Consider the following 144,179-nt stretch of genomic DNA (forward strand, 5'->3'; position numbering starts at 1 on the left):
AACCATTCAGACCGGGAGTGCTTGCCCCCTCAGAATTAGTATACTGATTATTAGACATAAAGTGTGCCATCTCAGTCGGAGTAACCTCCTTCACCTCGTCACCTGTCTTCGTAGACTGATTAGTCTCCACATGCAGCCTAGTTTCTTTATCAACATCTCCAAGCTCCTCTCCATATCCTTCCACGCTCGCGAAAACTTCAAATGGATTCACTGTTTTAATATGACTAGACCCCGAGCTGTTATCTTGCTTCGTTCCTGAAGTGCTCGCACCCGATTTGTTCGGTTTTGGCTTGTAAACAAACTTTTGTTTCTGTTTTTTCTGTCCAACCCCAAACCTAGCAACCTTTCTTTTATCCGTGACAAAACCTTCCTCATCCACCGTTACTTGCTTTTGGCTAACATTAACATTCTTAGGACAGTTTTGGTCATTATGACCAAAAATGCAACAATTAGCACAATGATGCAGTTTCCATTCATACTCAAGTTTAACTTTTTCCATGATAAAACCATCCTCTTCCAGCTTCGGTATAGCAACAACTATTTGGTCCTTAAGAACATTATCTACACTAACTTCAATCAAAGCTCTGGCAAAGCTGCTCCTACCCCAGCTATCCGCACACATGTCCGCTGATAGCTATCCAACCTTTTCGGTGTTCCAATTTTCGACGCCAACAAACTCAACCCATCATCCGTATAGATAGAAATAGGAACATTATGAAACTTAACCCAAATCGGGACCGACTTAATTCCTTCTTTTTTCAAGCTAACCGAAGGAGACCAGATGTTAAGAAAGATAGGGACTTTACGAATCAGCCAAGGCCCACCCTCAAGAGCTTTATTCATACCTTCCCTTGTATCAAATTTAAAGAAGAAAAATCCTTCAGCGTTCATCATGACTTTAGCCAACCCAAACTTTGCCCAAACATTTTTAACATAATACTCCACAACAGGAAATGGCAACCTGTTCCCCAGAAAATAGCCAAATAGCACGTTCTCAAACCTGTCTTTAACCGTTTTAACTACCTCCTTCGGAATAACAATGTCAGCTTCCTGATGAGTCTCTGTTGTATCCAGCTTCCTAAAGTTAACTTCACGATTAGACTTAGAGTTCATCATCACCTTCTTAGCATAAGATACCTGGTTCTCCTGGTTCTCTTGTTGTTTATCAGCATAAATGTTCTCAACCGGAACCGTTATTTTCTCCAATTCATCCAGAACATTAATAACCCGAGGCTCAGTCCGATCATTCACAACCACTCCACGTCTCGGTGCCATCGTTTTGCCATCAATATTCAGAATTTTACTCCCCGAACCCTTCAGAACGGTTGACGGCTTCCCATACACATCACGGTAATCAGCATTCAAAGATGGTGGTTTCCCAAAAATTTCATTAATATCAGGCGGTTCAGAATTCATCTTCGTATGAACTAATCACATGCAGACGTAAAAAAGTAGCTAAACAGGATACGGAACAAACCCTAATCAGCCGTCAAAGGAAAATCCCACGCGAATCAAGAAACAAACCCTAATCCGCCAATAACCAAGAACTTGACAAAAACAGAATAGTAGCTAGACAGAAACCCTAATCCGCCACCAAAACAGAATCTAGCAACGTACCAGAATTATCAAATCAAGAATAACCCAAGCGACTTGGCAGCAAACCCTAGCAACAAAAACGAAAAAAAACAAACCCTAAACCTGATTTCAAAAGATTAGGAACCACGGTAGAAGTCTAGAAACCTTACTCAGAAGGATCGACAACACCACAATTGCTAACCCAGATCAATCAAGAATAAGATCAGAATGAACAAGAAGCTTGGGTTTCTCAGTAATCGGCAGAATCGCCCAGAGCCATCGTTACTAACTGTTTACAAGCAAACTCTTACTTACATAATAGACAGGACGGATTTTTGGCAAAACCCTAATGCTCTCTCCCTATAGGCGATTTCTTTGCTCTCCATGAATCCTATGTTTTTCTTCGTAATCTTGTGTATAACAGTCTGTGATTAGAGGATTGATCTTACAATTCTCTATAACGAACTCGTTAGAACGAAGGAGCGATCCAGAACTAGGGTTTTTTTCGTTTTTCTCTTGTAATCGCCGCTCTAGCTTTGTTTCATGAACCCTAATTTATTAAATTTTTAGTCACTGATTGCGGTTAACTGAGATTAACTTAGCTAGATTGGTGCTAAGGTTTAATCGATCAAGGATTCAGGTCTCAATCTAGGGTTCATAGGTTTAGGGTTTTCTGTTTGTTTGTTGCCGTCGGGTGTTACTAGGGTTTACGTGCATGGTTGTTTTTTGTCTTGATATTTGAGAGAGGTGTTTCGTAGAAGCATGGATGATCGTAAGAAATCGGAAGGGAATGTGCATGATGGTCGTTTCAAGCCGCCATTTACTTCATCACTTCGTCAGGGATTAGCATCACCGGTTGTTGACATTGAAGGCAAGACGTTAATGCCACGTAGGGGTTCTGTTTCCTCTACTACTCAGGAGCCGGGAAAATTTAACGTGATAGATGAGCTTACAAAGATTACTGTTCCTGTTTCTTTGGATGGAGTTCAACCTGATCGGAATAGTGATGATTCGTCGTTCAAAGCTGATGAGTTTCAGGAAGAGGAGAATAAGGGTAACAGGCCACTATCGTATGCGCATTCAGTGATGAATGGGTCAGGTAAAAAGCTGAATTTTAGGTCTTTTGCTTCTTTGGATCGCCGTGATGATTGTGATGTGGTTTTGCCCAAGGAGTCCATTCGAGTAGTCAAAGACAAGCTAGCTAATACGCTTTATGGATATTTCTTGGGAGATCGGATTGCATTTCCGGTGGTAGATTACTTTGTAAAGAATAACTGGAAAAAGTTTGGGTTGGAAAAAACTATGATGAATGCCAATGGTTTCTATTTCTTCAAATTTGCGGATAATGCAGGCATGTTGGCTGTTTTAAATGGAGGGCCTTGGATAATCCGATCCCAACCTTTCTTTTTAAGTGAGTGGAGCCCTACTACAAAACTCGTTAAAAAGGAGGTTAAGAATATGCAGATTTGGGTCAAAATACACGAGGTTCCTCTAGCGGCTTATACAGAGGATGGGTTAAGTCTGATTGCCACAGCGATAGGTGAGCCAAGGCTTCTTGATTCCTATACAACTTCGATGTGTCTAGATTCATGGGGCCGTAGCAGTTATGCGAGGGCTTTGATTGAGGTTTCGGCTGAAAAAAATCTGAAAGAGGAAATTACCATGGCTGTCCCGGAACTGGAAGGGGATGGATACGTCAAAGAAACCATGTATGTTGAATATGAATGGAACCCGCATAGATGCTCGCATTGTTGTGTGTTTGGCCATACGGATGATAACTGTCCTAAACAACCGAGGAAGATGGGGAAAAACTTTAATGGAGGTAAGCAAGATCAACCTTCTCAGCAAGATCGTAGTCAGGGAAAGAAGCCGGTTGTTGATGATGAGGGGTATATGGGAGTACATGCAAAGAAGGTTGCACGTAAGGGGGGATTTCCCGTGAACAAGCAAAAACCGAAATTCGAATACAGGCCTATTGGGTCTAAGCCGAAGGAGTCTGCCAATAGTTCGGGTCAGGTTAGTTCAGTTAAGACCTCAAATCCTTTTGAAGTTTTAAATCTTGATGATAATGTGGAGACGGGGCAAAGTAGTAAACAAGGAGGAGGTGATCAAGTTCTCTCGGATGAGGAAGAGGAAGAGGTTTTGGAGGGATTCAATGAAACGAACGAATTTATGATGGAAGGTACTCTTAATCCAAATGCAAAAAAAGGGGCAAGCACTCCTTATTCCGGGGTTACAAATTGTTAGTCTTGCCTTCTGGAACATTAGGGGGTTGAACCGCCCTCTGAAACAAAAGGAGGTTCGAGCTATAGTAAAAGATAAAAAACTTAGCCTTTGTGCTGTTCTTGAGTCGCATGTTGAAGTCCATAATCTTAGTAAAGTTTGTAATTCGGTCTTTCGCCACTGGGATTGGACTTCGAATGGGGGTGTGTGTGATAGAGGTACTCGTATAATTATAGGTTGGGATCCGGAGGCCTTGGATGTAATGGTTTTATCTCAAACTGCGCAAGTTATGCATATTCAATTATTTCTCAAAGAGGACAAGAAGTGGATTTATTGTTCGGTGGTGTATGCGGCGAATTACTATGTTACTCGTCGTGATCTTTGGTCCCATCTTTTGTATCACAAGCAGTTGGTAGGTGATAAACCGTGGCTTATTATGGGGGATTTTAATTCCGCTCTTCACCTAGATGATAAATCTATGGGTGTGTCTTCTATTACCACGGGTATGAAGGACTTTCAAACGTGTGTTGCTAATATTCAGGTGATGGACATCAATCAGTCAGGTCTCCATTTTACATGGAATCAAAAGCCAAAAAAGGGTGTAGGGTTGCTCAAGAAGATTGATCGTATCATGGGTAATCTTCCGTTTCTAGCTGAATTTCCCAACTCAGTGGCTATCTTTCATCCGTATGGGATGTCGGACCATTCACCGTGTGTTCTTACTATGAACCGATCAAATGCTACTAAGCGTAAGCCGTTCAAGTTTGCTAATTTCCTGATCCACAAACCGAATTTTCTTAAAATTGTGAAGGATACTTGGGACGAGGATGTCAGGGGAGTTCACCAGTTTCGGGTGGTGAAGAAACTTAGGTTGTTAAAAGGCCCGCTGCGTGCTTTACTCTTTCAGCAGGGTAATCTTCATAAGAAAGTGGCTGACCTTCGAGAGAGTCTTAATGACATTCAATCTAAAATCGATCAAGACCCTTTGAATGCTGATTTTAGAGCGATAGAAACAAAGTTGAATTCTGATTTTCTTATTGCTTCCCTTGATGAAGAAAGATTCTTAAAGCAAAAAGCTAAGATGGAGTGGCTTAGAGCTGGAGACGCAAATACTGCTTTCTTTCATGCTACGGTCAAAAGCAGGAACCATCGGTGCAGAATTCAAGTGATTCGGGATGTGAATGGGGTTGATCATGAGGGAGAGGCGGTTCAAGCGGCCCTTGTTAAACATTATGAAAACTTCTTGGGTTGTAAAGATAACTTGTCTTTATGTCCTACTCCTGATCTATTTACGAGGCGGTTGAATCCGGATGATGCTTCTCATATGACCCGACCGGTCACGGTCGAGGAGGTCAAAAAGGCCGTCTTTTCTATTGGTAGCGACAAAGCCCCAGGTCCGGACGGCTTCTCTGCGGCATTCTTTAAAGCGGCTTGGCATATTGTTGGAGGTGATATCTCGCTGGCTATTATTGATTTTTTCAATACGGGTAGATTGCTTGGTCAAATTAATCATACTCTCCTTGCCCTCATTCCTAAAAACTCATCTCCGGTATTGGTCACTGACTATCGGCCAATCGCCTGTTGTAATGTCCTTTTCAAATGCGTGAGTAAGATTATTGTGAACCGTATAAAGGATGTTCTGAACCAAGTGGTCAGTATAAATCAGTCTGCCTTTGTTCCTGGCAGAAAGATATCGGACAACATTCTCCTCACCCAAGAGCTTTTGCATAACTATCATAGGCAGATGGGTCCCCCTCGGTGTGCATTTAAGATTGATATCCAAAAAGCATATGATACAGTTGATTGGTGTTTCTTGAAGAATGTTCTCATTGGGTTCGGTTTCAATACTAAGATGGTCGAGTGGATTATGATGTGTGTCACTACAACATCTTATTCCTTATGCATTAATGGTAATATTCACGGCTACTTCAAGGGCAAACGTGGTCTTCGACAGGGTGATCCCCTTTCGCCTTATCTCTTTACATTGGTGATGGAAATTTTGACTTGTATTCTTCAGCAGGCTGCTCGGATTGATAAGTCTTTTAAGTTTCATAATAAATGTGAGAAGCAGCGGATTATCAATTTATGCTTTGCGGATGATTTATTCTTGTTTGCTAGAGGTGATACCAGATCCGTTCAATGTTTATTGACGTCTTTGTCCAACTTTACTAATATGTCGGGTTTAGTCCCGAGTATTCCAAAGAGCACGGGGTTCTTTTGCAATGTGCCTTCTCATGTCAAAAACCATATTTTGAGCATTATGCCCTTTGTTGAAGGGTCTCTGCCGGTGAAATACCTGGGAGTTCCTCTTATTTCTTCAGGTCTTCTTTATAAAGATTGCAAGATTCTTGTTGATAGACTGGATCAAAGGATTTCCAACTGGAAGAACAAGCTTTTATCCTTTGCAGGTAGACTTCAGCTTGTTAATTCGGTCCTCTCGTCCATGCATGTCTTCTGGTCTTCCGTTTTTATGCTTCCCAATCGGATTATTCTTGACTTGGAAGCTAAGATGCGTAATTTCTTATGGTCGGCGGATGGTTTGTTTCACAAGGGGAAGGCTAAAGCCTCTTGGAAGTCTATTTGTGTTCCGAAATATGAAGGCGGGTTAGGCATTCGCAGGATTGGTGATGTTAATAAAGCGCTTATGATTTCTCATATTTGGAGCTTTTTGGTTAAACGCGAATCCCTTTGGGTGGAGTGGGTTCACTCGTATAGGCTGAAAGGGCATAGTTTTTGGACGTGTAAGGCTGTAGCGAACACATGTTGTAGTTGGAGGAAGTTATTACAGCTTAGGCCGTTAATCAGGAGCTATATTTGGTCTAACTTGGGCAATGGAAGCAAGACCTCGGCTTGGTTTGATTGGTGGAGCCATCTAGGTCCGCTTGGTAATTTCTTGACTCCAAGAATCATATCAAATGCAGGGTTTTCTATTAAATCCACAGTTCAAGATATTCGTGATAATGGTTCTTGGAGGTGGCCTGAGGCGTGGAGGGCTACGTATCCTGTCTTGATCCAGCTCGATAATATTCAGCTTCATCCTAGCCGGTCCGATAAGCTCTTGTGGAGCGATGGTAATGACTTAGATGACTACTCTTCATCTCGGGCATGGCATTCTATTAGAGAGTGTGCTGAGGAAGTAGATTGGACAAAGCTAGTTTGGTTTAATCAATGTATTCCCAAGCATGCTTTTTTCATGTGGTTAGTCTTTCGTCGTAAGTTACTAACTCAAGATATAATTCTGCGGTGGGATTGGTCGAGAAGGAAAAATATGAATATGATGTGCTGTCTTATGTGTTATGAGAATAATGACTCTCATAATCATCTGTTCTTTGATTGCAATTACTCCACTCAAGTTTGGATAAAGGTGCGAGGTAAGGGGGGTATGAACACGGTCTCGCTAGAATGGGATCATATTGTTAGCTGGTTAGCGGCTCGTGCGTCTTCGAAGTCGGCTATTAACTTCATTAGTCGGCTCATAGTTGCAGCTTCGATCTACTTTGTATGGCAGGAACGGAATGCTAGAATATTCAAGAACCAGACGAGACCCCCAGATGTCCTGAGTGACTTAATCGTGCAGACTGTTCGATATAAGCTTATGGGTGTTAAGTTTAAAGAGAGTTCTAATGTTCGAAGATTGCTGGAAGCTTGGGGGATTCACTCAACACGAATGGACGATGACGGAGGCTGATTAAGTTTTATGTTTTTCCCTAGATTGTAGTCTAGTTGTCTTTTTGTTTTGTTGGTTTAGTTTTTGTGGTTTTCTGGACTTTACTCTCGTGGGGGCTGTCCCATGAGAGAACTAGTGTGGGCATTTCCACACTACTTGTGCTTGTTTGTTTGTTGATATATAGAATCACCGGGGTAAAATCCCTTTACCCAAAAAAATAATAGACAGGACGTTGTGTACCTTCATGATCCTTAACAAGGACGGCACTTACTGCTTTTAAGGATACTGCTAGGTATAAGGATAGTATGTCCCCATTTTCTGGTTTCATCAAAGCGGGGGCTGAGGATAGGTAATCCTTAAGAGCTTTAAGGGCACTTTCATGCTTCTCAGTCCATTCGAATTTCTTGTTTTTCCTAAGGATGTCATAGAATTCCTTGCACTTTCTGAGGATTTGGATATGAATCTGTTTAAGGTTGTGATCCTGCCTGTTAATCTTTCCACATCCTTAGCATTGGCAGGTGATTTAATGTTCACAATAGCCTTAATTTGCTCTGGACTTGCTTCAATGCCCCTCTTAGTCACCATATAGCCTAGGAATTTACCTGCTTTAACACCAAAATGACACTTGGAAGGATTTAGTTTCATATTAAATTTATCAAGGATATTGAATGCTTCCTCCAAGTCTTTAAGGTGATCCTCAACTTTCTTAGATTTAACCACCATGTCATCTATATAGACTTCCATAGTGTGTCCAATTTGATCCTTGAACATCATATTGACTAGCCTTTGATAAGTAGCACCTGCATTTCTTAGTCCAAATGGCATAGCAATATAACAATAAATACCAGCTGGGGTCATAAAGGCTGTATCCTCTTGATCAGATGGTTCCATTTGAATTTGTTGAAATCCAGATGAAGCATCCATAAAAGTTAACAGTTCATGACCCGCGGTAGCATCCACCATGGAGTCAATGTGGGATAATGGGAAAGGATCCTTGGGACATGCCTTATTTAAATAAGTAAAGTCGACACATACCCTCCACTTTCCATTTTTCTTTTGAACAACAACCACATTGGCCAGCCATCTTGGATACTTAACCTCTCTTATCATACCTGCTCGGAGTAATTTTTCTACCTCCTCCTGGATAATGGCATTTCTTTCTGGTGCAAACTTCCTCCTCTTCAGATGGATTGGTTTGAATGACCTTTTTTTTTTCTTTTGGGTAAAGGGTTACCCCGGTGATTCTATTAAAATGCAACCGCAAATAAGTACAAGTAGTGAGGATGTGTTCCACACTAGTTCATATATAGGACATGCCCCATATATGTATGACCCAGCAAAACAAAACAACTATGACACCCCGTTGCCTAGCCTACTATACATCATGATCTAGTAGACAAAACAATGGAAAAAACAAATAACAAAATCCTCAACCGCCATCATCAAAAATAAAGTTGCCACAAACCGGCAACCCCTTCAAACGAACCAAAAGCCTATCCATTTGAGAATTTTGTGGAAGAGGTGCTTGCCCCTGCTTTCGAAGAGAACGGATGAGTACCCGCTGTCATAAAAGCACTAGTTTCATTGTAGACTTCTTCGACCTCCTCTTCTTCTGAGTCCTGCCTGTCACTCGACTTTTTCTCCTTCTTCTCTATACGACCCACAGTACTACCTCCCTGTCCACCATCATCATCCTTAAGTGCATCAAAGGGGTTTGACGTTGATACCTGATTGTTCACCGGCTTCTTCAAGGACGAGATTGGTTTAGGGTTTACAACTGGTCTGTACACTACCTTAGGCTTCTGATTTTTCATGTGAAGCCCTTGGTTAGTAGATTTCTTCTTCTTTGCACCCACAACCTGAAAATCATCAATTTTCTTACTAGACTCCCCACTCGAAACGACCTGAGGCCTCTTCGGACACGAGTTGTCCTCATGACCAAACACGCAACAAGAAGAGCACCTCAAAGGCTCCCAATCATATTCGATTTTCACCTCCACCATTGAGTGACCATTACCCTGTAAAGATGGGATTGCAACTGTAACACTCCTCTTTAATTCAGCCCCGGCTTGAATTTCAATGAGAGCTCTAGCATAACTGCTTCTTCCCCATGACTCAGCACACATTGTAGCAGTGTATGAATCTAGCATCTTAGGCACCCCTATCTTAGAAGCAAGCAAACTAAGACCGTCCTCAGTATATGCTGCTAACGGCACTTCATGCATCTTAACCCAAACAGGGATAGCCTTTATGTCTTCTTTTTCCAACTTGACAGAGGCCGACCACTCCTTCAAGATTATCGGAACATTTCTAATCAACCAAGGCCCATCCTCCACCAATTTATCCATCCCTTCCTTTGTTTTGAATTTAAAGAAAAAGAACCCGTTTGCATTCATCATTAGTCTAGAGAGACCATATTTAACCCAGTTGTTCTTTGCAAAATAATCCACCACAGGAAAAGCCAGCCGTTTGCCCAGAAAATATCCATACAACGTGTTAGCATACCTGTCTGAGACTTGTTTGACCGAAGACAATGGAATAACCACATCAGCACCATCAACCGACTCGCTAGATTCCATCATCCGAAAATTAACCTTTACTTTCTCCTTTTCGGTGTTCACAACGCTAGCGAATGAGACCGGGTTTGCAGCCCCCGAATTCTGTGGTGAACCTTGTGCAGCCAATGGATTCACTCCCCCCAGACCTGTCAATGCAGCAACATTGGATTCTAATTTTTGCGCATATCTCTTGGTAGCTAGCTTAATCCCTTCCCAATCAGAAACCCTAGTTGCTGATCGCAAGTTTTCAGCTTCAATAGGAACTGAATTCTTTATCAATTCATCAATTATGTTAACGTTACGGGGTTCAGTTTGAGCCGAGAGATCGTCAATGATGTTAAACCTTGCTGCAATTTCTTCAAACGTTGCCCTCGGTGTCGCACGAAGACCCTGTTGCTTTCCACCAGAACTACTAACATATCCACCAGAGCCGTTTAAATCATCCATCCCAGATTCGACAAACCCTAGCAGCCGTCAAAGAAAAATAGACAAACCTGAATTACTGTTGAACAATGAGCAATGGATTGGCGAATCGAAAACCCTAGTTGCCGTCAACAAGTATTCAGCAAACAAGGAAATCCGGCTGAAACAAATCAGCGTTGATAAACCCTAGCCGGAACCAACAAGCAATCGATCAAAACCCTAGCCGCCGTCAAGGTTAGAATCGATCAAAAACCAACCAGAATCCAATCGTAACAAATGAATTAGATTGCCTTAGCCGCCGCAAACCCTAATCCAAAGTCAGATTAGAATGATACCGCCGGCAAACCCTAATCCAATTCACACAGAACCGAAAGAGAGGAAAACAGAACCCTAATGCACGAACTTAATCTGATTTCAAACGATTAGAGCCTAAAGAAACAAGTATTGAATCCGTAGACAATAACCAGGATCAATCGAGACCAAGGGATGATTGAAAACGATTAGGGTTGCAAGAAATCTCCAAGGTCGCCCAAGATCGCCAAGGTCGCCCAAGATCACCCAACGAAAGAAATCTCCGTAAATTGATGGTTTGAATGACCTGTCAATGCCAAGTTTATGAGTGATTATATCCTTAGATATACCTGTCATATCTTCGTGTTTCCATGCAAAGGTAGATTTTCTTCTCTTGAGGAAGGATACCAAACCCTCTTCTATTTTGCCAAGGATCCCTGATCCTATGTAAATCTTGGATTCAGGATCATGAGGATCCATAAGGATTTCTTTCACATCCTGCTCTCTTGCCTCCAAGACATCCCTTGGAGGATACTTTAATTGCTATTGCTCCCTGGGCCTTGAGGCTGGTTTCATTGATGATGTGTAGCAATTCTTAGCCTTTTGCTGGTCACTTTCAATTTTCACCACCCCCATGGACTAGGAAGCTTCACACATTGATGATAAGTGGATGGGACTGCCTTCATGTCATGTATCCAAGGCCTGCCAAGGATAACATTACAACATGATAAACAATCTATAACACAAAATTTTTGATAAGAATGTAATCCTTCTATATAGATTGGGAGTTTGATGTCCCCCAGAGTATTCTTGGTCTCCCCACTGAATCCCACAAGCACTGAGGATCTTGGTATAATATCAGATTCAGGAATATTCATCTTCTTAAGGACATCAAGCTGGATGATGTTCACAGAGCTTCCTCCGTCTATAAGGATCCTGCGAACAAAATGGTTAGAAATAAAAAGAGTAATAACAAGACCGTCATGATGAGGATCCTGAATGTCAACACGATCATCCTCATCAAAAGTTATGACTTTATCCTTGGTAATACTGAATGTTCGAATGGGTCTGTCTCCATTATCCATCTTGGTTTCTTTGGCATGTCTTTTGGCTGCTGAAAAGGAAGTACCGCAAATGTCTGATCCTCCAGATATGAAGTTTATAACTTGTGCATCTGCTGGAGGAGCTGGAGCTTTTTCTGGGATCCTTTCAGGATCCTGGGTTCTCGACTTCTTTCGTCCCAAAAGTTCCTTTAAATGCCCCTTGCTTAACAAGTAACCAATTTCTTTTCTTAATGCGATACATTCTTCAGTGAGATGCCCAAAATCCTCGTGATAAGCACACCATTTTGATTTGTCTTTTGTAGCAGCTGGTTTATCACTTTTTCTTGGCCACCTAGCTTTCTCACCTAAATTCTGCATTGCAAGAATCAGTTCATTGTTATCAACAGAAAAACAGTATTCAGAGATTGGAGGAGAATCCTCATCATCCTCTTCCAGTTCCACTACATGCACATTCTGGTTATCAAACTTGTTGTAGGATTTGAACTTGTTGTTCTTGAAAGAGGATCCCTGCTTTTCCTGTTTTGAGGATCCTGCTAGTCTTTCCTGGATCCTTTTGTCATCCTCTAACCGGATGAACCTAAAGGCCCTGGTTCTTACTTCATCTAGATTCCTGCATGGGGTCATAACAAGATCATCATAGAATAATGAATCCCTAAGCAAACCCATTTTAAAGGCTTCTACAGCCGTAGCTATATCCAAGTTAGGGATATCTAAGGATTCCTTACTGAACTTAGTGATATAATCTCTAAGTGATTCATTTTGACCTTGAGTTATCCTATACAAATCACTAGTTAATCGTTCAAACTTTCTACTACAAGAAAATTTGTTATTAAACAAGTTAACTAGATTAGCAAATGAAGTAATAGAGTAGGGGGGAAGACTTAGCAGCCATTTAAGAGCTGATCCTGTAAGTATGGATCCAAAACCCTTGCATAGACATGCTTCTTTCAACCTCTCTGGGATGGGGTTAATCTCCATCCTTTTTTTGTATTGAGCTATGTGTTCTTTAGGATCTGTGGAGCCATCATATAATTTCATGGTTGGCATCTGGAACCTCTTGGGTATCTCAGCATCACAAATAGGTGGTGCAAAACGAGATATCTTATGGCTCCCATCTGCAATTTCAGGAATAGGCTTAACCACCCCTGGAACACTGGATATCATATCCTTAAGCTTTTGTAACTCTCTAGCCATAGCTTGATTGATACCTGTATCCTGCATAAGGCCATGGTTAGTGGTATAAGAATTATTGAAAGTGTTACCTCCTGGTGGATTCAAGCTTGGAATCCCGGATGTGAATCCATATTGTCAAGGCTCTGGTATGATTGAAGGACCAGAAGAAGCAATGGTTTGCATTGGAATGAAGTCTCCTTGATGGACATCAGAACTTCCATGTTGCAAACTTCTTAAGGATCCTTGATCGTGCGAAACATTGGATCCTTGATGCACTGTGAATGGGGGTCTTGGAGGATAATCCATGGATCCGAAAACCTGGGAGGATCCTTGAGGATGAAAGGAGGATCCTTGAATCTGAGAGGATCCTTGAACTTGAGAGGATCCTTGAACCTGAGAGGATCCTTGAACCTGAGAGGATCCTTGAATCTGAGAGGATCCTTCAACCTGAGAGGATCCTTGAACCTGCTGCGTCCCCATGTATCCTCCTGAGCTGGTGAAGGATCCTGGATGCTGGAAGAAGGATCCCTGATGCTGAACAGAGGACCCCGATGGTTGAAAGTAGGATCCTAAAGCTTGAGTCATTGCCGATGATCCATAACGCATCCCTGCTAATCCACCTAAGTATTGGACATCCGGAACTGAAGAATGCTGGGAAGTTATGACTGGAGTGTCGAAGTTCAGTGATCTAGGCATCAATAGAGAATGATCCTCCACTGATCTCTTCTACTTCTTGATATCACCAATCTTCTTAAGTATCTTTTCGTTGGTTTTTTCCTGCTCTTGTATGTGATCCCTCATCTGCAAAATCAAAGTAAAAAGGTCACCAGTAGTAGGATTAGAAGAAACAGAAGAAGTTGGTGGTTTTGAGAAAATAGGAGTCGGTCTCTTTTCAGCATTTTTCTGGGATCCAGAAGGTGGTGGAGGCAAAGGTGGAACGCCCTATGAAGAACTGATTGCCGACATTGAACTTGAAGTGTTCTTCGCTGAAGAAGCCATCTGCTTGGTTCTAACGAACCGAAATGATCACAAAAACAAGAATTCCTTAGGAATGAAGCACCAATTGCCCCACGGTGGGCGCCAAACTGTTTTGGTCAAAAATCAAGCAAAGATAATGCAACCAAATCTTTATGTGTGAGGTATGATGCTTGAATCAATGAACAATATTAAGGATCACTCTGAAATGTAATGAACAAGTGACACAGAGATTTTTACGCAAGTGTTCTAATTTAGCTCGCTATCCCCTTTTAAATTTAGTAAAATATCTAAATAACTAACTATCCGCAATTCATGCCCTCTTCCCACGATCTCCATAACGTTCACCATGGTCAAGCACGTGCGGAATAAAAGAGAATATACTCCAGGAATATCACCATGATTAAGTCCAAGCACGTACTCCTGCAAAACAATCCCATATTCAAAGTAGACAATCGTTAGTGTAAGGATCACTATAATGATCCTGGATCCAGATCCTACAATACTCTCTGAGGATCACCAATTCAGACAGAATTAAGGATCCCTGAACCCGATAGCAATTAAGGATCACTGATCACAGGAAAATCTTCCCCTAACAGGTAATATGTCCCCATGTGGCGATTTTAGTAGTATGCCTAGACCTACACCTCTTACATTAGATGCACCATCAGTATATAATATCCAGGATTCTAAGTTTTCTCCTAGCTGTTGTACCTCTAAGTCTACTTCCTTTTGGATGTCACTACTGAAATCAGCCACAAAATCAGCTAAAGCCTGAGACTTTATGGCATTTCTAGGTTTATACACTAAGTCATAAGCACTTAATTTCACCGACCACTTAGCCATCCCACCGGATATCTCTGGTTTCCTAAGCACATTTTTAACAGGATAATTAGTTTTAACATGAATCCTATGTGTCTCAAAGTAATGTCTAAGCTTTGTTGATGCCATAACTAGGGCTAATATTAACTTTTCTAGATGAGAATACCTAGTTTCAGCATCTAATAAACTTTTGCTAACATAATAGACATGATACTGCTGGCCTTCATGGTCCTTTGTAAGAACGGCCCTTACAGTATTCCCTGATACAGCGAGGTATAGGGATAGTGGTTCACCATTTTCAGGCTTCATCAATAGAGGTGCAGTTGAGAGATATCTCTTCAAATCCTGCAAGGCTGCTTCATGCTTTGCTCCCCATTCGAACCTCTTATTCTTTTTGAGGATATCATAAAATTCCTTGCATTTTTCCGAGGATCTTGAAATAAATCTGTTTAATGCTGCTACTCGGCCTGTCAACCGTTGAACATCCTTCATATTTGAAGGTAATTTGATATCCAAGATGGCTTTGATCTATTCCGGGCTTGCCTCTATTCCTCTTTTGGTCACCATATATCCTAGAAACTTTCCTGCCCCCACTCCGAAATGGCACTTAGCAGGATTCAGCTTCATGTTATACTAATCCATGATATCAAATGCTCCCTTAATATCCTGGAGGTGATCCTCAGCTTTTTTAGATTTCACCACCATATCATCGATGTATACCTCCATTGTGTCCCCCAGCTTATCTTTGAACATCATGTTCACCAATCTCTGGTATGTTGCACCTGCATTTTTCAAACCAAAAGGCATAGCAGTATAGCAATAAATACCTGTTGGTATCATGAAGGCAGTATCCTCCTGGTCCGAAGGCTCCATTTGAATCTGCTGAAATCCTGAGGATGCGTCCATGAAAGTTAACATCTCATGTCCAGCAGTAGCATCCACCATTGCATTAATATGAGGAAGAGGAAATGGGTCTTTAGGACAACCCTTGTTCAAGTCCGTGTAATCTACACAGACTCTCCATTTCCCATTTTTCTTCAGTACCACGACTACATTTGCCAGCCATCTTGGGAATTTGACTTCTTTGATCATTTTGGACTTCAACAATCTTTCAACTTCCTCTTGTATGATTGTATTTCGTTCAGGAGCAAACTTCCTCCTTTTTTGCTGAACAGGCTTGAACGACCTGTCAATTCCAAGCTTGTGAGTAATAATGTCTTTGGATATGCCTGTCACATCCTCATGCTTCCATGCAAATGTTGACATCCTGCACTTCAAAAAGTTAGTTAATTGTTCTTCAATATCCTGAGGGATATTGGTTCCTACGAGCACCGAGATATCAGGATTATCCTGATCTAGGATAATTTTCTTCATATCCTGCTCTGAAGCCTCCACGATATCCTAGGCCCGCATCTTTAATTGCTATGCTGGATTAGGCTTGGTTGAGGATTTCATTGAGGATGTATAGCATTCCTTCGCCTCCTGCTGATCACTATCAACTTTGACGACCCCCAAGGGGTAGGGATCTTGATGCACTGGTGATAAGTCGATGGCACAGCCTTCATGTCATGGATCCATGGCCTGCCTAGTATGATGTTATAGCAGGATAGGGAGTCCATCACACAGAAGCGTTGTATCGAGTTGACCCCTTCAACATATACTGGCAACTTTATCTCTCCTACGGTACTCTTGGCTTCTCCACTGAAACCAACGAGCACAGTGGACTTTGAAGTAATATCCATCGGAGATACATTCATCCTTTTCAATGTTTCCAGCTGAATTATGTTGACGGAGCTACCATTGTCCACCAATATCCTGCGTACAAAATGGTTAGCAACATATAATGTTATTACCAGAGCATCATGGTGAGGATCCTGGACAGTATCCCTATCATCGCTGTCAAAAGTGATCACTTTTTCAGCTGTGAGGGTTGTCATCCTGGTGGGTCTTTCCCCTCTTTCGGCTTTAGCCTCCTTTGCATGCCTCTTGGCCGCTGAATATGAAGTTCCACAAATGTCGGATCCTCCTGATATAAAGTTGATTATCTTGGCATCCGCAGGAGGTGGTGCCACCCATTCAGGATCCTTCTCAGTATCCTGACCCTTGTTTTTCTTTCTTCCCAGGAGATCTTTCTGATAACCTTTGCTCAGGAGATAGCTTATTTCCTTCCTTAAAGCAATGCAATCCTCTATAATATGTCCAAAATCTTCATGGAAGGCACACCATTTGGACTTATCCTTCCAATCAGCCTTTTGTTGATTCTTCCGAGGCCACCTGCCTTTGTCTCCTAAACCCTGCATTGCATACATTAGTTCAGGTATATTAACAGAAAAACAATATTCAGATAACTTAGGATACTCCTCAGGATCCTCGTCTTCAACAGCATTCACTCTCTTGTTATCATTTCTACCATACGGCTTAGAACGGTATGGTTTGTATGAGGATTCTGACTTCCTGTTAGTTGATTCATATGTTGAGGATGCATTCATCCTCTCCTGCATTTTCTAATCATCCTTCAGCCTGATATATCTCAATGCCCTGTTACAAGCTTCATCCAGATTTCTGCAGGGATTCATCACAAGATCCAGGTAAAATTGGGAATCTTTCTGCAATCCCATCTTGAAAGCCTGCACAGCTGTTGCGACATCAAGGTGCGGGATATCCAAGGATTCCCGGCAACTTATTCACATAGTCCCTCAAGGATTCCTGAGATCCTTGAGTTATCTTGTAAAGATCACTGGTTAATTTCTCAAAACTCCGGCTGCAAGAAAATTGACTATTAAATAAGTTAACCAAATCAGCAAAAGAAGTAATTGAGTGAGGGGAACGTTTAACAACCATTTTAAGGCTAATCCTGTTAAGGTAGAGCCGAAACCCTTGCACAAGCATGCTTCCTTAAGTTCCGGAGGGATAGGGTTGATTTCCATCTGTTCCCTATACTGGGCGATATGCTCCTCAGGATCCGTGGTTCCATCATAAAGCTTCATGTTGGGAGTTTGGAATCTTTTCGGGATTTCAGCATCACAAATGGGATGCACAAACCGAGATATCATGTGGCTATCCTGGGATACTTCAGGGATCGGCTGAACCACCCCAGGTACACTGGATATCATATCCTTTAGCTTCTGAAGCTCCCTAGATAATGCCGATGTCACACCTGTATCCTGCAAAGATCCAACACTGTTAGTGGCAAGAGTATTATTATTATTATTAGACAGGTTACCAATTTGAGGATTTTGGCCATATCCTGAAGCATATCCTGAGCTCCTCATAGTTGACACTCTAACCGAAGAGGGCATCTCAGGAGTAGGATTCTGGGGATGGCTAGGCACAATATTTCCCCGGTTATCCTCAGTGTAAACTGTAGAACTGAAGTTCAAAGCCCTGGGCTGTAGAGGAGTGATGATATCTTCAGTGGATCTGCTCAAACCAGATTTTAAGAGTTGTATTTCCCTTAACAGCATTTTGTTTGTTTCATGTTGCTGCCTCATTTGTTCCTCCACACTTTCGAATAAGGTTAGAATTTCATCATTAGAAGCTAAAACGGGAGCAGATCCTTGGATACTCCGAGTAGGGATAACATCCTGAGGTTGTGAAGGAGCGGGCATCCTCGGAGGAGGTGGTGGAAGCACCGAACCAGTAGTAGCAGAAGCCGTAGCAGGCACAGTGGAGGAGCTCATGCTTGATCTCGAGGCCATTGAAAATAGTGTAGCAAAAAGTTTTGAAAATAGAAAACCAAGTAATGATTTTGCAAAAGTTTTTAATAGAAATAGCACCACTTGCCCCACGGTGGGCGCCAATTGTTTTGGTCAAAAATTACCGAAGTAATTAAGTGATCAAATTAGTTAAGTGAGGTAGTGTGCTAGAGACCTTAATTGTCCAAAGTGTTGTTGTGGTGGCTCTGGGCGATTTTGGCGACAACTGAGGAACCCTAGGTTCTTGTTCATCTGATCTTATTCTTGATTGATCTGGGTTAGCAATTGTGGTGTTGTCGATCCTTCTGAGTAAGGTTTCTAGACTTCTACCGTGGTTTCTAATCCTTTGAAATCAGGTCTAGGGTTTTTTTCGTTTCGTTTTCTTGCTAGGGTTTGTTGCCAATTTGCTTGGGTTGAATCTTGTGTCAGCTTATTTGGAGTCGTTGTATGTTTTGGATTTGGTGGCGGATTAGGGTTTCTGATTTGCGACTAGTTTTCACCAAGGTATTGATTCGGTGCATGTGCTCTTTACGTATTTGGTTTCTTGTCGGCTGTTAGGGTTTTGCTGGTTCCTACGTTGCATGCGTTTAGTTTTCTAGTGCATGGTCTGCTGCTGTTTCTAGTATGAACCCGAAAGATAATGTCCCGAAAGATGATAGGGGTAAGCCGCCATTACCTGTTAAGAGTAGTGATGCGGAAAACCCTAGCAAAGATAATGGTTTGGAGGATTTAGGGTTTATGTCTTTTTCTGAAAAAATGTATGGGGATGTGTTCATTAGCTCAAAGCCGGTGGGTGTTCAGGAGTTGAGAGATAAAGCTTCCATGTTTGCTAAACCTCTGAATATTGATGGGAACCCGATGTTGCCTAGACGTGGTATGGTATGTAATGAGCAAAGGGTAATCAACATTATTGATGAGTTGGAGAAGGTGACTGTACCGGTGCAGACACCTACTGAAAAAGCTAATTGCCAAGCAGATCCTAGTGTGAATGTGACAAAACCTGTCTCGTATGCTGATAAACTTCAGTCTTCTGGTGGAGTTAAAAGGGTGGTGAACTTTAGGCTGGTAGAGGCCCAGGAGGTAATGGAGAATGCTGATATTGTGATCCCGAAAGAAGCGGTGCAGAAAGTTCAGGATAGGTTTACTAATGTCTTGTATGGTTATTTTTTGGGTAGTAGACTTCCGTTTCCAGTAGTAGAGTATTATGCAAAAAATGTCTGGAATAAGTATGGATTCTCTAAGGCTATGATGAACTCCAATGGGTTTTTCTTTTTTAAGTTTGATTCGTCTGAAGGTATGAATAAGGTCCTTGAAGGTGGTCCTTGGCTTATCAGGAAAGTCCCGTTATTTCTCAATGTGTGGACCCCGGCAGTAACACTTAGAAAGGATGGGATCAAATCGGTCCCTGTGTGGGTAAAGTTTCATAATGTGCCTATTGCTGTCTACACGGATGATGGCCTGAGTCTTCTGGCATCGAAAATTGGGATCCTGAAGAGGTTAGACAATTACACTGCTGATATGTGTATTGATAATTGGGGTAGGTCAAGTTTTGCTCGTGCTATGGTTGAAATTTCAGCTGATAAGGAATTGAAAGATCATATCGTTGCTGCCTTTTTGGCCATGATGTCTGAGTTGGTAGAAGAGGGGTATGTTCTGGAGGAAGTCAAGGTTGAATATGAATGGAGACCGAAAAGATGTCCTACTTGCTGCCTTTTTGGCCATGATGTCTCATCGTGTCCGAAGAGTCAACCGGAGCTGCAGAAAAAAGTTTCTATTGATCAGGATGGTTTTGTGACTGATAAAAGGAAAACGGCTAAACATGTCTTTCCTCAGAAGAAGCAAAAGGCTAAATTTGTGTATAAACAAAAAACCAACCCGTCTGGGGCTGGTATGAATAAGGGTTTTAATGGAGGAAACGGTACCCCTGGAGCTAGTACGTCTGGAACAAAAAAAGATGATGAGATTATTAATAAGGGAGGCACGAGTACGGGGGTAAATGGAGGTAATGGTAAAAACAACAGCAATATAAAGGTCCAGAACTCGTTTGAGGCGCTTTCTAGTGCTGATAAGGTGGAAGGGGTTCCTGTTGTGGACCTGAGCTATGTGAATGAGCCGATCGAAGTCTGTATGATGAGGAAGGGGTTATAGATGATCTTCACACTGAAATGTCTGAATTTATGGCTGCGGATACGCAGTCAAAACCAGCTGAGGGGGCAAGCACTCACGGTCTAAAGGGTGTTAATGGATAGCTTTATGGTTTGGAATGTTAGGGGCTTGAACCAGCCCCTGAAACAAAAGGAGGTTCGCCAATTAATTACTGAAAATCATATTAATATTTGTGCAGTGTTGGAGTCGCATGTTAATATTTCGAATTTGGATAGAGTGTGCAAAGGGGTTTTCCGCAGCTGGGATTGGTGCTCTAATAGTAGTAGCTGCTCAAGGGGTACAAGGATTATAGTTGGCTGGAATAAGGAGTTGGTGGATCTTATGGTCATTCACTATACGGACCAGGTTATTCATGTGCAAACTCGCCGGAAATCGGATAACAAAGTGTTGTTTTGTTCGTTTATTTATGCTGAAAATAAGTACCAGGAAAGAAGAGTCTTATGGGAAAATCTGTGTAAACACAAAAACTTTGTTCGTGATAGGCCATGGGTGGTAATGGGTGACTTTAACTCGGCTTTGTCTATGGAGGATTGTCTTGTTGGATCGTCGACCCTATCTATTGGAATGAGAGAGTTTTATGATTGCATCCAACATAACGAGCTGATTGATGTCAAGAGCCATGGGATGCACTTCACTTGGAATCAAAAGCCGAAACAAGGAGTGGGTGTGTTAAAAAAAGATTGATAGGATCATGGGTAATGTTCACTTCTTGGACTCTTATCCTGATGCTTATGCTATATATCATCCTTACCGTGTCTCGGATCACACCCCATGCATTCTCAAGTTACACAATTTGAAACATGGTCGGCCTAAACCCTTTAAGTTCGCTAATTTCCTAGTGTCCAAGGAGGGTTTCAAACAGTGTGTTTCTAATGAATGGGTTAAGGAGATTCAAGGGGTCACTATGTTCTCGGTTGTTAAGAAACTCACCTGCTTGAAGTCTCCCCTGAGACGTCTTTTATTCAAGCAAGGAAATCTTCATGAACGGGTCAAGTCTTTGAGGTTGAAGCTGGATGACCTTCAAAAGGCTATAGATGCTAACCCCCTTGATCTTGTGCTTAGAGAGGCCGAGGCTAGTTGTCTCAAGGAGTTCCAATCGGCCTCCTATGATGAAGAGTGCTTTTTAAAGCAAAAAGCTAAAGCGGAATGGTTGGCGGCGGGGGATTCTAATACGAAGTACTTTCATAATTGTGTGAAAACTAGAAACGCGTACAATAAGATACATAACATCCAAGATGCTAACGGTAACCAGTTCAATGGTGATGACGTCTATGCAGCGTTTGTAAACCATTATGCTGATTTTTTGGGTACAGCGCGTAATGTGGAAAAGCTGGATATCAATGATTTATTCACTAATGTCCTTGATACAAATATTGCAACCTCTATGATTCATCCAGTCACGAGTGAGGAGGTAAAGAGTGCCATGTTTTCCATAGGTGAGAACAAGGCTCCGGGTCCGGATGGGTTCACATCGGCGTTTTTTAAAAATTCATGGGAGATTGTTGGGAATGAGATTACGAAAGCTATTCTGGATTTTTTCGATAATGGGAAGCTGCTACAACAAGTTAATCACACCATCATTGCTTTGGTTCCTAAAGTTACTACCCCCAACTCGGTAGGTGATTATCGGCCAATTTCTTGTTGTAATGTGTTGTATAAGTGCATTAGCAAAATAATAACTGACAGGATTAAAGGTAGTCTGGATGTATTGGTGAACATAAGCCAATCTGCCTTTGTTCCTGGCAGAAAGATCTCGGATAATATCCTTCTGACACAAGAGCTTATGCATAATTATCACCTGAATATTGGCCCTCCTAGATGCGCTTTTAAGATTGATTTACAGAAGGCCTACGATACGGTGAGCTGGTCCTTCCTTGAGGATATTCTGATCGCGTTTGGGTTCCATCAGAAAATGGTTAGTTGGATAATGACTTGTGTAAGCACTGTTTCATACTCATTGAGCATAAATGGTAATCTACACGGGTACTTCAAGGGCAAGCGGGGGTTAAGACAAGGTGACCCGATGTCACCTTACCTTTTTACTTTGGTTATGGAGACTCTTTCGCTACTACTAAAGAATGCTGCTTCTTCTAGTAATGCGTTTCGATACCATCTCCACTGTAAAAAACAAAAGATTATAAATGTCTCATTTGCTGATGACTTATTCATATTTGTGAATGGTGATGCTACTTCGGTTAAGGTTGTGAGGGATTCTCTTCATCAGTTTTCTATGGCCTCGGGTTTGGTTCCTAATATGTCGAGGAGCACAGTCTTTTTTGGCAATGTTCCGCATTCAACCAAGCAGGAAATTCAAAGCATTTTGCCATTTCAAGTGGGTTTGCTTCCTGTTCGATATTTTGGAGTTCCTTTAATTTCTTCTAAGCTTTCGTATAAGGAATGTAAGGTGTTGGTTGAAAAAGTGGAAAAGAAGATTGATAACTGGACGACCAAATCTCTTTCCTTTGCGGGTAGACTACAGCTAGTTAAATCAGTTCTCTCGGCTATGCATATCTATTGGGCTACGGTGTTCATGTTACCAGCTCGTATTATATCTGACTTGGAAAAACGCATGCGAGATTTTTTATGGTCTGGCAATTACCATCGGTCTGCTAAACCGAAGGTAGCTTGGAAGGTTGTTTGCCTTCCGAAGGATGAGGGTGGGTTGGGAGTTCGTAGCTTATCGGACGTTAATAAGGCCCTCTTGTCTTCTCATGTCTGGAGCATCCTTACTTGTAGGAAATCGTTGTGGGTTCAATGGATTCATAGTTACAAGCTCAAAGGTAGAAACTTCTGGGAGGTTCCATGTCGAGGTCGCATGACATGGGGATGGAGGAAACTCCTTGCTATTCGTAGCCTGATTCGGCCGTTCGTGTGGAAATCCATTGGTAGTGGTACAGATACTAATGCGTGGAGCGATATTTGGTGTGATCCAGGTCCTCTTCGTAAGCTCATTAGCCCAAGGATTATCGCTAATGCAGGTTTCAACCTACAATCCTCGTTAGCGGATATTGTGTCTCCGAATGGTGATTGGAGGTGGCCGATTGCTTGGTATAATCTTTTTCCAGTCTTAATTAATCTTGTGTCTCCTGCTTTACGAGAGAATGTTTGTGATCGGCTGGTTTGGAAAGACTTGGAAGGAAATGCACGTTCATTTACTTCTTGGGAGGTTTGGAATACTATTCGACACCATGAAAGCAAAGTGAATTGGGTGAATATGGTGTGGTTTAAACAATGCATCCCTAGACACTCGTTTCACATCTGGCTAGTTATTCGAAACAAACTGAAAACACAGGATCGTTTATCTGTATGGGAAGCGGGTAGTGCAACAAATCTAAATCTCATGTGTTGCCCTTTATGTTGTTTTAACAGGGACTCGAGAGATCATTTGTTTTTTGAATGCTCTTTTGCGGCTCAGGTATGGAACAATATAAGGACGATGGCTAATATGGAGCATGTGAATGGTGATTGGTCCGATATAATGTCTTGGATGGAGCAAAACGTGAGTCTGAAGAAGCCCGACAATGTCATTAGTCGATTGGTGGTTGCGGCTGCAACTTACTTTGTATGGCAAGAACGAAACAACAGATTGTTTACACGGAGCCAGCGTACGGCTTTGGTGGTTGCTCAGGAGGTTATTGCGGCTGTCCGTATGCAAATCATGACCCTTAAGTTTAAACGGAGATTCGAAAACGGAAGCTTGATGGAAAAGTGGAAGATTCCTAGAAGCAACTTAGAGATGGAACCGGACTAGTGTAGAGTTTTTATATTGTTTCCTGTTTGTGACTTGGCCGTGTTTGGCTTGGGTGTGTTTGTGGCCTTTGTTGCCTAGTAGTGTTTTTCTTTTGGTCGTTTGGTTCTAGTCTTGGTATGCCAAGGCTAGCAATAGTGTGGTAACTCAGCCACACTCTTGTGTTTTTTTGGTTTGATTTATAAAATTCACCGGGGTAACCCTTTACCCAAAAAAAAAAAAAAGGTAGTGTGCTAGAAATATGTGTGAAAAATATGTTAGCCAAGTTAATTACAAAAATAGTTTCAAGATACGGCTCAGGATATAGAGCTGTATCTATGATCAAGCAATGAGCAAAAAAGTAAAGGTTGACACGTGATGTACGAGGAAAGCCCTTGATCAATCTAGATCGCCGGCACAAAACCTCGGGAGCTGACAATCGCAGCTGCCTTGTTCTTCTATTGCTTCAAATATCAGGATACAATGCAGGATGTGGTGCGGATCAACTAAGTGTTTACAATGTAATTCGATTACAAGTGTTTGTGTGTAGTGACTGCTGAAAGCTAGAGAGCAAAAGTGTTCGAGAGTGTGTGTGAAAGATTGCGTGCCTTAATCTGATCCACCCCATCTATTTATAGTAAAAGAAATGCAACAAACTATCCTAAATAACCAGGATCCGGTGAATATTCCCCATTCGAACGTTGTAGACCTGGTATTTCGGGTTCAACGTCTCTCACATAACAGATACGCCCGAGTCTTGAGGAGAAGAAGTCCATCTGACCGTTAGTAACCCACAGCATCTAACCTGCACGTGGTTAATTTAGTTAACCCCAGAATATCGCCCAGGATGTTAGCAATATCCTAATCCAGTATCCTGATCACAAGCAAAAAACCAAAAGCAGGATATTAGTCAGGATATGTACGCTCAGAAAATGACCCATAACAACCATCCCAACTCGAAACGACTTGATATTTTAACACAATATATTTTAATTTACTGATTAAAATAGTGATTATAATCAGATTAGTGCAGTTTTTGTGTAAGTCACATAAATCATGCGATTTCACGTATTTTACAACTTTTAATGCACCAAGTACAACATGCAAAGCTAGCAAACATTATGACAAAGTTTTATATCATTATACACTTCAAAAATAACTTTACTTTAAGGTTTATAATCTGATCAAAATTAAGTTTCATCAAATCATGCTCAAATGATCATTTCATGCTTTCATATTAACATGCATGTCCACATATGTGCATCTAATGCACTCATACCACATCATCAACATTATTTATGATCTAATCATACATCAAGAACACATTAACATCATGTTCTTACAAAACACAACACACACATCATCATGATCATCCAATCATTCATACGTAAATGCTAATATCCTTCATATTTAAGAACATGGGACAAACTTTTATATGCATACATACATACATACATACATACATATATATACGAAATATATATACACACATAAACCACCAAAAATTCACTTTTCATCATGTCACTTTCAAATCTTAAATCATTTTATAAAAATATCAACTAACTAGAAAACAGTTTCTCTCTCTAGGAATGGAGAAAAAACGGCGCCCCCTTCCTTTCTTGACCTAATTTCGTGATTTCTTGGTGGTTGTGGTGATTGTTTGTGTGATTAGGGTATCTTGATTCTCTATTCATGCTCGCAAATCAGTAATATCATCAATTGATCCGTTTTTACACATTAGGGCTACGATTTTCTTCATCCTTTTTGCGTTTTTCTTTGGCTGCCTTCTTTAAGTGGGATTTTTGTTCGTTCTTGGTTTGGGTTTTCTAGAGAGAGTGATTCTGTTTGTTGTTTTCTGATTGAATTAAGGTTTCTTGGTAGCATTAGGGTTTCAAGATTGACGGCTGAATAACCTAGGTTCAAGTTAGGTGCTTGACGGCTGATTAGGGTTTCAATTAAAGTTTGAAGGCTGGTTAACCTGTTTTCACGAATTAGGGTTTCAAAATCAGGTTTCAATCAAGAGAGTTTGCAATCAGGTTATTCTACTTCTTTCCGTTGGCTGGTAATGGATGATCAAAGTGCAGATGTTTCAGACAATTCAGGCGTATTTGCAAAGAAGATCAAGAGTATTGATGGTAAACCATGTGAGCCAAGGCAATCGCTACGTATGGCGGCTAGGGGAGTGCACAAGAAGGTAACCTTTATGCTACCATTAAATGATGTAGAACACGAATCTGGTCGGTCTGATTCTCCTAACCAGCAGTTCGCTAAGGTTGTTGACAAACGAAAAGTTGGTTTTGTTCTACCGGTTAATGACATTAGCCCTATTCCCCATGTTCATACTCAACACCAATCGTATGCTAATGTGGTTTCAAATGAACAAGCTGAACAGGGAGGTGCTAAAATGGATTTTGGTGTGTCAAAAGTTGATAATTCAGCTATGAATGCTACTGAATCGGCTGATCAAACTCCCAAGATTAATTTTCGGACACTTAAGTCTGATGTCTCATTGGAGGGAGTGGATGTTGTCTTACCAATCGCCTCTGTGCATCAGGTTAACAACAAGTTAGCTAACACTCTTTATGGGTATTTCCTGGGGGATAGAATTGCATATCCGGTTGTTGAATACTTTGTGAGAACAAATTGGAAGAAATATGGTCTGCAGAAGACTATGATGAATTCGAATGGGTTTTTCTTTTTCAAGTTTGAAGATAGGACGGGTATGAATAATGTTCTTGAAGGGGGGCCATGGCTGACTCGTAATAAACCATTGTTTCTCAACACTTGGTCCCCTACAAACACCCTGAAAAAAGAAGATATTAAAAAGGTTGCAGTTTGGGTTAAATTGCATGAGGTTCCGTTAGTGGCGTATACAGATGATGGGTTAAGCATGCTGGCTTCTAAAATTTTTTTTTTGGGTAAAGGGTTACCCCGGTGAATCTATTAAAATGCAACCGCAAATAAGTACAAGTAGTGAGGATGTGTTCCACACTAGTTCATATACAGGACATGCCCCATATATGTAAAACAAACAAAAACCAAATACCTATAATACCCCATAACCTAGTCTACTATACATCATGACAAGACATCTAGTAGACAAAACAATGCAACACACAAAACATAATCCTCAACCACCATCATCAAAGATAAAGTAGCCACAAAATAGCAGCCCCTTCAGACAAAAAGCAGACAGCCTATCCATTAGAGACCTTGGTAGAAGAGGTGCTTGCCCCTGCTTTCGAAGAGAAAGGATGAGTACCCGATGTCATAAATTTACTAGTTTCAGTGTAGACTTCTTCAACCACCTCCTCATCCGATTCCTGTCTGTCACCCGACGGTTTCTTCTCCACTCGACCCACAGTGGTACCTCCCTGATTACCATTATCATCCTTCAGAATATCAAACGGGTTAGACGTTGAAACCTGATTCTGCATCGGACTCCTTGAGGACGATTTTGGTTTAGGGTTGACAACTGGCCTGTAAACTACCTTTGGCTTCTGGTTTTTCATATGAAGCCCTTGATTATTGTGACAACCCTCTCAAAACCAGGTATCCGTACGACTTAATTAATTATTAATTATTGCCTAATCACTGTGCTTTACTGAGTTTGCTGATAAACTGCTACTTGATTGTTGATACTTGTACATATCTGCATCATACTTTGATATTCCTGTCACTACACTACTTATTTGCTGAACCTTAGTGACAAACGTGATGCACAAAAGCACAGTAGCATTGAACGGATAACCTATTAAACATGCTGGTATAGCCAGCATCAGGCAAACACTGCCTCTAAAGGCCTGAATGAGCCAGAATTATGTTACTACACCCATAGTGTGTGTAGGGATACAAGGGTTGTATGATTACGTCTCTAGGAATAAGATATAGAGATTTGGATGTGCCTAAAACATACTTTAAGCACGAAACACAGCACTTTTATCAACACACTAGCTTCAAGCTAATTAATAAAGTGCCAAAATATGAGGAATTATTCCCGACACTTTGCAGAATAAATTGTGTCGCTAAAAATATTATTTATGACGCTTAACGGATATCTTAAGCACTTTAACGGATTACTATCCAACCGAACAACCGGACAATACCCGGAACATAAAAATATTGCCAAAATTAATATTAGTACTTTTCTGAGCCAGTTAGGGTCCCTGATTACCCTAACACCCGCTTTTAATGCACTAAAACAACTAACGGGGTTAGACCTTAGAGTTAACACACTTAACCAAACTGAACCGTAACTGAACGATTGGAAACAAACCGAGCACCATTACAACCCAATGGGATCGGCCAACTAGTGGGCCCCGGGAGAGTACACCTTTATTATTTTATATTAGATTACGCGAAGATCGAGACGACTTTTTCTATAAATATCCACATCTCTCACACACTTGAACACACACACTTCACCTCACCACCTCTCCCTCTCCCTTGCCCCCTCTCTCGGCCGAACATCACCCCACCCCCACATCCGTTTTTCGGTTCAAGTCTTGACATTCCAAGCATACTCAAGTGTCGGTGGTTACGTACAACGGAGCTCGGAACAAACGGAACGCGAAGGACCTCTACGGTTTGCTATTATCCACGCAGTTTTCGACTAGTTTCTTCCCTAGCCCCGAGCTAGAGGTATAACGTTTAAAACTCATTTTTGGTCATGTCTAAAGTGGTTAAAAGGATATTTGTCGGTTGAATGTCGGTAACCCGCTTAATGGAACTTTAAAGTCTACTAAAACGTGTATATTGTTGGATAAAAGCTCAAAACGCGTGTAAATGTCGTAGTATTTGAACAGGTTGATTAAAATGGCCCGATCTATGATGTGGTGGCTCTCATCATCGTTTAACCCGACTTTGTTAGGATCACGTATCTTGACATACACTTGTTTCTTTGGTACAAGGGTTAAAAGGTGAAACTCCACCACACGGGAAACATGAACTTGTGTAAAAGTGTTTTAACGTGAAAAATAGTATTTAAAACAAGCCGATCTACGCATGTACAAGTGGTATATTCGTAGGACCGGGTGTCGAGAAAATCATGTTTTTATAAAAGTGGATAAAGTGTTAACAAATATGATTTTTATAAACTACAAGTATAGAAACACTTGTAGAATAAAAGATCCGACAAAATAACAATGTTTACAAAATTGTCGGGAAGTTGTAAGAAGTGATTTGTTCCAAAAACGAGGTTTTTGCAAGACTAAGTTATGTTATGTATAGATCCACTAAAAATAACGAGATCTACACCGTAGTTTTTGTAAAAACTACAAGTTCATGAAACAACGCGGTTTTACATACTAGTCTTCTATTTGAAGTGTTGAAAATTGATTCGGTTGATTTGATAAATTGTTGAGATGATTTTGTAAAAGAAAATGATACGCTTGAATGCGTGGCCACCTCCAGTTACAGGGGAAACTCTGGCGAAATTTTCTAAAAAATCTAACACTTAGAATTATTTACAAGTGTTAGACTACTTTGACATGTTTTCAAAATATATTTCGCCACAACTTTATTTACAAATAATCGGAGATGGGATTTTCACAAAAATAAAAGTGATAAATATTTATTCGGTAAATATATTTTGTCACCTCACTGTTTATGATTATTTTGTGAAGATATATAAATATTATTTTTAGAGTAAAAATAATATTTACTAACCTCGTCAAGCCCGAAATAATACAAACGCTTATACGTCGAGAAAATAAGATACAACGGTAATTATCATTACCACTTAATCACCAAAACGTAACTTACGCTTTATTCGGAAGTATTCATAAGCGCGTGTGTTGTCAATATATTATTTTGGGAAAATATTATGAGAAAAAGGAAATATTTTATTTTTGAGAAAAATAAATATATCTTGAAATTAGAAATAAAATATATTAAGTGGGACTTAATAAAATGATACAAGTGTACATGTATTTAAATCCCCCATCCTTGGGAAGGAGAATGCGTATCAAAAATATACACGGAACGGTTGTCTAACTGTTTCCAAAAATGTAAACTATGAAGCTAAAGCACGGCCATCCGTCTAATAGAATTAGCACATGTAGGTCGTTGCACAGCACCTGGATATTGGATTGCTTGATTTTGTGACGCGTTCACTGTGAGTTCATGTCCCCCTTTTCTTCTCTTAACTGTTTTCAGTTTTATAAACTGCGGGGGTGAAATACATGTTACAATGATTATGGATATGTTATACATGGTATGGTTAGCATAAGGAGGGTTATTACTTAGATCATGTGAGTGGGTAGGCAGAAACTTGAGGCCATTAATCCTCGTTGAGGACCGAGGGACAGGAGCGGTAGATCTATCTGGGTGTAGCGAGCCCAGCCCCAGGTCCAGCTGAACGGACCTCGGGGTGACTTAGTGCCCGACGCATAAATCCGCTAGGTTTGAGTCATCCCTACTTGCACTTCACACATATCAGTGGACTTGCAACCCATTGGTGATCTCTTTTATTTCCTTATTTGCTACATACCAGGGTTTTTGATAAAGATAAAGGTTTATTTACTCATTTTCGCATGAACTCGCTCAACATTATTGTTGATTTTTCAACTTACATGTATTTCAGGGAATTAAGGATCTGGCACGGTTTAGCAGGATTTCCCGCTGCATTTAGACTCAGAGTCATCCGGGTTCAAGGCTTATGGCTCTTTCCTGGACAAGCCATAGCCCCTGAACCATGTTTATTTATGTTGCATTATGGTAGTGGTTGTACTGTTTAAGACAAGTAATGGTTGTTGGGTGTTTACCCATTTAGACAATGTTTGACAATTTTATTTTCAATGGATGACTTTGCATGATTTTAAATTCATATAGCTTGTTATGATTAAGCTATGGTATTAAGAAGTCACACCAAATTAACCACGCTTCCGCAAAGCCAGGGTGTGACAGCTTGGTATCAGAGCTCTGATCATAGCGAACTAGGGTTCATTTTGAGTCTAGACTATGATCACTAGGGCTCTCACGAAAATGTTTTTCTGCATACCACTTAAGTCCAGATCCAAAACTTTTTATAAACAAATGTTGAGCACATTTTATTATTTTAGGCTCGGTCTGGGAGGCCGAGGCTCGATCTAACGGATCGAGGTAGTTGTCTAGTGGGACTAGGGAGTCAGTCTGGGAGGCTGGGAGATGTTTGCTAGTGGGACTAGGGAGTCAGTCTGGGAGGCTGAGAAGAGTTGGCTAGTGGGACTAGGAAGAACAGTCTGGGAGGCTGGGAGGCTAGTGGGACTAGGAGGAATATGTGATTATTATGTGGTAACTTGTGTGATTACCTGATTTGCTGATATTTGTGCATACTTGTGATTGTATTACAGACTCATGGACACCTCAGATACTGGGGACTCGGACACTACTGGACCCCGACCCATGGAGTCAGACGAGATGATGTCATCAGAGCACGAGGTGCACACCTCGGATTATACCAGTACAGACGACGACGACTTTCAGCCGTTCGCACTACCTGACGGCGTCGATGAGCCCATCGTTGGTGGTCCTGCTGCGGATCTTCCTCTCGCTGTGATTCCCGCCCCGATTCCTCTTGCATCCTACCCAGCTTATGAGCTTATGCTTGATGCCGAGGCTGGTGGCGATATTGATCTTTTCGATGATGAGCTATACGAGGACGAGGTTCCTGACCCAGCTCTTTTGCCCGCTGGCGGTCTTTTGATGATCGCCGGTGCTCCTGTCGGAGACTCGCCTGTTCATTCTCCAGCCCCAGACTCCTTTGAGTCTGTGGCATCTGCTCCATCACATGTGGCGAGCACGCAGCTTTTTGTTCATGACTCAGATCCTGACCAGGCGTCATCTGCCGCCCCTATGCCGAGCTTTGTTTTTGAGCATGACGATATCGAGGATTCTGACCCTGTATTTCCCCCTGGATTCGATCCAGACCGTGATATTGAGTTCGTTCACATGGACCAGCCTGTAGAGGACCCCGTTGACCCTGCCGACCCTTTCGATCCTATCGATCCGGACTTTGACTTCGATATGGCGTTTGTCGATCCCGAGCCTGCAGTAGCTCCAGAGCAGGCCGCTGCTTTCGATCCCGCACATGAGCATGGTTTGGCGCATGCTGATGTTCCTGTTGATCCTATTTTGGCGGGTCAGCCACTTGGCGACGTTCCTGTTGATGATATACCTTTGTTAGATGCTGACCATGTTGTTGATCCTCTTGTTGACCCTCCGATCGCTGACGTTCCAGTTGACCCTCATGTCGATCATATTGATCCAGTTGTTGCTCACGTTGATCCTGTTTTAGCTCCTGTTGATCCCTTACCTATTGAGCCCGAGCATGCTCTGTTTGCAGAGCACATGGATCCCCCTGACGAGGAGGCTCAGCACGGTTGGATACCGGCTGACGAGGATGTTCCGCCGCTTCCTCCTCACCACACTGATGCTCACCATCCTGAGTTCTCGTTTCAGATTCCTTCAGTCATACCTCCAGCAGGGCCTGGAGAGGGCTCTTCCGCCCATCCATTTGGCCATGTACCGATGCCATTACCTGTCATGCCTCAGATATCTCCTGTTTCAGCATCCACTTCGTCTTTTCCTGTTATGCCTTTTGGCACGGTCAGCGAGCCTTCTCTCTGGTCTTCGCTACCCGTTATGCCACCCGTTGATCCACCTCATATGGGGCATACCCTAGAGGACCTGTTGATGTCATTTGTTTTTCAGCATGATTCCCATTCTCAGCGTTTGCAGGAGCTCGAGAGAACTCAGATGCCTCCTTGTTCATATCATGGTCCGTCATCCTCATCTGCTCAGCCATTTCGGTCATTTCCTCCTGACATTGCCGCTCGACTTTCGATCCTAGAGCAGCAGATTGCATCCGTGATCCGCACCCAGCAGGCCTTGGAGGAGGATTGGCTTCTCTTTCGCCGCTTACATTATCCTCCACCACCACCACCCGTCTAGAGCACATCGACGTTACCAGGGTAGACACGGGTGAGACAGCCGCGATTGTTATGCACAACTTTTGAAGACCATTTGACTACACAGATTTTTGTTGATACATGTGATGTATTGATTGTATGTAACACTGATATGATGTATTTTGTACAGGGGTGATGTAACCCCTATGTGATTGATGGATGTACTAACACACTTACTATGCTTATGGTCTTGATATATATGCAATCGCCGCATTCTCATCATATCTGATTTACTTGATTGATTATTTTTGTATTTGGACATGGGATGTTGGACATGGGATGTTGTGTGTGATATATTGATAACATGAGATGTTATATGCTATTACTATTACTATATACGTATGATTTCTATGGCCTAATCGACGTACGCATCTTTAGAAAATGGCACCAAGACGTCAACCGCAGCCGATGCCCACGACTCAAGAAGAACTGCAAGGAATCATTGCTGCCGCGATTGCTCAGTATGCTGCATCGCAGGGAGGACCCAGCTGGAGTAGCTCCAACGGCAATGGCAACCAGAATCCCACTCATGGTAACCCTAAGTCTTTACGACGTACCATGGTCTAATTGGATTCCTGTAGCAATTGCTAATACAGTTCCTATATTAAAACGAATGTGCAGGGTGCACCTTCAAGCAGTTTCTGGACTGTAAGCCCACAAACTTCGACGGCACGGGCGGTGCTGTTGCCTTCGTTCGTTGGGCAGAGAAGACTGATTCCACCATCCGTATGAGCAAATGTGCGATCGACCAGCAGGTCACTTACATTTCAGGGCTGTTTCTAGATGGAGCCCTATCTTGGTGGAACCTTCAAGTGCAAACTCTAGGCGAAGCTGCCGCCTACGCCCTGTCTTGGGCCGAATTGAAAGAGCTTATGCGGAAGAAGTACTGCTCTCGCGCGGAGATTCAAAAGCTTGAAACTGAGTTTTGGCACTTAAAGATGGAAGGGTCGAAGATAGCGGAATATGTTCAGAGATTCCACGATCTGTCTCACGTGGTACCTTATATGGTAACACCCGAGTTTAAGAGGGTTGAGCGCTTCATCTGGGGACTGGCTCCTCAGATAATCAGTATGGTGACTTCTTCCAAACCCGCAACCATCACAGAAGCCATTGATCTGAGTGTGGCTTTAACTGAAGAAGCGATTCGGTTAAACAAGTTCAATGAGATTGAACCCAAGAAAAAGGAGACTCATGTGGAGTCATCTAGTGGTAATAAGCGGAAGTTTTCAAGTTTCAAGCAAAGCACCGGGACGGTGGTCAAGAAGGGAGAATCGAATGCACCAGCTCAAGATTCAGTTGGTGATAGAAAGAAGAGCAGGGGATACATGGGTGCACAGCCCAAGTGCAACTCATGTCAAAAACATCACTCTGGTCGCTGCAGTCTAAGGGTTTGTGAGTCTTGTGGGAAGACTGGTCATACGAAAGATTTCTGTTGGGCTAATGCTGGCCGGGGAGGCCAAGGAGGAAATGGGAATAGAAACAACCGTGGTGGTGCTGGGAACCGCCCACAAGGAAATCAAGGAGGAGATGGAAACCGTGCTAACCAAGCAGGCACCGTGAACCGAAACCAGGGAAACCACCAAGCTGGGAACAATGGTGGAAACGGGCAGAGGCCCGGATGTTTTAATTGTGGAGATCAAGGGCACTTCAAGAGGAACTGCCCGGAATTAAACCAAGCTCGTGGAAGAGTTTTCAACATGGAGGCCAGGGAAGCGCGCCAGGATCCCAATGTTGTTACTGGTACGTTCCCTGTAAACCAACGCTATGCGTCTGTTTTGTTTGATACTGGTGCCGATTATAGCTTCGTATCGCTAGAATTTAAGAACATGCTTGGTTTAGCCACTAGTAAGTTAGATATTCCTTATTCGATCGAGCTAGCAAATGGGAAGTTAGTAGAAGCTAATGAAGTGATTAGAGATTGCGTAATCGAGTTAGGAGAGCGTGAGTTTGCTCTCGATCTACTACCAGTCCAGTTGGGGAGCTTTGACGTGGTAGTAGGGATGGATTGGTTAGCAAGTAACAAAGCAGAGATTGTTTGTCGCGAGAAGATTATCCGTATTCCGACCGACGATGGTGAGACCATTGTTGTTCATGGAGAGAAGCGTGAGACGCCGTTGCGGATTATCAGCTGTCTGAAAGCAAGGAAGTGTCTGAAGAAAGGGTGTGTTGCTTTTCTAGCACACATTGTGGATAAAAAGGCCGCTGAGCCGAAGATCGAAGACATCCCTGTCGTAAGGGAGTATCCGGAAGTCTTTCCAGAAGACTTGCCTGGCTTGCCGCCTCAGAGGCAAGTGGAATTTCGCATCGACTTAGTTCCAGGCGCCGCGCCTGTGGCTAAGGCACCTTATAGACTTGCCCCGTCTGAGATGCAAGAGCTATCAACGCAACTTCAAGAATTGTTGGATAAGGGATTTATTCGACCAAGCTTCTCGCCTTGGGGAGCTCCAGTTTTGTTTGTCAAGAAGAAGGATGGTAGTTTCCGTATGTGCATTGACTACAGAGAATTGAACAAGCTGACGATCAAGAATAGGTATCCTTTGCCAAGGATTGACGATCTGTTTGACCAACTTCAAGGTTCAAGTTTCTACTCCAAGATCGATCTTCGATCTGGATATCATCAGCTTCGGATACAGGAGGAAAGTATCCCGAAGACAGCCTTCAGAACTCGTTATGGGCACTACGAGTTCCTTGTCATGCCGTTTGGTTTAACAAACGCACCTGCAGTGTTCATGGATTTGATGAACCGAGTTTGTAAGCCGTATCTGGATAAGTTCGTGATTGTGTTCATTGACGACATCTTGATCTACTCAAAGACGAAGGCAGAACACGAGCAACACCTCAGAGCTATTTTAGAGTTACTGAAAAAGGAGCAGTTGTACGCCAAGTTCTCTAAGTGTGAGTTTTGGCTGAGAGACGTGCAATTCCTTGGGCACGTGGTAAATGAAGGTGGAATTCATGTGGATCCAACCAAGATCGAGGCGATCAAGAATTGGGAAGCGCCAAAGACGCCAACCGAGATCCGGCAATTCCTGGGTTTGGCTGGCTATTATCGAAGATTTATTGAGGATTTTTCAAAGATCGCTCAGCCATTGACGCTCCTCACGCAAAAGGATAAAAAGTTTGATTGGGGAATCAAACAGGATGAAGCATTTCAGTTGTTGAAGGATAAGCTTTGCAACGCGCCAATCTTAGCTCTACCGGAAGGTACCGACGATTTTGTGGTATACTGCGACGCTTCGCGTCAAGGATTGGGTTGTGTGTTGATGCAACGTCAAAAGGTTATCGCTTACGCATCACGCCAACTGAAAGTGCATGAAAAGAACTATACCACGCATGATTTGGAGCTAGGCGCAGTGGTTTTTGCTTTGAAGATTTGGAGACACTACCTTTACGGGACAAAGTGTACGATCTTTACAGATCACAAAAGCCTCCAGCATATATTCAACCAGAAGGAGTTGAATATGAGGCAAAGGCGATGGGTTGAGTTGCTAAACGATTACGACTGCGAGATCAAGTATCATCCGGGGAAGGCGAATGTGGTCGCCGATGCCCTAAGTCGCAAGGAGAGAATCAAGCCCATAAGGGTTAGGGCTATGGAAATGATTATCCAAACCGATCTTTCCTCACGCATTCGAGCAGCGCAAAAAGAAGCTCTCAAGGAAGAGAACCTTGAGAAAGAATATCTCCGTGGGATGGAGAAGATATTGGTTCCAAACAAGGAAGGAACGTTATGTTTTGAGAAAAGGATTTGGGTTCCTTTGTTTGGTGATTTAAGAGAGGTTATTTTTGATGAAGCTCACAAGTCACGGTACTCTATCCACCCGGGAGCGGATAAGATGTACCAAGATCTTAAGGATTATTATTGGTGGCCTAGGATGAAAGGCGATGTTGCTATCTACGTGAGCCAATGTTTGACTTGCGCTAAGGTTAAGGCAGAATACCAGAAGCCTTCGGGACTTCTGCAGCAACCAAAAATTCCCCAATGGAAGTGGGAAGAAATATCCATGGATTTCATTACGAAGTTGCCAAGAACGCCTAAGGGCCATGACACTATCTGGGTGATAGTGGATCGCTTGACGAAGTCAGCACACTTCTTGCCTATCCGCGAAAAGGATCATACAAGCAAATTGGCTGAAATTTACATGAGAGAAATTGTCACTCGCCATGGAGTACCTCTCTCGATTATATCCGATAGAGATGGAAGGTTCGTATCGAGGATATGGCAATCCTTCCAGGAAGCTTTTGGCTCGAAGCTGAATATGAGCACCGCGTTTCACCCGCAGACCGACGACCAAAGTGAGCGGACGATTCAGACATTGGAAGACATGCTGAGAGCATGCGTGATGGATTTAGGCGGTAGCTGGGATAAGCATTTACCCTGGTTGAGTTTTCATACAACAACAGCTACCACACCAGTATTGGTGCCCCGAAGGTTAAGCCAAATACAGAAGCCTTCGGGGAACCAAAAATTCCCAATGGAAGTGGGAAGAAATATCCATGGATTCATTACGAAGTTGCCAAGAAACGCCTAAGGGCCATGGACACTATCTGGGTGATAGTGGATCGCTTGACGAAGTCAGCCCACTTCTTGCCTATCCGCGAAAAGGATCATACAAGCAAATTGGCTGAAATTTACATGAGAGAAATTGTCACTCGCCATGGAGTACCTCTCTCGATTATATCCGATAGAGATGGAAGGTTCGTATCGAGGATATGGCAATCCTTCCAGGAAGCTTTTGGCTCGAAGCTGAATATGAGCACCGCGTTTCACCCGCAGACCGACGACCAAAGTGAGCGGACGATTCAGACATTGGAAGACATGCTGAGAGCATGCGTGATGGATTTAGGCGGTAGCTGGGATAAGCATTTACCCCTGGTTGAGTTTTCATACAACAACAGCTACCACACCAGTATTGGTGCCGCGCCATTCGAAGCTTTATATGGGCGCAAGTGCAGGTCGCCGCTCTGTTGGTCTGACGCAGGTGATAGACAATTGGTAGGTCCCGATGTAGTTCAGGAAACTACAGATAAGATCGCGCAAATCCGAGATCGCATTAGCGCGACTCGTGATCGCCAGAAGACCTATGCAGATCTGAAAAGGAAACCTCAAGAGTTCGAGGTTGGGGATATGGTTTTGTTGAAGGTATCACCCTGGAAGGGTGTAGCACGCTTTGGGAAGCGTGGGAAGTTGAATCCACGCTACATTGGTCCTTTTAAGGTTTTGGAGAAAATTGGAACAGTAGCATACAAGTTGGATCTACCTGCCGAGCTGAATAACGTTCACGATACATTTCATGTATCCAATCTTAAGAGGAGTCCAACTCAAGTTAACGTTGCCATTCCTACCGACGAAATTCATATTGATGACACGCTCCACTTCGTTGAAGAACCTGTTGAGGTCACGGATTGGAAAGTTAACAAGACCCGCCGGAGCAGTGTCAAGCTCGTCAAAGTTCGCTGGAATGCTAGACATGGTCCTGAATTCACCTGGGAGCGTGAAGACCGGATGAAAGAGAAATACCCCCACCTGTTTCCTAAGAACCCTGCTTCTTCAAGCAGAACCTAAATTTCGGGACGAAATTTATTTAACGGGGGGAGAATGTGACAACCCTCTCAAAACCAGGTATCCGTACGACTTAATTAATTATTAATTATTGCCTAATCACTGTGCTTTACTGAGTTTGCTGATAAACTGCTACTTGATTGTTGATACTTGTACATATCTGCATCATACTTTGATATTCCTGTCACTACACTACTTATTTGCTGAACCTTAGTGACAAACGTGATGCACAAAAGCACAGTAGCATTGAACGGATAACCTATTAAACATGCTGGTATAGCCAGCATCAGGCAAACACTGCCTCTAAAGGCCTGAATGAGCCAGAATTATGTTACTACACCCATAGTGTGTGTAGGGATACAAGGGTTGTATGATTACGTCTCTAGGAATAAGATATAGAGATTTGGATGTGCCTAAAACATACTTTAAGCACGAAACACAGCACTTTTATCAACACACTAGCTTCAAGCTAATTAATAAAGTGCCAAAATATGAGGAATTATTCCCGACACTTTGCAGAATAAATTGTGTCGCTAAAAATATTATTTATGACGCTTAACGGATATCTTAAGCACTTTAACGGATTACTATCCAACCGAACAACCGGACAATACCCGGAACATAAAAATATTGCCAAAATTAATATTAGTACTTTTCTGAGCCAGTTAGGGTCCCTGATTACCCTAACACCCGCTTTTAATGCACTAAAACAACTAACGGGGTTAGACCTTAGAGTTAACACACTTAACCAAACTGAACCGTAACTGAACGATTGGAAACAAACCGAGCACCATTACAACCCAATGGGATCGGCCAACTAGTGGGCCCCGGGAGAGTACACCTTTATTATTTTATATTAGATTACGCGAAGATCGAGACGACTTTTTCTATAAATATCCACATCTCTCACACACTTGAACACACACACTTCACCTCACCACCTCTCCCTCTCCCTTGCCCCCTCTCTCGGCCGAACATCACCCCACCCCCACATCCGTTTTTCGGTTCAAGTCTTGACATTCCAAGCATACTCAAGTGTCGGTGGTTACGTACAACGGAGCTCGGAACAAACGGAACGCGAAGGACCTCTACGGTTTGCTATTATCCACGCAGTTTTCGACTAGTTTCTTCCCTAGCCCCGAGCTAGAGGTATAACGTTTAAAACTCATTTTTGGTCATGTCTAAAGTGGTTAAAAGGATATTTGTCGGTTGAATGTCGGTAACCCTCTTAATGGAACTTTAAAGTCTACTAAAACGTGTATATTGTTGGATAAAAGCTCAAAACGCGTGTAAATGTCGTAGTATTTGAACAGGTTGATTAAAATGGCCCGATCTATGATGTGGTGGCTCTCATCATCGTTTAACCCGACTTTGTTAGGATCACGTATCTTGACATACACTTGTTTCTTTGGTACAAGGGTTAAAAGGTGAAACTCCACCACACGGGAAACATGAACTTGTGTAAAAGTGTTTTAACGTGAAAAATAGTATTTAAAACAAGCCGATCTACGCATGTACAAGTGGTATATTCGTAGGACCGGGTGTCGAGAAAATCATGTTTTTATAAAAGTGGATAAAGTGTTAACAAATATGATTTTTATAAACTACAAGTATAGAAACACTTGTAGAATAAAAGATCCGACAAAATAACAATGTTTACAAAATTGTCGGGAAGTTGTAAGAAGTGATTTGTTCCAAAAACGAGGTTTTTGCAAGACTAAGTTATGTTATGTATAGATCCACTAAAAATAACGAGATCTACACCGTAGTTTTTGTAAAAACTACAAGTTCATGAAACAACGCGGTTTTACATACTAGTCTTCTATTTGAAGTGTTGAAAATTGATTCGGTTGATTTGATAAATTGTTGAGATGATTTTGTAAAAGAAAATGATACGCTTGAATGCGTGGCCACCTCCAGTTACAGGGGAAACTCTGGCGAAATTTTCTAAAAAATCTAACACTTAGAATTATTTACAAGTGTTAGACTACTTTGACATGTTTTCAAAATATATTTCGCCACAACTTTATTTACAAATAATCGGAGATGGGATTTTCACAAAAATAAAAGTGATAAATATTTATTCGGTAAATATATTTTGTCACCTCACTGTTTATGATTATTTTGTGAAGATATATAAATATTATTTTTAGAGTAAAAATAATATTTACTAACCTCGTCAAGCCCGAAATAATACAAACGCTTATACGTCGAGAAAATAAGATACAACGGTAATTATCATTACCACTTAATCACCAAAACGTAACTTACGCTTTATTCGGAAGTATTCATAAGCGCGTGTGTTGTCAATATATTATTTTGGGAAAATATTATGAGAAAAAGGAAATATTTTATTTTTGAGAAAAATAAATATATCTTGAAATTAGAAATAAAATATATTAAGTGGGACTTAATAAAATGATACAAGTGTACATGTATTTAAATCCCCCATCCTTGGGAAGGAGAATGCGTATCAAAAATATACACGGAACGGTTGTCTAACTGTTTCCAAAAATGTAAACTATGAAGCTAAAGCACGGCCATCCGTCTAATAGAATTAGCACATGTAGGTCGTTGCACAGCACCTGGATATTGGATTGCTTGATTTTGTGACGCGTTCACTGTGAGTTCATGTCCCCCTTTTCTTCTCTTAACTGTTTTCAGTTTTATAAACTGCGGGGGTGAAATACATGTTACAATGATTATGGATATGTTATACATGGTATGGTTAGCATAAGGAGGGTTATTACTTAGATCATGTGAGTGGGTAGGCAGAAACTTGAGGCCATTAATCCTCGTTGAGGACCGAGGGACAGGAGCGGTAGATCTATCTGGGTGTAGCGAGCCCAGCCCCAGGTCCAGCTGAACGGACCTCGGGGTGACTTAGTGCCCGACGCATAAATCCGCTAGGTTTGAGTCATCCCTACTTGCACTTCACACATATCAGTGGACTTGCAACCCATTGGTGATCTCTTTTATTTCCTTATTTGCTACATACCAGGGTTTTTGATAAAGATAAAGGTTTATTTACTCATTTTCGCATGAACTCGCTCAACATTATTGTTGATTTTTCAACTTACATGTATTTCAGGGAATTAAGGATCTGGCACGGTTTAGCAGGATTTCCCGCTGCATTTAGACTCAGAGTCATCCGGGTTCAAGGCTTATGGCTCTTTCCTGGACAAGCCATAGCCCCTGAACCATGTTTATTTATGTTGCATTATGGTAGTGGTTGTACTGTTTAAGACAAGTAATGGTTGTTGGGTGTTTACCCATTTAGACAATGTTTGACAATTTTATTTTCAATGGATGACTTTGCATGATTTTAAATTCATATAGCTTGTTATGATTAAGCTATGGTATTAAGAAGTCACACCAAATTAACCACGCTTCCGCAAAGCCAGGGTGTGACAATTATTAGGTTTTTTCTTTTTGGCTCCTACGACCTGAAAGTCATCATTTTTCTTCTTCTCAGTATCCCCACCCATGTTTACCTGAGGGTTCTTAGGACACGAACTATCATCATGACCAAAAACACAGCAAGAAGAACACCTTAAAGGCTCCCAATCATATTCAATTTTGACTTCCACCTTAGAATAGCCATTACCATCTAAAGATGGAACTGCAACAGTAACACTTCTTTTTAAGTCATCCCCCGCCTGCACTTCAATTAGAGCTCTAGCATAACTACTTCTTCCCAAGATTCAGCACACATCGTGGCAGTATACGAATCCAACATCTTAGGCACCCCTATCTTAGAAGCAACCAAACTAAGTCCATCCTCAGTATATGCCACTAACAGCACATCATGCAACTTTACCCAAACTGGAATAGCTTTGATATCCTCTTTCTCAAGTTTGATAGAAGCCGACCACTCTTTCAAAATTATCGGAACGTTTCTTATCATCCATGGCCCATCCTCTATCATTTTATCCATCCCTTCCTTTGTTTTGAACTTAAAGAAAAAGAATCCATTCGCATTCATCATTAGTCTAGACAAACCGTACTTAGCCCAGTTGTTCTTAGCAAAATAATCCACCACAGGAAAAGCTAGACGTTTACCCAAGAAGTACCCATAAAGAGTGTTCGCATACCTATCCGTGACTTGTTGAACCGAAGACAACGGAATAACAACATCAGCTCCATCTACAGTCTCGGTAGATTCCATCTCCCTAAAATTCACCTTTGCCTTCTCCGTAGTGTTGTTTACAACTTTAGCAAACGATAACGGTACCTGCGTTCCCGAAGATTTTATGCTCCCTTGACCAGCTGATTCAGCATAATCAAAATCAGAATTTAGCGCATATCTCATGTTTGACTGATCAATCCCATTCTTATCAGAAACCCTAGTAACCGGGCTTGGGTTTTCAGCCATGGTTGGAACAGAAATCTTTGACAGTTCATCAATTATGTTAATCTTACGGGATTCAGTTGAAGGTGTCTGAACTGTGCCCCGTCTAGGTAACCATGTATTACCGTCTACATCCATGATTCGGCTGGCCAAACCCTCAAACGAATAAGAAGGTCTGCCACCGCCATCAATCTGTTTGTTATGCTCTTCCATTCAGAAAGAAAAACCAACTCTCTTAATACAAATGCAGAATCAAACTCGAAAAAACACAGCACCAAAACAAAACTCGTCGACAACCAAACCGGAGAGACAAAACAGAAACCCTAACTAGCAAGAAACCCTAACCCATGATTCGAACAATTTCAGATAACTTACTAGGGAGAATCAGGCTGAAGCCAATGAAATCAACTTCGAAGAAAGGATTTAGGCGGCGATTGAAGGAAACCCTAGATGAAACTCGAACAAATCTGCAGGCCAACTTCGTTTTAGATGTTAGAAACTTCTATAAACTAATCAGCAGCAGAAAGATCGAAGCAAAATTAGGGTTACGAATGAAGGTTCAGGATCGCCATATGCTAGAGAGAGAATTAGGGTTTTGCTGGCTTCTAAAATTGGTTCTCCTATGCGGTTGGATTCGTATACAAGTGATATGTGTAATGAGGCTTGGGGAAGGAGTAGCTATGCTAGGGCGCTCATTGAAATATCGGCTGATCATGACTTTAAAGAGGCTCTAACCATGGCTATTCCCGAGTTGGATGAAGATAAGTATGTTACTGAGACTATTCGAGTGGAATATGAATGCATACCCCCAAGATGTGCCCACTGTCATGTGTTTGGACATGACTCTGAGGGATGTCCTAAGTGCATTGGTTCGACGTCGAAACCTCATACAAACAAGCCGAAAGTAGATGAGGATGGTTACACTGAAGTTAGGTCGAAAAAGAGTGCAAAGAAGAGTGGTTTTCAAGTTAATAACCTAAAACCCAAGTTTGAATATCGTCCTGTGGATAGAAAGAAAAAGTCAGGGAGTTCTCCCTATGTAAATGAACAGGGTACTAATTCGTCTAAGGTTCAGACTCACAACCCGTTTAGTGCTCTTGAAGTTGGTGAGGGGAATCGGGGTTCCTTACAGGGAAACAGAAAAGGGGGTCGTGGTTCAACTGAGGAGTCTGATGAGGATGAGGTAGAGATGGTTTATGATGAAAGTAATGATTTTCTGACATCGGGCACGCATCCCAGGACTGATCGGGTAGGGGCAAGCACCTCTCATACAAGGTTCTCCAATGGATAGAGTTCTGTTGGAACGGGCTAGGGGGTTGCTTCTTGGGGGCAACTTCATTTTTGATGATGGTGGATGAAGATTTATCTTCTTAGTTTTTTGTCTTGTCTACTAGTTTGTCATTTTCATGATTGTAGTAGACTAGGTTGATAGGGTATATTGGTTGTTTTTGACATTTTGATTACATATATGGGGCCTGTCCTGTATATGAACTAGTGAGGAACTTATCCTCACTACTTGTACTTATTTGGCGGTTGTCTATAATAGAATCACCGGGGTAACCCTTTACCCAAAAAAAATCTTAAATCATTTTTAGAACATTCTTATATGACACACTTAGATTCTTGCATGCATCCTACTTTTCAAGAAATCATGTAACTCAAGAATTTTTAAAGAAAAATAAAAAAATACAAACACTTACATACACACACACACTCACGGCCATACATATATATATATATATATATATATATACACATCCATTTTATTTCATTCAAAATAAAACCCATTTGTTTTATGTTTCAAGTTTGTGATTAAAATCAAGATCAAGAGAAACTTTCATCACTATCAAGAATCATCAAGAATCAAAACAAAGTATATAAAATGAATTTTTATACCTTCAAGATTTTAGATGGGTTTTTGAGAATAGATGAGAATATGGAGGTTGTTCTTGCCTGAAATCACTTCCAAACCCCCTTTTCTAGCTTGAAATCACCATGGAAGTCCTTTGAATCTTCATGAAAGGTTTGAATTTTTTTGAATATGTGTGTAGATGGGGGTGTTCGGCCGAGATTTTGAGAGAGAGAGAGAGTTGTGATATGTACGCTCAGAAGATGACCCATAACAATTGTCAGGACATGTACGCTCAGAAAATGACCCATAACAATTGTCCCCAAATATATTTGTTGGTATACCAATCCAACGGATATATTTTAAAAATTCTATCTCGTAAATCAAGACAATTAAAACGAAACGATGGTTGAGGTGACATTGTGCCCTTTTCAATGCAATATTTACTCTTTACCCCCCTATACTCAGCCTATAATTAGCTAAGATATTTCTTCTTGTTATCAGTACTCTCCAAGTGATTCTCAAGTAACCATCTTTCCCTTCATTCTTTGTTCTTTTTCCAGAATTTCTTTTAGTTTGCTTAATACACTTCATGGCATCTCGGAGAAGATCTCGTTCGGATGAACCAGTCCCAACCCTCGTGAGTCAAAACCTCATACGAGAACCGGAAAAAGAAATCTGCTGCTTCAACAATGCCGATATCGCTGCCCTCAAGAATTCCGGCGCCTTTCCCGCTGGAACAGTCATTCGCCCCTTTGATCGGGAAATCCGATCAGACGTGTCATCAGACGAATGGGTTTGTTTTTTCGCCTACCCCTTTTCTTTGGGGCTCCGGTACCCATTTCCACCCTTTATCTCTCGTTTCTTTAACCTCGCCGGCCTTAGCTATGCTCAAATTATGCCAATGGTCTGGCGAGTTTTGATGGTGCTAGATCAAATCAGATCGCCACTGCCCTGACCTGTGTATTGAAGACCTCCCTATAGCATACCGGTTAAGGTCCCATGGCGATAGCCGTTTTCTTTTGTTTTCCACCTCCAAGAGCCCTTTAGTTCTTAAGGCCACCAAGAACGAAGAACGATGGCGGCGAAAGTTCTTTTTCGTGGAAAGAGACTCTATTGACAAGGGTTTCGATCTGCCGGTTAGATGGTTAACCAAGGGTAGGATCTTGGGTTTTAGGAATATTCCCAAGTGTATCCTTAAACCATATCCCAAACTTATATCCTGATGTTTTTATGCAGCAAATTTCAGAGATTTAGCTCCCCCAAGTGCGGAATCCAAGTCCAGGATCAAAGGAATCTACCAACTTCCTGCCAGTGAAAGAACTTTCTCCTTGTCTCTCACAGATTCAAGCCAAAAATCAAGTTCAGAGATGTCTAGTAAGCATATTCTCAATAATTATCTTTATTTATCAAACCGATTGTTTTTCAGAAGTATTATGAGTTTTAAAAATATCTTCCCTTGTGCAGTACCAGTTGTCAACCTTGAAGGCTTCCAACTTGACGAGTTGGATAGTTATTCCAGCCTTGCACCAGTCAAACAAGAATCTAAGCCGAAGTCATCTGCCACACCGAAACCTACTACTTCAAAGACTACTATCGCTCCTAAAGCTCCTCCGGCATCCAGGACCCGGGCCTCTAGCTCCCGGAAGAGGAAAGAAACGGATTCTCCAGCCGCCTCTGCTTTCATGACACCAACAATTATTTATTGTTATACTACTACGCCTTTTGGTTTGAAAAATGCAGGTGCGGCATACCAGAGATTGGTGAATATAATGTTTAAAGACAAACTGGGGGACACCATGGAGGTATACATTGATGATATGGTGGTAAAATCTAAGAAGGTTGAGGATCATCTCCATGATATTGAAGGAGCATTCGATATCCTAGATCAGTACAACATGAAACTAAATCCTGCCAAATGCCATTTTGGAGAGGGGGCAGGAAAGTTTCTACGATACATGGTGACTAAAAGGGGGATCGAAGCAAGCCCATAACAGATTAAAGCTATCCTGGATATCAAGTCACCTTCAAACATGAAAGATGTACAAAGATTAACAGGGCGAGTAGCAGCATTAAACAGGTTTATATCAAGATCCTCGGAAAAATGCAAGGAATTCTACGATATCCTGAAGAAGAATAAGAAATTCGAATAGGGAGAGAAGCATGAAGCAGCCTTGCAGGAATTGAAGCAGTATCTTTCAACGGCACCCCTGTTGATGAAGCCCGAGGATGGTGAACCATTATCCCTGTATCTTGCAGTATCAGGGAATGCAGTAAATGTTGTCCTGGTAAAGGACCACGAAGGTCAGCAGTATCCTGTCTTTTATGTTAGCATTAGATGCTGAAACTAGATATTCTCATTTAGAAAAATTGATATTGGCCCTAATTATGGCATCGGCAAGGCTTAGACATTATTTTGAGACACATAGGATTCATGTTAAAACTAATTATCAGGTAGGATGGCTAAGTGGTCAGTAAAATTAAGTGCCTATGATATAGTATATGAACCTAGAAATGCCATAATGTCTCAGGCTCTAGCTGACTTTGTGGCTGATTTCAGTAGTGATATTCAAAATGAAGTAGACCTAGAAGTACAGCAACTAGGAGAAAACTTAGAATCCTGGACATTATATACTGATGGTGCATCTAATGTGAGAGGTGTAGGATTGGGTATACTACTAAAATCGCCACAGGGGGACATATTACCCCAGGCTATTAGGTGTGAATTTCCTGCCACTAATAATGAAGCAGAATATGAAGCTTTGATTGCAGGATTAGAGTTAGCCAGGAATATGAATGTTAAAAGTTTACAAGTATTTGTTGATTCCATGTTAATTACTAATCATTTTAATGGATCCTATGCAGTTAAAGGTGAGAAGTTAATCGAGTATCTCGAAATTCTCAAAAAAAATAGCAGGATATTTCGATGTTTTTACACTTAAACAGGTACCAAGAGAGGATAATGCTGAAGCAGATGCCTTGGCAAATCTAGGATTATCAGTCAGGATACCAGAGGGAACCCAAATACCAATACAACATATCCTATATCCTGCAGTGGATCTTCTCAAATCTCAGGATAAGGAAGTAGGAAGTATCAAGGATCCTGATGATGAATATCCTGAGGAGGATCCTAAGTCCTGGACGGCTCCAATCATTAGATATCTCAAGGAAGGACACATCCCAAAGGATGAGAATCCTAAGGCCTTTAGAATGAAGGTATTGTGACACATGTGTCACGACAACCATCAAACAAATACCAAACCAATGAAATATTGTATTTCATACTTGGGATTTGTATAAATATGTGTATCGTTTGCACATATTGATTCTTGTTCGATTCGGGCCTTAAATCGCTTTGTGGAAGGTTATACGCGATCTGATGCGTAAATATAACCAATTTAATGCAACAAACATTCCGGAATAGTGACATAGGCTTAACATACCTTAAATAACCTTTACATAACTTAGAAATAAGTTTTGGATGGTTTGGTATGCCGAAATCAAGTCTATTCGCTTACAGGGACTAAATTCGACAAACTGCGAAAGTATGTCAATTGGTACTGTAACGGACATTCCGGAACATGATCATAAGTTAAACACACTCTAAATATCCTTTACATAGCTTAGAAATAGGCTCTGAGGTGTTCGGTGTGCTAAAATAAACTTTATGCTCATTCAGGGACTAAAAGCGTCAAAAAGTGCATAAGTTTGCATTTTCGCGCATATTTTACGTTCTGAATACTTCCGAACTTCCAAAAATTTATGTAAGCATTAAAATATTATGTTTTAGTGTTTGGCATGAGAAAAATCCATTCGTCGCGCAATTTGGATCGTCTTTCGCGCTTATGCGCGTTCCGTCGTAATTAAGCGAACATCACGATCGTACGACCAAACGAACCGACATCCGAGATATTTTTGAGCATGTTTTAGGTCCACAATGTTTAGGCATCATTTTAGGGCCTTAAAGTTGGCTTTACGGGCCTTAGAAGTGTTGGAAATGGCTTAAATATGCAACAGGGACTAAAACTGCCATTTCTGAAAGTTGTGCAGATCAGACAAGGCCAGGCGGCCCGCCTGAGTTTTGTCTGTATGCTGACGTGGGCCGCGTGAGAAGCCCAGTAACAGAAAACCAATTTCTAAAACAGCAGCTGGTATTCGTTGAACTTGGACATGTTTTTGATCAATCTAGGGGCTGATTTTGATGGTTTTTAGTTACCCCTTGTATTGTAAAACAATGGGCACAAGTGGAGGGCCAAGATTTAAGCTCGATTATCGAGAAACGATCCTAACGGTTGTGCCTTTCCTATAAATACCCAACCCTTTTGCCCATCTCTCCCACATTTGATCTGAGTTTTTCTCTAAGTGGTTGTGTTTGTGCACTTCCTACCTGAGATTACTTGGAATCAAACCTTGCAGGGACCTTCTGTAAGTATTCTTTCGCGTTTTTCGTTCGTTTTAGCATTTAAGTCAAACTGCGTTTGACTTTCTGCATTGACCAGTTTATGGTCAACGCGAAGTTCGTTTGAACTTCATAACGTGAGCGTAATCACGATGGTTATAGTCCCTAGTGACTATACCTACTGATTTCCACTTTATCTAGGCTCAGTGACGAGTCGTAGTTTCGGCCAAAATGCGTTTTCTCGTGTATTTTGTAACCAAACTACTCTAAGGTATTAAAACCGTTTGTTTTAATACCAAACCTGTTTTCTAACCTTACTAAACATGTTCTAGCATGTTTAGCTCATCGCTTTTAGATTTGTGCTTGTTTAGGGTCGTAAAGGTAAGCGATCTAATCAATCGCTTATGCTTACAAACCCGACCCATTTGGTCGATCTTTAGGATCCGACCAAACACTTTAGGTGACCATAGTTGTATAGGGAATAACCTTCCAAGGTTATACCTTATGGTCACATCGTTTAAGTAGTTGTGTGATAGGTAGTTTATATGCCTTAGGTAAATTACCAAAATGCCCTTTTTACGCATAAATTCATTTTAAGCATATGTAACTTAACTTTTGACATCTAAACTGATTTAGCAACAATATTAGACATGTTAAGGCATATAATACTTGTCATAGGACTAGTTAGGCTTTCCGAACGCGTTTTACGCGAACGACGCGTTAAAGTAGCGTAAGCTACCTAAACGGGTCGTAATGGGTCGTAAGCACTTAGGATAGGTTTCGTTTTAGTACGTAAGCTTTGTTAAACCATATTATATAAGTTCCCATACTTATTTGGTTTACGAACCCTCGTACTACCCGATCCTCCGATAGGTCCGTTTATTAATGTAGATACCTATATAGGTGCCGTTTGATTCCGTGATCTTCTTGCTTTGCTTGGTGGTTATCCTAGGACTTCTAAGCAATCTCAAGTGAGTACATAGACCCCTCTTTTACTGTTTTTCAAACGTTTTGGGGTGAAACACATGTGCCTACTTGTTACTTTCATGATTTCATGCTTTTATATCATTTTTTTTTTGGGTAAAGGGTTACCCCGGTGATTCTATTAAAATGCAACCGCAAATAAGTACAAGTAGTGAGGATGTGTTCCACACTAGTTCATATATAGGACATGCCCCATATATGTATGACCCAGCAAAACAAAACAACTATGACACCCCGTTGCCTAGCCTACTATACATCATGATCTAGTAGACAAAACAATGGAAAAAACAAATAACAAAATCCTCAACCGCCATCATCAAAAATAAAGTTGCCACAAACCGGCAACCCCTTCAAACGAACCAAAAGCCTATCCATTTGAGAATTTTGTGGAAGAGGTGCTTGCCCCTGCTTTCGAAGAGAACGGATGAGTACCCGCTGTCATAAAAGCACTAGTTTCATTGTAGACTTCTTCGACCTCCTCTTCTTCTGAGTCCTGCCTGTCACTCGACTTTTTCTCCTTCTTCTCTATACGACCCACAGTACTACCTCCCTGTCCACCATCATCATCCTTAAGTGCATCAAAGGGGTTTGACGTTGATACCTGATTGTTCACCGGCTTCTTCAAGGACGAGATTGGTTTAGGGTTTACAACTGGTCTGTACACTACCTTAGGCTTCTGATTTTTCATGTGAAGCCCTTGGTTAGTAGATTTCTTCTTCTTAGCACCCACAACCTGAAAATCATCAATTTTCTTACTAGACTCCCCACTCGAAACGACCTGAGGCCTCTTCGGACACGAGTTGTCCTCATGACCAAACACGCAACAAGAAGAGCACCTCAAAGGCTCCCAATCATATTCGATTTTCACCTCCACCATTGAGTGACCATTACCCTGTAAAGATGGGATTGCAACTGTAACACTCCTCTTTAATTCAGCCCCGGCTTGAATTTCAATGAGAGCTCTAGCATAACTGTTTCTTCCCCATGACTCAGCACACATTGTAGCAGTGTATGAATCTAGCATCTTAGGCACCCCTATCTTAGAAGCAAGCAAACTAAGACCGTCCTCAGTATATGCTGCTAACGGCACTTCATGCATCTTAACCCAAACAGGGATAGCCTTTATGTCTTCTTTTTCCAACTTGACAGAGGCCGACCACTCCTTCAAGATTATCGGAACATTTCTAATCAACCAAGGCCCATCCTCCACCAATTTATCCAACCCTTCCTTTGTTTTGAATTTAAAGAAAAAGAACCCGTTTGCATTCATCATTAGTCTAGAGAGACCATATTTAACCCAGTTGTTCTTTGCAAAATAATCCACCACAGGAAAAGCCAGCCGTTTGCCCAGAAAATATCCATACAACGTGTTAGCATACCTGTCTAAGACTTGTTTGACCGAAGACAATGGAATAACCACATCAGCACCATCAACCGACTCGCTAGATTCCATCATCCGAAAATTAACCTTTACTTTCTCCTTTTCGGTGTTCACAACGCTAGCGAATGAGACCGGGTTTGCAGCCCCTGAATTCTGTGGTGAACCTTGTGCAGCCAATGGATTCACTCCCCCCAGACCTGTCAATGCAGCAACATTGGATTCTAATTTTTGCGCATATCTCTTGGTAGCTAGCTTAATCCCTTCCCAATCAGAAACCCTAGTTGCTGACCGCAAGTTTTCAGCTTCAATAGGAACTGAATTCTTTATCAATTCATCAATTATGTTAACGTTACGGGGTTCAGTTTGAGCCGAGAGATCGTCAATGATGTTAAACCTTGCTGCAATTTCTTCAAACGTTGCCCTCGGTGTCGCACGAAGATCCTGTTGCTTTCCACCAGAACTACTAACATATCCACCAGAGCCGTTTAAATCATCCATCCCAGATTCGACAAACCCTAGCAGCCGTCAAAGAAAAATAGACAAACCTGAATTACTGTTGAACAATGAACAATGGATTGGCGAATCGAAAACCCTAGTTGCCGTCAACAAGTATTCAGCAAACAAGGAAATCCAGCTGAAACAAATCAGCGTTGATAAACCCTAGCCGGAACCAACAAGCAATCGATCAAAACCCTAGCCGCCGTCAAGGTTAGAATCGATCAAAACCAACCAGAATCCAATCGTAACAAATCAATTAGATTGCCTTAGCCGCCGCAAACCCTAATCCAAAGTCAGATTAGAATGATACCGCCGGCAAACCCTAATCCAATTCACACAGAACCGAAAGAGCTTTTATATCATATACTTGCTATATTCACTAGTAAACTATTAGTACATGATTCTATTATGTTTTTGCTATGTATGCCCATTGTGTGCATACTTAGTACATCATTTTACATAACATTTCATGCTATGTATGTTCATCATACTTAGTACATTTTACATCACATGCTATGTATGCCCATTGTGTGCATACTTAGTACATCGTTTTACATAACATTTCATGCTATGTATGTTCATCATACTTAGTACATTTTACATCACATGCTATGTATGCCCATTGTGTGCATACTTAGTACATCGTTTTACAAGACATTTTATACTTTGTATCATGCTATGTATGTCCACCCGTTGCATACTTAGTACATTGTTTGTGCATTCTTACCTATGGTTTGGTTGTTACATATTTCACTTGCCATACATGACATTTTGTTTACACATTACTTGATTGACATTAGACAACGGTTTAGACGTGGGCAATTTACATTGGTGGTTTATGTGGGTAAGTGATTTGAGTAACGAGACATGTGTAATGTAATACAAGCATGGTGGATACACCGCTGGTACTTCCTATATATAAGTGCTTGTATTATATTACATGGCGTAGCGTTATTTAAATAATTCATTTGGACTTATACATTTTTACACAAATAACATATTTTTCACAAGACATTGTTTTACAAAACAGTATGTGTGACAACTCGAGTTTCCAAGATTCCATTTTCGCATTTATTACACGTTCCATTTTCGCATTTATTACACGTTCACTGCTTGTTTAGTGTTTACTTGCACAATAGGTTTGCTTTGTAACTGGATACGTTTTGGATTTGATAAGGTTTATGAATGAATTGTCAAATACTTGAATGTGGTGATGAAACTGTAAATTTGCATATCTTGTGCATGTAATATGTGATAAATAATTCTTTAGGGTGCTTAGTGCTAATAGTGAAATTCTAATCATTCTTAACCCTAATCCCTTTCACTAATCATCACACAAGAATCAAAACACGTACTTTCACATTCTCTAATCCTCTCTGGCAATCATCATCTTCATCATTGGCACAAGCTCTTCATCACTCTTGATTTCCTCTCTTTGTCTAGAATCAATCCAAGGTAATTGTTTAGTCATTGTTTGTTGTTAATCGTTGATTGATTGATTCATGTTAAAACCCTAGTTCTTCATATGATATTCTGCATTCACTGATTAAATTCTGATTACTGTGAAATGATGTTGATTAGTGTGTTATCATTTGCCTGATGATTAGGATGTTTGATATGTTGGAATTATTGATGGTTAATTTGATTTCTGCACTGTGAAAGTATGAAATTAGGATTTTGGATCGTAGTATGTGAAAACGTAACTGTTCTATTGATTCTGTGACATGATCTTTAGAATTCACGCATGATTAAAAACTCCGAGTTTTAAATGATAAATGGTCCGAACTCTTGTAAAGTTGTAAACGTCCGAACTTTGGTGATATCAAGTAATGTCCGAACTTTATTAAGGAAGTAAGAAGTCTGACTTTTGTTTGTAATACATCTAGTCCTACTTTTGTTTGTAGTTCATGCAATCCGACTTTCATGTTGTCTGACTTTTAATTGATAAAGGAGTCCGAATTTTTGAATGCACAAACAAGGAGTCCGACTTTTGTTCAAATGCAAGGGTCCGACCTTTAATGATTTAATGGATGTCCGACTTTTAAAGGGATCTTGTCCGAGTTTTGTAACAATAGATCCTGTCCGAATTTTTGGTATCAAAGAAATCCTGTCCGAGTTTTAGGAGAAGATCTCCTGTCCGACTTTTGTTGATATTAGAAGGGTCCGACTTTTGTAAAGGGACAAGGGATCCGAACTTCTTTGCTTATAACTCATGGTCCGACTTTACTATTAAACAAGGGGTCCGAGTTTTTAAAGAGGGAAGCCCCCTTGTCCGAGTTTTGTAAGGGTGCCATGTCCGAGTTTTTAGGTGGGATGCCCCTTGTCTGATTTTCTTTGATGTGCCTTGTCCGAATAGGTAACTTTGTTAAACAAATGAACTTTAGTTAAGTTGGTAAGCTGATAACCTAATTGTTTGTGAACTCTATTAGATAATTAACACTGTTAGTTTATATTCCTGTATGTATGTTGCTTCCGTTAAGTTGTAAACTTTGTTAAACCTGTTAGCTCTGTTGAGCATGTTAATTGATTAACCGTATTAGATATTACTAAGAACTCAATTATATGGAGTATGACTGTGTGAACATGAACCAACTGTGATGTGCTACTTGATGAGAAATGCATAAACACACTATGTGACGTTAGATTTGTGTGCAAGATTGTTACGAACGAAAACTGATTGTATACACGTGCGTACTATAGGTCGTGATTGATTAATTGTGGACGTGTAACCCTTTTAGCATACCGAGCAAACCAAGGTGAGTTCACACAGCCAAGGCATGGGATTCCCGGGTTGGGAATTGGGTTGGAAGATTTGAATTGGATATTTACTCGTACTTACGCTATTGCTAGACTATATACCATCGTCCTCAGGTTAGTCAGGACACTTACGTAAAACCTACGTAAACTAGTATCTACCACTGTCTCTCGGGTCGGGAGGACACTTACGTAAAACCTACGTAAACTCATACCTACTACTGTCTTCCGGGTCGAAAGGACACTTACGTAAAACCTACGTAAACCCCACGCGTACCACTGTCCTCGGGGAAGGGCACTCACGTAAAACCTACGTGACCTTGTACGTATTCCTGTTCTCGGATTAAGAAGAACACTCATGGTTGCAAATAGTCTAGTAAGGATAAACATGGGAAGCCCCCATTAGTAATAAATATAATCATGGGAAACCCCCACTAGTAGTACATACATACATGGGAAGCCCCATTAATGAACATACGAATTACCATTACGTACTTACTTTCTGTGAACTCGCTCAACTATTTGTTGACTCTCTGCTGCATGCCTTGCAGGACCTTAGGTACATATGGAGCTTGCACAGGGAGGAGCAGGTCGTTGTGGAGCATGGATCGTGGATGCCATGTTAAACTTTATAACACTTGAACTTATTACATACATTGGGTTTTCATATTATGCTTCCGCTACTTAAACTACGTTTGGTTTGAAACACCAGTTGTATTGAGTTGGATTTTTATGAACTACTTTAATTATTATATGCTATGTTCAATATGATTGGTGGCTTGATCCTGGTCAGTCACGCTCCCAAGCGGTGATACTCCGCGGGTGGATTTTGGGGGTGTGACAGATTGGTATCAGAGCCATTGGTTATAGAGAACTTGGCTTCAATAGGGAAAACATTTTTATTAAAACCAGACTATAACCAGAACAGTGCTCTCAACGATCCACAACGACGCTTCGCTCCACGTGCAAGACTCAACATCCTAGGTAATAAGGTTTATGTTTATTGCCTACATGCTAGAATTACATAGAACTTTGCTCGCAGTATGCTTAGATTACATTTCCTACTATGCGTCATTACATGAGAACACCTATGTGCTTACACTTTTCTGTCATCGCACTATTCGCGAACCTTTCTCACTTATGTTGCCTTTGATGTGAAGATCAATGGCCGGACGTATTAACATGACTCAAGCCCAGTTGACGGCTCTTATCAACGAACAAGTTGCTGCGGCACTTGCAGCTGCAAACGCAGGAGATATACCCTGCAGTCGTAACTCATACTAGGATCTTTAGATCCTACATTAACTCTTGTATTAAACGTTGTCCTATTGGTACACAATAGGTCAACACGCCCCACAACCTGTCTGCACATTCAAGAACTTCATGGACTGTCGTCCAAGCACATTCAGTGGCACAGAAGGAGCAGTGGGACTCCTCCATTGGTTCGAAAAGCTCGAGTCGGTATTCAAGATGCGTGAATGCCCTGAGGCTCGCAGGGTAAAGTACGCCACTGGCACATTGGAAGGGATTGCGCTAACCTGGTGGAATGCGCAAGTACAGATTCTAGGGCTGGCGGCTGCTAACGCCACCCCTTGGAACGATTTCAAGGAATTGATAAAAAGGGAATACTACACACGTGATGACATCCACAAGTTGGAAGTGGAGCTTTATCATTTGAAAATGACGGGGTCGGAAATCGAAGCTTACACGAAACGGTCGAACGAACTGGCCATCTTGTGTCCAACCATGGTGGACCCTCCAATCAAGCGCATTGAGTTGTACCTCAAGGGTCTAGCCTCAGAGATTCAGAGCCATGTGACATCGGCTAACCTCGACAACATCCAAGACATCCAGCGTCTTGCTCATCGCCTCACGGATCAAGCGGTGGAACAGAACAAGTTGCCTAAACGCATCACTGCTACCACTTCAGCGACTACTCCTGCTACTACCAGCGACAACAAAAGAAAGTGGGAGGGGGATTCTAGCAAAGATTCAGCAACAGTTCAGTCTCAGGCTCAGCAGCAGAAGACTGATCACTACCAGAGTCCTAGTCAGCAATCTTCTGGTGGTCATAGGCAGAAAAGGTATCAAGGATTTCACCCCAAGTGTCACAACTGTAACAGGCATCACAGCGGCTAGTGCAACAAGGGTCGTTGTCAGAGGTGCCTCAAGATGGGTCACGAGGCCAAAGACTGTAGGAGTCCACGGCCTGCAAATCAGAACCAGCAACTGCAATTACCAGCTCCACAAAACCCGCAGCAGCAGCAACAACGGGGCAACAGGGGATGTTTTCAGTGTGGGGCCGAAGGTCATTTCAAACGTGATTGCCCCCAGTTAAACCAGAACCAGAACCACAACAACAACAACAACAACCAAGGCAATGGTAACAACAACGGTGGGAACAATAACGGCAATGAAGCTAGGGGTCGTGCTTTTGTGCTGGGTCGAGGTGACGCAAGGAACGATCCTAACGTGGTCATGGGTAAGTTTCTTCTCGACGACTTTTACGTTACTGTTTTGTTTGATTCGGGTGCGGATACCAGTTATGTGTCTTTAAAAGTTAGTCAAATGTTAAAACGTGCACCCACACCCCTAAACACCAAACATGTCGTAGAGTTAGCAAATGGTAAAAGTGTAGAAGCCGCACATGTAGTCAAGGGTTGTAACATTGTCTTAGCTGGTCAGACCTTCTCGATCGATCTCATACCCATAGTTCTGGGTAGTTTGGACATCGTCGTTGGTATGGATTGGTTATCCAAGCAGCAAGCAGAGATCATATGTAAAGAGAAGATCATTCGTATTCCTCGTTCTGGTAAAGAACCTCTCGAAGTTCAAGGCGACAAGAGTGGTGCCGTGGTTGGCATCATCTCCTTCCTGAAGGCCCAAAAGTGTTTGCGAAAGGGTCACACTGCCATGTTGGCACTAGTTACTGATACATCGACGAAAGAGAAAAGAATAGAGGATATCCCAGTGGTACGTGATTTTCCTCGAGTGTTTCCTGAAGATTTACCTGGTCTACCGCCTCATCGCCAGGTCGAGTTTCAAGTCGAGCTAGCTCCAGGAGCAGCACCTATAGCTCGCGCACCGTATCGTTTGGCTCCAACCGAACTGGAAGAACTGTCAAAGCAACTGCAAGAGCTCTTGGATAAGGGCTTTATTCGTCCAAGCTCTTCGCCTTGGGGAGCTCCAGTACTATTCGTGAAAAAGAAGGATGGCACTTTCAGGATGTGCATAGACTACCGCGAACTGAACAAGGTCACAGTGAAGAACCGTTATCCTCTTCCTCGTATCGACGACTTATTCGACTAGTTACAAGGGTCGAGCTACTACTCCAAGATTGATCTGAGGTCAGGGTATCATCAGCTGAGAGTCCGCGAGGAGGACGTCTCCAAGACAGCATTCAGAACTCGCTACGGTCACTACGAGTTTCTAGTCATGCCATTCGGGCTTACGAACGCGCCTGCAGACTTCATGGATCTTATGAACAGGGTGTGCAAACCCTACCTAGACAAGTTCGTCATCGTTTTCATCGACGACATCCTGATCTACTCCAAGAGTCAGGAGGAACACGAGCAGCACTTACGTCTTATCTTGGAACTCCTTCGAAAGGAACAACTGTACGCTAAATTTTCAAAATGCGACTTCTAGCTTCGTGAAGTCCACTTTCTAGGCCATGTGGTGAACAAGGATGGGATTCATGTCGATCCATCCAAGGTAGATTCGATCAGGATGTGACAGCTCGCATTTCGAACACACTTTTGTGTAACGTTACGTGATTATGTGAACTCTATTTGAATAACATGTTATACGTGCCTTGTGTGAAATTGTGAATGTTTGTTTATATGTGCACGATCCGATCGTACATGACCCACTCGACTACACAAGCCCTTTCGGTTCACACACTTGGACTCGGGAACAAGGACAACCCAATGATGGGTTCGGCCCACTTCATGTACATGCATAACACATAGGGTGTTAGTAACATTCTCTCATTTGTTACAAAACACAAGTTACACCAAACCCTAGAACTCCTTTTCTCTCTCTCTCGTTTCCTCTTGAAGCCGGCGACAACACCACCTGGACTCGAGACCTCACGGGTTTCATCCCTAAGCCGGTTAGTGTTTTAAGTGTTTGTTGTTATATGATTTCATGTGTGATGATGTTCTTGCATGATAATCTAGGGCTAATGTTACATGATTGATTGTGTTCTTGCTAATCGGCTCATGTACTTATTGATTATGAATACATATGAAATCGGTTGCATGTATGATAAACAATACGGAATTTCATGATCATGTTCCTGTGAATCGGATAGTGTTTATAGAACTCGATCGGATTGAAAACCTATTAACATATTTAATTTACACATAAGCTAGGGGCATGCTAGTTAGAATCGGCTGGTTTGATAATCCGATTTCATGTTTGTTTGATTGATGGATTATTGTTCTTAATGATAATATGAACATGTTTGAAGATGATATGAAACTGTGAATATTGTTGATTGATCTGATTCGAAACTGCCTAACTTGTTAGCTGAAATTACGGAATGATTCTTACTAATAATTAAGGAAATCTATTACACCTTGTCTCGACCAGGGTTGCGACTCGAGAACCCTTAGTCTCGACTCGAGACCACAACACTCGCACACAAACAGCACAACTCGAGACCAGCGTTTACGAGTCCGGTTGCGACTCGAGACCGTGTAGTCTCGACCAGACCATGACAACTCGAGACCACCTTTGTTGCGACTCGAGACCCCGAAACCAGTACACCTCGAGACCGACTAGTCTCGACTCGAGATCTCTAGTCCCGACTCGAGACCGCGAACACTCGAACACTATTGGACTTTCACTGTTACGAGCCCAATTGATTGGGCCGGATACTTGGACTCGTTACATGATTGCTATTGAACTGCTATGAATACTTGTGCATGCCATGTTTATACTTGTGTACAATACGTGTAGGACATACGTGTTATACTTGAATACGAACCTGACTTGTATAATAACCATGTTAGGACGTGGTTGATCACTATATAGCTTAACCGAACTTTGTGTATCTGCCGAGCAAACCAAGGTGAGTTCACACAGCCAAGGCATGGGGTTCCCAGGGTGGGAATGGGATTTGGATGATTTATTCGTACATACTTAAATTAATAGAACCTTATGATATGGTCCTCGGGTGAGGAAGAGTAATGATAAGATACGGCTAGACTAGTATACCCATTTGAACTGATTTTCGCATACACGCCAGGGGTTGGCCGCGATATTATGACTAATCATTCGCACACATGCCTAGGAAGGCCGCGAACTATACATACTAAAACTTCGCACACATGCCAGGGTGGCCGCGATACAAATATACATAGTCTAGAATACTTGGGAATATTTCCCCTAACCTTCGCATACATGCCGAGAGGGCCGCGATGGAAACTAATACGAGACATGACTTAACGATCGAACATAATGTTACTCATACTGCTACAATTCCTGAACTGTATTTTGTGAACTCGCTCAACTAGTTGTTGACTCTCTGCTGCATGCCTTGCAGGACCTTAGGTACTTATGGAGCTTGCACAGGGAGGAGCAGGTTGTTGTGGACATGGATCGTGAATGCTTATTAAACGTTTATGACATTACACACTTAATACTTATGTTTGGGTTTTTACATTTATGCTTCCGCTACACTTTTTTTTTTTTTTGGGTAAAGGGTTACCCCGGTGATTCTATTAAAATGCAACCGCAAATAAGTACAAGTAGTGAGGATGTGTTCCACACTAGTTCATATATAGGACATGCCCCATATATGTATGACCCAGCAAAAACAAAACAACTATGACACCCCGTAACCTAGCCTACTATACATCATGATCTAGTAGACAAAACAATGGAAAAAAACAAAAACAAAATCCTCAACCGCCATCATCAAAAATAAAGTTGCCACAAACCGGCAACCCCTTCAAACGAACCAAAAGTAGCCTATCCATTTGAGAATTTTGTGGAAGAGGTGCTTGCCCCTGCTTTCGAAGAGAACGGATGAGTACCCGATGTCATAAATGCACTAGTTTCATTGTAGACTTCTTCGACCTCCTCTTCATCTGAATCCTGCCTGTCACTCGACTTTTTCTCCTTCTTCTCTATACGACCCACAGTACTACCTCCCTGTCCACCATCATCATCCTTAAGTGCATCAAAGGGGTTTGACGTTGATACCTGATTGTTCACTGGCTTCTTCAAGGACGAGATTGGTTTAGGGTTTACAACTGGTCTGTACACTACCTTAGGCTTCTGATTTTTCATGTGAAGCCCTTGGTTAGTATATTTCTTCTTCTTTGCATCCACAACCTAAAAGTCATCAATTTTCTTTCCAGAATCCCCACTCGAAATGACCTGAGGGCTCTTTGGACACGAGTTATCCTCATGCCCAAACACACAACAAGATGAGCACCTTAAAGGCTCCCAATCATATTCGATTTTAACCTCCACCATTGAGTGACCATTACCCTCTAAATCTGGGATTGCAACTGTAACACTCCTCTTTAACTCAGCCCCAGCTTGAATTTCAATGAGAGCTCTAGCATAACTGCTTCTTCCCCATGACTCAGCACACATTGTAGCAGTGTACGAATCTAGCATCTTAGGCACCCCTATCTTAGAAGCGAGCAGGCTAAGACCATCCTCAGTATATGCTGCTAACGGTACTTCATGCATCTTAACCCAAACTGGGATAGCCTTTATATCTTCCTTTTCCAACTTGACATAGGCCGACCACTCCTTCAAAATTATCGGAACATTTCTAATCATCCAAGGTCCATCCTCCACCAATTTATCCATCCCTTCCTTTGTTTTGAATTTAAAGAAAAAGAACCCGTTTGCATTCATCATTAGTCTCGAGAGACCATATTTCACCCAGTTGTTCTTAGCAAAATAATCCACCACCGGAAAAGCCAGCCTTTTGCCCAGAAAATATCCATACAACGTGTTAGCATACCTGTCAGAGACCTGCTTGACCGAAGACAACGGAATGACAACATCAGCACCATCAACCGACTCGCTAGCTTCCATCATCCGAAAATTAACCTTTACCTTCTCCTTTGCGGTATTCACAACACTAGCAAAAGATAAATGTTCCGCAACCCCAGATGATCTTGAGTTCGAGTTACCAGCCAATGGAGTCACCAAATTCACTCCACGAACATCCATTATTGGCGAGAATGTTTTATCCAACTGAACCGGAGTAGTAACCTTAGTGAGTTCATCAATGATATTGATGCCACGTTTTGGCTGAATAGTGTTCCCATCAACATCAAGAATTCGATCCGCAATTTCCTTAAAAGACAGTGGTGGCCTTCCACCAGGTTTCATACGTTCATCCATTTAACTGAAACCAAGCAGCCAGAATTCCGATCAAAAAAGAAGCCGCCTGAATAACCCTAGTAGCCGCAACCACCAAAAGAATTCGACAACAATCAGAATCAATGAAATCAGCCGCAAATCCTTAATCAGCCACCAAACCCTAGTTCACAAACCAGAAAATAGTGCCGACAACAAACCCTAATCCGGCCAACACTCAGAATAATCAGCCGACAATTCGTAATCAGCCGCCAAATCCTAATTCGCAAACCAGAAACTAGCGCCGACCATAAACCCTAATCCGAACTATGTTGGTTTTGATAAACACCTTTCGTATTGATGGATAACTATTACTACTTATTTACATGTTCAATATGATTGGTGGCTTGATCCTGGTCAGTCACGCCTCCAAGCGGTGGTACTCCGCGTGTGGATTTTGGGGGTGTGACAGATTGGTATCAGAGCCATTGGTTATAGAGAACTTGGTTTTAATATGGGAAAAACGTTTTTTTTATTAAAACCAGACTATAACCAGAACAGTGCTCTCAACGATCCACAACGACGCTTCGCTCCACGTGCAAGACTCAACATCCTAGGTAATATGGTTTATGTTTATTACCTGCTTGCTAGATTGCATAGAACTTTGCTCGTAGTATTCTTAGATACACATGACACTATTGCATGAGAATACCTATGCGCTTACACTCTTCTGTCATCGCACTACTCGCGAACCATTCTCACTTATGCTACTCTTACAATGAAGATCATGTCTGGACGAATTAACATGACTCAAGCCCAGTTGACGGCTCTCATTAACGAACAAGTTGCTGCGGCACTTGCAGCCGCAAGCAGGAGGTATATCCTGTAGTCATAACTCACACTAGGATCGTTAGATCCTACACTCCTAGACCAACTCTTGTATTTAACTTTGCCCTATTCGTACACAATAGGTCAGCACGCACCGCAACCAGTTTGCACTTTCAAGAACTTCATGGACTGTCGTCCAAGTACGTTCAGTGGCACGGAAGGAGCAGTGGGACTACTCCATTGGTTCGAAAAGCTCGAGTCAGTGTTCGAGATGTGTGAATGCCCTGAGGCTCGCAGGGTCAAGTACGCCACTGGCACGTTGGAAGGGATTGCGCTCACCTGGTGGAACGCGCAAGTTCAGATTCTAGGGCTGGCAGCTGCTAACGCCACCCCTTGGAACGATTTTAAGGAACTCATCAAACGAGAATACTGCACGCGTGATGACATCCACAAGTTGGAAGTGGAGCTTTATCATCTGAAAATGACGGGGTCGGAGATCGAGGCCTACACCAAACGGTCGAATGAACTGGCCATCTTGTGTCCAACCATGGTGGACCCTCAAATCAAGCGCATCGAGTTGTACCTTAAGGGTCTAGCAACAGAGATTCAGAGCCATGTTACATCGGCAAACCTCGACAACATCCAAGACATCCAGCGTCTTGCTCATCGCCTCACGGATCAGGCGGTGGAATAGAACAAGCTGCCCAAACGCATCGGTGCTACCACTCCAACTGCTACTTCTGCTGCACCCAGCCATAACAAAAGAAAGTGGGATGGGGATTCCAGTAAAGGTTCAGTCTCAGTCCAGTCTCAAGCACAGCAGCGCAAGATAAATGACTACCAGAATCCGAGCCAACAATCTTCAGGCAGTCAGGGGCAGGGTGGATATCGGGGATTTCACCCACTATGTAATAAGTGCAACAGACACCACAGTGGACGGTGTCATAAGGAGCGATGTCAGAGATGTCTCAAGCTAGGGCATGAAGCTAAAGACTGCAAGAGTTCGCGACCTGCGAATCAGAATCAGCAACTCCCACCACCAGCTCCACAAAACCAGCAGCAGCAGCCACAGCAAGGAAATCGGCGATGTTTCCAGTGTGGGGCTGAAGGTCATTTCAAACGTGATTGTTCTCAATTGAACCAGAACCAGAATCGCAACAACAACAACAACCAGGGCAACGGGAACAACAACAACGGGGGAAACAACAACAACAATGGCAACGAAGCTCGGGGCCGTGCTTTTGTGCTGGGTCGAGGTGACGCAATGAATGATCCCAATGTGGTTATGGGTAAGTTTCTTCTCGACGATATTTATGTTACTATCTTATTTGATTCGGGTGCTGATACAAGTTATATGTCCTTGAAAATGAGTAAATTGTTAAAACGTACACCAACACCCCTAAACACCAAACATGTCGTCGAATTAGCAAATGGTAAAAGTGTAGAAGCCGCACATGTAGTCAAGGGTTGTAGCATCGTTTTAGCTGGTCAGACCTTCTCGATTGATCTTATACCCATAGTTTTGGGTAGTTTCGACATCGTCATCGGTATGGATTGGTTATCCCAACATCACGCAGAGATTTTATGCAAGGAAAAGATCATTCGCATTCCTCGTTCTAGTCAAGAACCTCTCGAAGTTCAAGGCGACAAGAGTGGTGCTGTGGTTGGCATCATCTCCTTCTTGAAGGCTCAGAAATGGTTACGAAAGGGTCACACTGCTATTCTGGCACTTGTCACTGATGCATCAGCGAAGGAAAAGAAATTGGAAGATATTCCAGTTGTACGCGACTTCCCTCATGTGTTTCCCGAAGATTTACCTGGTTTACCGCCTCATCGTCAGGTTGAATTTCAAATCGAGCTCGCTCCAAGAGCAGCACCTATAGCTCGAGCACCGTATCGTTTAGCTCCAACTGAACTAGAAGAACTGTCAAAGCAGTTACGAGAGCTCTTGGAAAAGGGCTTTATTCGTCCAAGCTCTTCGCCTTGGGGAGTTCCAGTATTATTCGTGAAAAAGAAGGACGCTACCTTCAGGATGTGCATAGACTACCGGGAACTTAACAAGGTGACGGTGAAGAACCGTTATCCTCTTCCGCGTATAGACGACTTATTCGACCAGTTGCAAGGGTCGTGCTACTACTCCAAGATAGACTTGAGGTCAGGTTACCATCAGCTGAGAGTCCGGGATGAGGACGTCTCCAAAACAACATTCAGAACTCGCTACGGCCACTACGAGTTTCTTGTCATGCCGTTCGGGTTAACGAACGCACCTACCGTGTTTATGGACCTTATGAACAGGGTGTGCAAACCCTACTTAGACAAGTTTGTGATAGTGTTTATTAACGACATTCTGATCTACTCCAAGAGTCAGGAGGAACACGAGCAGCATCTACGACTTATTTTGGAACTCCTACGAAAGGAACAGCTATACGCCAAGTTTTCGAAATGTGACTTCTGGCTTCGTGAAGTCCACTTCCTAGGCCACGTGGTAAATGAGGATGGGATCCATGTCGATCCATCCAAGGTAGATTCGATCAGGAACTAGCCTGCACCGCGTACCCCAACGGAAATACGCCAATTCTTGGGTTTGGCGGGATATTACAGACGGTTCATCAAAGACTTCTCAAAGATCGCACAGCCGCTTACCCTACTGACACAGAAGGGTGTCACCTACCGTTGGGGCAACACTCAGGAAACTGCTTTACAGCACTTAAAGGATAGACTTTGCAGTGCACCTATCCTCTCATTGCCAGAAGGCACGGACGATTTTGTGGTCTATTGTGACGCATCCATCCAGGGTCTTGGATGTGTGTTAATGCAGCGCGACAAGGTCATTGCTTATGCTTCACGCCAACTCAAAGTTCATGAACGGAACTACACGACGCACGATTTAGAGCTGGGAGCTGTTGTTTTCGCGCTTAAGATATGGCGACACTACCTGTACGGTACCAAGTGCACAATTTACACCGATCACAGGAGTCTCGAGCATATCCTTAAGCAGAAGGATTTGAACATGCGTCAACGACGCTGGGTTGAATTACTTAATGATTACGAATGCGCCATCAAGTACCATCCAGGCAAAGCCAATGTTATGGCTGACGCCCTCAGTCGAAAGGACACTCCACCTAGACGCGTACGAGCATTACAGCTTACGATTCAGTCTAGTCTTCCTGCACAGATACGAGATGCTCAGGTAGAAGCATTGAAACCAGAAAACGTCAGGGCTGAAGGCTTACGCGGCTCAAGGCAACGACTAGAACAGAAGGAAGACGGTGCCTATTACGTAACGGGGCGTATTTGGGTCCCACTATATGGCGGTTTACGAGAACTTGTGATGGATGAAGCACACAAGTCTCGCTACTCTATACATCCAGGGTCGGATAAAATGTACCACGACATCAGAACCACGTATTGGTGGCCTAGCATGAAGGCCCACATCGCTACCTATGTCAGCAAATGCTTGACCTGTGCAAGAGTCAAGGCAGAATATCAGAAACCAGCAGGCTTACTTCAGCAACCAAAAATACCACAGTGGAAATGGGAGGAAATTTCCATGGATTTTGTTACAAGCCTACCTAGATCCCAGCGTGGGAACGATACTATTTGGGTGATCGTGGATCGACTCACCAAGTCTGCTCATTTCCTGGCAATCAAAGAAACAGACAAGTTTTCCACACTAGCAGACATATACTTGAAGGAAGTAGTCTCAAGGCACGGGGTGCCCACCTCTATCATCTCGGATCGCGATGCACGATTCACTTCGGAACTATGGCAGTCAATGCACAAAGCTTTTGGCTCACAGCTAGACATGAGCACAGCATATCACCCTCAGACGGATGGGCAGTCTGCGCGCACGATTCAGACCCTAGAAGACATGCTTCGGGCGTGTGTCATCGATTTCGGCAACGGCTGGGAAAAACATCTCCCTTTGGTGGAATTCTCGTACAATAACAGTTATCACACCAGCATACAAGCCGCTCCATTCAAGGCATTGTACGGGCGTAAATGCCGGTCACCTCTCTGTTGGGCAGAGGTGGGGGATAGTCAGATCACGGGTCCAGAACTTATAGTGGACACAACGGAAAAGATCGCACAAATACGACAACGCATGGCGGCAGCTCGCGACCGTCAGAAAAGCTACGCGGATAAGCGTAGGAAGCCATTGGAATTTCAGGTCAGGGACCGGGTTTTACTTAAAGTCTCACCCTAGAAGGGTGTGGTTCGTTTTGGGAAACGGGGCAAACTCAATCCGTGGTATGTCGGACCATTCGAAATCATAGAAAGAATAGGCAAAGTAGCCTACCGACTGAATCTACCAGCTGAACTCGGGGCAGTTCACAACGTCTTTCACGTGTCAAATCTGAAGAAATGCCTGTCAGATTAGACCCTCATAATTCCTTTCAAAGAGCTCACTATCGACGAACAGTTGCACTTTGTTGAGGAACCTGTAGAAATCACGGACCGGGATGTTAAGGTCCTCAAACACAAGAGAATCCCTCTTGTCCGAGTTCGTTGGAACTCCAAACGTGGCCCAGAGTACACCTGGGAACGCGAAGACCAGATGACAGAAAAGTATCCCCAGTTATTCGGAACCAATGCAACCACTACTGAGGCTGAAGCTACTACTGCGGAATTTCGGGACGAAATTCCAGATCAACGGGGGGAGGATGTGACACCCCAGGAAAACTAGTGAACGATACAACTTACCTAGCTTCCTCAGTGAGTGCGTACCAAATTTCGGGATGAAATTTCTTCTAAGTTGGGGATAATGTGACAGCTCGCATTTCGAACCTACTTTTGTGTAACGTTACGTGATTATGTGAACTCTATTTGAATAACATGTTATACGTGCCTTGTGTGAAATTGTGAATGTTTGTTTATATGTGCATGATCCGATCGTACATGACCCACTCGACTACACAAGCCCTTTCGGTTCACACACTTGGACTCGAGAACAAGGACAACCCAATGATGGGTTCGGCCCACTTCATGTACACGCATAACACATAGGGTGTTAGTAACATTCTCTCATTTGTTACAAAACACAAGTTACACCAAACCCTAGAACTCCTTTTCTCTCTCTCTCTCGTTTCCTCTTGAAGCCGGCGACAACACCACCTGGACTCGAGACCTCACGGGTTTCATTCCTAAGCCGGTTAGTGTTTTAAGTGTTTGTTGTTATATGATTTCATGTGTGATGATGTTCTTGCATGATAATCTAGGGCTAATGTTACATGATTGATTGTGTTCTTGCTAATCGGCTCATGTACTTATTGATTATGAATACATATGAAATCGGTTGCATGTATGATAAACAATACGTAATTTCATGATCATGTTCCTGTGAATCGGATAGTGTTTATAGAACTCGATCGGATTGAAAACCTGTTAACATATTTAATTTACACATAAGCTAGGGGCATGCTAGGTAGAATCGGCTGGTTTGATAATCCGATTTCATGTTTGTTTGATTGATGGATTATTGTTCTTAATGAAAATATGAACATGTTTGAAGATGATATGAAACTGTGAATATTGTTGATTGATCTGATTCGAAACTGCCTAACTTGTTAGCTGAAATTACGGAATGATTGTTACTAATAATTAAGGAAATCTGTTACACCTTGTCTCGACCAGCGTTGCGACTCGAGAACCCTTAGTCTCGACTCGAGACCACAACACTCGCACACAAACAGCACAACTTGAGACCAGCGTTTACGAGTCCGGTTGCGACTCGAGACCGTGTAGTCTCGACCAGACCATGACAACTCGAGACCACCTTTGTTGCGACTCGAGACCCCGAAACCAGTACACCTCGAGACCGACTAGTCTCGACTCGAGATCTCTAGTCTCGACTCGAGACCGCGAACACTCGAACACTATTGGACTTTCACTGTTACGAGCCCAATTGATTGGGCCAGATACTTGGACTCGTTACATGATTGCTATTGAACTGCTATGAATACTTGTGCATGCCATGTTTATACTTGTGTACAATACGTGTAGGACATACGTGTTATATTTGAATACGAACCTGACTTGTATAATAACCATGTTAGGACGTGGTTGATCACTATATAGCTTAACCGAACTTTGTGTATCTGCTGAGCAAACCAAGGTGAGTTCACACAGCCAAGGCATGGGGTTCCCAGGGTGGGAATGGGATTTGGATGATTTATTCGTACATACTTAAATTAATAGAACCTAATGATATGGTCCTCGGGTGAGGAAGAGTAATGATAAGATACGGCTAGACTAGTATACCCATTTGAACTGATTTTCGCATACACGCCAAGGGTTGGCCGCGATATTATGACTAATCATTCGCACACATGCCTAGGAAGGCCGCGAACTATACATACTAAAACTTCGCACACATGCCAGGGTGGCCGCGATACAAATATACATAGTCTAGAATACTTGGGAATATTTCCCCTAACCTTCGCATACATGCCGAGAGGGCCGCGATGGAAACTAATACGAGACATGACTTAACGATCGAACATAATGTTACTCATACTGCTACAATTCCTGAACTGTATTTTGTGAACTCGCTCAACTAGTTGTTGACTCTCTGCTGCATGCCTTGTAGGACCTTAGGTACTTATGGAGCTTGCACAGGGAGGAGCAGGTCGTTGTGGGCATGGATCGTGAATGCTTATTAAACGTTTATGACATTACACACTTAATACTTATGTTTGGGTTTTTACATTTATGCTTCCGCTACACTTGATTATGTTGGTTTTGATAAACACCTTTCGTATTGATGGATAACTATTATTACTTATTTACATGTTCAATTTATATTGGTGGCTTGATCCTGGTCAGTCACGCCTCCAAGCGGTGGTACTCCGCGTGTGGATTTTGGGGGTGTGACACAGGAACTGGCCTGCACCGCGTACACCAACGGAAATACGCCAATTCTTGGGCTTGGCGGGTTACTACAGACGGTTTATCAAAGACTTCTCAAAGATCGCACAGCCGCTTACACTACTGACACAGAAGGGTGTCACCTACCGTTGGGGAGATTCCTAGGAAACCGCTTTCCAGTACTTAAAGTGTAGGCTTTGCGGCGCACCTATTCTCTCATTGCCAGAGGGCACGGACGATTTTGTGGTTTATTGTGACGCATCAATACAGGGTCTTGGTTGTGTATTGATGCAACGAGATAAAGTTATTGCCTACGCTTCTCGTCAACTCAAGGTTCACGAACGGAACTACACGACGCACGATTTAGAGCTGGGAGCTGTTGCTTTCGCGCTTAAGATATGGCGACACTACCTGTACGGTACCAAGTGCACTATTTACACCGATCACAGGGGTCTCGAGCATATCCTTAAGCAAAAGGATTTGAACATGCGTCAACGAAGACGGGTCGAACTTTTGAATGATTATGAATGCGCCATCAATTACCATCCAGGCAAAGCCAATGTTGTGGCTGACGCCCTCAGTCGGAAAGACACTACACCTAAGCGTGTATGAGCATTGCAGCTCACTATCCAATCTAGTCTTCCTGCACAGATAAGAGATGCTCAGGTAGAAGCATTGAAACCAGAAAACGTCAGGGCTGAAGCGCTACGTGGCTCCAGGCAACGATTAGAACAGAAGGAAGACGGCGCTTACTATGTAACAGGGCGTATTTGGGTCCCACTTTATGGCAACTTGCGTGAGCTGGTAATGGATGAAGCTCACAAGTCTCGCTACTCGGTACATCCAGGGTCGGATAAAATGTACCACGACATCAGAACTACTTATTGGTGGCCTAGCATGAAGGCCCACATCGCTACTTATGTCAGCAAATGCTTGACTTGTGCAAGAGTCAAGGCAGAGTATCAGAAACCAGCAGGCCTACTCCAACAACCAAAGATACCGCAATGGAAATGGGAGGAAATTTCCATGGATTTTGTTACAGGCCTACCTAGATCCCAGCGTGGGAACGATACTATTTGGGTAATCATGGATCGACTCACCAAGTCTGCTCACTTCTTAGCAATCAAAGAAACAGACAAGTTTTCCACATTAGCAGACATCTACTTGAAAGAAGTGGTCTCGAGGCACGGGGTGCCCACCTCTATCATTTCGGATCGCGATGCACGATTCACATCAGAACTATGGCAAGCAATGCACAAGGCTTTTGGCTCTCGGTTAGACATGAGCACGGCTTATCACCCTCAGACGGATGGGCAGTCTGAGCGCACGATTCAAACCTTAGAAGACATGCTTCGGGCATGTATTATCGATTTCGGCAACAGCTGGGAAAAACATCTTCCTTTGGTGGAATTTTCATACAACAACAGTTACCACACCAGCATACAAGCCGCTCCATTCGAGGCATTGTACGGACGTAAATGCCGGTCACCTCTCTGTTGGGCAGAGGTGGGGGATAGTCAGATCACAGGTCCAGAAATGGTAGTTGATGCTACTGAACGAATTGCACAGATACGACAACGCATGGCGGCAGCTCGTGATCGCCAGAAAAGCTACGCTGACAAACGCAGAAAACCACTCGAGTTCCAAGTTGGGGATCGAGTGCTACTAAAAGTCTCACCCTGGAAGGGTGTGGTTCGTTTTGGTAAACGAGGCAAGCTCAATCCACGGTACGTTGGACCATTTGACATCACTGAAAGAATAGGCAAAGTAGCTTACAGACTAAACCTACCAGCTGAACTCGGTGCAGTTCACAATGTTTTCCACGTGTCGAATCTGAAGAAGTGTCTGTCAGATGAGACCCTCATAGTTCCTTTTAAGGAACTCACTATCGACGAGCGGTTGCAGTTCGTCGAGGAACCTGTTGAAATCACGGACCAGGATGTTAAGGTCCTCAAGAACATGAGAATCCCTCTTGTTCGAGTTCGTTGGAACTCCCGTCGCGGCCCAGAGTTCACCTGGGAGCGTGAAGATCAAATGAAACTCAAGTATCCCCAGTTATTCGAAACCAATGCAACTACTACTGAGGCTGAAGCTACTACTGCAGAATTTCGGGACGAAATTCCAAATCAACGGGGGGATGATGTGACACCCCAGGAAAACCAGTAAACGATACAACTCACCTAGCTTCCTCCTTAACCGCATGCTAAATTTTGGGACGAAATTTGTTTCAAGTTGGGGATAATGTGACAACTCGAGTTTCCAAGATTCCATTTTCGCATTTATTACACGTTTTTTTGGGTAAGGGTTACCCCGATGAATTTTATAAATGAACCAATAAAAACAAGGGTTTGTCAAAGCAACACACCAACTAGGCTTGGCATACCAAGCCTAGGAAAACAAACAAACAACCAACAAAACAAAACAACCACACAACATATCAAGTCCTAGACACAACCACGGCCAACAACACGACCGAAACAAAAGTCTAAACTAAACAAAACTTCTAGCCCGGATCAGGATGATCATCGTTGCTGTCATTAATCTTCCAGACGCTGAAAATCCTCCTCCTAGCCGATTCCAACCGAAACTTGAATCCCATTAGTCTTAAACGAACCGAGCTTTTGATCCTCTCCGCAAGCTGTGTCTCCGTCAAATGAAATGAACTAAACAACCAACTATTTCGCTCTTGCCAAATATAATAGGAAGCCGCAGCAATTACCAACTTACAAACGATATCATCCACTTTCTTTGACTTGGAAGATTGATCAATCCAGCCCATTAAGGAGTGCCATGTATTATCCACACTCTCTAGATTCACCATGATCTTCACATTTGTCCAAACTTTGCTCGCAAAGGCACATTGAAAAAACAAGTGATCTCGACTATCTCTTCCATTTTTACACAACGGGCAACACATAAGGTTTAGGTTAGTTGCACTCCCAGCTTCCCAAACCGCTAAACGATCCTGAGTTTTCAGTTTGTTCTTAATGACCAGCCACATATGAAAAGAGTGCCGAGGAACACATTGAGAGAACCAAACCATATGAGCCCATTTCGCAATGTTATCCTTGTTTCGAATCGTGTTCCATATTTGAGCTGCTTCAAAGTCACCAACATTACCATCCAAATCTTTCCAAACCAAGCGATCACAAACATTTTCAACTAATTGAGGCGTTTGAATAGTTATTAGAACCGGAAAGAAATCAAACCAAGCTTGGGGCCATCTCCAATTCCCATTTGCATCAATAACATCCGCAACCGACAACTTCAAATTAAAACCTGCATTTGCTATAGCACGAGGAGTAATGAATGAACGCAACAGACTTACATTGCACCAATTATCGCTCCAAACATTAGCTTGCCGACCACTTTTGAGCACATACCAGATGAAAGGTCTCATAATACCCCGAATGGACAATATTTTCCTCCATCCCCAACTCATACTACCCCGACAAGGAATCTCCCAAAAATTCCTCCCATCCGTACCTTAATAACTTCAAAGTGAAGCTACCTTGTACTAATCTTTTAGATTTATACGGGCAGAGTTTAGACTACTGATTAATCTTTTCACCTAATAACATGCACACAAACTAGGTTAGTAACTTAATACAGCATTTACGTCAATTCACGAGATCAAACCCTCACAACTATTATCAAGTGCAATACTTAATAATTCAATCGGATTCACAACGAATAACAGAGCATAGTCCGAATTCGAACAGCACTCAAATATTCAAGTTGAAATCACGACGAATAATCAAAGTAGAAGCTCAATTTGAGCAGCACTCAGACGATCGTTGGATAGTTATAATCGATCGGACGTTGAATCGTAATAGCGATCGAGTTATTACCCTGATTGCGGCAGCGTTTCGAGGTGTGTGTATGTTTGGGTAGTGGAAGAAGTATAACTCGACGTCAATTGAGAATTTGAGCGTCGTTTTTGTGCACAGAAGCAAGTCCCAAAGCCTGCTATTTATACACAAATTTGGCACTGCTTACGGACCGTAAGCATGTCCCTTACAGCAGCTCGCGACCGTCAGAAAAGCTACGCGGATAAGCATAGGAAACCATTGGAATTTCAGGTCGGGAACCGGGTTTTACTTAAAGTCTCACCCTGGAAGTGTGTGGTTCGTTTTGGAAAACGGGGCAAACTAAATCCGCGGTACGTCGGACCGTTCGAAATCATTGAGAAAATAGGCAAAGTGGCCTACAAGCTAAACCTACCAGCAGAACTCGGGGCAGTTCATAATGTTTTTCACGTGTCGAATCTGAAGAAATGTCTGTCAGATGAAACCCTCATAATTCCCTTTAAGGAACTCACTATCGATGAGCAGTTGCACTTCGTCGAGGAACCTGTTGAAATCACGGACCAAGATGTGAAGGTCCTCAAACACAAGAGAATCCCTCTTGTTCGAGTTCGTTGGAACTCCCGACGTGGCCCAGAGTACACCTGGGAACGCGAAGACCGAATGAAAGAAAAGTATCCCCAGTTGTTCGCGAACAGTACAACCACTGCTGAGGCTGAAGCTACCATGGAATTTCGGGACGAAATTCCAGATCAACGGGGGGAGGATGTGACACCCCAGGAAAACCATGCAACGTAACGAGCTTCCTCAGTGGGTACGTACCAAATTTCGGGACGAAATTTCTTTTAAGTTGGGGATAATGTGACAACTCGAGTTTTCGACTTTCACTTTCGCGTTTATTGCACGTTGACTTTGACTGTTTAGTTATTTGACTTGTTGACTTGTGATTTTACATGTTGTAATAAGATGATATGTATTATGATTGTTGCATGATCAAACTCATTGAAAAATCTAAACTGTTTATGTGATTGAACAACCCGACGAATCAAGTGATTCGCCATGACCCGATCTCGACGAAACAAAGCCTGTTTCGCCAACCCGAACTCGACGAAACAGAAACTGTTCCGCCGGCCCAGTTTCGCCGAAAGCCCACTAGGGCCCAACACGTAGCGACGAGTATTTTAGCAAACCCACTGTTCATTCGTCACATTCTTTGGACGATCAGAAACCCTAGAGCACTCTCTTTCTCTGTTGACGACAACCTTGTATCTCCGAAGTTCCGAACCGATCTAGTTGTTTCTCTGATTCTTTGCGGTTAGTGTATATCTTTGGGTAAAGGGTTACCCCGGTGATTCTATAAAATTCCAACGCAAATAAGTACAAGTAGTGAGGATGAGTTCCACACTAGTTCATATATAGGACATGCCCCATATATGTAAAACAAAGCAAACAAAATAACTATGACATCCCATAACCTAGCCTACTATACATCAAAGAAGAGATCTAGTAGACGAGACAATGCAAAACAAAAAACAAAATCTCAACCGCCATCATCAAAAATAAAACTGCCACAAAGCGGCAACCCCATCAAACGAACCAAAGACAGCCTATCCATTTGAGAATTTTGTGGAAGAGGTGCTTGCCCCTGCTTTCGAAGAAAAAGGATGGAGACCCGATGTCATAAATTTACTCGTTTCATTGTAGACTTCAACGACCTCCTCTTCATCCGAATCCTGCCTATCAGTCACCTGTTTCTCTTTTTTCTCTATTCGCCCCACAGTTTTACCTTCCTGATCACCATCATCGTCCCTAAGGGCATCAAACGGATTTGAAGTTGAAACCCGGTTCGAACTCTTCAAGGCCGGTTTTGGTTTAGGATTGGTAACTGGTCTATAAACAAATTTAGGTTTCTGATTTTTCATGTGTAGACCTTGGATGTTAGCTTTCTTCTTTCTCGCACCCACATCCTGGAAATCATCCACATTCTTTCCAGAATCCACATTTGGAACAACCTGAGGGTTCTTTGGACACGAACAATCATCATGACCAAAAACACAGCAAGATGAACACCGTAACGGCTCCCAATCATATTCAATCTTAACTTCCACCTTAGAATACCCATTACCATCTAAAGATGGAATTGCAACAGTGACACTTCTTTTTAAGTCAGCCCCCGCCTGCACTTCAATCAGAGCTCTGGCGTAACTACTTCTTCCCCAAGATTCAGCACACATCGTAGCAGTATACGTATCCAACATCTTAGGCACCCCTATCTTTGATGCAATCAAACTAAGACCATCCTCAGTATATGCCGTTAACGGCACATCGTGCATCTTAACCCACACCGGAATAGCTTTGATATCCTCTTTTTCCAGTTTGATAGAGGCCGACCACATCTTCAAAATAATCGGAACATTTCTTATCATCCATGGCCCATCCTCTAACATTTTATCCATCCCTTCCTTAGTTTTAAACTTAAAGAAAAAGAAGCCGTTCGCATTCATCATCAATCTAACCAGACCGTACTTAACCCAATTGTTCTTAGCAAAGTAATCCACCACCGGAAACGCTAGCCGTTTACCCAAGAAATACCCATAGAGGGTGTTTGCATACCTGTCTATGACTTGCTGAACCGAAGCCAGCGGAATAACAACATCAGCTCCTTCGACAACCTCAGAAGACTCCATCTCCCTAAAGTTGACCGTCACCTTCTCCTTCGAGTTCTTAACAGCATTTGCAAATGATACCGGTTCCGTCGTTGCTGAAGGTTGCGGATTACCATGACCTGCCAAAGCAGCAACATTGGATTCTAATCTTTGCTCATATCGCTTGGTAGCTTGCTTAATCCCTTCCCAATCCGAAACCTTAGTTGCTGACCGCAGGTTTTCAGCTTCAATTGGAACTGAATTCTCTAACAATTCATCAATTATGTTGACATTACGAGGTTCAGTTTGAGCCGATAGATCGCCAATGATTTTAAACCTTGCTGCAATTTCTTCAAACGTTGCCCTCGGTGTCGCATGAAGATCCTGTTGCTTTCCACCAGAACCACTAACATCATCCATCCCAAATTCGACAAAGATATGAATGCCGGCTGGAAATAGACAAACGATGGTTGACGAAAATAAAATCCTAGCAGCCGTAGAGACAACCTCGATCAATGGAACAAAGTCAGTCAAAGAAAATTTATGAATCCTCGTAAAACAGAACCTGTCTTTGTCAAAAGGAAAACCCTAGCAGCCTTATGCAACAACCTCGATAAAGGGAACAAGAATCAGACAAATAAAATTAATGTAGCCTCGTAAGAAACAAACTGTCTTTGTCAGCCCCACTTGGATACGGAACCCTAGTCAAATGTTAAAGAAACAGCCGCTAACTTTAACAAAGAAACGGATCCCAAGAACGCAAAACCCTAAGCTGAATCAGATTATCGGCCGTCAAAACAGTAATCAACCAACAATCGTGATATTTAACAGCGTTAAATCAGAACCACATTATAGTTAATTCACGCAACGTTAGTGTATATCTTTGTGTGATTGCTTTTCTATATTCTCAATTACTGTTCTTGCTTGAAATCATGAAGGATCATGCTAGGTTATGACTGTGTTCATGTTTTGGTTGATGGCTTTGACTAGGCTATGATCGATAGTGTTGGTTTGATGTTTGCAAAACTTATTGATGTATACGGATCAAATACACGTTAAACATTATGAATCTGCTACATAGTTATACCTTGCTAATTATGTGTTAAATTGATGATGTTGTGCGATATGGAACGATTTCTTCATGATGATTATGTGTGATGATAACTCTGTGTGATGATGATGATGATCGATGATGTTCATGACGGCTGCTAGCAACAATTAGGGTTTCCTCTGATATTGCGTAACTGTTGTAATTGTAACTGAATTTGCTTTGACGTAACTGAAACTGGTTCACGAGACGGAATTGTTGGCGAAACAGATAAGGTGTTTCGCCAAAGGATAATTGACGAAACAAGATAGTGTTTCACCAAGGGTAGTTGACGAAACACAATATGTTTCGCCAACATGTGTTTCGCCAACAAGTGTTTCGCCAATCTGTGTTTCGCCGACTTGGATGATTTGCACAGTAACCTAATTTAACTCTGTTAGAAGTTAACTGGATTGATTAACTGCTGTTAAGTGTTATGCCTAACTTATATGATATTGAATACATGTTTAGTACTTCTGTGATTATACTTACGTGCCAACTTCATGATTACAAACTGATTATGTATACGTGCGTACCATAGGACGTGATTGATTAACTGTGAGCACATACTTAGCATACCGAGCAAACCAAGGTGAGTTCACACAGCCAAGGCATGGGATTCCTGGGTTGGGAATTGGGTTGGAAGATTTGAAATGGATAATTACTCGTACTTACACTATTGCTAGACTATATACCATCGTCCTCAGGTTAGTCAGGACACTTACGTAAAACCTACGTAAACTAGTATCTACCACTGTCTCCCGGGTCGGGAGGACACTTACGTAAAACCTACGTAAACTCATACCTACTACTGTCTTTCGGGTCGGAAGGACACTTACGTAAAACCTACGTAAACCCCACGCGTACCTCTGTCCTCGGGGAAGGGCACTCACGTAAAACCTACGTGACCTTGTACGTATTCCTGTCCTCGGATTAAGAAGAACACATGGTTACAATAGTCTAGAAAGGATAAACATGGGAAGCCCCCATTAGTAATAAATATAATCATGGGAAACCCCCACTAGTAGTACATACATACATGGGAAGACCCCACTAAATGAACATACCATTTACTATTACGCATTTACTATCTATGAACTCGCTCAACTAGTTGTTGATTCGTTGCTGCATGCCTTGCAGGACCTTAGGTACTTTTGGAGCTTGCACGGGAGGCGCGGTCGTTGTGGACAAGGATCGCGATTTCTACGTTGAACAATTATGACATTTAAAACTATTAACTATGTTGGGTTATTTACATCCTTCCGCTACTTAAACTATGTTTTGTTGGAACATCAATTGTATTGAATTGGGTTTTATGAATTATCTTAATTATATATGCAATGTTCAATGTGATTGATGGCTTGATCCTGGTCACGTCACGCCTCCAAGCGGTAGTACTCCGCGGGTGGATTTTGGGGGTGTGACACCGACCTTTAATGATTTAATGGATGTCCGACTTTTAAAGGGATCTTGTCCGAGTTTTGTAACAATAGATCCTGTCCAAATTTTTGTATCAAAGAAATCATGTCCGAGTTTTAGGAGAAGAGCTCCTGTCCGACTTTTGTTGATATTAGAAGGGTCCGACTTTTGTAAAGGGACAAGGGATCCGAACTTCTTTGCTTATAACTCATGGTCCGACTTTACTATTAAACAAGGGGTCTGAGTTTTTAAAGAGGGAAGCCCCCTTGTCCGAGTTTTGTAAGGGTGCCATATCCGAGTTTTTAGGTGGGATGCCCCTTGTCCGATTTTCTTTGATGTGCCTTGTCTGAATAGGAAACTTTGTTAAACAAATGAACTTTAGTTAAGTTGGTAAGCTGATAACCTAATTGTTTGTGAACTCTATTAGATAATTAACATTGTTAGTTTATATTCCTGTATGTATGTTGATTCCGTTAAGTTGTAAACTTTGTTAAACCTGTTAGCTCTGTCGAGCATGTTAATTGATTAACCGTATTAGATATTACTAAGAACTCAATTATATGGAGTATGACTGTGTGAACATGAACCAACTGTTATGTGCTACTTGATGAGAAATGCATAAACACACTATGCGACGTTAGATTTGTGTGCAAGATTGTTACGAACGAAAACTGATTGTATACACGTGCGTACTATAGGTCGTGATTGATTAATTGTGGACGTGTAACCCTTTTAGCATACCGAGCAAACCAAGGTGAGTTCACACAGTCAAGGCATGGGATTCCCGGGTTGGGAATTGGGTTGGAAGATTTGAATTGGATATTTACTCGTACTTACGCTATTGCTAGACTATATACCATCGTCCTCAGGTTAGTCTGGACACTTACGTAAAACCTACGTAAACTAGTATCTACCACTGTCTCCCGGGTCGGGAGGACACTTACGTAAAACCTACGTAAACTCATACCTACTACTGTCTTCCGGGTCGGAAGGACACTTACGTAGAACCTACGTAAACCCCACGCGTACCACTGCCTCGGGGAAGGGCACTCACGTAAAACCTACGTGACCTTGTACGTATTCCTGTTCTCGGATTAAGAAGAACACTCATGGTTGCAAATAGTCTAGTAAGGATAAACATGGGAAGCCCCCATTAGTAATAAATATAATCATGGGAAACCCCCACTAGTAGTACATACATACATGGGAAGCCCCCATTAATGAACATACGAATTACCATTACGTACTTACTTTCTGTGAACTCGCTCAACTAGTTGTTGACTCTCTGCTGCATGCCTTGCAGGACCTTAGGTACATATGGAGCTTGCACAGGGAGGAGCAGGTCGTTGTGGAGCATGGATCGTGGATGCCATGTTAAACTTTATAACACTTGAACTTATTACATACATTGGGTTTTCATATTATGCTTCCGCTACTTAAACTACGTTTGGTTTGAAACACCAATTGTATTGAGTTGGATTTTTATGAACTACTTTAATTATTATATGCTATGTTCAATATGATTGGTGGCTTGATCCTGGTCAGTCACGCTCCCAAGCGGTGATACTCCGCGGGTGGATTTTGGGGGTGTGACAGTTTGTTTTATAAAACTCCTTTTTACTTGGTTATTCACTTAACCTTACATCATTCTTTTTAACTATACCTATCTATCATCGATTTTCAAACATTTTATAAAAGCAAACACTTAAACTGGATTTATGACAAGTTTTTGGTTAAACATTTTCTTAAACCTAAGTCATGAATCCTGTTTTTCATAAAACCTATGTACTCGCCGGCATTTTTATGCTGACGTATTTTCACATGTGTTTCAGGTACAATAGTTAATGATATTTGATGATGATATTGATGCATGCTCACATAGGATTGGACGAGGCCTTAGTGACATTAAAAGATGCAAGACTAGTTAATTATGTTATGTTTCTTTACTGTTAAGACATTGCAACACATTTGATTCAATAAAACGAAATTTGTTTAATCCATGGTTGTGAAACAATGATTCTGTTATAACACTCCCCGACGTTTCCGCCACGTTTTGTTGTTTTACGTGGTCGGGGTGTGACAAAAAAGTTGGTATCAGAGCCAATGGTTATAGGGAATTAGGTTATTAGTAATGCTTTGACCTAGACTATAACCTTCCTAGGACCCTAACGCGAGTTTACTTGCGTTTAGTCATAAAACAATACCGTCACTTATCCTTAGGTGACAACCACAACAAGAACATAAATTTGATCTGCTTTGAAAACTAATCATCTGTTCTAGGATGATTGATTACTAGGTTTTGAACCCTTTGTTATAAGGTTTCGAACCCTTTAAGTTTTCAAAATTCCGTCAAAGTTTGGGTCTAAATAATGTGAACACGTGCAAACTGGAAGAGTGGGTGCCTGTACCCTGAGTTTTCTGTCTAAGGCTAGAGTGTTCGTACAAATCCGCAGTATCAGACCAGTCACTCTTACCTGGGTACTCTTCGGGTGAGCGTCCACTTATAGGCGAGCATGTCTTCGCGATACATTATGGGGACCTATTTACTTTGATTCAGCCTTTGTGTGTCGTTTGTTTGTTTCGTGGTTCAAACAAATGACCATCACCCATGCTTTTGGTCGGTAATTTCCTATTCTTACCCAATGCCATTTCACTTGTTTCTCTCTCTTGTTTCCCTTTTAGAATGCCTCCACGACGCGACAATCAGATACCTAATGAAGAACTGGCAGCTATCATTACGCAGCAAATGACTGCTGCAATCCCGAACATCGTTGCTCAATGCAACCAAGCTCTCAACAACAATAATGCCCCCTACAACTTCAAGACGTTCAACTCAGCTAAGCCATCAAAGTTTTCTGGGTCTCAAGGAGCGACTGCACTTGTGCAATGGTTCGAGAGTCTAGAGAGCACCTTCAGACATATTCAATGCCCAAATGAGCGAAAGGTAGACTTCGCATCTAGCGTCTTTGAAAAGCGGGCTTTGACATGGTGGAATGTTGTAATGAGAGATAGGGGTGCCGATGTGGCACTAGCTCAAACATGGGAGGAGCTTCGAGCTCTGATGATGAAGGAATTTTGTCCTCGTCATGAGATCAGGGCCTTGGAAAGGGAATTCGACGATCTTAAGCAAGACAGCGGTGAACATCGAGCCTACACCGATCGATATGAGGAGCTAAGCCTGTTGTGTCCTTCCATGGTTACGCCTTTGGATAAGGCGATCGAGAAATACATTGATGGTCTCCCTGACTCAGTTCAGGACATTGTTACTGGTAGTAATCCTACCACAGTTAGACAGGCCATTGAATTATCTGCTACCCTAACCAAATCTCAGATCAGAAAGCGCAAACTTTTCCGGAAAGGTGACAAGAAACAAGCAGCTAATGTTCAGGAGGAAACCAAGGAAAGCGAAACCGAACCCTCTAAGAAGCGTAAGGCTTCGCACAATTGTGCAATTGCTGCACAACCCAACCAAAACACCCTCAACCAACCAGCTCAACCTCCTGCAAGGAAACCTTATGCCGGTACTGCACCGATATGCAACAAATGTAATGCACACCACTTAGCTCATCTACAGTGTCGTTTTTGTGCATCATGTGGGCGACTCGGTCACCTGGCAAATGCTTGTCGATTTACCCCAAGACAAGGTGGTCCAAACCAACCTCAAGTAAATCCTGCTCAAGCTTGTTTTCCCCCAGGTTCTTGCTTCAACTGTGGCGAAATGGGCCATTTCCGAAGAAATTGCCCAAAGATTGCTAATGCGAATCCAGCACAAGGATGAGCATCGGACCGACTAGAAGACAATATTTTATAGAAATAATCAAGCATTATGTATTATTTTCTCTTATTGTCAAGGTCCATGAAACAGCTGTTGTTGTTTATAAATAAAATCTTTTTATTTTACATTGCAATGTACAAATGTGATGGCATGTGCCAGGAAGCTAGCTTGGATGAGGAGCGGTTTTTAAAACAAAAATCGAAGGTTGAATGGTTGAAAGCAGGTGACTCCAATACAGCTTTCTTTCATAATTCTCTGAAGTGTAGAAATCATAGAAGTAGGATTGATGCCATTACGGACTCTAATGGCCAATCGTTTGAGGGTGAGGAGGTTCCAAAAGCTTTTGTTCTTCATTACGAAAATTTTCTTGGAAAAGTTGGTGATACATCGCTTCGGCCAGCCCCGGATTTATTTGCTCGGCGGCTCAATGCTGATGTGGCGTCTAGTATGATTACCCATGTTACTGGGGATGAGATTAAGAGAGCGGTTTTTGGTATGGGAAATGATAAAGCTCCGGGTCCCGATGGTTTCTCTGCTGCGTTTTTTAAGTATGCTTGGCCGATTATTGGAGAAGAGGTGATATTAGCTGTTCAAGATTTCTTCACTACTGGGAGAATGCATCAAGAGCTTAACCACACGTTGATTGTCCTTATCCCTAAGGTATCCTCCCCTACAGCCGTTACGGACTATCGTCCAATTGCTTGTTGTAATGTCATTTATAAATGTATTAGCAAGATTATGGCAGATCGTATGAAGAAAGCGCTTTCAGGGATTGTGAGTGTAAACCAGTCTGCGTTTGTGCCAGGGAGGAAAATTTCAGATAATATTTTGCTCACTCAGGAGCTTATGCATAATTATCATAGGAATGTTGGTCCTCCGAGATGTGCGTTTAAGGTGGATATTCAGAAAGCGTATGACACGGTTGATTGGGATTTCTTAAAGGATGTGTTACATGGATTTGGGTTTCATCACAGGATGGTGAACTGGATTATGATGTGTGTTTCGTCTGCATCTTTTTCTATTTGCATTAATGGCAACACTCATGGTTATTTCAAAGGCAAGCGTGGGTTAAGGCAAGGGGATCCGGTTTCTCCATACTTGTTTACTCTTGTTATGGAGGTCTTGACATGTATTCTGCAACAAATGTCCAGGCTAGATGCGTCATTCAGGTTCCATAATAAATGTGAAAAGCAGAAAATTATTAATCTTTGTTTTGCGGATGACCTTTTCTTGTTTGCCAAAGGTGAAGTTCATTCGGCGAGATGCATTATGGAGTCGTTGACAAAGTTCACTAAGATGTCAGGTTTGGTGCCAAGTATTCAAAAAAGTACAGCCTTCTTTTGTAATGTTCCTACTTTTGTTAAAAGTGTTATTCTGGAGTTAATGACATTTGTTGAAGGTAAGCTGCCAGTTCGATACCTTGGGGTTCCTCTTATATCCTCTAGGCTCCTGTATAAGGATTGTAGTATCTTGGTTGAAAGATTGGAGCAGAGAATCTCATCATGGGCTACGAAATTTTTATCCTTTGCGGGAAGATTACAGCTTATTGTTTCGGTTCTGTCCGCTATGCACATCTATTGGTCGTCAGTCTTTATCTTGCCGGCTAGAATTATTAGTGAATTGGAAGGCAAATTACGCAATTTTTTATGGTCCCAAGGAAATTCGTTTCGGAAAGCTAAGGTGGCGTGGAAAAATGTTTGTATTCCAAAATTTGAAGGGGGCTTAGGCATAAAACGGGTAGGAGAAGTTAATAAGGCATTGATGGTTTCTCATGTTTGGAGTATTATTTCAAATAGGGAGTCCTTGTGGGTTGAGTGGATTAAGTCGTATAAGCTCAAGGGTAGAAGTTTTTGGGAGTGTAGTATTCCAGCTAATAGTTGTTGGAGCTGGAGAAAGATTTTACAGCTTAGACCGAGTATTAGACAGTATATCTGGTCTAGAGTTGGCGACGGGAGGTCCACTTCTGCTTGGTATGATACTTGGTGTGAAGGTGGCCCTTTATGTTTGTTCTTGACATCGAGAAATATCACTAATTCGGGGTTTCGGCTGGATGCTAAAGTGAGTGACGTTTGGGCTGATGGTGGTTGGAGATGGCCGCTGGCATGGAGGGATTCTTTTCCGGTTCTTATTCATGCGTCTAGTATTATTATTAACAACTATACAGCTGATCGTTTCCTATGGAAGGATGGGGATATCTTGTCAAATTATTCTTCAGCTCTAGCTTGGGAGTCGATCAGGTCGAGGGAGCCTGAAATTCAATGGGTTAGCATTGTTTGGTTTACTCAGTGTATTCCTAAGCATGCGTTCCTCTTGTGGCTGATTATGAGGAGAAAGCTTCTAACTCAGGATAAGATTATTCAGTGGGATTTTGAGAGGAGGAAAAACATGAATATGATGTGTTGTCCTTTGTGTTATTCGGATTATGATTCTCATCAGCACCTTTTCTTTGAATGTCCGTTCTCTATGCAAGTATGGTACGGTGTGCGTGGAAAGGCAGGTATGTCTATTGTGGATCCAAAGATTTCGGCTATTGTGGAATGGTTGTTATTGCGTTCCAAATCCAAGTCAGCAGGGTGTTTGATTAGTAAGTTGGTGGTGGCGGCCTCTACGTATGTTATTTGGCAGGAAATGAATGATCGTTTGTTCAAGAATCAAACTAGGCCGCCAGATATCATTTGCAATGAAATTCTACAAACTGTTCGGTACAAATTGCTAGGTGTGAAGTTTAAAGACACGGCGAGTGTGAGGCGTCTTCTTGATGATTGGGATATCCGTGGGGATGATGGTAGAGATAATGGCGACTGAATAGTTTTCTTTTGTGTGTCGTTTGTCTAGAATTTTGTCTAGTTGCTTGGTTTTTGTTTCTTTTGTGGTTGTTTGGTTTACTTTCATGGGTTATGTCTCATGATTGAACTAGTGTGGGTCTCTCCGCACTACTTGTGTTATTTGGTTGTTGATATATAGAATCACCGGGGTAACCCTTTACCAAAAAAAAATGTGATGGCATGTATGAACAATGTATCCCCTACAAATACCGACAATCAAGGAGCCATATTCCTTGAAGAACATACTACCCCCAAAATCTTTCTATTTTATAATCTCTTGCGTTTTCCCACGAAAACCCTAAGTACTCGTTTCTCCCAAGAAAATGAAGTACAAGGCGCAAGTTACAACTCTGTACGGATACCCAAAATACCACTATAAATTCTTAATAGGGTACCCAAGGGTATTTCCGTATATCCTAAAATTTTCATACCTTAATTCGAATATTGCGTTTTCTTGAAAACGAAATCGAATTTTTGGTAGATCATTCTATCTCTATAGATAGATTCTTGAAAATGATTAAAGTGCCAAATGAAATCCATGGATTGGATTCCTGGTGTACTTTAAGTATCCGCGTCCAAAGATAACAAATTAAAAGTCAAACTTAAAAATTTCGTGATTATGTGCTTATGTTCTCCCTTTATGTTCTTGGTGTGATCCAAATTTTTGTTATTCAAATCCTCGTAGAATCTTCCATATCTTCGTATAAGGGATTCATAGTAGGATATCAAAAGGTACTACCTCAATCCTTAATGGGCTTCAACGTTATAGTTAAAACCCTTGGATTATAAAGTACTATTCCAAAGTTTAAAGACATCATGTGTTGATGTAATTGAAGATTCCTCTTGAGTAGTTTAGTTAAAGAGATTGATTCGTCAATCTAGTTAAAGACATCCTCCGTTGATGTAGTTAAAAGATTCCTCTTAAGTAGTTTAGTTAAAGAGATTGATTCGTCAATCTAGTTAAAGACATCCTCCGTTGATGTAGTTAAAGGATTCCTCTTGGGTAGTGTAGTTAAAGAGATCATTCGTTGATCTAGTTAAAGAGATTGGTTCGACAATCTAGTTAAAGATATCATGCGTTGATATAGTTAAAGAGGCCCTCTGGTGGTCTAGTTAAAGAGATCATTCGTTGATCTAGTTAAAGAGATTGGTTTGGCAATCTAGTTAAAGAGATCATTCGTTGATCTAGTTAAAGAGATTGGTTTGGCGATCTAGTTAAAGATATCATGCATTGATATAGTTAAAGAGGCCCTCTGGTGGTCTAGTTAAAGAGATCATTCGTTGATCTAGTTAAAGAGATTGGTTCGGCAATCTAGTTAAAAAGGCCCTCTGGTGGTCTAGTTTAAGAGATTGTTTGATAATCTAATTAAAAAGATCCTTTGGTGACCTAGTTAAAGGGACTCTATTGAAGTCTAGTTAAATCACCACAGGATTACTCGTTTGATCTTTTCAACTTCATGTTTCAAGCCCTCACATGTTTCCTCTAAATAAATTTCGGGACGAAATTTCCTGAAGTAGGGGAGACTGTGACACCTGTGTCACGACAACTATCAAACAAATACCAAACCAATGAAATATTGTATTTCATACTTGGGATTTGTATAAATATGTGTATCGTTTGCACATATTGATTCTTGTTCGATTTCGGGCCTTAAATCGCTTTCTGGAAGGTTATACACGATCTGATGCGTAAATATAACCAGTTTAATGCAACAAACATTCCGGAATAGTGACATAGGCTTAACATACCTTAAATAACCTTTACATAACTTAGAAATAAGTTTTGGATGGTTTGGTATGCCGAAATCAAGTCTATTCGCTTTTTTTTGGTAAAGGGTTACCCCGGTGAATCTATTAAAATGCAACCGCAAAAAAGAACAAGTAGTGAGGATGTGTTCCACACTAGTTCATATACAGGACATGCCCCATATATGTAAAACAAAAACAAAAGCCAAAAGACCTATGACACCCCATAACCTAGTCTACTATACATCATGACAAGACATCTAGTAGACAAAACAATGCAAAACACAAACATAAACCTCAACCACCATCTTCGAAAATAAAGTAGCCGCAAAACATCAGCCCCTTCAGACGAAAAGCAGACAGCCTATCCATTAGAGAACTTGGTAGAAGAGGTGCTTGCCCCTGCTTTCGAAGAGAAAGGATGAGTACCTGATGTCATAAATTTACTAGTTTCATTGTAGACTTCTTCAACCACCTCCTCATCCGTTCCTGCCTGTCACTTGACGATTTCATCTCCACTCGACCCACAGTGGTACCTCCCTGATTACCATTATCATCCTTCAGAATGTCAAACGGGTTAGACGTTGAAACCTGATTCTGCATCGGACTCTTTGAAGACGATTTTGGTTTAGGGTTGACAACTGGCCTGTAAACTACCTTTGGCTTCTGGTTTTTCATATGAAGCCCTTGATTATTAGGTTTCTTCTTTTTGGCACCTACGACCTGAAAGTCATCATTTTCCTTCTTCTCAGTATCCCCACTCAAATTTACCTGAGGGTTCTTAGGACACGAGCTATCGTCATGACCGAAGACACAACAAGATGAACATCTTAACGGCTCCCAATCATACTCAATTTTAACCTCCACCATTGAATGACTAAGACCCTCCAAAGATGGGATTGCAACAGTAACGCTCTTCTTTAACTCAACCCCTGCCTGAACTTCAATAAGAGCTCTAGCATAGCTGCTTCTTCCCCAAGATTCCGCACACATTGTGGCAGTATACGAATCCAACATCAGAGGCACCCCAATCTTAGATGCAAGTAAACTGAGCCCATCCTCAGTAAATGCCGCTAAAGGCACATCATGCAGCTTGACCCAAACTGGAATAGCTTTTAAATCCTCTTTTTCCAACTTGATAGAGGCCGACCAGTCTTTCAAAATTATTGGAGCATTTCTTATCATCCACGGTCCATCCTCTAACATTTGATCCATCCCTTCTTTCGTTTTGAACTTAAAGAAGAAGAACTCGTGAGCATTCATCATAATTCTTGACAAACCATATTTTGCCCAATTGTTCTTTGCAAAGAAGTCAACCACAGGAAATGCCAGCCGTTTACCCAGAAAATAACCATACAAAGTATTCGCATACCTGTCAGTGACTTGTTTAACTAAAGACAGTGGAATGACAACATCAGCTCCGTCAACAGCCTCATTCGATTCCATCACCCTAAAATTCACCTTAACTTTCTCTTTAGTATCCTTCACAACATTCGCAAAGGATAGTTGTTCCGCATAACCAGAACCTGTTTGTTTCCATTTATCAGCCGAGAAGGATGCTCCAAAGAGGTCTGATTTTGGCGTATACTTGCTAGAGTAATCCCAAAAATTATCTGACTTTTCAACATCCCGTTTGTCTAACCGAACCGGAACTGTGACCTTGGTAAGCTCATCGATGATGTTTGTAGTCATAGGGTCACTTTGAGTTGTAATTGTTACACCACGCTTTGGCTTCCCATCAACATCAAGAAAACGTGCAGCAATTTCTTCAAACGATAATGACGGCTTCCCACGACTAGGCTGTTGGTTTCCACCAGAAATATTAGATTCATCCATTCCCAAATTGACAAACCCTAGCAGCCGCCAATTGATGTGACGGCTGAGAACAAAACCCTAGAAGCCGTCAAGATGATGAATGTTCAGCAAAAACCCTAGCAGCCGTCACCAAAGAAACCTGACAAACCCTAGCAGCCGTCTCAACAAATTCGTTCAAGAGCAGATGAATTAGACGAAGAAACTATGCAGCAACCCTTGTAAATGCAGCAAAACACAATCTCTCTTTGTATACCCAAAACCAGATTATCAATAAAAACGAAAATAATAATGGCAGCCAAGTGTAGAGAAGAAAACGTAACCCTAGTCTCTGAAAAACGAATCAAAGAATGATAATAGTGAATTGTAAGGGAAAATCAGAGTTTATGAGACTCTAATCACACAAACAATCCCTACGATCATCAAGAAAAACGTTTTTTAGGTCAAAAAAGAAAGGGGGCGCTTTTCTCCATCAGAGAGAGAGAGAAGTCTATTCGCTTATAGGGACTAAATTCGACAAACTGCGAAAGTATGTCAATTGGTACTGTAACGGACATTCCGGAACATGATCATAAGTTAAACACACTCTAAATATCCTTTACATTGCTTAGAAATAGGCTTTGAGGTGTTCGGTGTGCTAAAATAAACTTTATGCTCATTCAGGGACTAAAAGCGTCAAAAAGTGCATAAGTTTGCATTTTCGCGCATATTTTAGGTTCTGAATACTTCCGAACTCCCAAAAATTTATGTAAGCATTAAAATATTATGTTTTAGTGTTTGGCATGAGAAAAATCCATTCGTCGCGCAATTTGGATCGTCTTTCGCGCTTATGCGCGTTCCGTCGTAATTAAGCGAACATCACGATCGTACGACCAAACGAACCGACATCCGAGATATTTTTGAGCATGTTTTAGGTCCACAATGTTTAGGCATCATTTTAGGGCCTTAAAGTTGGCTTTACGGGCCTTAGAAGTGTTGGAAATGGCTTAAATATGCAACAGGGACTAAAACTGCCATTTCTGAAAGTTGTGCAGATCAGACAAGGCCAGGCGGCCCGCCTGAGTTTTGTCTGTATGCTGACGCGGGCCGCATGAGAAGCCCAGTAACAGAAAACCAATTTCTAAAACAGCAGCTGGTATTCGTTGAACTTGGACATGTTTTTGATCAATCTAGGGGCTGATTTTGATGGTTTTTAGTTACCCCTTGTATTGTAAAACAATGGGCACAAGTGGAGGGCCAAGATTTAAGCTCGATTATCGAGAAACGATCCTAACGGTTGTGACTTTCCTATAAATACCCAACCCTTTTGCCCATCTCTCCCACATTTGATCTGAGTTTTTCTCTAAGTGGTTGTGTTTGTGCACTTCCTACCTGAGATTACTTGGAATCAAACCTTGCGGGGACCTTCTGTAAGTATTCTTTCGCGTTTTCCATTCGTTTTAGCGTTTAAGTCAAACTGCGTTTGACTTTCTGCATTGACCAGTTTATGGTCAACGCGAAGTTCGTTTGAACTTCATAACGTGAGCGTAATCACGATGGTTATAGTCCCTAGTGACTATACCTACTGATTTCCACGTTATCTAGGCTCAGTGACGAGTCGTAGTTTCGGCCAAAATGCGTTTTCTCGCGTATTTTGTAACCAAACTACTCTAAGGTATTAAAACCGTTTGTTTTAATACCAAACCTGTTTTCTAACCTTACTAAACATGTTCTAGCATGTTTAGCTCGTCGCTTTTAGATTTGTGCTTGTTTAGGGTCGTAAAGGTAAGCGATCTAATCAATCGCTTATGCTTACGAACCCGACCCATTTGGTCGATCTTTAGGATCCGAACAAACACTTTAGGTGACCATAGTTGTATAGGGAATAACCTTCCAAGGTTATACCTTATGGTCACATCGTTTAAGTAGTTGTGTGATAGGTAGTTTATATGCCTTAGGTAAATTACCAAAATGCCCTTTTTACGCATAAATTCATTTTAAGCATATGTAACTTAATTTTTGACATCTAAACTGATTTAGCAACAATATTAGACATGTTAAGGCATATAATACTTGTCATAGGACTAGTTAGGCTTTCCGAACGCGTTTTACACGAACGACGCATTAAAGTAGCGTAAGCTACCTAACCGGGTCGTAATGGGTCGTAAGCACTTAGGATAGGTTTCGTTTTAGTACGTAAGCTTTGTTAAACCATATTACATAAGTTCCCATACTTGTTTGGTTTACGAACCCTCGTACTACCCGATCCTCCGATAGGTCCGTTTATTAATGTAGATACCTATATAGGTGCCGTTTGATTCCGTGATCTTCTAGCTTTGCTTGGTGGTTATCCTAGGACTTCTAAGCAATCTCAAGTGAGTACATAGACCCCTCTTTTACTGTTTTTCAAACGTTCTGGGGTGAAACACATGTGCCTACTTGTTATTTTCATGATTTCATGCTTTTATATCATATACTTGCTATATTCACTAGTACACTATTAGTACATGATTCTATTATGTTTTTGCTATGTATGCCCATTGTGTGCATACTTAGTACATCGTTTTACATAACATTTCATGCTATGTATGTTCATCATACTTAGTACATTTTACATCACATGCTATGTATGCCCATTGTGTGCATACTTAGTACATCGTTTTACATAACATTTCATGCTATGTATGTTCATCATACTTAGTACATTTTACATCACATGCTATGTATGCCCATTGTGTGCATACTTAGTACATCGTTTTACAAGACATTTTATACTTTGTATCATGCTATGTATGTCCACCCGTCGCATACTTAGTACATTGTTTGTGCATTCTTACCTATGGTTTGGTTGTTACATATTTCACTTGCCATACATGACATTTTGTTTACACATTACTTGATTGACATTTGACAACGGTTTAGACGTGGGCAATTTACATTGGTGGTTTATGTGGGTAAGTGATTTGAGTAACGAGACATGTGTAATGTGATACAAGCATGGTGGATACGCCGCTGGTACTTCCTATATATAAGTGCTTGTATTATATTACATGACGTAGCGTTATTTAAATCATTCATTTGGACTTATACATTTTTACACAAATAACATATTTTTCACAAGACATTGTTTTACAAAACAGTTTGTTTTATACAAACTCCTTTTTACTTGGTTATTCACTTAACCTTACATCATTCTTTTTAACTATACCTATCTATCATCGATTTTCAAACGTTTTATTAAAGCAAACACTTAAACTGGATTTATGACACGTTTTTGGTTAAACATTTTCTTAAACCTAAGTCATGAATCCTATTTTTCATAAAACCTATGTACTCGCCAGCATTTTTATGCTGACGTATTTTCACATGTGTTTCAGGTACAATAGTTGATGATATTTGATGATGATATTGATGCATGCTCACATAGGATTGGACGAAGCCTTAGTGACATTAAAAGATGCAAGACTAGTTAATTATGTTATGTTTCTTTACTGTTAAGACATTGCAACACATTTGATTCAATAAAATGAAATTTGTTTAATCCATGGTTGTGAAACAATGATTCTGTTACAACACTCCCCGACGTTTCCGCCACGTTTTGTTGTTTTACGTGGTCGGGGTGTGACAGGAATCACGATTCACTATTATAAATGATGTTTTGTATAAGAAATCTCTTGCAGGACCATACCTGAGGTGCTTGGAGGATCCCGAAACTAAAGACGTGCTTCAGGATATACACAAGGGATTGTGGTAACCATACTAGGGGCAGATCATTATTCTCAAAGATGTTAAGAACAGGATACTATTGGCCAACGATGAGGAAAGACGCTGCAGAGTATGCTAGAAGATGTGATGCATGTCAAAGACACAGTAATATATTACATCAACCTGCTGAACCACTGTATCCTATTGCTTCCCCTTGGCCATTCATGAATTGGGGAATGGACATAGTGGGAAAATTGCCAAAAGCTCCAGGAGGAAAAGTCTTTATGCTGGCAATGACTGATTATTTCTCTAAATGGGTTGAAGCTGAGGCATTTGTTCAAGTCAAAGACCAAGAAGTAGTATCCTTCATAAAAAGGAATATCCTGACTAGGTTTGGGGAATATCCTGACTAGGTTTGGGGTACCAGCTGAGATAATTTGTGACAATGGCTCTCAGTTTATCAGTAAGAGGACAACCGATTTTTGTAAGAGTTGGGGAATTAAGATGATTACATCTACTCCGGTACATCCTCAAGTAAATGGGCAAGCAGAATCCTCGAACAAGATAATTGTCAACAATTTAAAGAAGAGACTAGGAGCTAAGAAAGGAAGATGGGCAGAAGAATTACCCTTTGTTTTATGGGCCGATAGGACGACGGTGAAAAGTGCAACTGGGCAAACCCCGTTTTCCTTAGTATTCATAGCAGAGGCAGTAATCCCGACAGAGATGGTGATACCTACAGCAAGATCTAACCTCCAGGATCCTGAGAAGAATCCTGAAGCCCTAAGCCAAGAATTGGATACTATCGATGAGACAAGGGATGCGGCAAAGTTGAGAATGGCGGCATACCAACAGAGGATATCCAGAGCATATAACAAGAATCTAAGGACGAGAAGGTTTCAAGTTGGAGATTGGGTGTTAAGGAAAGCCTTTCAGAATACTACTAATCCTGCTGATGAAAACTTAGCTCCTAAGTGGGAAGGACCTTATGAGATTGAATCGGAATCCGGAAAAGGAGCATACCGGCTTAAGAATATGGAGGGGGATATACTACCAAGATCCTGGAATGCTATACACCTCAAAGCCTATTTCAAGTGAGTTTAGAATTTAATTTCTAACTCAAGATGGTATGAATTGTATCTCTTTTAAATATAATTTTATCTTTGAACCCATTACTGATTTAAGCATCGGAGGGGTGTTAGCCAGGCTAACACCCACCTTAGTTTAAGGTTGTTTTACAGAATATGCTTCGGGATATACCTCCAGGATATACACTCAGGATAATTCAAAAGATTAGAGGATTGGCCCCCTCTCTCACGTTTAAGGGATCCTGATCCCTTCACAGGTTTAAATGTATTCACCTTTCTCTCGAATTTGGTTTAAACATCTCGCCTGGAGCGCAAGTTATCCAGGGATAGTTCAGGATAGCGGGACCAGTCCATGTAAAAGTGGATGACAATTTCGTTATTGTTGGCTATATCCTGGATCCTAAAGGTGTATGGGGATTGATCACCCTCTCTCGCGAAAGGGTATTTTCACACTCTCTAAGGTTTAAAGGTTTTCACCTTTCTAAGTCTTGGAGTTCATACACTCCCGCATATAGCAGATGAAAATTTGGGATTTTCCCCAGTATGCTTAGGGTTTATCCCCAGAATGTTGAGGATCTATCTCCAGGATATTTAGGGTTTATCCCCTGTGACACTAAAGCTATACATAAGTGTGAAATCAGTTGTGATCACAAGAGTTCCTAAGTATTTAACAATGACATTAACAGGGGACATTCCTACTAAGGCATTGTGAAAAGCTCAAAGGATCAAGCTTGGGCCTAGTTCACTAAGTATCCCAGACTGGGGACATCTTCGGTGGAAAGGTTGCAAAAGGATTGAAGTTTAAGGACAGGGTTGTACTTTGTATCTAGTATAATCTTTCCTTTTTGTTCCTTTAAAAGCCTTATCTAAATTGTCTAAATTTCTGAAACTGTGTTTAACAAAAGTTTGATTATAACATTTATGAGTATCCTGATCAGGATATATTCTCAGGACATATTCTCAAGATATATTCTCAGGATATATTTCAGGGTATTTGATTGGAATGTTTGAGATATGATACTTAGATTGAAAATTGAAACTGTATTCAAATCAAACAACTGTTATCAAAACAAGCTTTGCAAAATTAAAAAAAAAAGGGAGGGACAACAATAGATAAGGTCATAAAAAGGTTATATTATTAACATAGCAAAAGATTTTGCTTTTGGTTTCATCTCAAACCGAGACCCATCCACCAAAAGCACGATTAGTTTTCTACCATATTTACTTAACAATTGAAGGCTTCGTCTTGGAACCCAAGATACCTCCACCTTCAATTGTTAAAAGTGTTCAAAATAAACCATATTATCTTAATGCAGGAAAGTAAATTGTTTAAAGGACAGAAAAAGGAAATTGTTCAACGACCACAACCAACAAATTTAAAAAATGAGCTCCGACCTCAGCATCAACATCCACCATCGCCCATTTCGCTGCTTTCAAGGGGCAGCACCTTCTTCCACCATGGCTTCACCTTCACCAGCATCCGGTCTAGCATCCTTCCTGGCATCCTTCCCAGCATCACTGCCATCATCCTTTGTAGCATCAGCATCGGCCGCCTTGGTAGTTTCTTCAGTCACAGTCTTCACAGGGGGCTTCAATGGTTCGCCGCCGAGATCTCTCAGTTTTGCCTCCCAAGCTTCCACGTTCCATGAAGGGCATTCAAGGCCCATGGCTCTGGCCTCATTCGCCATTTTCAACCTGGCTTGGAGGAGAGAGATAACGACGGAGCCCTTAAGTCTTTCCCGATAAGAGGCCATGTCCTGTTCGTGCTGAACCTAAGCTGCGTCATATTTGGCCTGGGCCTCTTGGGTGATCTTCTTGATGGTGGCCTGATGCTCCTGGGTCATTGCCTTATACTTGTCCTCGTAATGTTTAGACTTGGCAGCGGCAATGGTTGCTTGGTCTGCGACATCCGTCTCTGCCTTCTTCAACTTGATCTCCAACATCTTAACCAATCCACATGAGTCTTCATACAAATGAACCAACCGCTCAAGACCCTGCAATCGGGTGAACAGATATCAATATGTGTACTCGAAATATATAACCAGCATATATGTGCAGGATATTAGGTAAGGATACTTACCTGGTTAAGAAAGCCGATCATGAACTTGCTGGATTCTGTGAATCCATGATTCTCATATGGAAAGGCGTCGGAGGCAACTAGGGAATCTGGCTCCTTCCTTTTAAGGGAGCTTGAGGCACGCGTTTTCACGATAGGAGAAGGCTTGGGTACAGCTGTTGCTTTGGAACTGGTCACTGATTTAGAAGCGGTAGAAGCTTTGCTAGGCTCCTTCTTCACCTGGGCAGGGCCGGAATAGCTGTCTAGGTCTTCAAGCTCGAAGGTCTCTGGAATCTTGACTGGTGCTGCAAAACAGGGAAAATCTGAACCTTTGCTCGTATTTTATTTAACTAAATATATATGTGTGTGGAAAAATTTTGATCCTTACCAGACATTTCAGATGAAGAGTACTGGCTTGAACTTGGAAGATGCGATGAAAAAGATCTATCACTATCAGGCAATTGATAAATTCTCTTAATTCTCTCTTGGGACTTTTAAGTAGGCGGAGCCAATTCCTTGAAGTTTGCTGCGTAAAAACATAAGAATGTTAGTGCAGGATACATCATCAGGATATTTTTGGGGATATTTTAAACCCTAAACCCTACCGGAAGTCAACCATTTCACCGGAAGGCTATTGCCTTCATCAATGGAGTCCCGTTTAACAAAGAAAAATTTACGTTGCCACCCATCCTCGTTTCTACTACGATAAGCGATCGGAAGGTCTTCAATACAAAGGTCAGGGACATGAAAGGTCTTGATCTGGTTGAGAGTAAGGAGTATCCTCCGGACCATGGGCATTGTTTGGGCGAAACAGAGACCGGTGGTTTGAAAGAATTCCATGATGAATTCTGGAAAGGGATATTGAAGGCCAAGAGAGAATGGATACGCTATGAAGCAGATCAATTCATTAGATGAAACATCTGATCGGATGCTTCGGTCGAAAGGACGGATGATTGCCTTATCGGGAAAAGCACTGGAGTTCCGTAATGCGGCAATGTCGGCGTTGTTAAAAGAGCACACCTCCTTCCCGGGGTGACTAATTAAGTTCTGGTTGACAAACGGCGAAGGTGAATCGCCGGAATGTGATCGAGTTCTGGTAGCCATAAAACAAGATAAGCAGCAAAAGTTTCGAAAGAAAAGAAGAGAGAAAATACCTGAGATTTATGGAGAGGATGAAGGGTTATCAATGAGGAAGAGAGAAGATATAGGGGCTAAATGGATAGCCATGGAGTACAAAACGCGTTGGAAGTTGCATCTTGTCACTTCAACCATCGTTTCAACTTAATTACCTCGATTCGCGAGATGAGATTTTTAAAATATATCCGTTGGAATTGGTATACCAACATATATATTTTGGGGACAATTGTTATGGGTGGTTTTCTGCTCATATATCCTGGACAATATTCTGACTATGTTTCTTTTATTGTGATCAGGATACCGGATCAGGATATTGGTAACATCCTGACACAGTATCCTAGTAATTGTAGGATCGTGTTTTGACCCGAACGAGTCGTTCAGAGGAGTTTTGATCAGATACAGGTGCGGAAAACAAGTATCTGACTTGGAAACAGCTAGCAAATCACTTTTAACACCGTTTTGTATTGATATTTGACAGATTACATCCAAATCTCACACCGGCAGCACTTCGGTATGGAATTGCACAACTGTTACACTGATTTCGCTTATGTGACCTATATATAGGGCATGAGGTTTCGCTCCAAGGGACATGTACACATGAGCGAAACCTTCATCTGTCCATATAAGCGAAACCCTATGGTACATATGAGCGAAACCCCCTATGTCCCTATAAGCGAAACCCTCAACTAAACCACATATGCTATCCTATTTTCTCGTAAAACGTGCCCTAATCTATACATTTCAAAGTAAGACTCGATACAAGACGAAGTCGACAGATGCATGCACCAACAGACTCCCCCTCAGATGTTGACGAGTCGACTATCGAGTCATGACAATGTTGTGTCTTCAATTCTTCAGTCTTGATCAGTCTCTGGGCTTCTCTCCCTCTGTCTTCATCTCTTTCTCTTTTATCACCAACACACTTCTTCTTTTAAATGTTGACATCTTCAAATTCATCATCACCAACATGTACTCCCCCTCAAATGTTGACTCTTCCTGCATAAAACTCTACCACAAACATAAATTTTATGATAAACATTTAAACAACTAGACCTCATTTGAAGATACTCTCACAAACAAGTATATCAATTTGTTTCTGATGAACCACTTGCAATTATATTGATTTTCTTATCAAAGCAACACATTCTCCCAAACCATCTGTTCATCATGTTTAGTACTTGGAATTTTGGCAATCAGCTTTTCAATATCAGTCGTCGAAAATCTTTTTGAATTTTTCAAAATTTATGCTAAAACACACTAAAATATTTTTGGATTTTCTGAAAGAAAGTAACTGACATCACTTGAAAAGACAAATACTGACACCAATTGTAGAAACAAAAGAATGCAGAAATGAAATATTTACAAACAATATTTTTGTGAGTTTGTGTAAGAGGATCATATCAGTTAATGAGACGTGTCACTAACACCGTTAAGCTTCATTTTCATTTTAAATTCTAAACAATTCACCTAGATTGTCAGTATATTGGTCCACTTAAATTTTCACACAAAGTTCAAATGTTCCGAGATACGATGTTAATGTCTTAAGCACTTAACCTTATCCATGTGTCCCACTAATTAAATATACTCCCGTATCCAGATCCCAATATTCAGTCTTAAAGGTGAGTATATCACAGATGATATCTGTTCAGGGGTTATGTGCGAGGGCCGTGAGAGCTCAGGTCGATACTTCCGTATACGCAAAGAGATGACGGCTTCGACTTTTGGTGTGTCCCCTTTAGAGGATCTTTTGATTACAACAGCAGCTACTATCAATTTTATTGTTTCATCAGCTTGCTGAGGGCGATGCTTTGTTTCAAGCATTTGCAGAAAGCATTATCCGGGGACTAGGTCAGTACTTCCATACAACAGAAGTCCCAGGATAATACCCCAGATATCACTGAGCATAAAGACCTAGTATCTCAGAATAAGGGACCTTTCAAACAAGATTTCAGGGGTTACCTATATATCCAAGAAGTTTTTTTTGGGTAAAGGGTTACCCCGGTGAATCTATTAAAATGAAACCGCAAAAAAGAACAAGTAGTGAGGATGTGTTCCACACTAGTTCATATACAGGACATGCCCCATATATGTAAAACAAAAACAAAAGCAAAAAGACCTATGACACCCCATAACCTAGTCTACTATACATCATGACAAGACATCTAGTAGACAAAACAATGCAAAACACAAACATAAAGCTCAACCACCATCTTCGAAAATAAAGTAGCCGCAAAACAGCAGCCCCTTCAGACGAAAAGCAGACAGCCTATCCATTAGAGAACTTGGTAGAAGAGGTGCTTGCCCCTGCTTTCGAAGAGAAAGGATGAGTACCTGATGTCATAAATTTACTAGTTTCATTGTAGACTTCTTCAACCACCTCCTCATCCGATTCCTGCCTGTCACTCGACGATTTCATCTCCACTCGACCCACAGTGGTACCTCCCTGATTACCATTATCATCCTTTAGAATGTCAAACGGGTTAGACGTTGAAACCTGATTCTGCATCGGACTCTTTGAAGACGATTTTGGTTTAGGGTTGACAACTGGCCTGTAAACTACCTTTGGCTTCTGGTTTTTCATATGAAGCCCTTGATTATTAGGTTTCTTCTTTTTGGCACCTACGACCTGAAAGTCATCATTTTCCTTCTTCTCAGTATCCCCAGTCAAATTTACCTGAGGGTTCTTAGGACACGAGCTATCGTCATGACCGAAGACACAACAAGATGAACATCTTAACGGCTCCCAATCATACTCAATTTTAACCTCCACCATTGAATGACTAAGACCCTCCAAAGATGGGATTGCAACAGTAACGCTCTTCTTTAACTCAACCCCTGCCTGAACTTCAATAAGAGCTCTAGCATAGCTGCTTCTTCCCCAAGATTCCGCACACATTGTGGCAGTATACGAATCCAACATCAGAGGCACCCCAATCTTAGATGCAAGTAAACTGAGCCCATCCTCAGTAAATGCCGCTAAAGGCACATCATGCAGCTTGACCCAAACTGGAATAGCTTTTAAATCCTCTTTTTCCAACTTGATAGAGGCCGACCAGTCTTTCAAAATTATTGGAGCATTTCTTATCATCCACGGTCCATCCTCTAACATTTGATCCATCCCTTCTTTCGTTTTGAACTTAAAGAAGAAGAACTCGTGAGCATTCATCATAATTCTTGACAAACCATATTTTGCCCAATTGTTCTTCGCAAAGAAGTCAACCACAGGAAATGCCAGCCGTTTACCCAGAAAATAACCATACAAAGTATTCGCATACCTGTCAGTGACTTGTTTAACTGAAGACAGTGGAATGACAACATCAGCTCCGTCAACAGCCTCATTCGATTCCATCACCCTAAAATTCACCTTAACTTTCTCTTTAGTATCCTTCACAACATTCGCAAAGGATAGTTGTTCCGCATAACCAGAACCTGTTTGTTTCCATTTATCAGCCGAGAAGGATGCTCCAAAGAGGTCTGATTTTGGCGTATACTTGCTAGAGTAATCCCAAAAATTATCTGACTTTTCAACATCCCGTTTGTCTAACCGAACCGGAACTGTGACCTTGGTAAGCTCATCGATGATGTTTGTAGTCTTAGGGTCACTTTGAGTTGTAATTGTTACACCACGCTTTGGCTTCCCATTAACATCAAGAAAACATGCAGCAATTTCTTCAAACGATAATGACGGCTTCCCACGACTAGGCTGTTGGTTTCCACCAGAAATATTAGATTCATCCATTCCCAAATTGACAAACCCTAGCAGCCGCCAATTGATGTGACGGCTGAGAACAAAACCCTAGAAGCCGTCAAGATGATGAACGTTCAGCAAAAGAAACCTGACAAACCCTAGCAGCCGTCTCAACAAATTCGTTCAAGAGCAGATGAATTAGACGAAGAAACTATGCAGCAACCCTTGTAAATGCAGCAAAACACAATCTCTCTTTGTATACCCAAAACCAGATTATCAATAAAAACGAAAATAATAATGGCAGCCAAGTGTAGAGAAGAAAACGTAACCCTAGTCTCTGAAAAACGAATCAAAGAATGATAATAGTGAATTGTAAGGGAAAATCAGAGTTTATGAGACTCTAATCACACAAACAATCCCTACGATCATCAAGAAAAACGTTTTTTAGGTCAAAAAAGAAAGGGGGCGCTTTTCTCCATCAGAGAGAGAGAGAACTAGGGTTTTGTGTCATGGGTGCTAGCATTATATCCAAGAAGTTTTGTTAACCCACAGAACAAGCAAGTTTGAAATTTAGATTTATATCTCATCACAATTTACTAAATGTAAGCAAATGGAGAAAACGGCGCCCCACAAATCCTATGATCAAAATTCGTGATTTCTTCTTGCTAATGAGGATTGATTGTGTGATTAGGGTCTCTTGATTCCTGATTTCCAATTCCAATTCAGGTTAATCATTAAGAATCCGTTTTTATACATTAGGGTTACGTTTTTTCCATCCTTTTTGCAATTTTCGTTGGCTGCTGTTGTGTTTGGGTTCATTGGGTGCTTGTGTTTCGTAATTGTTTGGGTTTTATCAAGGGAGAGTGTTTAAATTGCAGTAAACAATCGTTGATTTCAAGATTGGCTGAGATTTCTTGGCCGTTTTTGGGTTTGACGAATTAGGGTTTCAGGTTTGAGTTGACGGCTGATTGTATTAACGAATTAAGGTTTCTTAATAACCTGATTTGGTTTGAATCTTTGGCCGCAATTCAGATTCAAGCAAGTTAACGTGTTCTAAAGAGTTGTGGCTGCTGAAATGGATGAACAAAATGCAGACAACGTAAACGTCTTTGCGAGGAAAATAAAGAATATTGACAGTAAACCTTTTGAGCCAAAACTAATGTCAAATATAGCTGCGTGGGTCTCCGAACTGAGCAAAAAGGTAACCTTTATGCTGCCACTAGATGATGATGAACAGGTTGGTCGATCTGATTCTCCTAATCAGCAATATGCTAAGGTTTTTGATAAAAGAAAGGTAGCTTTTGTGCTCCCGTTGAATGATGTTAGTCCTATCCCTCGAGCTACTTCTCAATCGTACGCTAATGTTGTGTCAAACAATCAAGCTGTCCAGGGGGGTGTTAACATGGATTCGGGTTCGAGTACTCAAAATTCAGCAAGGAATTCTAAAGAGTCGGCTGATCAAACTCCTAAAATTAACTTTAGGTCGCTAAAGTCGGATGTCTCCTTGGAAGGAGTGGATGTAGTTTTACCAATTGATTCTGTTCGTCAGGTTAACAACAGGTTAGCAAATACTCTTTATGGTTACTTCCTGGGGGATAGAATTGCTTATCCGGTTGTTGAATATTTTGTGAAAACAAATTGGAAAAAGCATGGTTTTCAGAAAATTATGATGAATTCGCATGGGTTTTTCTTCTTCAAGTTTGAAGATAGTCAGGGTATGAATAATGTTCTTGAAGGGGGTCCTTGGCTGATTCGGAACAAACCTCTTTTTCTCAACACTTGGTCCCCTACAAGCATTCTTAAAAAAAGAAGATATTAAAAAGGCTGCGGTTTGGGTGAAATTGCATGAGGTTCCTCTAGCGGCTTATACTGATGATGGGTTAAGCATGTTGGCGTCTAAAATTGGTTCTCCTTTGCGGTTGGATTCGTATACTATTGATATGTGCAACGAGGCTTGGGGACGAAGCAGCTATGCTAGGGCCCTCATTGATATCTCTGCTGAACATGACTTTAAAGAGGCCCTAACCATGGCTATTCCTGAGTTGGATGAGACCAAGTATGTCAATGAGACTATTCGTGTGGAGTATGAATGGAAACCCCCGAGATGTGCCCACTGTTGTGTATTTGGGCATGATTCTCAGGAATGTCCAAAATGCATTCGACCGACAGTGAAACCTCCTATAATCAGTCCGAAAGTAGATGAGGATGGTTATACGGAAGTCAAGACAAAGAAGAATGTAAAGAAGAGCGGTTTTCAAGTTAACAATCAAAAGCCCAAGTTTGAATATAGACCCGTAGATAAAAAGAAAAAGGCAGTGAGTTCTTCCTACGTGAATGCGCGGTGCACTAGTTCGTCCAAGGTTCAAACACACAATTCGTTTAGTGCACTTGGGTTTGTTGGGGGGAATGGGGGTTCCTTGCAGGGGAGATATAAAGGAGGGCATGAGCTAAATGAGGAGTCTGACGAGGACGAGGTAGAGGTTGTATATGATGAAACGAATGAGTTTATGACATCGGGTACACATCCTACGTCTTCCAGTACAGGGGCAAGCACCTCTCACATAAAGTTGTCCAATGGATAGGTGGCTTCTGTTCCATGCAATGGGGCTGCCGGTTGGTAGCAATTTCATATTTGATGATGGCGGTTGACGTCGTTTGTTTGATTTTTTTCGTTTGTCTACTAGTTAGTCATTATCATGATTGTAGTAGGCTAGATTGAGGTGGTATCTTGGTTTGTTTGTTTTTATTTTGCTTACATATATGGGGCATGTACTGTATATGAACTAGTGGGGAACTCATCCTCACTACTTGTACTTATTTGGCGGTTGTCTATAATAGAATCACCGGGGTAACCCTTTACCCAAAAAAAAAATTTACTAAATGTGTAAAAACCTACCGACACATCCGCAGTGAGATTGTTTATCACATTTTTGACATTACATATCTTTAGCATGTTGTGACAGTCCACTGATGTACTATCATTTCCTCTTTTTCACAACAAAACTCATTTTTGTTTTTATCATGTTTTTGGCTTTTTTAAATTTTCTAATGTTTTTGGATTTTCTGAAATTTTTCTACTCCCCCTAAAATGCAAACGCATTTCAAAGGAAATTTGAAAACAACTAGACTCTTGACCCACTTAAAGAAAATTCAAAACAAACTGTACAGAAACATGACAACCGATATCAAATCGCATCAAATCGCCATTCACTTGGCATAAACAATCAGAACTCCCCCTATCCACAAACTATTTTCCCATTTAGATTTCAAAACACTTAAGTTTGTTTTAATCAAAATGTTTTTTCCGGAAAATAAGTTTGATTGATTTTACCACTTGTAGGTTTATCAATTTGGGGATGTGGTTCATCATCTTGTCTTTCAACCATTTGTAAGAAAATGCAAGTACAAATTAATGTCCTTGATTTTACCATATGCAAGTGTGCACAATCAAATCTTCTTACCACTTGTAAACAACACAAACAAACCTGTTTACCATTTATATGATTGACATTACCGTAGTAAATACTTCAAGAAAGATGCTGATACCTGCTCCTCCCTTACCAACCTGGGAGCTCCGGCAAGTCAGGTTTTTAGTCGAAGAAAATATTCACCTAAGCCTGACCAGCCTTGGGTGTTACCGAGTCACCAACACTTGGTTTCTTACCTTTCCTCTTCTTCTCAAAAAATTCTTTAACCCCTTTGACTTTTCGGTCAATCATTTTTTCAAAGATATGTTTTACCTTGGGGTTAAAGACCTTTTCAGCATCAAACTCCGGTTTGTCATTATAAAATTGGTTATAAATTTCAACTTTACCAATTTTCTTCTTATAATTTTTAGCCCGAAGTAATGGAAAGTCCTCATCATTCACAATCGGAACTGATTTTTCATCTTTTGAAATAGCTTCACTTTTTTAAACAACATGTGGCTCAACTGACTTTATGGAATCAGTTTCATCGCCAGAAGATAGCTCCTCTGATTTTGACCTATCAGAATCATTGCTAGAGCTTTCAGCAGCGTTCTTAACAACCCATTTCTGGTTGTCAGATTTAGCTCTATTCTTATAAAACTTGTTTGAACATTCACCAATTTCAAATGTAGAGTTTTTAAACAAATTAGTTCTATTAATTAGTGGTTCAAACTCAACTACTTTCTCTTTGAGCTTACGAGATACTCCCTGTTTTGATTGTATTGCCTTAAAACAATCTCTGGCAATATGTCCAATAGTGTTGCATTGGAAACAGGTTCTCGTTTCTTTCTTCTTTTCAGTCATCTTCTTCAATTCATCTTGCTTCTTTGCAAGGAACTCATTGTTTGACTGCCTCCAGAAATCTTTCTTTTCTTCTTCATCTGCTGACGTTCCTGAAACAAATGTCACTTTGGATTTAAAATCACGAACATATTTTTCATTTTTCTGTTTTTCTGTAGGAGTAAAACCTAACCCTTTCTTTTTGAAATTACCGTTATGGTTTGATTTCTTTTGGAAACTAGGACCAGAACTGTAACCCTTTTTCTTGTTTAATCTTTGTTGTACTCTTGAGGTGTATTTCTTAGGTTTTTCATTAAGACATAAGTCTTTTACTTCAGAAATATTAATTTCTGTTAGTTTAAAAACCTTTTTAATCATTTCAGTTTTGACACCTCTTATTGGAAATTTCTCATCAGAATATAATTTGTCAGAATCATTCAAAGTGTAAGCAACTTTAAACGGTTCATCATCCAAATTAGATTTTGATAACAGGAATTTTCTATCATGCACTATTTTGCCCTGTTTATCTTTTTGACCCGGAGTGCTTGACTCAGACTTTGACTCTGACGCGGACTCCGACTTTGACTCTTCTGTTTCATCGTTTTCTAACACATGATCCACCACTATCTTCATCAATTGAGATTGTTGATCAGTGTAAGATGACGTAAACGTGACATCAATACTTTCTGGTAGATTGACTGACGACTCCGACTCCCATTGTAAATTTGTTGCCTTTTTGACTCTTTCATCATTTGGATTTCTAGCCAAATATCAATTTTCCAGAGGGGGTGGACACTTGTTGTAACAGACACCTTGTTTCTTACCAGATGTCGTCTCTACAGTGCCTTTCTTCTTTTTGGTCTTTGTCCTTGGAGTCTTTTCTTCAATCTTTTCTTCAGAGGCTTTCTTTTCTTCAGTTACATCATTGTTCTCAAATGCCTTTAAGCTTTCAGCTGTCGGATAAATCCTGTCAATAACATAAGACGAACATGAGTAACTTTTCAACAAATGATTTACTCTTTCTGTTTCAATTCTTTGAAGTTCAAGTTTCTGTTCGATATCAGCACACTTCTCAATATAGTTGTTTACAACTTTTTGCTTGACCATGAAAGCTCCGTGAAGTGTTTTCATTGCTGTAGCCTGCTCCTCACTTGTGTCGTTGTACATGTTCATTGCCTTATTCAACACATCGTATGATTCTTTTAATCTGTTCATGTTGTGTATCAATGAACTGTTCTGTTTCTTTACAGCTTCACAATTTTCACAAGTTAATGGACTTTTCTTTGCAATGGCTTCTTCACTAATCTCAAACTTTGGAGTTTCTTTCACTTTTCTTCTCACTTACCGGTACTGTCTCATCATCACTGCTAACCGGTGTCTTTACCTTTTTCTTTTTCTTCTTTGCCTTCTCATCCTCACTATCACTTTCTGCCATCATCTTCAGATGTTTTTCCATTTGTTTGGCATAATACTCAGTATCATCATCATCACTATCTTCTTCAACTCTGGCAACAAAAGTAGTGTAAGCTTTAGCTTGATCAGGAATGTAGTTATCCCAAGAGAAATTCTCCCAGCTAAAACCTTCAGGTAATTTCTCATCATCTTGATCAATTACCAGGGCACTACCATCATTTCTCTTCAAATAATCTTGATTAACCACACAAGCTCTTTTTCCAGAATCTTCAATTATGGGTCTTCCATGTGCAGTTTGTGCTTGATGTTGATGCTGTTGAGATGGTTGTTGAGCAACTTGATGGTAGATGGCTTTTCGGTAGTAATCTTTGTTGTTGTTGAAAGGATTCTGAGCTCCACTTGCTTCGCGGTTGGTGCACTCCCTCTTGAAGTGACCTTTCTCCCTGCAACGAAAACAAGTGACTTTAGATTTGTCAAAACCTAAAGTAGAAACATTAGCCTCACGAAGATCATCTCTCCCCGTGATCTGCTTGAATTTCTCAGCTCTCCTTAACACGCTTGCCAAACACCATTTTATGTCCATCAGTTCCATCTCTTCAGCATCTATCTGGTTGTAATCTTCCTTTGTTAGCATTGGATTCCCGATACGACCTGAAACAAAACAACTGTAAGATTCTAAAACCATTCCCAATAAAGACATGTGGTTTTTAACAACTTCCTCAGAATAATCTTGATCATTTTCAAGATTTAACACAATATTGCACTGAAGTTTTCTTCCATTTTTTGTTGCTGAAATGTTCGGATCAAAAGATGGAAATGATGTAAAACTTGTTTTGTTGTTTGATCCTGATGATGAACTTCCAGGAGAATTCTTGGCATTGTAAGCAGTTTCTATTTTTGGAGATAGATTTGTAGACTTCTCATTCACCCCTGCTTTGTAATACAACCCAATATCCTGTTCACCATCAAAATCTTTCATTCGAACAATCTTTCTTTGTTCCATTTCCTGAGCTTCCAACTTCTCAATAAATTTGCTCAAGGTTAACTTGCTAAAACCCTTTTTGTTCCTGAGCATCATCCGATATGTTCCCCAAGTTTCATGTTGTAAAGCATCAGCAAGTTTTCAATTAACTCTTCATTATCTTTGTTGATGCTTAACCTTTTCATGTTCACTAACAAGTTGCAATATCTTTCAATGATTTGTTTTGTACTTTCATTCTTCAATCCTCTAAACAAATCAAACTCCTTTTTCAAAAGCGACTTTTTATTTTTTACCATCTCCTGACTACCAACAAACTTTGATCGCAATGCTTTCCAGATTGAATATGAACTTCCGTTGTGTTGTAACAAGACCATAATATCTTCCTTCACGGCTTGTTGTAGCAAACTTAACATCATTTTCTCATTCTTATACTTCTTTTTGTCATCGACACTCATATCTTTGATCGCGACTTCCTCTTCATCATCGTTTAACGATCTCACATACTTCGTTTCCACACACTCTCATGCATCTAGGTAGTTAGCTTGTACCCAGTTCTCAAAACGACCTTCCCAACCTTTATATTCTTCAATGTTCAATAGTTTGGGCGGTTTTTGCATTGTTCCCATTTCATTTTCGAGCATTGTGGTTTGTGCAACAGTGATCGGGGTAACCGGAGTAGCGAATGCGTTGTAAAATTCCTCGTCCATTTTTCAAATTTTAACAATTTTCCCACAACAGTCCTTAAAAGCGAAATCCGAACTATTGAATGTCCTTAAAAGCGAAATTTCAACTGTCCTTAAAAGCGAAATATCAATGTTCAGAAAAGCGAAACCTCTGGTCTTGTTCACTGGAGCGAAACTAGTATGTTCAAATGAGCGAAACCTCTGATTTGGTGACACAAGAGCGAAATATGATGGTCAAAAGAGCGAAATAGCAGTTTAAGTGTCGCTATGAGCGAAACCAGGGTGTTCAAATAAGCGAAATCACTGAGTGTCTGTATGAGCAAAACCTATTCGGAACCAATTTTAGTCCATTTTTAGTTCGAATTTAGATCTCAAACTTTCCAGGGTTTGTTAATGTCCAATTACGCACAATCTGTGAAATTTTGAGCTGATTTTGACCGGTAAAATTTTCTGAACTGAAGAAAGAAGGTGTAGAAGTAAGAAATTTCGATGAATTCCAGCTATTCTCTGCAGAACTCCTCCTCCTGAAGCTCTGATACCACTTGTAGGATCGTGTTTCGACCCGAACGAGTCATTCAGAGGAGTTTTGATCAGATACAGGTGCGGAAAACAAGTATCTGACTTAGAAACAGCTAGCAAATCACTTTTAACACCGTTTTGTATTGATATTTGACAGATTACATCCAAATCTCACACCGGCAGCACTTCGGTATGGAATTGCACAACTGTTACACTGATTTCGCTTATGTGACCTATATATAGGGCATGAGGTTTCGCTCCAAGGGACATGTACACATGAGCGAAACCTTCATCTGTCCATATAAGCGAAACCCTATGGTACATATAAGAGAAACCCCCTATGTCCCTATAAGCGAAACCCTCAACTAAAATACATATGCTATCCTATTTTCTCGTAAAACGTTCCCTAATCTATACATTTCAAAGTAAGACTCAATACAAGACGAAGTCGACAGATGCATGCACCAACAGTAATGACTAATTAATTCACGTGCAGATTAATGAAGCAAGCGACGTTTGAGTGGACCTGTTCTCTCGAAGACCCGAACTAATCTATTGAAATAGAAACGTTGAAGCCGGAAGACGTGGACTACAACGTTCACAAAGGGAATATTCGCTATATCCCGGATTTATAGGCTAGTTTGTTAGTTTCGTTTTACTATGAATAGGATTGATCGGATCAGATAGAACACACACAATTTCTCGAACACTCTTGCTCTCTACTAGCTGCAATCACTCACAACACACTTACACTTGTATTCAAATCGCATTATAACACCTAGTTTGATGCGTATCATATCCTGCACTGTATCCTGATATTTAAAGTAATAAGAAGAACAAGGCAGCTGCGATTGTCAGCTCCCGAGGTTTTGTGCTGTCGATCTAGATTGATCAAGGGCTTTCCTTGTCACATCCCGACCACGTGGAACAACCAGACGTGGCGGAAACGTCGGGGAGTGTTGTAACAGAATTTATTGTTTCAAATCCATGGCAATTGAACTTTCGTTTTATTAATCAAACACGAAAGTTTACATTGTTTTTAAACAAGAACCAAAGAGTACATAACATAATTTAGCTAGTTCTTGTCTCGTTGGGTAAAGGGTTACCCCGGTGAATCTATTAAAATGCAACCGCAAATAAGTACAAGTAGTGAGGATGTGTTCCACACTAATTCATATACAGGACATGCCCTATATATGTAGAACAAATAAAAACCAAAGACCTATATCACCCCATAACCTAGTCTACTATACATCATGACACGACATCTAGTAGACAAAACAATGCAAAAACACAACCATAATCTTCAACCACCATCATCAAATATAAAGAAGCCGCAAAACAGCAGCCCCTTCAGACGGAAAGCAGACAGCCTATCCATTCGAGAACTTGGAAGAAGAGGTGCTTGCCCTTGCTTTCGAAGATGAAGAGGAATGATGAATACCCGATGTCATAAATTTACTAGTTTCATTGTAGACTTCCTCAACCACTTCTTCATCCGAATCCTCCCTGTCCCTTGACAGTTTCTTCTCCACTCTACCCACAGTAGTACCTCCCTGATTACCATTATCATCCTTTAGAATGTCAAACGGGTTAGACGTTGAAACCTGATTCTAAACCGGACTCTTTGAGGACGATTTCGGCTTAGGGTTGACAACTGGCCTGTAAACTACCTTTGGCTTCTGGTTTTTCATATGAAGCCCTTGATTATTTGGTTTCTTCTTTTTGGCTCCTACAACCTGAAAGTCATCCTTTTCCTTCTTTTCAGTATCCCCATTCAAATTTACCTGCGGGTTCTTAGGACACGAGCTATCCTCATGACCGAAGACACAACAAGAAGGACATCTTAACGGCTCCCAATCATACTCAATTTTAACCTCCACCTTTGAATGACTAAGACCGTCCAAAGAAGGGATTGCTACCGTAACACTCTTCTTTAACTCAACTCCTGCCTGAACTTCAATAAGAGCTCTAGCATAGCTGCTTCTTCCCCAAGATTCCGCACACATTGTAGCCGTATACGAATCTAACATTATAGGCACCCCAATCTTAGAAGCAAGTAAGCTGAGCCCATCCTCAGTAAATGCCGCTAACGGCACATCATACATCTTGACCCAAACTGGAATCGCTTTTAAGTCCTCTTTTTCCAACTTGATAGAGGCCGACCACTCTTTCAAAATGATTGGAACGTTTCTAATCATCCACGGTCCATCCTCTAACATTTGATCCATCCCTTCTTTCGATGTGAACTTAAAGAAAAAGAACCCATGAGCATTCATCATAATTCTTGACAATCCATACTTTGCCCAATTGTTCTTTGCATAGAACTCAACAACAGGAAACGCCAGCCGTTTACCCAGAAAATAACCATACAAGGTGTTCGCATACCTGTCGGTGACTTGTTGAACTGAAGACACTGGAATGACAACGTCAGCTCCTTCAACAACCTCATTCGATTCCATCACCCTAAAGTTTACCTTAACCTTCTCTTTAGAATCCTTCACAACATTTGCAAAGGATAATTGTTCCGCAGAACCAGAACCTGTTTGTTTCCTCTTGTCAGCCGATATAGGTGCACCAAATAGGTCAGATTTTTGCGTAAACTTGCTAGAGAAATCCCAAACATTATCAGCCTTTTCAACCTCTCGTGTTTCCAAACTAATCGGAACTGTTACCTTTGTGAGATCATCGATGATGTTTGAAGAACCACGCTTTGGCTTGAATGTGTTCCCATCAACTTCAATAAACCGTGCAGCAATTTCATCAAAGGATAATCGCGGCTTCCCACGAGTATCCTGTTGATTTCCACCAGAACTGTTAAGTTTATCCATATCCATATTGAAAAACCCTAGTTGCCGTCAACAGAGATTCAGCAAACAGGATTGCCGGCTGAAAACAAGGCAGCCGTGACAAACCCTAGCCGAAACCTACAATTGAAGTAGATCAAACCCTAGCCGCCAAGAAGCTGAATTCGACCAAACCCAACCAGAATCCAATCGGAACGAACAAACCAGGCAACTCTCTCCTATAATCAAACAGAAAGCAACGAACATGCAACAGAAATCCAATCAAAACAACGACCGCAACCAACAGCAAACCCTAATCTAGTCGGTCCGCCTAAGTATGTCTTGATAAGTCCTATGCATCATCTCCTGAAAACACATGTGAAAATAGGTACGTCAGCATAAAAATGCCTGTGAGATACATAGGTTTTGTGAAAACGGAATTCATGACTTATGTTTGAGAAAATGTTTAGTCATGAACCTTGTAATTTGCTTTGTCTTGTAAATCATTTGAAAAACGGTAAGATCAGATGATATGTATAAATAAGAGAATAAGGTATGGTTAAATGAATAACCATGTAAAATGAGTTTGTATAAGATAAGTTGTTTGTAAATCTATGTCTTGTGAAAAGTGTGTTATTTGTATAAAATGTTATATGTCTCAAATTGAAATGATTCAAATAACGCTACGATATGTAATACCATACAAACACTTATATATAGGAAGTACCAGCGGCATATCCACCATGATTGTATCATATTACACACGCCTCGTTAATTAAATCACTTACTCAAACCGAACCATCAAGATGAAGTGTTTAACAATTGTAGAAATGTTCATGTATAGTCAAATGTCTATTGTCAAAATGTAAATCATGTCAACCGATACAACTGGTTTACACGGTTCAATGGTTACAAACGGTTCATATAATCAAAGGGTTAAGACGGTTCACATAGTCAAATGGTTACAACGGTTCAAAATGTAGTATAATGTGTTCATATGCTGGATGAGCATATGCAACAGAAATGTAATGTAAAACAATGTACTAAGTATGCACACAATGGGCGTACGTAGCATGAAATGTATTGTAAAGTGATGTACTAAGTATTCACACAATGGGCGTACGTAGCATGAGATGTATTGTAAAGTGATGTACTAAGTATGCACACAATGGGCGTACGTAGCATGAGATGTATTGTAAAGTGATGTACTAAGTATGCACACAATGAGCATACTTAGCATAAAATGTATTGTAAAGTGATGTACTAAGTATGCACACAATGGGCATACATAGCATAAAATGTATTGTAAAGTGATATACTAAGTATGCACACAATGGGCGTACGTAGCATGAAATGTATTGTAAAGCGATGTACTAAGTATGCACACAATGGGCGTACGGGGGGGGGGGGGGGGGGGGGTATTTGCACGGACCTCCCATCCGCCGGAGTATTACAACTCCGCAGCTAGCCTAGCCCCATGGCTGCATGGCGGTGAATACCCATCCGGAACGAACACCCTGGAGTACTTGCGCCTGCCAGGATTCGAACCGGACTCCTCTGGGAAGAGGTGGGTGAGGCTGGCCACTGGGACACCCCAAGTGGTTATGTCAGCCTCACTCTTGTTCTTATTGGTTTGTGATTTATAAAATTCACCGGGGTAACCCTTTACCCAAAAAAAACAATGGGCGTACGTAGCATGAAATGTATTGTAAAGCGATGTACTAAGTATGCACACAATGGGCGTACGTAGCATGAAATGTATTGTAAAGCGATGTACTAAGTATACACACAATAGGCATACATAGCAATAAATGTAATGAAATCATGTACTATAAATGTACTAATGAACATAGCAAGTATATGATGTGAAAACAAGAAAGCATGAATGTAACAAGTAGGCACATGTGTTTCACCCCAGAACAGTTTGGAAAACAGTAAAAGCGGGGTCTATGTACTCACCTGAGATTGCTTTGAAGTTCTTGTATAATAATCACACAATGCTAGAGATCACGGAATATCAAACGGCACCTAATAGGTAGCTATGTTAATATACCGGACCAAAATCGAAAGGATCGGATAGTATGCGGGTTCGTAAACCAAACGAGTATGGAGACTCGTGAAATATGGTTTAACAAACCCTACATACTAAAATGAAACCTAACCTAAGTGCTTGCGACCCACTACGACCCATTTAGGTAGCTTATTGTCACACCCCGACCACGTAAAACAACAAAACGTGGCGGAAACGTCGGGGAGTGTTGTAACAGAATCATTGTTTCACAACCATGGATTAAACAAATTTCGTTTTATTGAATTAAATGAGTTATAATGTCTTAACAATAAAGAAACATAACAAAAATTAACTAGTCTTGCATCTTTTAATGTCACTAAGGCCTCGTCCAATCCTATGTGAGCATGCATCAATATCATCATCAAATATCATCAACTATTGTACCTGAAACACATGTGAAAATATGTCAGCATAAAAATGCCGGCGAGTACATAGGTTTTATGTAAAATAGGATCCATGACTTAGGTTTAAGAAAATGTTTAACCAAAAACTTGTCATGAATCCAGTTTAAGTGTTTTCTTTTATAAAACGTTTGAAAACCGATGATAGATATGTATAGTTAAAAAGAATGATGTAAGGTTAAATGAATAACCAAGTAAAAAATGAGTTTGTATAAAACAAACTGTTTTGTAAAACAATGTCTTGTGAAAAATATGTTATTTGTGTAATAATGTATAAATCCAAATGAATGATTTAAATACGCTACGCCATGTAATATAATACAAGCACTTATATATAGGAAGTACCAACGGCGTATCCACCATGCTTGTATCACATTACACACGTCTCGTTACTCAAATCACTTACCCACATAAACCACCAATGTAAATAGCTCATGTCTAAACCATTGTCAAATGTCAATCAAGCAATGTGTAAACAAAATGTCGTGTATGGCAAGTAAAATATGTAACAACTAAACCATAGGTAAGAATGCACAATCAATGTACTAAGTATGCGACGGATGGACATACATAGCATGATACAAAGCATAAAATGTCTTGTAAAACAATGTACTTAGTATGCACACAATGGGCATACATAGCATGTGATGTAAAATGTACTAAGTATGATGAACATACATAGCATGAAATGTTATGTAAAACGATGTACTAAGTATGATGAACATACATAGCATGAAATGTTATGTAAAACGATGTACTAAGTATGCACACAATGGGCATACACAGCAAAAACATAATAAAATCATGTACTAATAGTGTACTAGTGAACATAGCAAGTATATGATATAAAAGCATTAAATCATGAAAGTAACAAGTAGGCTCATGTGTTTCACCCCAAAATGTTTGAAAAACAATAAAAGAGGGGTCTATGTACTCACTTGAGGGTGCTTAGAAGTCTTGAACAACAACCAAGCAAAGCTAGAGGGATTACGGAAATCAAACGGCACCTAATATAGGTATCTACATTAATAAACGGACCTATCGGAGGATCGGGTAGTACGAGGGTTCGTAAACCAAATAAGTATGAGAACTTATGTAATATGGTTTAACAAAGCCTACATACTAAAACGAAACCTATCCTAAGTGCTTTTGACCCGTTATGACCCGTTTAGGTGGCTTACGCTACTTTAACGCGTCGCACGCGTAATGCGTGCTCGAGACGTCTAACTAGCCCTATGACAAGTATTATATGCCAAAACATGTTTAATATTGTTGTTAAATCAGTTTATATGTCAAAAATTTCGTTACATAGACTTAAAATGAATTTTGGCGCAAAAAGGGTATTTTGGTAATTTATCTAAGGCATAAGAACTACTTATCATACAACTACTTAAACGATGTGACCATAAGGTATAACCTCGGAAGGTTATTCCCTATACAACTATGGTCACCTAAAGTGTTTGGTCGGATCCTAAAGATCGACCAAATGGGTCGGGTTCGTAAGCATAAGCGATTGATTAGATCGCTTACCTTTACGACCCTAAACAAGCACAAATCTAAAAGCGACGAGCTAAACATGCTAGAACATGTTTAGTAGAGTTAGAAAACAGGTTTGGTATTAAAACAAACGGTTTTAATACCCTAGAGTAGTTTGGTTACAAAATACGCGAGAAAACGCATTTTGGCCGAAACTACGACTCGTCACTAAGCCTAGATAACGTGGTAATCAGTAGGTATAGTCACTGGGGACTATGACCATCGTGATTACGCTCACGTTATGAAGTTCAAACGAACTTCGCATTGACCATAAACTGGTCAATGCAGAAAGTCAAACGCAGTTTGACTTTAACGCTAAAACGAATGAAAAACGCGAAAGAATACTTACAGAAGGTCCCCGCAATATTTGAACCCGATTCTCTCTCAAGTAGGAAGCATATACTTCCACTTAGAGAGCTTGAATCAGATTCAAATGTGAGGAAGAAATGAAATGGGTTGGGTTTATATAGGCACGGCACAACCGTTAGGATCGTTCATCGTGAAACGTGCTTCGATCTCGGCCGTACACATGGGCCCATTGTTTTGGGAAACCTTGGGCACCCCTAGATTCAGCCCATGGATTGAAAATACCATTTGCAATTGGGTTTGGAGTGCATAACAGCTGTTAACAGCTGTTAAAACTAATTTTGCACATCTGGGGAGGCCACACGGCCCGCGTCAGCATACAGACAAAACTCAGGCGGGCCGCCTGGCCTTGTCTGATCTGCACAACTTTCAGAAATGGCAGTTTTAGTCCCTATTGCATATTTAAGCCATTTCCAACACTTCTAAGGCCTGTAAAGCCAACTTTAAGGCCCTAAAATGATGCCTAAACATTGTGGACATGAAACATACTCAAAAATATGTCGGATGTTGGTTCGTTTAGTCGTACGATCGCGATGTTTGGTTAATTACGACGGAATGCGCATAAGCGCGAAAAACGATCCAAATTGCGCGACGAATGGATTTTTCTCATGCCAAACACTAAGGCATAATATTATGATGCTTACATAAATTTTTGGATGTCCGGGTGTATTCAGAACGTAGAATATGCGCGAAAATGCAAACTTATGCACTTTTTGACGCTTTTAGTCCCTGAATGAGCATAAAGTTTATTTTAGCACACCGAACACCTCAAAGCCTATTTCTAAGCTATGTAAAGGATATTTAGAGTGTGTTTAACTTATGATCAAGTTCCGGAGGGTCTGTTACAGTACAAATTGACATACTTTCGCAGTTTGTCGAATTTAGTCCCTGGAAGCGAATAAACTTGATTTCGGCATACCAAACCATCCAAAACTTATTTCAAAGTTATGTAAGGGTTATTTAAGGTATGTCAAGCCTATGCCACTATTCCGGAGTGTTTGTTTCATTAAACTGGTTATATTTACGCATCAGATCGCGTATAACCTTCCAGAAAGCGATTTAAGGCCCGAAATCGAACAAGAATCAATATGTGCAAACGATACACAAATTTATACAAATCCCAAGTATGAAATACAATATTTCATTGGTTTGGTATTTGTTTGATGGTTGAAGTGACACAGGTGTCACACCTATGCTACCTTAACGCGTCGTTCGCGTAGAACGCGTTTGAAACGCCTAATATCGTGACCATAAGGTATAACCTCGGAAGGTTATTCCCTATACAACTATGGTCACCTAAAGTGTTTGGTCGGATCCTAATGATCGACCAAATGGGTCGGGTTCGAAAGTATAAGCGATGGTTTAGATCGCTTACCTTACGACCCTATATAAGCACTAAACTAAAAGTGACGAGCTAAGCATGTTAAAACATGCTTAACTAAGTTTAGAAAACAGATTTGGTATCAAAACAAACGGCTTTGATACCCACGAGTAGTTTGGTTACAAAATACGCAAGAATGCGCATTTTGGCCGAAACTACGACTCGTCACTGAGCCTAGATAACGTGGTAATCAGTAGGTATAGTCACTACGGACTATAACCATTGTGATCACGCTCACGTTATGAAGTTCCAATGAACTTCGTGTTGACCATAAGCTGGTCAACGCAGAAAGTCAAACAAAGTTTGACTTTAGCACTAGAAAGCGATTAAAAGAACGAAAGAACACTTATGAAGGGTCCCCGAAAGCTAAACTTGATCCAGGAGCTCAGGTATGAAGCAATAGCATCAACTTAGAGCTCTTTGATCAGTTTTGTGGGTTTTACACCAAATGTGGGGGGTATTTATAGGAAAAGCAAAACCGTTAGGATCGTTTCTTGAATATCGTGCCACGATCTCATGCATACACTTGTCAAGATGTTGTGGTATCAAGGATCGTTTGTGGATTCCAAAACAAGACGATCTTCGCACCTTGGTAATGGACGAATCTCACAAGTCTCGATATTCTATCCATCCTGGTGTTGATAAAATGTATAAGGATCTTCGTACTCAGTGTTGGTGGCCTGGTATGAAAAAGGATGTTGCCTTGTATGTATCAAAATGCCTGACTTGTCTTAAAGTCAAGGCTGAACATCAACGACCTTCTGGCTTGCTTGTACAACCAGAGATACCAGTTTGGAAGTGGGAGAACATTGCGATGGATCTCATTACTCTAAGTTACCGCGTACGTCTAAAGGTCATGATGCTATTTGGGTTATTATCGATCGATTAACAAAATCAGCTCATTTTATTCCAATTCGTGAGGATCTATCTGCTGATAAACTTGCAAAGATTTATGTTGATGAGATTGTATCACGACATGGTGTTCCTTTGGATATCATTTCCACGTGATGCTCGGTTTTTATCTCATTTCTGGAAGACCATGCAATCTGCTTTGGGAACCCAACTAAATCTAAGCACTGCTTATCATCCCCAAATAGATGGTCAATCTGAGCGGACGATTCAAACTTTGGAGGATATGCTTAGAGCATGCGTGACAGACTTTGGTGGTAATTGGGATTCTCATCTGCCATTGATCGAGTTCTCTTACAACAATAGTTATCATGCTAGTATTGATATGGCACCATTCGAAGCTCTTTACGGTCGAAAATGTCGTTCTCCTGTCTGTTGGAATGAGATCGGTGAAGCTCAGCTTACTGGACCTGAGCTCATTCTGGAAACGACAGACAAAAAGTCAAGAAAATCCGTGATAATCTTGTGACAGCTCGAAGCCGTCAAAAGAGTTATGCATATATGCGACGCAATCCCTTAGAATTTTAAGTCGGAGACCGTGTCCTACTCAAGGTTTCACCTTGGAAAGGAGTGGTGAGATTTGGAAAGAAAGGAAAACTTGCACCTCGATATGTGGGACCATTTAAGATTGTGGAAAGAATTAGGAAGGTTGCCTATCGACTAGAGCTACCTCTAGAGCTTGGTAATATTCATCCGACTTTTCACGTGTCCAACTTGCGAAAGTGTTTAGCTGACGCTGATCTTCACATTCCTCTCGACGAAATCCAAATCGATGAAACGATGCACTTTGTTGAGAAACCGGTGGAGACAACGGACCGTGCTTTCAAACAGTTGAGGAACAAACGGATTCGATTGGTCAAAGTTCACTGGGAATCCAAATGTGGACCAGATTTTACTTGGGAACGTGAGGACCAAATGAAGGCGAAATATCCGCATTTGTTTTCACAAGCTACCTCTAGTTAAAATTTGGGGACGAAATTTCCTGAAGTAGGGGAGACTGTGACAACTGTATTCTATAATCGTTGTACAATGTAAACAATGTTGGTTATCAATAAAACAATGTGCTTGATCGGTACATTTTAGGTACACTCTATTTGATACTAATTATTTAATAAAATGTATTGATCTTGTATAAAAATATATTGTTTTCACTTGTTTTATCATGATGTATATCTAAGTTGAAAATCAATATTCATAAACATATATGGGTTAAATTTACATAGTATGGCTAGACAATATATTTTTATTTTGAGGAATATTAATAAAATTTATACTAAATGGTGGTTCATAAAAGTAAAAGGAAACTAAAGTGTTTGTGATTTCTTTTTGCAGTATACATCTCGATGGCATGGGTTGAATTAGTTAAGTCCATAATAAAATAATCAAAAAGCTAAATGGAAATGTCTTGGACTTCATGAATGGGCTGAAGAAATCTCAGAGGGCACATAAAACTTTGGTGGAAACTTAGATAAAAAAAACCGGAGAATTGAAGGAAACGCACGGTTATGGAAACAAAATAATAACATCTTTTTCAATTAAGTCAAAGGGGCATTCAAGGAGAGCTATTTATTTTTGGATGTGAATTGATTAAAAAAAGACAACAGCCTCTTGCACGAATCGAGAAGGAAAAAGGGGATTTTGGAGTGCGATGAGTGGCTAATCTTCTAAAGGTTTCACCCTGGTGTAGACATTGTAAGAATTCTAGGGTTTCGACATTTTGTATTTGATTTGATTCCATGACAATTTGTGTTTGACTATTTGAAGTTTATGATAATTGTCTTACGGTTTGTATTGAATTCACGAATTGTCGAGTGAGTAATGAAATTTGACTTCGTGAAACGAATATGCGTAATTATGCCTTATCATAGATAGGATTTATATGTTCTTATCCTCGTAGACCTTTATTAACTAATCCTATTCTCAAGGTTCTCTGGGCGACAAGGGCGAATAAGGCGATCTGGGATTTCCTGTGAAATCAGTTCTCGTTTCAATCAAATCCTGGTACTGATTGACGTTTTGTAATCAGGCTAGGGTCTTGCGAGTAGAGGTGTTCTGATTCTTTTTCGTTCGTTCTACTTAGTTTTTGATTTCTGATTTCGCATTTACGGTTCAAGCTTCTCTATGTCGGTAATTGATTGCTTTTAGTTGCTGAGGTCTGTGTTTCCGATTGGATTCTGGTGGGATTTTGATCGATTCTCACTTTGACGGCAGCTAGGGTTTTTGATCGTTTTCATTTGTTGGTTCCGGCTAGGGTTTATCAAGGCTGATTTTGTTCAGCCGGTTTTCTTTGTTGATTTTGTTGACGGCAACTAGGGTTTTCAATTGTTGATTTTGTTGACGGCAACTAGGGTTTTCGTTTTGCCTACCCATTGATCATTGTTCAACAGTAATTCAGGTTGTCTATTTTCTTTGAAGGCTGCTAGGGTTTGTCGAATTGGGGATGGATGATTTAAACGGTTCTGGTGGATATGTTAGTAGTTCCGGTGGAAATCAAAAGGATTTTCGTGCGACACCGAGGGCAACGTTTGAAGAAATTGCAGCAAGGTTTAACATCATTGACAATCTCTCGGCTCAAACTGAACCCCGTAACGTTAACATAATTGATGAATTGATAAAGAATTCAGTTCCAATTGAAGCTGAAAACTTGCGGTCAGCAACTAGGGTTTCTGATTGGGAAGGGATTAAGCAAGCTACCAAGAGATATGCGCAAAAATTAGAATCCATTGGTGCTGCATTGGCAGGTATGGGGGGAGTGAATTCATTGGCTGCACAAGGTTCACCACAGAATTCGGGGGCTGCAAACCCGGTCTCATTCGCTAGCGTTGTGAACACCGAAAAGGAGAAAGTAAAGGTTAATTTTCGGATGATGGAATCTAGCGAGTCGGTTGATGGTGCTGATGTGGTTATTCCATTGTCTTCGGTCAAGCAAGTCTCAGACAGGTATGCGAACACGTTGTATGGATATTTTTTGGGCAAACGGCTGGCTTTTCCTGTGGTGGATTATTTTGCAAAGAACAACTGGGTTAAATATGGTCTTTCTAGACTAATGATGAATGCAAACGGGTTCTTTTTCTTTAAATTCAAAACAAAGGAAGGGATGGATAAATTGGTGGAGGATGGGCCTTGGTTGATTAGAAATGTTCCGATAATCTTGAAGGAGTGGTCGGCCTCTGTCAAGCTGGAAAAAGAAGACATAAAGGCTATCCCTGTTTGGGTTAAGATGCATGAAGTGCCGTTAGCAGCTTATACTGAGGACGGTCTTAGTTTGCTTGCTTCTAAGATAGGGGTGCCTAAGATGCTAGATTCATACACTGCTACAATGTGTGCTGAGTCATGGGGAAGAAGCAGTTATGCTAGAGCTCTTATTGAAATTCAAGTCGGGGCTGAATTAAAGAGGAGTACTACAGTTGCAATCCCATCTTTACAGGGTAATGATCACTCAATGGTGGAGGTGAAAATCGAATATGATTGGGAGCCTTTGAGGTGCTCTGCTTGCTGCGTGTTTGGTCATGAGGATAACTCGTGTCCAAAGAGGCCTCAGGTCGTTTCGAGTGGGGAGTCTAGCAAGAAAATTGATGATTTTCAGGTTGTGGGTGCAAAGAAGAAGAAATCTAACCAAGGTCTTCACATGAAAAATCAGAAGCCTAAGGTAGTGTACAGACCAGTTGTAAACCCTAAACCAAGCTCATCCTTGAAGAAGCCGGTGAACAATCAGGTATCAACGTCAAACCCCTTTGATGCACTTAAGGATGATGATGGTGGACAGGGAGGTAGTACTGTGGGTCGTTTAGAGAAGAAGGAGAAAAAGTCGAGTGACAGGCAGGATTCAGAAGAAGAGGAGGTCGAAGAAGTCTACAATGAAACTAGTGCTTTTATGACATCGGGTACTCATCCGTTCTCTTCGAAAGCAGGGGCAAGCACCTCTTCCACAAAATTCTCAAATGGATAGGCGTCTTTTGGTTCGTTTGAAGGGGTTGCCGGTTTGTGGCAACTTTATTTTTGATGATGGCGGTTGAGGATTTTGTTATTTGTTTTTTCCATTGTTTTGTCTACTAGATCATGATGTATAGTAGGCTAGGTTACGGGGTGTCATAGTTGTTTTGTTTTACTGGGTCATACATATATGGGGCATGTCCTATATATGAACTAGTGTGGAACACATCCTCACTACTTGTTCTTATTTGCGGTTGCATTTTAATAGAATCACCGGGGTAACCCTTTACCCAAAAAAAAAAAAAGGATTTATATGTTCTTGGTAAAGAAGTGCACTGCAGTCCGTTGTCTTTGACGTTGATAGCTTTTGGCACCTAAGCCACGTGACACTAAATGCGTTAATTATCAAATCAATTGAATCAAGTTAAAACATGTAGGAACCCTAGGTCTTGCAATTGTCGAACCGGGTGTGATCCGTATTCTCATTTCTTGTTTCAACTCTCTAGTTAGTATTTTAGTTGCAATTTTAGTTAATCACAAGTGTTTTAGATAATACTCATTGTCGGTTCACTCCGATTTATTTTCAAATCAATTGAACAAATAAAATTCGCAAATTTCATAATCACGTCGTACATTGTTTGTAAATAGTCTAACTAATCGAACAGGTCGTGCGATACTGACCACATGCTCTTCGTGGATACGATACCCGACTTTTTTTTTTGTGAAGGTACATGTTTTGCAGGTACCATCTTTCAATATGAATTGGGTAGATGATGATCCGTGTGAGTGTTGCGGAAGCGGAGAGCACTATTTAGAGGATTGCTCTATTTTCTACGAAAAAGTTCAAGCCAACAAGGAACGGGAAGACTACCTCAGCGGATTGTTTGAATATAGGAGGGCGGATTATGAAGATTTCAATGGTCCATCCTTATATTATCCATACGATAATCCACCACCACCACCACATCATCAAGAGTACTACTATGAACCCGAATTGCCACATTTCTCAGGTTACCGGGAGGTGTATGATGATTATTATAATGAATACCCTCAACCGGTATACGAGAAACCACAAGATTCGATGCATTCCAAGCTTGATGCTCTCATGAACATGGTGAAAGAATATCACCAGGATATCAAAGATATGAAGAAAGCGAATGAAGTGAGAGTTAAAGCCCATGAAGCATTGGTGGTGCAAGTGGGTCAATTAGCGGAGGAATTAGCCCAACTTAAACGAGACAAGAGGTTTGGGCCAATGGTACAATAGTAGATGGTGATGTGGTGGAAGAGGTTATTGATCTTCCCGAGCAAAAAAAAATGAATGTTTGAACCGAGTGGAAGACATCACACCGCGAGACGAGTCGGATCCGAAAGATGCCCACGTTCATATCCATTCTTCTCCCATACTTATCACTCTAACCAACAAAGTTGGGGATGTGGGTTCGGGTATAAGGATTCGAAGGGTAGCGTTGCGAGACATAGGCCGGTTTAGTAATGTGACAACCCTCACTAAACCAGGTATCCGTACGATTTAATTAATAATTAATTACTGCTTAATTACTGTGCTTGCTTGAAATTACTGATGAACTGCTACTTGATTTCTGATACTTGCACATATCTGCATCATACTTTAATTACCGTCACTACATTATTTACATACTGAACTCTAGTGACAAACATGATGCACAAAAGCACAGTAGCACTATGAACGGATAACCTATTGAACATGCTGATAAAGCCAGCATCAGGCAGGTACTGCCTCTAAGGCCTGTATGAGCCAGAGATAGTTACTACACTAGTTGTGAGTGTAGGGATACAAGGGTTGTAAAACTGCGTCTCTAGGAATAAGTTACAATGTCTGGATGTGCCCAAAACGTACTCTAAGCACAAAACTCAGCACTTTAATAAACAATTCAGCTTCTAGCTAACTAATAAAGTGCCAAAACATGAGAAAAATCTTACTAGACACTTTCCAAAGTGTCGGGAATAATTTGTGTCACTAAAAATGGTATTAACGACACTCTAAAGCTTTGTTAAGCGCTTTAACGGACTACTATCCAACCGAACAACCGGACTATACCCGGAACATGAAAATATTGTTAATAACATTATTTGTCTTTTTCTGAGCCAGTTAGGGTCCCTAAATACCCTAACACCCGCTATAAAGCACAACGCACAACTAACCGAGTTAATACTTAACTAACCTAATTAACCTAACTATAACTAACTAATTAGTTGAAAATGAACAAGAACCCCCCCCCCTGGCCGATTTCGGTCACCTTGTGACCCCATGGTACAACATTTTTGATTATTTTATTTCCTTGTGTCCCATATCTAAGTGACATAAGAACCCTTGGACCATAATCTCATCTTTGCCTATAAGTATCTAGTCTTGCACACATGAACATTCACATTCACATTTCACAACACCACTCAAACACTCTCTCTTGCCCTCTATAAGCTTCGGCCGAGATCCCCTATATACATCCATCCATTTTTCGATTTCACTCATCACATTCCAACATCACACAAGCATTAAGGATCACGTATAAGGAGTCTTGGTGCACTCGGAGCTTGAAAGACCTCACTCTCTTGCTTTTATCCTCTCATTTTGCGCTTAGATTCTCCCCTAGCCTCGAGCTAGTGGTAAGTTGCTAAAATCACCTTCTTGAACTATCTTAAAGTGGTTAAAATGATTTGTCACGGTTGAAACTCGTAAACTTACAAGATGATGCATTAAAGTCTACTAAAAACACTAATATTGATGGTTAAAAGCTTATATGTTGTGTAAATGTTGTAGTAATTGATTTGTGTGGTTATTTGGACCCGATCTATGTTGTGGTAGCTCGGATCATCATTTAACCCGGGTTGGTCATGATCATGGATCATGACATAAGGATGTTTTGGAAATAACAAGGGTTAAAGGATGAAACTCTACCACACACAAATCATGAACTGGTGTAAAAGTGATTTTACTTACAAAATAGTGTTTAAAACTAGTAGATCTACGGATCTACAAGTGGTATTTTCAAAGGACCGAGTGTCAAGGAAATTATGTTTTCTAAAGACGGATCTTACGTTAACAAGAATGATTTGAGAACACACAAGTGTGTAAACACTTGTGTAGCACAAAGTTTCGACAAAATAACAATTTTTGTAAAAGATGACGAGAAGTTGTGAAAACGGAATTTCTTTAAAAGCAAGGTTTCTACGAAACCGGACTAATTTATATTAAGATCCGCTAAAAGTAATGAGATTTACTTCGTATTTTTGAGTAAATCACAAGTTCATGAAATCTTTGAGATTTACATATTTATTAACTAGATTGTTGTGTTGAGTATTGTTTTGATTGAATAAGAAAACTGGTTGATTGATTTATAAAAGAAAATGTTACGCTTGAAAGCGTGGCCACCTCCAGTTACAGAGGAAACTCTGGCGAAATTAAACGTGATAAATATATATTTAGTAAATATATTTTTCACAACGTCACTTGTCAATTATTTTGCGTAGTGTATAAATATTGTTTTTAGGGTAAAAATAATATTATCAAACGTTAACAAATCCAAAATAATACGAACGCCTTCACGATAAATATATAAGTTACACCGGTAATTATTATTACCACTCGATCGTTAAAATGTAACTTACGCATTTTACGGAAATATTTATGAACGCGTATTATTGTTAAAGTATTATTTTGGGAAAATTATGTGGAGCAAAAATATAATATTTTTTGAGAAAAATATTTATATTTTGAAGTTAGAAATAAGATATATTTTAAGTAAGACTTAATAATATATCTCATACACACATGTATTAAATCCCCCATCCTTGGGAAGGAAAATAATTACCAAGTATGCGCAGAATGTAAACACGAAATAGTTGTCTAACTATTTCCCAAAACTTAAACCATAAAGTTAAGGCACGGCCGTCCGTCTAATAGAGTTAGCACATGTAGGTCGTTGCACAGCTGCTTGACTTGGAGACATACTTGGTAGAGACGCACCGCTGTGAGTTCATGTCCCCCTTTTCTCTTAACCGTTTTCAGTTTTCTAAGCTGCGGGGGTGAAATACATGTTACAATGTTTACGAATACTTTATACATGGTATGGTTAGCGTAAGGAGGTTTATTATTTAGATCATGTGAATTGGGTAGACGGAAACTTGAGGCCATTAATCCTCAAGGTAGGACCGAGGGACAGTAGCGGTAGATCTATCTGGGTGTAGCGTGCCCAACCCCTGAGCCCGCCTAATGGACTAGGTGGTGACTTTGTACCCATCGCAAAATCTGCTAGGTTTGAGTCTTCCTACTTGCACTTCACACATATCAATGGCCTTGCAAACCATTGGTGATCTCTTTTTCCTTATTTGCTACATACCAGGATTTTATACTTACGAAGGTTTATTTACTCACTTACACATGAACTCGCTCAACATTATTGTTGATTTTTCAACTTACATGTATTTCAGGGAATTAAAGGATCTGGCACGGTATGGCACGATTTCCCGCTGCACTAGTTACGAGGTCATCCAAGTTTAAGGGATGTGACTTCTTCCTGGACGAGTCACAGTTCTTAAACTGTGTTTAACATGAACACTGCTTATGTTGTTAGGATGTGTTTCCGTTGAGACAATGTTATGGTATTTTACTTTTCAAACTAAATTTAATGGATGATCTTGCACGGTTTTTAAATTCATATAGCTTGTTATGGTTAAGCTATGGTATTAAGAAGTCACACCAAATTAACCACGCTTCCACAAAGCCAGGGTGTGACAGCTTGGTATCAGAGCCTCGATCATAGCGAACTAGGATTCTTTCTCGAGTCTAGACTATGATCACTAGGGCTCTCACGAAAACATTTTTACTGCATACCACTTAAGTCCAGATCCAAAACGTTTTTACAAACAAATGTTGAGCACATTTTATTTATTATTTATAGGCTCAGTCTTGGAGGCTGAGGCTCGGTCTTGGAGACCGAGGCTCGATCTAAGAGATCGAGGTAGATGGCTAATAAGACTAGGAAGAGCAGGCTTAGTCTTGGAGGCTGAGGCTCGGTCTTGGAGGCCGAGGAGAATTATTTGATTGTTTATTGTTGACTAACATGTTTATAGGATTATATGATTGATTGTTATACGTATATGTGTTTGTGTTACAAACGTCATGCTTTAATCATGTACTAGAAAGATGGACACTACGAATCCCATGGCCATAGTATCAGACGACTTAGTTTCATCGGAGCACGAGGTGTACATTTCCGATACTACCGGCACAGACAATGACGACTTTCAGCCCTTTTGCGCTGCCTGAAGTCGTAGCAGAGCCTAATGATGGCCATCTTGTTGGGAATTTGCCACTCGCGGTGATCCCTGCTCCTGTCCCCCTTGCCACTTATCCTGTTGTTGATATGCCCCCCCCCCCCCGACGTGGCCTCTGAAGACGATAACGATCTACTAGAGGAGGACCCATTCGAGGGCGAGGCCCTATTGCTGCTGGTATTAGCCTACTGCTTGCGGACGCTCCTGCAAGGGGAAACTCATGCCCATTCCCCTGTCTCAGACTCATTTAAGTTTCTGACATCCGCATTTTCACATATACAGGGAGTGCAGCACCATTCACACGACGCCAACCCTGATACGGCATCATCAGCTGCACCGGTTCCCACACACAGCTTTGAGTTTGATCACAGTATTAAGGGTGATCTTGTTCTTCCACCTGGTTTTGATCCAGACCATGACCTTGAGTTCATACACTTAGACCAGCCCTTGGAGGATCCTGTAACCCCCTGTGATGGTTGATCCAACTGATTTTGAGATGGAGTTTGTTGATCCGGAGCCAGTCGTGGCCCCTGAGCCAGGCGTTGCTCCTAACACCGCATTGGAGCATGACCCTGTTCATGCCGATGCACCTGCTGTTGCTCCTTGATTGATCATCTGCTTGGACGAGAGAAAATTTGGGGTAACTGTGTAAGACAATTTATTATTACGGGGGCCCACGTAATAACGACTTGTAGTGCACAGAAATCCTGGTGGACTCTGCGGGTCAAGCTAATGAAAACCAATGTAGCAGGAAATAACTCGAACACGAATGACCAAGGCGATGAAGCCTCGAGTTCATTCTATTTCAAGCAACAAGCCAAATTGGAAGGTGGCCATAGTTAGCAGTGGCCAGAGTTAAAAAAAAAAACCCTAATTCTCTCCCTAGCTAATGGCGACATCTGCTCTTGGCCGAAACCCTTGATCTTCAGCGTGATTTGTCAAGATCAGATCAGCGTTTAGAGGTTCTTACATCTAATACGTAATTACATCTAATACGTAATCTGTTTTTGCGAATTGTTGGATTTTCGTCTAGGGTTTTTATCTTTCAGTAACCGCCGCCTTCAACTTCTGTTTTCGAGCATATTGGATTGTATTGTTGGTAAATCGGCTTTGATTTATTGGTATTTCTCTCTGATGTGTAAGATTCATGGGTTAGGGTTTCAGCTAGTTTAGGGTTTTGATTCTGTCTTCGTTCGTTTGGGTGTCTGGCCGTCTTTGCTCGTGTGCTGCTTACTGTTGCTTTTTCGTTAGGGTTAAGGAGAGTTGCTATTACCGAATGGATGCAAAATCTGATGGCAATCCACAAGGTTGTCATGGCAAGCCTACTGTTTCGTTTCAAGATTTGGCGAAGCGGGTACTAGATGTGGATGGGAATACCCTAAAGCCGAGATGTGGAATCCCATTGTATGAGACTAAAAGTTCAAACATTGAAGAGAATTCCAAGAATTCGACTCCTATCCGAATAGGAAATCTGGATGCAAATTTCTGGGATTCTCCGGGTATGGGATAGACGCCATGGTCAGGTTTGGAGAAACTGAAGTCGATGGCCGATCAGGGTGTGGAAAAATCGTCTGGTAGTACAGATCCTACGTCCTTTGCTAATGTAGTCAAGACCAAGAAAGTAAACTTCAGAACTCTTGCGAGTCCGGTGGTGCAAGATGGTTGTGACGTGGTCCTCCCCCGGGAATCTGTTAAACTAGTTCAAGACAGGTTAGCAAATACATTGTATGGGTATTTTTTTGGGGGATCGGGTGGCTTATCCGGTTATAGAGTACTTTGCGAGAAACAACTGGAAGAAGTTTGGTTTGCAAAAGTCACTGATGAATGCAAACGGGTTTTTCTTTTTTAAATTTGCGGACAAAGACGGTATGCTGAATGTTCTTAAAGAAGGACCTTGGATTATTCGTTCTCAACCTCTCTTCCTTAGTGTTTGGTCGCCTACTGCAAGACTAGAGAAGAAGGATGTCAAAAAGATACAAATTTGGGTCAAAATCCATGATGTTCCTATAGCTGCCTATACGGAAGATGGGTTGAGTATGATTGCTACGGCTATTGGTGAGCCGAAATTGTTGGATTCGTACACAAACACTATGTGTACGGATGCTTGGGGAAGGAGTAGCTATGCTAGGGCTTTGATAGAAGTTTCAGCTGAGAATGACTTTAAAGAGGAAATAGATATAGCGGTGCCTGAGCTAGAAGGTGAAGGTTTCATCAAAGTAAAGATGGTTGTGGAATATGAATGGAGTCCTTATAGATGTGCCCACTGTAAGGTCTTCGGACATGCTGATGAGTCTTGCCCGAATCAGCCTAGGACGTGCCCTAAGGAAGTGCCTAAGCCTCAGAATCAAAATGGTGGGAAACAACCGCGTGGTCCGGTGAAGACTCCGGTTGTCGACAAAGAGGGTTTTATGGATGTGGATCGCAAGAAAGCGGCTCGGAAAGCAGGATTTCCTGTTAATAAGCAGAAGCAGAAATTCGAATATCGGCCGATTGGATCTAAGCCTCATGGTGGGGCGTCTACCTCAGGTCCGCCTTCTAGTGTCAAAACGCACAATCCTTTTGATGTTTTGTCGGATAAGGGTAAGAATGTGGTTAAAAATGGTGAAGTTCATCATGACCAGCAGGACTCGGATGATGAGGAGGTTATTGGAAGCTATAATGAGACTAATGAATTTATGACTTCCGGTTTACCGAAGGCAGGGGCAAGCACCTCGTCCACGATCTCCAATGGATAGAGTGTTGTTGGTTCGTGTCAAGGGGCTGCTGGTCTGTGGCAGTTTCATTTTTGATGATGGAGGATGATCTTTAGTTCTGTTTTGTTTGTCTTGCCTACTAGATTTTGTTTCATGATGTATAGTAGGCTAGGTTATATGGTGTCATAGGTTTTGTGGTTTTTGTCTAGCTTGGCTTACATATATGGGGCATGTCCTGTATATGAACTAGTGTGGAACTCATCCTCACTACTTGTACTTATTTGGGATTGTTTTAATAGAATCACCGGGGTAACCCTTTACCCAAAAAAAACAAGCCAAATTGGAAAGCCTATGTGAAGGCTCAGAAATTTATTTCCCCACCCATACATTGAGTATATTTACGTGTAAAATTGCGTGAGTACATAATGGCTTATGGTGCTATGTATCTCATAGACAATTGGAAAGTTGTCTAACCCACTTCATGCCATTTCGGCAGAAGAGAATGCCACCCAGGCGTGACACAAACACCAGTATGTTGCCAAGGATAGGAGCCGAGCTGCAAAAACGCATCTCACAGGCAAATGCATGACATGAAGCACTCCGCTCTAAGCACAGCGATGGCACTACTGGAAATAACCCCCCCCCCCCCAACTGACCGCACCTATAAGCAGTTCCTGAACTGCAAGCCTTTGAACTTCGACGAAACAGGAAGCGCCATTGCATATGTTCGTTGGTCCGAAAAGATTGACTCCATTCTAAGAATGACTAACTGTTCGCCCCAACAGAGTGTTACCTTTACCTCGGGGTCATTTCTAGATGGCACACTCTCATGATAGGATCTTCGGAATTCAGACCCTTGGTACAGATGCTGCTTATGCACTGAGCTGGGACGAGCTCAAGGAAATGATTGAGGAGAAATGTGGTTCTAAGACTGGAATAACAGAAGCTTGAGATGGGGTCCTGGAATTTGAAAATGGACGAACCAGAGATTCCTGAACATGTCCAGCGATAGCACGACTTGCCTAGCGTCGTCCCCTACTAAGTCATAAATGTTGTATGATACAGTTGGGTACCTGTAAACCTTGCATTTTGGTCTCGATTTGTGGCAATGCAATCGCAGTGATCTATTGTTTATGTTCTATGACATGGGATGTTATGTGGCTGATTTATTTATAACATGAGATGTTATGTACTGATATTGTTGAATACATACGTACGTTTCACCTGCTATGACCTAACCTACGTAAAACATCTTTTAGAAGATGCCACCAAGACGCGAAATGCGCATGCCCACCTCAGAGGCGGAGCTTCAAAAGATAATTGCTGTAGCTATAGCACAGCACGAGGCCCTACGCTCCGAACCTAGCAGAGGCACCTCAGAAAATAACGGTTGTTCCTACTGGCACTTCCTCAATTACAAGCCTCCGAAGTTCGACGGCACTGGGGGTGCCATAGCTTTTGTGAAATGGATTGAAAGTATGGAATCCATCTTTCGAATGAGTGGTTGTACGCCAGAACAACAAGTCCCATACGTTACTGAGCTGTTTCAAGATGGAGCTCGATTATGGTGGAATCTTCAGGTTCGAATAATGGGCCTAACTACAGCATACGCGTTAACTTGGGATGAGTTGAAAGGAATAATGCGTAAGAAGTATTGCACCCAAACAGAAACACAGAGGTTGGAAGGTGAATTCCAGAGTCTGATAATGGAAGGTCCGAAAATGTTGGAATTCATGCAAAGACTTCATGATTTGGCACGAGCCGTTCCGTACATGGTAGAACCAGAATTGAGGAAATTAGGACATTTCATTTGGGAACTGGCACCTCAAGTCCTGAGCTTAATGACAGCATCTACGCCACCAACAACTATGGCTGAAAGTAAGATGGGCTTAGCACTCGTTACGGAAGTCATTAGACTAGAAAAACTTGCAAAACCTGACAAGGAGACTCACGTCGAGTCATCCGGAGGTAACAAACGGAAGTTCTCGAACTTCAAGCAAGGCACTAGTGGGGTTGATAAGAAAGGAGAGTCAAGCGCGCCAGCCCAGGTTACAGCTGGTAGTGGAAAGAAAGGAAAGGGATATATGGGCACTCAGCCCAAGTGCAACACCTGCCAGCGTCACCATTCTGGCCGGTGTAGTTTGAAAGTATGTGAAGCTTGTGGAAAGACTGGCCACTTGAAGGATTCTTGTTGGGCCATAGCTAGCCAGAGAGGCCAGGGAGGATTCAGAAACAGAAACACCAACCGGGGCGGAAATGGAAATCGCCCACAAGGGAACAATGGAGGTGATGGAATTAGAGTCAACAATGCTAATCAAGCGGGCGCGGTGAATCGTAACCAGAGGAATAATCAAGCTGGAAATGGTGGTGGAAATGGGCAAAGATCCGGATGCTTCAACTGTGGTGACCTTGGGCACTACAAGAGGAACTGCCCAGAGTTGAACCAAGCCCATGGAAGGGTTTTCAACATAAAAGCGAGGCAAGCGCGCCAGGATCCCAATGTCGTTACTGGTACGTTCCCTGTAAATCAACGCTATGCATCCGTTTTATTTGATACTGGCGCCGATTATAGCTTCGTGTCGTTAGAGTTTAAGAATATGCTTGGATTAGCCGCTAGTAAGTTAGATATCCCGTACTCGATCGAATTGGCTAATGGAAAGTTAGTAGAAGCCAACGAAGTTATCAGAGGTTGTGTGATCGAATTAGGAGAGCGTGAGTTTGCTCTGGATCTACTACCGGTCCAGTTGAGAAGCTTCGACGTGGTAGTAGGAATGGATTGGTTATCAGGCAACAAGGCTGAGATAGTTTGTCATGAAAAGGTAGTTCGTGTCCCAACCGAAGATGGTGAAACAATTGTGGTTCACGGAGAAAAGCGTGATACGCCGTTAAGGATTATCAGCTGCCTCAAAGCGCGAAAATGTTTACAGAAAGGATGTGCTGCCTTTCTGGCACACATTGTAGATAAGAAAGCTGAAGAACCGAAGATCGAAGACATCCCTGTCGTGAGGGAATATCCAGAAGTCTTCCCAGAGGACTTGCCTGGATTGCCGCCTCAGAGGCAAGTAGAGTTTCGCATCGATTTAGTTCCAGGCGCCGCGCCTGTGGCTAAGGCACCCTATAGACTTGCCCCGTCTGAGATGCAAGAACTGTCGACACAACTTCAAGAGTTGTTAGACAAGGGATTTATCCGACCAAGCTCCTCGCCTTGGGGAGCTCCGGTCCTGTTTGTCAAGAAGAAGGACGGTAGTTTCCGTATGTGCATTGACTACAGAGAGTTGAATAAGCTGTCGATCAAGAATAGATACCCTCTGCTGAGAATCGACGATCTATTCGACCAACTGCAAGGTTCAAGCTTTTACTCTAAGATCGATCTTCGATCTAGATACCATCCATTAAGGATACAAGAGGAAAGTATCCCAAAGACAGCCTTCAGAACTCGTTATGGACACTATGAGTTCCTAGTTATGTCGTTTGGGTTGACAAACGCACCTGCAGTTTTCATGGATTTGATGAACAGAGTTTGCAAGCCGTACCTCGACAAGTTCGTGATTGTGTTCATCGACGACATTTTGATTTACTCTAAAACAAAGGCTGATCACGAACAGCATCTAAGAGCTATTTTGGAGTTGCTAAAGAAGGGACAACTGTATGCCAAATTCACTAAGTGCGAGTTTTGGCTACGTGAAGTCCAATTCCTTGGACACGTGGTGAATGGAGATGGAATTCATGTTGATCCCACAAAGATCGAAGAGATCAAGAATTGGGAAACGCTAAAGACGCCAACCGAGATTCGGCAATTCTTGGGTTTGGCTGGCTATTATCGAAGGTTCATTGAGAATTTTTCAAAGATCGCTCAACCATTGACGCTCCTCACGCAGAAAGATAAGAAGTTTGATTGGGGAATCAAACAGGAAGAAGCATTCCAGATATTGAAGGATAAGCTCTGCAACGCGCCAACCTTAGCATTACCGGAAGGTACAGATGATTTCGTGGTATACTGTGATGCCTCACGTCAAGGATTGGGTTGCATGTTGATGCAACGCCAAAAGGTTATTGCTTACGCGTCACGCCAGCTGATTTGGAACTAGGCGCAGTGGTTTTTGCTTTAAAGATCTGGAGACACTACCTTTATGGTAGAAAGGGTACAATCTTCACAGATCACAAGAGTCTACAGCACATATTCAACCAGAAGGAGTTGAATATAAGGCAAAGACGATGGGTAGAGTTGTTGAATGACTACGACTGCGAGATAAAGTACCACCCAGGGAAGGCGAATGTGGTCGCCGACGCCCTAAGTCGAAAAGAAAGGATCAAGCCCATAAGGGTTAGGGCTTTAGAAATGATTATTCAGACCAATCTTTCCTTGCGCATTCGTGCCGCGCAGAAAGAAGCCCTCAAGGAAGGAAACCTTGAAGAAGAATATCTCCGTGGGAAGGAGAAGTTATTGGTACCAAACAAGGAAGGAACGATATGTTTCGAGAAAAGGATTTGGGTTCCTTTGTTTGGTGGTTTAAGGAAGGTTATTTTCGATGAAGCTCACAAATCGCGGTACTCTATCCACCCAGGAGCGGATAAGATGTACCAGGACCTTAAAGATTATTATTGGTGGCCTAGGATGAAAGGCGATGTTGCTGTTTATGTGAGCAAATGTTTAACATGCGCTAAGGTTAAAGCGGAATACCAGAAGCCCTCGGGACTTCTGCAACAACCTGAAATTCCCAAGTGGAAGTGGGAACAAATCTCCATGGATTTTATTACGAAGTTGCCAAGAACGCCAAGAGGCCATGACACTATTTGGGTGATAGTGGATCGATTAACGAAGTCAGCGCACTTCTTACCTATCAGAGAGAAGAATAATACGAGCAAGTTGGCCGAAATTTACATGAGAGAAATTGTTACACGCCATGGAGTACCTCTCTCCATCATCTCTGATAGAGACGGAAGGTTCGTATCAAGGATTTGGCAATCCTTCCAAGAAGCTTTTGGCTCGCAATTGAATATGAGCACCGCGTTTCACCCACAGACCGACGGTCAAAGCGAACGGACGATACAGACTTTGGAAGACATGCTGAGAGCATGTGTTATGGATTTGGGCGGTAGCTGGGATAAGCATTTGCCTTTGGTCGAAATTTTCATACAACAACAGCTACCACACCAGTATTGGTGCCGCGCCATTCGAAGCTTTATATGGCCGCAAGTGCAGATCACCGCTTTGTTGGTCTGACGCAGGTGATAGACAGTTGGTTGGTCCTGATGTGGTCCAGGAAACCACAGATAAGATTGCACAAATCCGAGCTCGCATCAGTGCGGCTCGTGACCGTCAGAAAGCCTACGCGGATCGAAAAAGAAAGCCTCTGAAATTTGAGGTAGGAGATATGGTTTTGTTGAAGGTATTACCCTGGAAGGGTGTGGCACGCTTTGGGAAGCGTGGGAAGTTGAATCCGCGGTATATTGGTCCATTCAGAATCTTGGAAAGAATTGGGTCCATAGCATACAAGTTGGATCTACCTGCCGAACTGAATGGTGTTCATGATACATTTCATGTATCCAATTTGAGGAAGAGTCGAACGCAAGATACCGTTGTCATTCCTACCGACGAAATTCATGTCGACGACACGCTCCACTTCGTTGAAGTGCCTGTTGAGGTTACGGATTGGAAAGTGAACAAGACCCGCTGGAGCAGTGTCAAGCTCGCCAAAGTTCGTTGGAATACCAGACATGGTCCTGAATACACCTGGGAGCGTGAGGACCGGATGAAAGAGAAATACCCCCACTTATTTCCCAAGAACCCTGCGACTAGAAGCAGAACCTAAAATTTCGGGACGAAATTTTTCTAACGGGGGGAGAATGTGACAACCCTCACTAAACCAGGTATCCGTACGATTTAATTAATAATTAATTACTGCTTAATTACTGTGCTTGCTTGAAATTACTGATGAACTGCTACTTAATTTCTGATACTTGCACATATCTGCATCATACTTTAATTACCGTCACTACATTATTTAATTACCGTCTCAGGAGATCATTAAAAATGTTCGTATGCGGCTCATGACCTTCAAATTCAAACAGGGATTTGCGAATAAAAGTCTCCTTCAGAAGTGGAACATTCCTAGCAGTAACTTGGATATTGATCCTGGCTAGTTAGTTTTCGTGTGTTTGTTATGGGTTGATAAGTCTGGGTTGGGCTGTGTCTGTTTAGTTGCAGTTTGGTTGTTTTTGGTTGTTTTCTTTTTCTCTAGTCTTGGCATGTCAAGTCTAGAGGGGTGTAACACTTCAGTTGCACTATTGTGCTTATTGTTTTTTATAAAATTCACCGGGGTAACCCTTTACCCCAAAAAAAAAAAAAACATGATGCACAAAAGCACAGTAGCACTATGAACAGATAACCTATTGAACATGCTGATAAAGCCAGCATCAGGCAGGTACTGCCTCTAAGGCCTGTATGAGCCAGAGATAGTTACTACACTAGTTGTGAGTGTAGGGATACAAGGGTTGTAAAACTGCGTCTCTAGGAATAAGTTACAATGACTGGATGTGCCTAAAACGTACTCTAAGCACAAAACTCAGCACTTTAATAAACAATTCAGCTTCTAGCTAACTAATAAAGTGCCAAAACATGAGCAAAATATTACTAGAGACTTTCCAAAGTGTCGGGAATAATTTGTGTCACTAAAAATGGTATTAACGACACTCTAAAGCTTTGTTAAGCGCTTTAACGGACTACTATCCAACCGAACAACCGGACTATACTCGGAACATGAAAATATTGTTAATAACATTATTTGTCTTTTTCTGAACCAGTTAGGGTCCCTGAATACCCTAACACCCGCTATAAAGCACAACGCACAACTAACCGGGTTAATACTTAACTAACCTAATTAACCTAACTATAACTAACTAATTAGTTGAAAATGAACTAGAACCCCCCCACCCCTGGCCGATTTCGGTCACCTTGTGACCCCATGGTACAACATTTTTGATTATTTTATTTCCTTGTATCCCATATCTAAGTGACATAAGAACCCTTGGACCATAATCTCATCTTTGCCTATAAGTATCTAGTCTTGCACACATGAACATTCACATTTCACAACACCACTCAAACTGTAAGACCCCAAAATCCGGGTGTCTCACAGTTGGGACATCATTGCATAAACGGTCCAAACACTTGAAAATTTTAATTATTATTACTAATTTCGTAATTTGAAGAATACGCAGCGGAAAACATTTAGGTCAAATTCCCAATCATGGGAAACATCCAAACGAAAATTACAAAATTTTAATGTTTAAAATTTATTTATTAAAGCATCGTCCTCAACTAAAAATGCCATCTTCAAATGTCGGGTAGCTTCACGCAACATCCAAGAGGTCATCGTTCATCCAGCTAACCTGAAATCAATCTAACATGCATGCAAAAGTCAGCTAGGCTGAGTGAATTCAAGTTTTTAACATTGTAATACAGTAAAATAGTTGTAAAACCTTTTCATCACATCGTCTTAAATAAACATCAACTTCAAAAAAAAAACATTCTTTAAGATAACTTCAAACATCCATTCAAATGGGTCAAGCACATAACAATGGGTCTCCTCGACCTTTAAAGCCAAACACAAAGTAAGGAAAAAGAACCCTTTTTCGCCCCAAGGACCTCTAAACTGTTAGGGGCCTTCCCACCAAGACAGATAGATACGGTTAGGGGACTTCCTCTGCCCCAAGGACTATTAAGCTGCGAGGACTACCTCTGCCCACAAAGTCAACTAAACAGGTAGGGGACTTTTCGACCCAGTCATGGCAAGACCCAAAACCTACACATTCACTTTCATATTCATATACAGATCAATGCAATATAATAATTTACATAATGATCATAAATAAATATATATTTATTTTATCCACAAATTCATCTTTAATGGGTCAAACACATAACACAGATCTCCTCACCTTAAACCCCAAACACAAAGTAAGGGATAAAGGAATTTTTCTTCTCCTCTTGCCCCAAGAGCAGGTAAACTGATAGGGGACTTCCTCTGTTCGACCTGGTTGTGGCATGACCCAACACATCACACGCTAGCACATAGCAAGCAAATAATCCTCATGTATAGTTAATATGTAGATTCAAAGTAACTATACAAACATCTTAGAAGTTTATCAACAATTTAATACATCCAGCATGCCTATAAGCCCTTAAACTTTAAGACATTAACTAAAAGGCATCATGAACTTACACTTAAATAAATATGTGTGTATATATATACTTCAACCATCATACATCTACCTTCATACCTACACACCTCATCAATATATATGTTCCCTCATAAACTCGAGTATTTATAAATATAACAATATATCTATATAAATTTATTCTTATAAATATGTAAACATATATAAATATGAGTATATATGTTATTCTGATCAATAATTGTTTTCACACGAATAGGTATATAAAAACATATAACCCTACTCACAATTCATGCTCTAAAAGCATATGAGTAAAAAAAAATGAATTTTATAATTATGTAAAAAGAACTTCACAACTTTCTTCATGAAAATAATCATACGAGTTTAGCATGCACATTAGCCCGAAAAAAATTTAAAAACATTTTAAAAAAAAAGTGGGCTCAAGAACTCACCGGTTACAAAACTTCCAAATCCACAAGCTAACCGTCTCGAACTACGTCCTCAAACGAAACCTCAATAAAACGCGTAAACCGCTGAATGCTAGAGAAACAGGTTAATGCGCGAAACTTAAGATGGCTTCAACAATCTACAGGCCGCTCTCAAACGACATCATATAAAGTCATTTATATTTTAGTACACATGCATGCTCCAACCATCTTCATGCAACAATAAGAATAATCCCCAAGTCAAAATGGTTTCACCACAATAAACCCACTCATGCATGGAACCACCAAAGTCAACGTTATTGACATCCATGTGAATCTCATACTATAACATTTTTCATACTTTATCCCCTTTTTTTTCAAGACTCACCACAACATCACCATCTTTAAATCCATTCATAGGGATCATCTTAATAATGATCTTTATGACCGTTAGAAAACCCATCATATTCCTTAACAACATATTACCTCCTAAATTGTAACCTGATAATCATCTCCGTGCATACATATCAAGAATCCCATGCGACACCATAGCAAACCCATATGTTTATACATTCTGATCCATCACTCGATACTCATAAACCTTAATTCAATTACCAAACCTTATTATACAACCTACACACACACTGTCAAACAAACTCTCTTCTTGCTCGCCATCTGAATTCATCCACAATCCCGTTACCGCTTTCACCGCATTTGATGAGCTCGTCCAAGGCCGAATGCATCCCATCGGCTTCACCCTTGGATTATCCTCTATTTCATGTGACACTTGACGTCACCAGCATCTTCTACATAATAATATAACATTAGCACAACACCAACACATACACATACATTAGTACGCTTCCATGGAATCACCTTAACCTTGTGACAACTCGAAATTTCCAAGATTTCTATTTCGCATTTATTGCACGTTCATGTATTTGCACAGTTGATTGCCATGGGATTATATATATGTTTTGATTATTGGATTGTGCATAGTTGTTTGTTATTTGTGAAATTGGTAAATATATGAACTTGGTGGTGAAATTAGGAAATGGTTATGAGATGGTGTGCATGTGTAAAATATAATACTTAGGGGTGTAGATGGTAATTAGGGAAATCCTAGATACTTAACCCTAATCTCAACTTCACTAATCACTTTCACAAAAACCAAAGCACGTACATTCATTTTCTCTAGCAATCATCATCACCAAATCATTGGCAAGTCATCACAAGATTTATTTCTCTTCTTCCTAGGATCAACACAAGGTAATTGTTAATGATTGTTTATTGATTGATGGATTGTTATCAATGTATGGTTCTTGTAATTCTTGAAAAACCCTAGTTTATAATATGAGGGTTCTGTGTTTTTAATTGATGTTGATAATTGTGATTATGATGATGATTAGTGCATACTCGGTAGATTATTCTTGTGACAATGGTTGTTGTTGATTAGCAATTGATGATTTGTTATGCTTCTGCCGTCAACACATATGAATTAGGGTTTTGAGATAGCTTGAACAATAGAAACGTAACTGATTCGATCCTTTTGACTCTGTGCAATAATTGAAATTCACGCATGATTGATTAGTCTGAGTTTGATTATTTGCCTGAGTTTGATTCTTTGTCTGAGTTTCATGTGATTGATAATAATCCGAGTTTCTTGATTTATATTGGTCTGAGTTTAATGCTCTTATATGGGATCCGAGTATATTAATGAAACACATGTCTGAGTTTGTTAAACACCTAGTCCGAGTATGTTAGTTTAATGAATGGACCGAGTTTATTGATTATTGAAGGTCCGAGTATGTAATGTGTTTGGACCGAGTTTATGTAATGTGCTTGGGTCCGAATTTAATGTATTTCCTTTGGACCGAGTTTAATGATAAGTAACCTTGTCCGACTTTTTTTAAAACAGCATCAAGGTCCGAGTTTAACCTCCCTCCTTTTGTCCGAGTTTAATGAAGGAAACCCCCCCCCCCCCACCTATATCCGAGTTTCAAAAGGGGGTTACTCTTGTCCGACTTTGTGAGAGTATTCCCCCATGACCGAGTTTATTATGATGATATATGATCGAGTTTATTATGATGATATATGACCGAGTTTATTATGATGGGTTGTCCGAGTTTGATGCTCATGTGTGGTCCGAGGTTCCTCATAAAATCCCTAGGTCCGAGTTTTGGCATTAGATGAGGGGTCCGAGCTGTTGAACGCTTAGATTCCGAGTTTGTTAAGGGACTTGTTTGGTCCGACTTTAATAAGGATATATGTCCGAGTTTCCCTTTAAAATGTTATATGTCCGAACTCATTGACTTGTTATTGCTCCGATCTTGATTACTTGTATGTATGGCCGTGACAGTGAGCAACCAAATTCATAATGTTATTGCCTGATGAACTGTTATATTAAGTGTTATGCTTATGATGTGATTTCATGTTGATATACAATCTGAGTTGAAGGTGATACATAATCCAAGCTTCCGGTTAACACTAAGTCTAAACCCTGGAGGGTGAACATGCTGTCTGCTACCTGTTAATTGTTACTGCATGTTAAAACATTGCATGTCACTGAATAATACTGCTTAGTACTGTATGATATTATAACTACTACTACTGTGTGATACGATTCTGTAACTTACTGGTTGAGCATCAAGAACCTGTAAACCCTAATTGAATATCGACGCTCATCATGAATTCATGTGCAATGTATCCTAGGTCGTGTGTAACGGACTTAGAGATTTATAAACCATAGAAGCAATAACATACCGAGCAAACCAAGGTGAGTTCACACAGCCAAGGCATGGGGTTCCCAGGGTGGGAATGGGATTTGATTATTTACTGGTACTTATCTATACTGGAACGTAGTGATGTGATTTGATGAACTATGGTACATACTCCGCTGATTGAACTACGACAAGACTAGTAACACTTGTTGAACTGATCTCCGCACACCTGCCAAGGGTTGGCCGCGATCTTATGACTGACTTCGCACACCTGCCTTTGGAAGGCCGCGAACTGGAATTTACTAATCTTCGCACACCTGCCTGGTAGGCCGCGATACAGATAAACCTAGTCTAGAATATACGGGATGAACATCCCCCTAATATCTTCGCATACCTGCCTGGGAGGCCGCGATGGAAACTAATACGATACACGACATAACGAACGAACATACTACTACTCACACTATACTATTACTGAACTGTAAACTGTGAACTCGCTCAACTAGTTGTTGATCATCTGTTACATGCCTTGCAGGTCGTTAGATACATGGAGCTTGCACAGGGAGGAGCAGGTCGTTGTGGAGCATGGATCGTGGATGCCATGTTAAAACTTTTAAACATTTGAACTTATATTACACATTGGGTTTTCTTACTTATGCTTCCGCTATACTTTGAAACTATGATTATGTTTGAACACCTATCATATTGAATGAATGGTTTACATTTATTATATTTGGTATTAATTGCATGTTCGATATGATTGGTGGCTTGATCCTGGTCAGTCACGCCTCCAAGCGGTGATACTCCGCGTGTGGATTTTCGGGTGTGACAGATTGGTATCAGAGCCATTGGTTATAGAGAACTTGGTTTTAATATGGGAAAACGTTTTTATTAAAACCGGACTATAACCAGAACAGTGCTCTCAACGATCCACAACGACGCTTCGCTCCATGTGCAAGACTCGACATCCTAGGTAATAAGGTTTATGTTTATTACCCGCTTGCTAGAATTGCATAGAACTTTGCTCGTAGTATGCTTACATTACTTTGCTCACAACTTGTTATTGCTTGAGAACACATACGTGCTTACACTCTTCTGTCATCGCACTATTCGCGAACCTTTCTCACTTATGATGCCTTTGATGTGAAGATCAATGGCCGGACGTATCAACATGACTCAAGCCCAGCTAGAGGCTCTCGTTCAAGCTCAAGTTGCTGCGGCACTTGCAGCTGCTCAAGCAGGTAGTATACCCTGCAGTATAGACACACACTAGGATCCTTAGATCCTACATTAACCCTCGTATTTAACTTTGTCCTATTCGTACACAATAGGTCAACACGCGCAGCAGCCTGTCTGCACTTTCAAGAACTTCATGGACTGTCGTCCAAGCTCATTCAGTGGCACCGAGGGGGCAGTGGGACTCCTCCATTGGTTTGAGAAGCTAGAATCCGTGTTCGAAATGTGTGAATGCCCTGAGGCTCGCAGGGTCAAGTACGCCACTGGCACCTTGGAAGGAATCGCGTTGACTTGGTGGAACGCGCAAGTACAGATCTTAGGGTTGGCAGCTGCTAACGCCACACCCTGGAACGATTTTAAGGAACTTATCAAAAGGGAATATTGCACGCGTGAAGATATTCACAAGTTGGAAGACGAGCTGTATAACTTGAAAATGGTTGGGTCAGAGATCGAAGCCTATACCAAACGGTCGAATGAACTGGCCGTGCTGTGTCCAACTATGGTGGACCCTCCATACAAGCGCATCGAGATGTATCTCAAAGGGTTGGCACCAGAAATCCAGAGCCATGTAACATCGGCCAATCTTGACAACATTCAGGCTATTCAGCGCCTCGCTCACCGTATTACAGATCAGGCAGTGGATCAGGACAGACTGCCAAAGCGTGTCAAGGCTACTGCTACTGCTGTCACTACTTCTACTACTCCCAGTGACAACAAGAGGAAATGGGAGGGGGATTCCAGCAAGGGATCGGTTACTATTCAGTCTCAGCAGCGCAAGACAAATGACTACCAGAATTCGAGTCCGCAATCATCTGGCAGTCAGGGGCAGGGTGGATATCGGGGAATTCACCCACTGTGTAATAAGTGCAACAGACACCACAGCGGAAGATGTCGCAGGGAACGTTGTCAAAGATGCCTCAAGATGGGTCATGAGGCTAAGGATTGTAGAAGCTCTCGACCAGCAAATCAGAACCAGCAACTCCCACCGCCAGCTCCACAGAACCAGCAGCAGCAACCACAGCGTGGAAACCGGGGATGTTTCCAGTGTGGGGCAGAAGGACATTACAAACGCGATTGTCCTCAGTTGAACCAGAATCAGAACCACAACAATAACCAGGGCAACGGGAACAACAACAACAACGGGGGAAACAACAACAACAATGGCAACGAGGCAAGAGGTCGAGTTTTCATGTTAGGACGAGGAGACGCAATGAACGATATTTGAATTTATAACTTATTTTGGGTTTTCATTATTATGTTTCCGCTACACAAACAAAGTTTGGTTTGAACATCAAATGTATTGGGTTTTATGAATTATTTTTTTTAACTACTATACTTTATGTTTGATATGATGGATGGTTTGATATTATTGAACGCACCTGCCGTATTCATGGACCTTATGAATAGGGTGTGCAAACCCTATCTTGACAAGTTCGCCATTGTCTTCATCGACGACATTCTGATCTACTCCAAGAGTCAGGAGGAGCACGAGCAGCACTTACG

The sequence above is a fragment of the Helianthus annuus genome, chromosome 13 (genome assembly GCF_002127325.2).
Source record: "Helianthus annuus cultivar XRQ/B chromosome 13, HanXRQr2.0-SUNRISE, whole genome shotgun sequence".
Taxonomy (NCBI): Eukaryota; Viridiplantae; Streptophyta; class Magnoliopsida; order Asterales; family Asteraceae; genus Helianthus; species Helianthus annuus.